The following is a 123,915-nucleotide window of genomic DNA, read 5'->3' as shown; positions in this document are numbered from 1 at the left end:
CAACAAAAATCAGAATCATACTATATGTTTGTTTGTTAAACACCCACCTCATATTCTCCAAGTTGAGATCCCATGACATTCACAGAAACCCGTTGCCAAAATCATTTAGGTACATCACTTCATAATCTTCCAAAAGTTTGTGGTATAAAAGCTCGTCACTTGAATCTTTATTTCCGTCGATATTGAAGATTTGATTGGATAAAGTAGTCGGAGGAGGAAGCAGCTGATTATTCGTGACGGAAAGATCGACAGATACCATGCCTTTGTCTTGCTCAAGTGGCACCATTTGTGGAGGTTGAGGATGTTCCATTGCACCAATGTCGTTTTCTTGACTAACGTTCGAGGCATTGTGGATCATGTTTTGATCAAAGTCTGTGGTTGGCACTATTCCTTGATCATGAGCAACAATATCCGAACAGAATTTCATGTTTTTGTTCAAAAAAAGGGTTTCATCAGATGGAGGAAGCTGATTTGGAGTAAAACAACAACTTGGGGTGTTATTTTCTATGCTGATGGTTTGATTTGCTGAGAAACTCATCAAATTTTCTCCATTTGTGACATTGATACATGGTTGAGAAGACAATTTTGAGGATCCATAAATCTCGTTGTTTTTCTCTAACTTTCTTGTAGAGTTACGATACTTCTGCATATAAAAACAGATTCACATGTTCAAATTCAAAAGAAAAAAAAAAGGCTAAAAAGAGAAAAAAAAGAGAGAGAATAAAAAAAGGGAAGATTTTGAATTACCTGAAGACGGCTGGCAACATTTTCTCGTGTGATATTTGGCACACCATGATTTCTCATATATTTTAAGATTTTGGTGGGAACAACTCCTAAAAAAAATCAAACCGATCAGAAAAACATAGTTCTCTACTATTTAAGGTATATAGGGTTTGAATCCGACCTTCACATACTGTTAATAATAAAAAAAAAAAAAAAGGAGAATGGAGGCTTAAATTAAATTAAATTAAAATCAAAAGCAATTACTTCCACATTGTTGGGCTTTGATGGCATCCAGAAATATTTTGTTGTGTTCATCCGTCCAAATGAGACGTGGCTTTTTGGGATTAGTAGTGGATTCTTGCCTCTTTCTCAATTTAGGTTTAGGGTTTGAACAGCTGGGTCCTCCTCCGTGTGCGGCAGCGTCAATGGCGGCGGCGGCGGCTGAGTTAAAACTCGCCGGAGCTTGAATATGGGCGGAGAGAAAGGCGAATTGGTTCCTCCATTTGCTTACCACAAATTGCCAAATATTTTTTAAATCCTCGGGTTGAATGGGTTTTGGAAAACATCTGGTGGCCCCATTGATGAGAATTTGTTCCGAAACAAATTCATTGCTACAATCCAAACTCATCACTATGATGATACCAAAAAGAAAAATAAATAAATTTAGTAAATGCATTAAAAATTTATTGATATCTATTTGACTAAGATTGGAAATACAGTTTTTAATTTCTCTATCATAAATCCAATTACAACGACTATAACGAAATAGAACTTTTGCAATCTTCCATACGTACAAAGTACTCAAGAAACGATCAACTTACGAACAACGGGGATATCGAGTTCTAATCCGGCGAATCGAACGAGGCGATGGGCGTAAAGATCCAACGGCGTAGTGACGCCGCAGACGAGGATATCGGACATGTATGTGTTTCTCTGGAGGGCGAGGATAGCAGCCTCAGGGCTGTAGAGTTTAGTCACTGTGGGAAGGGAAGAACAAGAAAAGAGATCACAGTAAAAAAAGTGAGTGAAAATTAGGAGATTTTTATTGAAGAACAAAGCAAACGAATTATTAACCTTCATATCCAAAACTGAGAAGGATGTTTTCCACTCTGGCGAGATGTGTAAAATCATCGTCAACAACCAAAACCCTGAAGGGAATTATTCGAGAATTGAAGTTGAAGATAAACATTTTGGGTTAAAATTAAAAAATAGAAACAAAAGTGCACTGCGAAGAAGAAGGATCATATATTTATATATAGAGAGGACTCATTTATTTTACCTAAATTGTGGGAAAAAGACCACCTGTTTTTTCGGATTATATCAGAAAAACATTTTTAAATTGAGATTTTTAAGTGAGAGTCTGTTGACTCTAGGGTGTGTTGGCACATTTTAATTGGTCACCAATTTTTTAGGGCAAAATTTCAAGATACGAAAGTGGGGTCTACTTTATTTTAAAAATAGTAGTAGAAAAGTTTTCTATTTTACGATTAGGGTTTATTATTATTATTTCAAATGTAATCATATATCAGGTTGATTATTTTTTCCTCCCAAAAGAATATATAAGAATCAGTTTTCGTTTCTCTCCTCCCTATTTTTCCTTTTATCTTCCCTCACAAATTCAAATTATTCGTAATGAGTTTAATAGAGTCAATGAACACGAGTAGGCACCTTATGAATTTAGTGACAGATTATTTACAAGCAGTGATCCGGTAAATTATATTAAGTAATTATCTAGTATTAATTAAGTTACTTCTACTCCATGTTTCACCACCATATATAATAAATTGTATTTGTTAAAAATTTATACGATTATTTCATCCTTCATATATATCTACATTTTAGATATTTTGTTCATTTATGTAACTAAAAACTAGATTAGATTAGAAATTATTAATAAAACATTATCAAACGACAATGAACTTTTAATTTACTAATTCTATTTTTCATGTATACGTTTTAATCGAAATTTCTATAATTATATTGATCAATTATGGGTGAATTAAGCTATAAATTTACCATATCTAATATAAACCCTGGTTAGGTCTCTTTTCTTTTCAAGGTGGGATCTTTAACAAAAGCAATAGCTACAAAAATTTTGGATCCAAATAACTAAAAAAAGTTACAGAACTACGCCAGCTCGATTGGAAAAATGGAAAAAACAAATGTGAATATTCTCACAGATCTATATTCATATTTATGAATACGTGTATGAAACTTGTATTAACAAACTATTAACAAATTATAAGTTAAACTAAACAAAGTCAACTGTGCGGTTAATGCATGTATATATGCTTAAACATAATTAAGTAGAAATTTAATTAAGATGGTGGCTGGAAAAACTTTGCTGATCAATGGTGGCTGCCAAAATTCTGCTGCAACACGTTGTCTTGAAGATTACTTTGAGAAGGGTCATAATTCATCCAATCGCCCTGTTCGAGCTTGTCCTACAACATGGTATAAAATAGAGTCTTATATTATGATTGTTGTCATAAAGATTATGAAATTATGGTATGATAATAAATAAGGCTTAAACTACAAGTCTGGTTATTCAACTTTTAAAAACATGTCTTTTCAATTTCTATGTCGGGGCAATAGACCCTCCACCTCTACGTAATGGTATGATATCCATATCTTGAGCCTTTGGCCTCTCGGTCCAAACTCTTATCCTGGATAACTACTTTTCTTGGGATCCAATCAACCATGGATTACAAGTTCTAGGTTTAGACAAGATCAAGTAATCTAGTTTGACTAATCTCATGGAACAATGATATGACCCTACTACTTATTGCCAAGTAAAAAGACAACTTAACAACCACGACCCTACTATTTGATTGCCAGGATAATCCACCTGACCCTACTTCAACATCTAACTCACATTTATATATATGCATGATAAGAATGAAATATTACACCAACCTGTGCACTTAATCTTGTGGCGTTGATAAAGTAGTCCTCCCCAATAGAATGATCAAAGCTTCTATTATTAGAAACTCGTAGGTTCTCTGAAATTTGGCTTTGGTACATTTGTTCGTATTCTTCCAAAATCTTGAGATAGAGACAATTGTTCGAAAAATCTTGACTCGAACCTATAGAAGTACCGTTGATAAGAGGGATAAGAGGGACAGGGACGGCGTTATCATTGCCATCGACAATGATATCAGACAATTGACCAGATAGAATTGGAGCCTGAACAAGTTGTCCATTCATGTGAGAAAAATTTGAAAAAGACAATGCTTGTTCTAGCTCCTCGAATTGAGGCTGAGGTCGAATGATGTTTTCTTTGCTTTGGAATACTTCGTTCGACATTTCTTCACCAATATAAGGGCAGCCACTTGAGTTGTTATCTTTGGTCACGTCGAGAGATATTAATGATTGAGAGGGAAATTTTGAAGAATTATCAACCTCATTATTCTCCAATTTTCTAAGATATAATCTATATTTCTGCATGTATAATTAGAGATTCATAAGTATGGCCAAAAAAGAAAAAAAGGATAGAAAAGGAAAGAAAATTGGAGTGTTTTTTCATACTTGAAGGTGGCTGGCAACAATTGCTCTAGTGATATTTGGGACACCATGAGATCGCATATATTCCAAGATTTTCTTCGGAACAGCTTCTACATTAATCAAACAAAATATCATAATTAAGGAACTGGGGTTTATAATTAAGATGAGATATAAATTAAACTGAAGAACAAACTTACTTTCAAGTGTTAGACTATTCACAGCATCAACAAATATTTGGTGGGGTATATCCGTCCAAATGAAACGTTGCTTTTTACCGCATTGTTCTTGTTCTCCTTCTCCTTCTTCCTCTTCTTCTTCTTCCTCCTCTCCTCGTCTAGCTTTAGGGTTAGAACAACTTGGTTCTCGACCGGCCGAGCTCCGGTACAAAAACTCGTTCTTTCGTTTTCTAAGGACACATTGCCAAATTCGTTTCAAAGTTTGAGGCCGAACAGGTTTCTCCAAACATTCACAAGCGCCATTAAGAATGGCTTGAAATGCACTTTCACTACTGGAATCCGTAGTAATCACTATAAATTAAAAAAAAAAAAGAGTAAAATTAAAAACACAAAATTTTGAAAACTCATTACGAAATTGAGAATGAACTTACAAACAACGGGTAGATGAAGTTGTATTGCAGCAATTTGAATGAGTGTAATGGCATCAACATGCGGCATAATAACACCACATACAACGATATCAGACGGGTAACTATTTCTTCCGAGCGCCGCGATGGCCGCCTCGGCGCTATTGAATTTGTTCACTGTGAGAAGAGAGAAAAAAAAAGGGGGTGAGTGAAAGAATTTGAAGAAGAGAGAGTGAGGTTGTTCATGAATATAATTGTTATGGGGATCGGATTATCGACCTCTATAACCCGAGCTCAAGAGGATTTGTTTGACTGATAAGAGATGAGCGAAATCATTGTCAACCAGCAAAACCATGAAGGGGAATGGGAAAGTGGAGTTTGAAGAGTTGCAGCTACCCATTACTATTATTGGGAAAATTACTAGAAAAAGAAGAATATATAAGATCTTATATATATATTAATTAAAGACATTGTTTCATGTTGTTTAAAAATTTACAAGGATTTCATGGATATATTAAAAGTTACGTTCTAGAGGTCTCCTAGATTATGGAAAAAAAACAAAAGGAAAAAGTGTTTCCAAGTATGAATGGAAGGTGTATTTTGTTTGATTTGGTTTGGTAGATGAGAGATCTAAATCTTTTTTACAATTGAACAATGAGACGGATTTGATAATTATGTTTTTGAAAAGTATGATTGTTTTCTAGGCATCTTTTTGATGTGAAATCACTATTTTTATAGATACAAATCTTTGCCAAATTTAAAAAACTGAATTGAAGTTTTGAAATTGAAAGCATTATGAACAGGTGTAGATTAAAAAATAAATTAAATATATGGGTCGAAATATTTATAAGCTAAATTGTTAAGAATAGAGGAAAAAAATTAATGAATTAAAAAAGAAAAAATTGAATTAGTAATGAAATCAATTGGATGAGAATTTTTTTTTTCTTTTTAAAAGAAAGGACCATCATACGATGGAATCTTAGACTTTTAATTTAACGAAACCAAGATCATCTGTAAAATCAATATTGCGACGGAAAAAGTTTAAATTTTGATTTTGAAAATAAATCAAAATTTCAAACTAAAAAGGAATACAAAGTCAATTTAAAAGAAAATGTAGAAATATTATGATTCTCTGATAAAGATTTTATTCTTGTTAAAAAATCAAATTTGAAAATAATATTTTACTTTCTGTTAAGACCATATTAAGATATTAAGATTTCGAATTTAAAATACGTCAAAAAAAAAAATTTCTGAAAGAAAAATTTGAGAATTTGAAATTCAAATTACATTTTTTAAACAATTTTCTGTTAAAGATATAATTATATTTAAATTTGAATTAAAGATTGCAATACCGAATAGTAAGAGGTACTAAAAAAAATTGTACCAAAAAAAGTTTAGCATTTTTTTTTTTAATTTCTAAACTCAAATTAAATTAGATTCGCGAAATCTGCACGGATTCTTTAGCCATATTATAAAGAGGGTTCTGCGAGGCATATTAAAGCGAGAGAAAAAATTACAAATTGCCAAAGCGAACATAGCTTAGCGGTGATTGACATATACTTATCTCCATCCAAGAGGTCATGGGTTTGAATTCCCTCCCCAACATGTTTGTACTAAAAAAAGCGAAGGAAAAATTGTGGGATAGAGAGAAGAATTTCAGCCACATTACTCATGTTCTTTCTATCTCATTTACCTATTAAGTTATTTCAAGTTTGTACGGTGAACTTAATACCAAAAAAATCGAAAAGTCCTTCATATCTTCGGGTCTAAGTCTTGAGATAGGCACAATACTCCAAACAAACCTCTGACTCCAAGTTACATAAATAAGTATTTCATGTCAATGTTGAACCCCATTGCCAATTTGGAACTAAGAACCCCAAGAGTTTCAATTCTCATAAGGAGTACCATCAAAATTTATAGTAATTCCCTACAGTCCCTAAGGGATTCAGATCGACTCCCAGGTAATTAAAAGATATAATTATCTATATCTTAATCATCATGGCTGACGCTCATCCATTAAATAGAATGGATTCAAACCATAGCCTACCTTGTGAATTAATACCTATTAAATGGTGTATCGTTAAACTTTCTAATAATTACCTATATCTTGTTCCACCACACACAACAATATTATTATTTTGAATTTTTTAATTAAATAATTAGTTTATGTAATCCATAGAAATTAGTTTATATAATAAATCAACATTATTATTTGTAAATGTCTTTGTGTAATTTAATTTGATATTTATGATTGGTAATTTTAATTTTAAATTTAAAATAATTTTAATAATAAAATTAGTTTAAAATGAAAAATTTTGGCCATTTTATATACTTTTAAAAATGTTCTCAAAATTTAAGTCAAATCTTAAAAATAAAAAGAAGTAGTTCTTATTTTATTTATTTATTTTAAATTTTGACTAAGAATTTAAATGTGTTTTTTAGAGAAATTTTTTTTCGTTACCAAGACCATACGAAAATCTCCCTGATTTAGATTTGTATATATATAGTTATTTGTTTTTTTAAAAAAAAGGTATTATAAATGTTATGTAAATATAATTTTTTAAATAACTTATATTTAAACTATGTGAAAAATCGAAGGGTGGTTAGTGATAATGCACACTTTAACAAACCATGCAACAGTCAGCAGCAAAATTTCCTCAAAAAAAGGAAATCCAACAGCTTTTAAATCCTAAAAAACAGCCTTTTTTTCCCTTTTTTCCACAAAAGCTGTTATAAATTTTAGCCATTTATGCTATTTTCTCACTCATCGAAAGTATAAGGTTTAATTTTCAAACCCTAATTTTCCTAAAAAAAAATAAATAAATAAAATTCAAACCCTAATTCAAGAGTTTTATAAACTATAATCTTTTTGTTATTGGTCTCAAATTTCAAACTACTTTATAAATTAATCAGATAAGTTCGTTTTTTTTATTAATGTACAAAGGACTACTTTCTTTTTTTTTTCGATAGAAAATTCGAGATTGCTTGTCAATTAGGATTAGGTAAATACATCAAATTTTTACCTCTCTAATTAAATTAAATTAAACAGCACAAACTTGTCTTTCCAATTAGTTTCTTCAATTTTCAATGATCTAGTGGAATAGAAAATTAAGGAGCAAATTAAGGCTACTCCTACTAATAAAGTAACTAACCCCTATACACTTACTTTTTTTTTTCCTTCCTTTTTTACCATCACAATAAGTTTATTAATTATGAGCATAAAAACCATATGGTAAAATTAGAGAGGCATAAAACATATAACCGAAATTGTTACACGGGTAGATTTAATTAATCAAATATCATAGTTAAATTAGCCCATTCAATATTCATTAGTTTTTTTTTTTTGGTTAATATTGATGAAAAATCAGAAGGTACAGACTGTGTACCTTAACAAACTAAAGTAACTCTGCAACTAAGTTTCCTAAAGAGAAGATTTGAAATCCTATAAATCAGGTGAATTGTTCTTTTTTCTTTTTCTTTTTTTCTTTTTTTTAAAAAAATTTATATTTTGGTTACACTACAAATCAGGGCTTTATATTAATCTTCTTATTTTGGCCTAATCCTTAATTTTCATAAGTTTCTCTGTGTCTCTCTGCTGATGAATTCTACAGTGTTTTAAAACTCCATTACTGTACTTCCCATGAGTTTCAGTTTCAGATTCAGTTCAAGAAATCATGTCTCCATATTATTCCATATTAATGTTAATGTTAATGCTCCTCGCTCTCTCTTCTTCCGGATCTCCACTCTCAGTTTCTTCTAATTTCTTCCTCTTTTTACAGTGACAACATTTCAAATCGCAGGCTCCAATAATGTTGATTGTTCATTGTTGATTGTTAATTAATTAAGCTCGAGAAATTTTTAGCTTCTAATTGGAATATTAGAGATCAGTTTGATTTTCTCTGATGTTGGTAAGTATACATTCTGATCAGAAGTTTTTAATTTTTAATTTTATTTTTTCATATTGTAAATGTATAATCTATAATCTTTCGAAAATCATTAATCTGATGATTAAAGCTAATTTGAGATGATTTTCTTAGGGTTAAAATGTTTTTTTTGTGAATTTAACCATTTCAAACTCACTTATCCATATTATTTGAATCTGCTTTTGTATGTAGATCTCTTCAAACTTACCATGATTTAGCTGAATTTTTTTTTTCTTTTCAAAATGATCCCAAATCAAACTCACTTCTTTCAACTTATCCAATAATTTTCAAATTTATTAGTCTGTTTCTTTGTGCAGAAATGTCTTCAAGCGACGAAGTTCCATTGTTCAATACCGAGGATGCTGGTGTGGTTCAATCCACTCCTTCTGAAGCTTTGCAACTAGTTTGCAACACTCAAGATTCTCGGCCGGAGATGAACGGAGGAGGCCGGGCTAGAAAACCGGCGGGACGAGCTCGTGGTTCAAACCCTAAACCTTCAAGGAAGAAAAGAGGAGGAGGAGGCATTGAGGGCTATGATCATCATCACTACAACACTACTAAAAAGCCACGCCTCATTTGGACCCCAGAACTCCATCAGAAATTTCTTCAAGCTCATGAAATCTATATTGAGAGTAATTGCTTTTAATTTAACCTTTTATATATATATATATATGTGTCTATTTTTCCATCAAATCCCTAAAAATTGTTACCGTTGATTTATGTAGAGCCTGTTCCGAAGTTAATTTTAGAATATATGAATAACAGTGGATTCCCATATGTCACTAGAGAAAATGTTGCCAGCCACCTCCAGGTAATTAAAAACATTCCTCTTTTCAAATTTTTGGGATTATTTTTTGATCTAACTTGAATTTGAATTTTTCCATGTAGAAACATCGAATGTATCTTAAGAAGAAGCTACTAAAAAATAAAGAGTCTGGCAATTCCTCCAAAGATAAACCATCTTCCCTTCCATCTTCACAATACCATTGCAACTCCCAATCAAGACCGAGTTCGAGTTTCGAACCTATTATTTGCCCTAATCATGATCTTCCTCCCATCAGCCACCCCCAACATCAAACATGGGCAAATCAGCCAATGGACAATAATGTACAGCTTCTCGAGTTTGATCAAAACTATCATTTTGACCAAAATATTATGCCGTCTCCGTTTGACCAGCCAGACCAAACCATTTGTGCAATGCCATACCCTCAAGCGCCTCATCCTCAACCAATGGGTCAACCATCATTAAATGGTGCTCTAGATTTTGCTATCATGGTTAACCTTTTTGGTGGTCCTCAGAATTTACCCAATCAATTCCCCAATATTAATGCTAATCAGCACTTTCATCCTCCTAATTATGTGCCTAACTTTGATGATCTGAGCAACAATTACTTTCCCCACGATTGTACTATCAACTTTGAGAATCTTCAAATTGATTCCGAGAAGAATATGTATGGAGTTGATGGACTAAGCTATTCTGATGCTTTCGAGTTTGGCTATCCTATAAAGGTTTTGGTGAACTATTTGCATTTCAGCCTTCCTATTTATTGATTGATTCCACTTAAACTGAATTTGTTTTATGATACACTATGAATATATACTTTTTATTATTATTATTATTATTATTATTATTATTATTATTATTATTGAAGTTGCTTATGATGGCTTTTTTTTCTAATTTAGGATCTGTTTCTTAGTTTGAGATTGGGGTTATAAACTTGATGATATTATAAGTTCATTTTATAGCTAGGTTATGATCTATGTTTGTTTACCTGATCCATGTGATCGTAATTACATTTAGAATTAGACCTGTTTAAATAGGTTTGAATGTCACGAAAATATACTAAATGATTATCATTATTATTTTTGTTTCGTGTTGTGCAGCAAAACGAGTTCGGACAAGCTGTTCCAACTATGTTCTACCCATCTAATAATCAACCAAACGATGATGCTTCTATGTTGCCACAAACCTCTGGTAGCCACCATTTTCACTTTCCATTTTTGTTTCCTTTAACATCGATTTTTAATAAGTTCAATTTGCATTATTATTTTTCAATCATAATTATCACCGTAGTTATTCTTATGAAACCTTTACAAGAGCATTTGATGGTTTGCATCAATATGAAAAGGGAGGGCATCAAAATCACACCCTCAAATTGGTCCTCAAAAATCCCACAATTACGATATCTCTTCCATTTCCCTATTTTGAATCCTAACACTTAACCTCTGCTGGTATGTTTCTCACGTACCCATTAATGAAATGGTTGGTCTTTTCATTTGGAATCTTTTTCAAAAAAATGAAAAGAGAGTAATCTTCTCGGTAAATCTTTTTTTTAGATGTACAATCACGATGTTTTGAAATAATAAATTTCTATGGTTTTTTTTCCCTTTTTTCCTAACAGATATGAATGTGAATCCAGCAAATCCATGGGAAGAACAAGGCAAAGGAGAAGGATCCAATTCGACATTTGATCCATAGTTGAGAAGTGGTCTTATATTTTGAGCTAGTTGTAGGGATTTATCTTTTTGTTGATTCTTAGGGTTTCTATTCAAGCTATTCCTTTTTAAGACAAGACAGCAAGTTTGTGTGTCACTTTTTTAGTATGTTGCTATTTCCTTATTTAGAATGTTTCCCTTGAATGACTAGCATGTTAATTTATTTCAATAAACTGAACAAACTGTTCATGATTTTTTGTTCATTTGTTTTTAAGAATATTTGTCATTCGATGTTTTCGTTTAATGTGGCTCTAAATTTGAAAGCCATATATTTTTTCATTGATGAAGAAGTAGGTAAAGAAACATACAAGAGAGAGAAAGCTATAGGAAAAATCTCCCATTTAATGCAATGGTTAGTAATATCATAGTTACGATGTCAATAAAAATTTTCAGTTATAGGCGCTTCCAAGCGACAAAGGGGGTATGTTTGAAAGTGTTTTAAGCTCCTACCAAATTTTTTTTTTTTTTGGTTAGTAAAACATGCATATATATCACCAAGTGAAAAGAACTGAGGTTAGAAAATGGTATTTTGACTATCAAAATCACTTCCCTCAAATGTAGGGACCAAGAGAAAAACAACACAAAATTTAGAGGGACCAAAGAAATGGCAATTGGTCCCCAAGAAAAACAGATATTTTTCTTTTTCTTTTTCTTTTTCTTTTTCTCTCTCTGGGCTTGATGTTCCAAATTGTCGAAATCTGCCCTAAATTTACAACCTTTAAAATCTTGAATGTGCCACCGACAGTGGCAATGGGGCCAAATATTGGTGGAGAGTCTCATGATTCTCTTGGTTTATTCCTTTCATCTGGACAATAGCAATACACAACACGTGGCAGTCCATTATTGGTCATAAAATTAAAGGTGTTCAAATTTTCCGCACTCATTTTTATTAATTTTTTACGTTTAATGTACATTATTTTATCTCCACACATTATTGATAAATGAATCAATACTTCGAGGCTTCGTTTTAACCTCTTAATTTTACAATAAGAAAAAAAAAACACACTATTTTCATTTTCTTTGAATTCTATTTGAAAACTAAATATGTAACTCCGAAATCATCCTTTTTTAGAAGTTGAAGTTAAAATGTTAGTATTTAAATTTAAAGGAGTTTTTATGATATGACTGTTTGAAATACTTTTTTTTTTTTTTTTGAGAAATGAATGTTTTTAAAGACTTTATATGAGTGATAAGAAAACTTTTTAAAAACCCACACGTGAGATATAAGGTTTTTTTCTTTTATGCTTTTTTATAAACCTATACATTTATTGTTAAATGTCTAAAATACCCCTTGTAAAATGTCACGTTTGCAAGATTAAGTAGGGAGCAAGAATATTGGCATCTATTGACTTTGTACCTCACCTACACGACAAGTCATATTTTTTTTTCATTAAATTTTTAACTTTAAATTTTCAATTTCAATTTCAACAATTTGTCCAACAATGAAGAAGTTATAGAAAATTAATCTAATTAAATACTCTAAATTAAGAATTAATATGCTCACTTTTGAGCTATAAAAATACTTGCACAAATATAGAAAATTAAAAAAAGATAAAAATAAAAATAGTTCGAATCAATACCAAGTGTTAAAGTTTCTATATCTTCCCAAAAAAAAATTATTGAAGTATCGAGCAAGTGGTCTTTTCTTTAGCACAGAATAAATGGTCTTGTATCGTAGTTTCCTATAGATTAAGTTAGATAAATTCTCCCATTTATTCAAATTTAGGATTTAGTATTAAATTAGATGAGAGTGAACTAAATAGAGAAGAAAAAAAAGTTCCCAATTATTTTATTCTTAAATACTTGAAAATTTTATCAAAATTCAAATTTATTATAGAGTAGGTAATTGATTAATAATTTCAATAATTTAAGGTTCTTGTTTTTATGTTGAAACAGTCGAAGGTATATTGGTTGTGTCACAATTAGAGAATTGGAAGTTGTTAAAACTTCAAATCACAAAATTTTAATCAAAGATCCCATATTTTGTCCAAACTTTCGGGGTTTTTTTTTTGTTAAACAAACTTTTGGAATTTATTAGTTAGCGATTCAAAATTTTTTTTAATAAAGAGTTCAATATAAAAAACCATAGTTTTACATTTATTTTAGTTATTTTTAAATATTTTTACAGATAAACTAAATATCCATTACAAATATTTGAAGTATATATTTTAATGAAGAAATAGTATTTATACAAATTACCATTTTAAATAATATATTTATTTCTATAAATAATTTTACAGAAAATTTAAAATACATATAAAAAAATTGGAAGAAATATTGGTCTCATGTTTAAAAAAAATTAATAATTTCGAGAAATAAAAAAAAACGTGGTCATTTTATCATTTTTAAAAAATTGAGCTATTGAGGATCCATTCTTTTCAAAAAATTATTTATCAAACATATTTTTTAAGCTTATCTTGTATTCAATCTTTTTTTTTTTTTAAGAAATTTTAATTCTTGGTATCTTTAGAAAAAAAAAATTACTTAAATTTTTCTTATTTATTTTCTTAAATAGTATTATATTTAATGTTTAATTTGAATCTGTGCTTTTTAATGTCTTTCCAATTGCCTTGTTTTGTATAAGTTTCTAACGGCTATATTCTCATTAATTTTTTTTTCTCTAAATTCTCTTTAAAAAATTTTGAGGTGATCATGTTCTAGTTAGTTTTTGCATTACTTTGCTTTTTTTTTTTCTTTTTTCCTTTTTTATCAAATTGTTCAACTATTGTTCTCATTGTAATTAGATTTTTTTTTCCGCGAGAAATCTATCCATCTTGGAAGAATGAATGATCCACCCACTGAGTGGAGTTCAAACGTTGGCCTTTCCTAAAATTTTTTTAAGCTATAAAACGTTTATTATAGCGCTTTTGACAACGCTGCGGTAAGATTATATAACACTAAAATTATGCAATCAAAAGTAGATTTTATATAACATTTGCCATAGCATGAAAAAAACGTGTATCGCCTACCACCGCGTCTTAAAAACGTTATGAAAAGTCTACGATAGCGTTTTTTCGACTCTATCATATATGATTTTTGTAGGAGCGATGATTGAAGAAATAAATTCTTTTATGTGTTAAGGATCCCACATTGATAAAAGAAGAGACTTAACAATGGTTTATAATAGACATGGGCTACTCCTCTCATTGTTAATTGGTTTTGAGATGGAACATGGTTACTCCTGGGATATCAAACGTTTTTTTATCGGTTTAAATCCGCTTTGTTTTTTGTTTCATCCAAAAGGTCTCATACCAAATAACCAATGTGGAACTTTTTTTTTTACCAAAAGAACCTTTTGATTGGCACCCAAGAATTTCACTGATGGTAATCCAAGTATCCACAATATATGATAGACATAACCCTCGCGACTTTACTTTTAGTTTCACCTAAAAGTCTTCAAACCAACGAAGATAATTGTTCGCTCCTATATATCATGGATGAATCTATCAATGTGAGACTATGTACTCACTTACAAACCCACCCGATAGAATTCTCACCCCACTTAATCAGAATATATATATATATGTATATGTCTATATGGAGTGAGAATTTGGAATATGGTGTGCAAAAAGTTACTTTATATCTTAACGGATACATTAAATAAAATAAAATAACAAACCATATTATTTAAGAAGCTTACACGATGGAAGTCGATTAGTCGACTGCCAAATCATTCATTTCCAAGTATAAAAAAACCAAAAATGTCACCTATCACAATCATACTAAATCGACAAAAGTTAAAAATGAAGCACAAATTAAAGTACATAAACATAACTAATTATACTTCAATAAGATTTAAAGATTAAATAAATATAACAGTTAAATTACATGGATAAAATATAAAATAGAGGTGGAACGTGGAAGAGGGTGTGAAAGTGAGAGCGACATTAATGAAAATAAAACATCGCCCTACGCCTAGCTGTAATTTCTAAAACTATATAAATAAATCGGTACCATGTCTTAATCATATTGTCAATAATTATATTATAAAGTTTTTTTTCTAAAAAATATAGAAATAAGAAAAAATATTTGACATAAAAGAAAAAGTAGTAGGGCCAATGGGAAAGGCACAGAAAGGAATAGGATGGCTACGTCAGCAGCGGGGATTAGTAAGCTTAAGAAAGATTAGATTCTAAAATTAAAATTAATTAAGAAAGAATAATCCCAATTATTGATTGTGCCGACTGGCAGATGGCGATACTTTGATTGCACCACGCCACCACCACGTAGCTGGCCACGTGTGTCGCCCATCTTTTCAATCCCCCCACGGGTCCCACCTTCTTCCTTTTTCTAAGAAATATATTTTTACTTAATTCCTCCTCCTATTTTAAAAAATTTTTAAAGTATTTTAAAATTTTTGTTTATTCTTACGGTTTGGTATTCTATCTTTCTGTTTTTACGGGTTTTTTTTAATTCGTTAAATTCAGTAAATATCTGTTATGTAGATTTATTTTTTAAAATTATTTTGGATTCTCTCATCTTAATAAAAATTCTAAAAACAACATTTCTATATTTTCATTATTTCAGATTTTGAATTTAAAGCTGTGAGAGTAAAGAATTACATTAAAACCAATATATAAAATTTTAATTTTTGACAAAATTACTACTTCATTTGAGTTAAAATAAAATGTAAAATATAATATGGTATAAATTATATAATAATATAAAATAATAATTTTACAAAATTTATAATAGATGTGTTAATAAATTAATTAATATTATTTTCAGTTAAAATAAATATTTAGTTCGTAATTATTACTAATTTACAAATATATTACATAATACTTCGAACAATTTTTCAAATTGAGATTCAATTTCTACATTACTATTAAATACATATTCAAAACCATTGAAATATAACTTTGTTTTTTCTACTGTATCCTATGTTTTCTAAATCTGATAAGGTATATCAATTTTTCTTCATCAAATTGAATCCTAATTTCAGACGTGTTGCAATTTTTATCTTCTATTCAAATTTCCTCTCTAATTTCAGTGAATGTCAAATCATGCACAAATTAGACTGGTTATATGCACAAAATAAACCCTAGAATAAATCTCTAACAGAAAAAAAAAAGGAAAAAATCACAACACATCAACCATGGAATAAATATCCAACAAAAATAATCACAAATTTCAACAAACCAATAAATTTCTTTTAACAATTCTTAAAATATATTTTTTATTTTTTATTTTGTGAAGAAACGATTTAGGAAACTAGGTTTGGCAGCAAGAGATGAAGGGAAAGGGTGTGAAAAAGAAAAAAAAAAAAGAAAAAAAAAAGTGGAGGGTGGCTCACAAGACTGGCATGGTTTCCCCCCCACCCTAAAACCAAAGGTAGAAACTTTCTAGTTTCTACTAACTTATTTCTAAGTTTGTAACCTCAATTAAACATTAAATAACAAATTTCAATCCCAACAGTTTCTATCCCAGTACTTAGTCAGCTCAGCAGTAATTGGATTCATGGTGTAACTGAAAATTTAAGACTATAAAAAACGTAGGCATCAAATTGTGAAGCTAAATTTGTAAGTTTCGCAAATACAAACTTGTACCAGCTTTATGATGGAGTATTATTTCCCCAAATGGCCAATCAGGGAAGTTTCATCGGAATCTGAACTAATATCCCAAAAGCATGGACTACAAAAAAATCTACGAGAAATGGAAGAAACTATAATGCCATTAATTCCAAATAATCAAACACCAGAATACCATATTATCAAACATCCAAAACAGACCGTCTATAGATAGAAAAACAAAAAAACCAATTTTACAGCAATAAAAAATTTGGCAATCGATTCTATTTCTTATTTTCTGAACAAGGAATAACAATAATGGGGTACTAAAAATACAAATGGTCTGGAAGAAGAAGAGGAGAAGAAGAAGAAGATGATGATGAAGATAAGTCAATAACCCCCAAAAAGGGAAAAAAAAAAGAAAGAAAAAATCTGTAAAGAAAGAGAAAGGAAGAAGAAAATATGAATTAATGGAGAAAGGAAAAAAAAAACAGGGGGAAAAGAATGGGAAATTTTGAAGGACTAAATTAGGAGACAAAACAGTCCTTGGGGAAGGGGAAGAACAAGGGGGAGGAAGAGGGAGGGTTTTTTTTGGTTACCGGCGGTGGTGAGTTCGTCGGTGGTTCAGAGAGAGTGGCCGTACAAATCGTATGGAGCCCAGAGAGTGTCCAGAGGGCAGGGATTCTTCGAGTCGAGCCTCACCCATGGCTTGCCACTTCCGGACCAGTGGAGAAGGCTCACCGGGCCGGCATGTAGATTCCGGCAGCTTCCTTTCACATTGTCGCCGCCGAGCCCGTGCTGGTTCCACCGGTGTTCAATCGGGGCAACCGCTCCGGCGAACACCAACAGGAACGGCGGAAGCGACCCGAGCTCGTAGATCCGATCGTTTTTCTGAATCTCCATCCACCGTTCGATCCGCTTGGTGTACCCGGCCTGCCTCCACTTCACGAGATCTATGACCATAACGCCGGTGTTGAAGTAACACGGCTTCCGGCCGAGGAACGTGCCGGAATACCGCTTATCCAACCAGAATCGCGAAGTGAAGTATTTCGTGAAGTTCGCGTGGCAGTATTCCGGCGCTCCGATGGTTCTAGAACCCAAATTCGTAGTCCAAAGCTTCCAGATATCGTCCACAACGACGAGATCGGAGTCCAAATAGATGACTCTGCGAACACAGGGCTCTAGAAGCTCCGCCAAGTAGTTTCTCGCGTAATTGAGCGGTTGCTCGAGAGCTTGCCTCACCGAAGTCGAAATCAGATTCCGAACAATGGCCGGATTGAAGAAATAGACCTTGAACTTCAGCTGAGGGAAGGCGGATCTAACCACGGCTTCCAGATTCGTCTCGGAAACAAGGAAATGGAAGAAGACGCTCTCTGGACAGAGCGAATGCTGCAAAATCGAATTTACGGCGGCGATGGAGCCGCGGAGATATTCAACATCAAGCGTAATCGCAACATGAACCAAACTCGGATCGCACACACCAAATTTACCAGAAAATCTCGAGTCACCGGAACTGCATTGGTCGGCATTGCGATACGACGGCGACCTACGGAACAGAAACCGGCTTCGCGAATCGGAGAGGGAGAGCGGAACCGACTGGCGGAGGTTAAACTCGAGGTGCGAAGACCGAATGGCTTCCGCCGGAGGAAATGACTGGAGAGACGGAGAGAGAATTACCATCAACATAGCCGCAGAGAAGAATCCGGAGAATCTCATAATCCACAACATCTTCACCCTGCGAATCGCTGTTTTCCCCTTCCTCCTCGACTTGAAAACGAACGGATTATTGTCCAGAGAATGCCGAATTGGAATCCGGACAAAACCTAGGGTTTGTTTAGGGTCTGCCAGAGTTGAAATCAGAAAGGGGGGAACAAAAACAGGATATCAAACTTGAGCATCAAACAGAGAAATGGAATCGAATTTCTTGCTTCTGCATGAGTGAATCAAAGTAGCGAAGGATGGCGTGGAAACAAAGCGACCTCAGAGCAGAAATACTCGCCATATAATAGTGGACATGGATGGAAAAAGCAAAACAGAAGGCGAAGACTCACCGCAACTGGTTCGCCGGCGGCCGGGAAGTGTGAAAATCCTCCTCCTTCTCCGACCTCTCCCTCTTCTTCTTCTTCCTCCTCGATCTCTCGCACTGTATCGACTCCCGGGAAGAGGAGAAGGCCAACACAGAACCAGAGACGAAGCTGTACAAACAGAGAGAGGAAGAGAGAGAGAGAGGGCTTTTTTTTTCTTTCTTTTTTTTTTTTTTTTTTTGCTTTTCAGCTTTTGGGTTTTCCACCATAGAAATCCACAGCGAAGAGAAATCATAATTATAAAATGTATTTTAAATTCAACAGTTGAATAAATTAGAGATAAGTAATTAAGGGATTGATTAAAAATATTTATTTACTGTCATTTTTTAAAAGGAAAATAATAATAATAATTTTTATTATTATTATAAATTATGTGGGATAGAAAAGGAAACAGCTGTCGCTGTCAGTTATCAGGATGAGCGGTGGGACCCACTTGGCCAGACGGTACTCGTGTACGTATTCTGCACTTGTAGGCCTTTTTCACATCACTCGATTGTTTTTTTTCTCTCCTCCTTTTTTACTATTTTCTTAATAAATTAACATTTTTTTAACTCGCGATGGCACTAATGTAATTTCATAATAACCACATTAACCCTTATGGTTTAAATTAATGACTCGGATATTAAAATTTATAATCATTTAATCAATAAAACTTTAATTATAAACCCTCCCGTTTATTCTTCTTGTTTTAGATTTATTAAATCAATAAATACATGTTTTTAGTGTTTTCAATTTCTGAATTTAAAACTTTAAAATATATACTTACATTACATAAAAACTTTGATAAATATATTGTATAATGTCATAAATTCATATCATTTTATTTAAACTAAAAAAAATGCAAAATAATAATTATACAGAATTTAACATATATGTTAATAAATTAATTAATAATATTTTAGATTTAACTAAATATTTAATTGGTAATTATCACTCATTTACAGATATACTATTAAACATCTAAACAACTTTGCTCATTTAATCCTGTTTTCCGATCACCGATTGTTTACCCTAAGTGTTTAGGTTGTTAGTTCTTATAATTATATTTAGTCTAGAGTATACAAGAAATTTTATTATAAATTAATATAAATTTTCATGATAATGATAAAATTGTTACAAATATAGAATTGTTGTAAATTTTAAACTTTAGAGAACAAATGAGTATATATGGAAGTAGGAGAACTAAAGTAAAAAGATCAAAAATGTTCTAATGCACCTCAAATAATTTATTAGAAAAAATCCTTTTTTTATGCTTTTGTATTTATTATTTAGTCAAAATTTAATCTCAAAATTTTAATTCTGAAAGATAAATTTAATTCAGTCAAATTAGTACATTCGTTAGATGAGTTAGCTTTTCAAAATTTAATGTCTTTTGTGTTTTTTCATTTTTCTCGAGAAGGCAAAATTTCTAGTTACCTGTGAACAGTTTTGTAATTAATGAGAATTCTTTTGTTTGTGTTCACACTTGAATTTTAAATCTGGATCTTAACAGATGTCTCAATTTTTATAAAAATAAATATTGATGGATATTTTTTTAATTTATAAAACAAAATTTATAACGAGTTATTCAATTCAAATAAACAATTTACCATTTTGAAATACATTAAAAATTAATAATATTAATATAATGTTCAAATCCATGATATTTCATGGATATTATTTTATATTTTATCTAACTTATTTGTAATACTACAAGAATATAAAATCCATTAATATATTAAAATATTAAAATATCAAGAAAATTTTAATATCCTAATTTTGATATACTTTAAAAAAAATTGATGTTAATAATTATAGATTTCTATTAATTTTTGAAGTTGTAATAACTTACATTATTTTATTGGTGAAGTTTGAATAATTTTGTAGTTCCTTTTCGTAACATTTAAGAGTTAAACTACATAGTTTTTTTTTTCTCTAAAAAATAAAACTTTATAGTTTAATTTAAATATTTTGCGAATGGGATAGTAGGCAAAACTTTGTAGTTGTACGATAATTTTTTTTAATATTTGAACATTAAATGAATTATATATTTTTTCGAGCACAATAATATGTGCGGATGGAGACTCGAACTCATAATCTTTTAGTCGGAGAAATATTAAGAAAATAATTAAAGTATAATATAGAAATATCATATATCGCAAATTTGAGGGTCACTCAACTTATCAAGATATTAATATATTTTGGATTTAAATCTTCACTCTTTTGTTTTAATATGAGGGAAAAAAAGGTTGTGAATTTAATGTATAGCTCAACTAGTTAAGGTACCTACCTTCGACTAAAAGATCGTGAGTTCGAATCTCTACTCTCATACGTTGTACTAAAAAGAACATGAAAAAAAAATAGAATATCAAATATGAATTTAGAATATCCTAAATTTAATTTTCGAATTTAATGAGTGGCTATCTCCAAGTAACCATTATTTATCTCCTTTCTAATGAGTTGTCATTTTAGGGTTTCATTGAATTTGTCCTAAAATGATCTATGTGCCCTTATTACTTGTAGATCTTATTTTGATGGAACCCTTTCACACTAAAGATTGAAGGCTACTTGTCATGCTTTATTTTGTAAATGGTTCTATTCTCTCTTTAATTCATGGGCTCTCCTTCAATTTTCTTTACATTCTTTGCCCTTTTATCAATAATTTAAGCTTCACCACCTAGGACTAATTTTGTAATTTTGCTATAAAAATCTTTTAGGTGAATTAAAATTTAAGGACTTGTTTGGTAACATCTTTATTTTTCGTTTTAGTTTTTTTTTTCCTAAAACATAAGTATTTTGTTTATATTTCAAGTTTTTCATTTTTAATTATCGTTTGTAAAGTTTTGTAGAAATTTTGAAAAAAATAAAATAAATAAGCAACAAGAACGAGAAAGAAATTAGAGAAGTAGCAAATACCTTAATCGCTAAACTAAACTATGATCATATTTGCATTAATTGTGACCTTATAAATTGCTCTAAAAAAGATTCATGGCCTTATAAATGAAAGAGAATGTAAATAGGTTATAAGATGAATATTGTATATCTCCTTCGCTTCTAGAATTAAATTAATGTTAATCGAATTAATTACAAAAGTTAAAAGAGTATGAATATTACAAATTTAGCAATTCTAATTAATTTTTAAATTAATTCTCTCCATATCTTTGAGTATAGAAGGGCTACATTTCATGGTTTCTAGCTATTAGCTATACGACTCATTTATCTTTCCTTTCTCTTTTCTTTTAAAATTTATGTATAGAGTTAAGTTTCTTGTGATAAAATTTCAATTATCCTATATGAATAAGGGTTGGAAACTTGGAATAACTAATCAATGTCATTAAATACTAGCTAAGTAATATTGTAGCCTAATTGAATAAGTTGGGATGGTTTTACATCAAGTCTTTACAATTGATCAATTTGCTCGCTAAGGAACTTGATTCTTGTAGTGGTTCCAACGTTTGGTTGAAGGACATTCGTATATTGGCAAGGAATTTTACCGATATCAATTTTTTGCATACGCGTCGGTCCTCAAACAGAGCAACCCACAGGGTTACTTCTTTTGCTGTTGGCTTCGATAACCCTTATTTTTGGGCTCTGATTTTTCTGAATGGTTGGTGGATGTAACTAATCAGGACATCTTGTGTTAAAACAGTCGTAATGGCTTTGGTTGAGTTTCAATCAAGTTCTTCTATTCTAAAAAAAAAGAAGAAAGAAAGAAAGAAATGGTTAAGGACAACATTACCCCACATATCTCCACAATGGTATGATATTGTCCACTTTAGGTATGACCCGCACAACTTTGTTTTTGGTTTCACTCGAAAAGCCTCATACCAAATATACCCATGATCATTCCATTCTCTATCGAATGTGAGATTTTGTTTACAATCACCTTACAAATCCAACAACAAGCAAGTGGATTTTTTAATTTTGTATAATTCCTATATAATCCACTTGTCTATATGCTACTGGACCATATAGGAATTCAGGAAAAGCTTTCTGCTGAATCTTCAGAAGGGAAGTTTTTTCCATATTGAATTGTTGAAGAAAGAATTCAAGCCTATACGACATGTTGTTAACGAAAATTACAATACTCATATCCAAAGTATCTTTACAATAATATAATATTGTTCGGTTTTTACATAATTCTTACGATTTTGCTTTTGGCTTCTTCCAAAAGATCTCGTACCAATGAAAATAATTGTCCTCACTTATATACCATGAATCATTCCAACACATATTTATCGTAACGAGCAAATAAGATAGTCATCCTCATGCATCCCTTGCAGTACACCATCTCAGTATTTGGCAAGTGAGCATTCCAATGTAGGTCAAGTGGCCACTTATTTCAATTAATTGAATGAAAGCTCTGGTTTCAAAAAAAAAAAAAAATTGAGACATTAATATCTTTTTTTAGTATAAAGTCATTAATTGAATGTGAAGTATCTACCAAATTTAAATATGATTGGTTTAACGAAAATGTTAGATATAGTTTCTAATTTAGGTTTATGATTTCAATTTAATTAAATATTCACTTCATATCTTTCCTTTATAGTAACTTTTTATTTTAAAAACAGTTTTTTTTTTCTATTTAATTTCTAAAGGCAATATATCTCACATTTTCTAATATAGTATGAATTTAATTTTCATTTTGTGCAGAAAAAACTATAAAGGAGTCCATTTATTTAAAAAATTATTTGTTTTTTTTTCTATATATTTTTAGTATTCAATCTAGCCCTTGATTCAACCTCTGAGCTCTTAAAAAAAAAAACCTCAAAATTGAAATATTATCTACAAACAAGTTACATTTCAACCTAACAAATATAGAACTATCATTCATTCACATACATATCCGACTAAGATCCACCCGACTTGAACATATGCAACTTCCTAACTAGTCAAGTAGTTTGATAGAGTCATTTGACAAGCACCACACTATTACAGATTGAACATCTACGATTTTTATTTCTACGTATTTGTTTCTCTTTAATTTTTTGCTTTTACATTATTATTTCCAAACAAATTTCATGGTCAACCCAAAAAAATCATTATTTGATTATTCTAATCCATCAAATTCCAAAATAGTCTAACTAAAAAAAACTAAAAAGGAACATAAATCATTATGTGATCTTATGTAATAACTTTACCATTTGAAAATAAACCATCATCACTCTTCAAATTTCTCAATGTATAGTTAGAACAACATATAATACACAGTTGGAGGTCACGACAAAAAAAGAAAACAAAAATATTTATATTCATATGATAATTTATGCTGACAAAATAGGTACGAAAATGTATCATTTAAAGGCATACTTTAACTGTACGGGGCTACCATAACAAAAATTATTGATTTACTTCTCCCAAAAATAATTTTATTAAGAAAAAAGAAACACCAAAAATCGACCGACATGACATAGATCTTAAAAAATATATATATTTTTTTCAATGCGTAATGACGGTATTATCCTCGTGGTGGGCCCCGCAGAATCTAAGGGCACCTGCGTCCTCCTTGTTAAGGGCGCGCCCCGCCCGCATAAATCACAATATCGCAAAATACTGGAAGTGAAAGGAAAAGTGCGCGGGAACTGAAAAATTAAGAAGTGGCAGGGCACGTGGATGGGCGGTCAAACGTCGGATTCCGTGTGGGCGAGCGTACGGTGGGACTGCAGATGTACAGCTCAGCAGCGGAGTATGATTATTAGGAGTGGTGGAGGGCAGATCGTACGGCGTAGGGCCTTCTAGGCCAGCCTGGCCTCCACCATCATCTTATTCTGCTACTCTGCGCTTCCATGCAGATTTCACTTTATTTTTTGGCCTTTTTAAATCCGACTTTAGTTAATTCTGTTCTTCCTCAATTTATTTTCACTTTTATCAAAATTCATTTCCATCCAAATTTTGACCTGACACTTTACTATATATAAAATTTATGTTAAAATTTTACAAATTCAGATTAAAATATTCACTCACAGGAACCAAGGCAGAAATTTTTAAAATGTAGGGACTAAAATGAAAAAATAACAAAAGCTTATTTATTATTTTACTTTTTTAATATTTTTACGACACTATTATTCTAAAAGCTTCAATGAGTAGTTATGATTTAATTATTTTTTTTTATTATATCCGTTCTATCATGAGATTTTAAATATAAAAAACGTAGGTGATATAACACTGCATTAGTAGAGATTTATGATTACACGTGGAAATTTTGTTAATTTTAAAGATATTTTCTAGCAAAATCGAAGTTTCAAACTTATATAATTAACCTCTTCTACTTAACTCGAGGTCGACTTTGTAATTGAGCCGTTAGTTTTGCAGTTCTAAAAGAGTCTTCCATCATTCTAAAATGGGATTGAGCTCAATCAAAGTTGAAGAATCCATCTTCAAAATGTTTATCATCCCATTAAATATCACGTAATGCATAGATTTATACTGACCACATTTAATATCTAATAATAAAAAGAGTATAATTAAAAGATGTCAAAATGTAATAGACGAGCTTTACAAATAATGGGGACTAGTTAAAAAAAATACTTAAATATTAGAGACGGAAACGTGTATTTAATATTTTCTGTGAAGGATTATTATTTTACTCCAATCTAATTTAATCTATTTCGGCATTAGTATTTTTCCTCAAATTGATAGGTTCGTTGAACATCAAGTTTTGTTCAAAAATTGAGCCCACCCTTAAAAACATTTTTTTTTTTTGGAAAAATAAAGGATAAAATAAAACTTTTTTTTTCAATACAACAAAATTAAGGATGAAGGATTTAATCTTCGACTCCTGAAAAATAACAAGATATTTTGCTCGCTGAGAATGTTGGCAAAATCGAAGCAATCTTAAATTAGGACAGAAAGTAAAAAGTGACATAAATTATGAACAAAATTACCTATTTAATCTTAAATAAAATTTGACTCTCTGACTTTTGTTTTACAAAATGAGGCGTTGAAGCATGCATTTCATAGTTGGTTTATTTAGATCTTTATTGCATAAAAAATAGTGGGTTTGTTTATACATTTCCTCCAAACTTATAAAAAAGAAAAACAGTCAAACTCGAGTTAGCTCAACTGATTAAGACACTTATTTCCAACTAAAAAGTCTGAGTTTGAATTCCATGCCTATTTGACGTTGTATTAAAAAAAAAAAAAAACTTTGCAAAAGAAATTTCAACGACATTTCCTAAGTCTATTTTAGTGCAAATTTGCCAAGATATGGAATACAAACGCAACAATAATATATTTCCATCCTGTTGAAGATTATCATAATATCTCAACTACTCCTTCATATTCTTTTCTACACGAATCAAATAGTAGTGAAGAAACCAAGTTAGGTGAAATTATAAAATACAAAATTAATTAGAACAATTTTTTTATTTTTTATTTTATAGGAATCCTATTTATTTATTACACTATTTAACTATATCAACTCTAAAATATCTCATTCAACTCCATGTTTGGGGTTGAAAACTTTCGAATTAATTAATTCAGTTAATGCCCTAGAATCTAATTAAAAAAACATAGACATGGTCCCCATTTTTTTAGGGAAACCCCCTCTCAGTACCTTTGGGTTTGGCTTATAATAAGAGATAGGTGCAGCACAATAGTATAGTTTTGATAATGACACCTCCTTTGGGGTTATTTCTGTAAATATGCAGAACAACTAACACTGCTCGATCACTAGAAAAATAGTCATTAAAAAAATTGAACCAAACGACTCTTTTCATTTAAAATATGACGAGGTGATTCAATTTTTATCTTAAACTTTTAATTTCATTAAATTGTACCAGTGATATGTATTATAACACTAGAGGTCCGCTAATCTTTATTGAAATTAGAGAGTTTTATGAGCTTTATTCCAAGTTAATTCAATCATGTGCACTAAATTATTAACGCTCTGTCTTATTGTTAGGACTTGATTTTTGTTCAAATGAGTAAGTTTAGTAAATTTGTATGCTACAAGTTGATATGAGTGGATGAATGTTAGTAGCCTAATGAAAGATAAAAATTATTAAATTAAACATTTTATGATTAATATTGACTCTAAAATTAAAAATTTTCCTTATTTATTTAGTGACATACTTAAAAATTGAAAATAGAAAGGGCAAATATCAGAATGAAATGAAGAAAAGGAGTGTGTGTGATTTAAAAATATTTAAAATACATTTGCAGAAGAATAAAATATTTAAAATATCAGAAAGTTTGCCCAAAAGGGCAGAAGATTAAACAATTATAGAATTTTGAGGTAGTTAAAATTCCATTTTTGGTAGTACATTTCTTTAGTTGTTGAGTCCTAGACACACAAAGTAAAGTCAAGAGAACATGTGCTCCAAATTTCCAAACTTTTGAGTGCATTGAAGAACTTAGGTTAAATTATATTAGAGTATATGAACCATTAATACTAGAAAAAGTTTAAATTCAGAACCTCCTAGATAATTTTGGTAATTTTAGAATGCATATATATAATTCTTAAAAAGTTATTTTCTTTTTATGTGAGGTAGACGTTTGGGCGAGTTTTTCTTGTATAAGGTTTGTGGTACCAAACCTAAGTTTCAACGACATCCCAAACCCATTCCTTCACATAGATTTTATTAAACTTAGGCTCTACGTCAAACCTAGGTCATGAGTTCAAATCTGATCCATTCTTACATGTTGTATTTCAAAAATAAAAAGACCCTTACTTAAACCCCAGACTTAATTAAGATGCCGAACTCATGCCCTAAACAGCAAATGTTTGAGACTAAAATGTTGAATATGAAAATTCAGGCACCAATCTAAAATTTAAATGTTAAAATACTATTTTGGTTCATTTACTTTCAGCTTTGGTCAAATTTTGGCTTCTCTATTTTTAAAATGTCTAGTTTAGTTATTCCACCTTTTAATTTTGGTTTATTTTAGTCCTTTTAATTTTGGTTCATTTTAGTTATTGTACTTGTACTTTCAAAATGTTTTAAGTCTTATACTTTTAAAAAGTGACTATTTTAATCTCTATTTGTAAAATTTTAACACAAATTCTATAAGAATTCTTGAATATAAAGTTACGACTACATTTCAAAAAATATATTGAGTGTAATACCGTTTTGAACTTGTGATTGAAAATGAGATAAAAAAAATAAAATGAAGAAATCCAAACAATCACTTTTAGTAAAGAGACAAAAAAAAAAAAAACAAATGTTTCCTTAAAATACGTGGATTAAGATAGACAAAAGTTAAAAGTACAGAGATTAAAATTGACATTATGAAAGTACAAAGATTAAAATAAACCAAAACTAAAAGTATGTATATTTAAATAGTATTTTAAACCAAATTGAAATCAAATTTCGTAAAAAAAAAAAAAAAAAAAAAATATTCTTCCCTTAAATTTCCTCTTTAAAACTAACCACAAGACCATAAAAAAAGAAGACTTTGTTGAGTGAATGTGTGATGCCGCTCAGCTCAGCAATACCAAAAATTAATAAGACACTTGACTTTGTTTGATTAAATGTTATTATTTTAGGGTTGGTTGGGTATTGAAATATTTAACAAAATTTAGTTAATTAGTCACTTCATTATATTATATCCCTTTATATAGAAATTGACTAATTCAAATAAAGACGTTAAATATTTAAGACTAGCCGTTGGGCCGCAAAACTGAAGGTTTAGTTTAGGTTTGGCCGTTCAGTTCTCTGCGCCAACCTCTCGCTAGCCGTTGCCAACTGAAACCTCACTATTTTCCTCCTACTAAAAAAAAAAATAATAATAATAATAGCTCCTATTTCTTATCCTTGTCTTTAGACCGCATTTTTCAAAATTGTGAAGAAATTTTAGAAACAATAAAATTTATTACTTTTTGGTTACCAGACATGTTACGGTTCCTTTTCTTTTCAATAAACAGGGAAAACATATGAAAAAAGAAATATATTTTTCTTGATATTCGTGAGCGTGTCTGGACAAGCTTGTAGGTACATTTGGTTGCCAAAGAAACACATAGGAAATTAATTCTTAGTTAGAGGGCTATCATGAAATTTGAACGTATTCCCTCAAATTCTTTTGATTTAACCTTGGTTCAAAATAAGCTAACCCATGTTTGAAATAAGAAACAATTATCAAACACAATTATATTGTTCTTTTTAAAAATCAGAAAAACAAAAAACAAGAAACGTAAACGTTACCAATCGAGCAGGCTAGAAAAAAGTCACATATTTCTTAGTTAAAGTATACAATTTGTTATGTTTATGTTTGAATCAAGTTTATCCTTTATTCTTGGAGATGGGAATACCACGACCTTTTATCGGAGATATGTGTCTTACCTAATTAAGTTCTGATTAGAGTGACTAATTAAATCTTAATTGTTTATGTTATTAATAAGTAATAAAAAAATATTTATATGATAACTACATATATATAATATGATTATAGACCATGTTGGTACACTTTTTTTTTAATTATACATTTCCGAAAGTAATATTTTTAAACATATAGAAAACTTGAATGTATATAGATGAAATATATATTTAAAGCTTAATTTCCACTCTTACTAAATGACTGAATTTCCAATATTAAAAGGATCTCAAAGTTAATGTTGTACAATTTTAAAATTTAGAGACCAAATGAAATTCTTGATACAACAAGTCTCACCATCTCTTATTTTCTCGACAAAAAACTATTTGACCTTTCAAAAAATAATTTGAATTATCTTATATTAAATAAGATTATTACATTCAATAAAAATTCAACAAAAGATATATTCAATTAAAAAAAAAGTCTAAACTTTGACAATTCCATATTTTTTATTTACTATACCTTCTTTTATGTATTTATCAAAATTCATTTAAATCATATATTTAGGTATTATAGACATTTGACTTTTTAATAAGAAATTAGTACTCAAAATTAAAGTGGCTATTTTTGTATCATGCCATTAATTATTGGCAATATAGCCTTTTAAAATTCCTTTGGGTTGTATAACCTGGTGGAAGCTGTCTGGGCTTTGTTTGTTGAGTAAATTGGGCCCCGGCCCATTTCAGTTCATTCCGCAGTTTTTTTTTTCTTCCGCAAAGTATTCCGCAGAAAATTAGATACATGTAGATAATTTTAGATTTTATTACATTTATTTTTAATTAAAACGATTTAGTTCTTATATTTTTAGAAATGTTGAGTTAAAACTGTTGTTAAAATTTTGATGCAAAATTAAACTATATTACATAAGCTAGTGAATGAAATGAACAAACCTTTTCTGATTAAATATCAAAAGTTATTTTTTATTCAAAAAAATATATAAATATATATCAAAAGTTATTTAATGTTCATTCCATTTGTATTGACTTTATAACGGCAAGAAGTATAATGCTAGGGATTCAATTGTTGCATTATTTTTTCTTTCATTATATGGATTAAATTATTACGAAAAGAAGTGTCAGTATCAAAAAGATTAATATTGAATTTGGATTACTTTTTACTTTTTAAGTTTTAATAAATGGGATAAGATGATTTCAAATATGCCGGAGGGGCTGACGTGAGCATATATTGATGTCATATGTAAATCGACTGAGATAGGTATTATATGAGCGAATATTGAAAGCACATTTGGTAGCGTTCATTGTTCTTGTTTCTTTTTTCCTATTTTTTGTTTCTTGTTTCTTCAATTTCAATTAAGAAAAAAAAGTATGTTCGATAACTGTTTCTTGATTCTTATTTTTTATTTTTAATTGAAAAAAGAAACGAAAATATGTTTGGTAAATATTTATTGTTACCAAAAAAGTAAAGGTTTTATATGAAATTTAATTTTTCAAATTAAATATTCAATTTCTTTATGTTATATTTATTTTTTATATTTATTATGCATTTTTAAAATAAAAATAATAAAATTATACTTTTATTTATGTTTTAGAAAAAAATAGAAAATAGGTAGGAACAAAAAAAACAATAAATTTAATTTTTTCTATTTCTAAAATTTAATTAAAAAAATTATTAATAATAATAAATCAGAAACGCGAACAATTACCAAATACTTATATTTCTAAAAGTTAGAAATATGAAATAATTTTAAAAATATTCTACAAAAGATGGTATAGCTTTTAATTGCAGTTGAAAGAAAAGTTGAAATTGAGTGAATTCGATTAACATTCAAACTGAGATTTATTTATTTTTTATTATTTTTAATTAGGACAACACGTGAAATGATGATTTGAATCCATGACATTTTAATTAGAAATAAGTATTTTAATCAGTTAAGATATGGTAAGACAAAATTCAAATTGAGATTGGAGATTCAACTAGAGATGTTCGGGAATCTCATTTACAAGTATGATTCTGCTAAATATATATATTGGGTGGGTGGATAAGAGAAGAATACATGATTTTTTTAATGTATATATGTATAAGGAGAATATTAAATTATATATATATTAAAAAATGACGCGGGGCGGAGAACACATTCTCATCTTTGTATCATTTAGGCGGCAGGAAAAAATTTTCCCCATCCCTAATTCGTGGAGAATTTAAGCGGAGATTCTCCGTCCTATTTAGGCAGGCTTTGGCGAAGATGAAATCCCAAAAGTAAAATGCACACCTCTAGGTTTAAAGGAGGATTGTTATTAACAAAAACCACCCAACAATTACTTCCCCAATCGAAATTTCTACCTGTGTGCACCACTGATATAATAACTGAATTCAAATGTTTGAATTTCCGCCTGACACGTAGATGTTTCTATCGACATCCTCACACATCTATAGGTTCGACGTCAACACAAGCTACAAAGAGTAAATTGATATTTTCATTATATCGTAAAAGAATCGACAGGATGTAAGAAAATATCAATAAGATATCATTAATATAGACATAATATTAATAATAATAAATTTTAAGTTATTTAAAAGGGTAAAATATTTATTGGTTACTTTAAATATATTTTATGAATTTCTTAAATTTTCCAAATTTTCAAAAAATATCTATAAATGTCAATATTTCTATCAACATTTTCGTAAAACTGAGATCTCAACACTTTCGTAAAACTGACATCTCAACATTTTTACTAATTAACATCCACATTTCAGTTTTAAACTAAATTACTCTAGTTTGTTATACTATTTTAAAACTGGAAAACTTTTGGGATATTTATGTAAAATAAAGGTTAAGATTCTATTTTCGTTTTTAGCTTTATTCTACCATTCTAACCTCCCAATATTTTTTTGCCCTATATAGACCTCGACCGACCTGGATGGCTCTAAAACATAGATATGTCAGCACATTATAATGTACATTCAAAGTCACATCATTCATTTCTTATACAATAACGTCAAAATGATATCGAGAACTAAGATGATAATGGAATTTAAGAATTAAAATAAATATTTTAAAAGTTAATATATATATATATATATATATATATATATATATATTTAGAGTCGATGAACCAAAATGATATTTAAAGCTAAAATAAATGGAACTAAAATTTTTGCTAAAAATTACTAGCCATGAGTTTCTAATAATCAAAATTGATATGCCCCTGTATGTTGAATTTCTACTCCCTACAACCTACCAAATTTCTGACTGGGCAAAGTAAGACTATGATTATGAACTAAATAATTCGTTTAGGGATATTCATGAAATTGTAGAGTTCTTCAACTCAATTCCATTTAGGAATTTATTATTATTATTATTATTATTTGTAAAGAAAAATAATTTCTAATACTAATAGACATGTTTTCTTTATCATGAAATTAAGTATTCCGCCTCAAAGGAATTACGTGCATAATTTTACTTTTATAATAAAATAAAATAATTCAAGGCTTTGTCTCCCATCGTAATGTTTAGATTTTTTTTTTTCATTTTATCTTTTTTGAGTTCTTCTTTTCTCTTTGTTATTGTAATTATATGTTTTTCAAGTATGATAATAATCAGGTGATATGTCAAATTATTTCCTAACTTTAACATTACATTAAAAAGTTGGAAAAGGAAAGGGAAAAAAAAAAGAAGCAAAAAAGAGTAAAAAAAATCAGCGGATAGGATTTTCTTCTCCTTTTCCGGTAGATCCTTACCGTCCATCTCCAGACCCCACAGTTTTCTCCATCCCGTAATCTCCGCCGCATTATTCCGCCGCCGTCGGCAGCCGGCCGCCAACCCAAGTCGGCCGGACAGGTTCCGGAGGCGGCGGCAACCGCCCCTGCGCCACCATCAACGACTTATAGATCTCAGTAATCACTTTCTCATCATACTCCTTCAGCGTGCTCCTCCCGACGCCGTCGCCGCCGCCGGCACCGATGACCCTCGAGTTCGCAAACGCCAACATCGCCTTCACATACGAATCCCTCAGCCAGAGGAGCAGTTTCTTCAGCGTCGGCAGCCGCCGGAGCAGGCGGAGCTTGGGAGAGATCTTGAGCCGCCAAATCCGGCGCCGCCGCCGCATCCCTCCGGGCGCCCCAAGTTGCACCGTCTCCCGCCGGGCACGGGGCACCGGCCCAGTAAGTTTCCGGTAACTCTTCCTCCTCCAATAGCGCCTCAGCCCATTGTAGACGCTCACCGATACACCTTCCATTGAAATCTAAATCCACAAATTGGGAATGGAGAGAGAAATTTGAAGTAATTTAAAGAGAGGAAAAGTTAAATTAAAAAAAAAAGGTATATGATATAAATGGAAAGGAAGATAATTAATAATTCACCTAAGTTTGTGAAATGGAATTAAATATTTTGTTGGAGGGGAAGAAGGGGGGGTGATGCTAATAAATGGGCACAGAAACTTTATCCTAACCTATATTTGCTTGCTGGATTTGCCACCCAAATTGAATGAAGGTGGGCAGCCAGATGTGTGAGATCCTCACCATTGAATAATTTTTTTTTTTATGTGCATTATGGTGAGATTATGATAAACAAAAAAGGGAAAGCATTTAATTCTTTATAAGCTTTCTTAGTCAAGTTTGACATTATTGGACACGCTTGGATCACGTCTTGAATTTGTATATTTTAATATTGAGAAATCTAATTTGAAATATATGTATAAATATTATAACAAAATTATGATAAAAGAAACTCTCTACTGACACTTGTTTTTTTTTCATTACACTTTCTCTCCTTCTCGTGAAGACTGAGTTTTTCAAAGGAGATAGAGAAAAAAATGGGGAGGAGATGACAGTAGCCTATGACCTGTTCCCCTCCTCTACTTCTCCTCTCCGATAGGGTGTACGTTTTCTTTCAGTCTTCTGACTGAGTTGTTTTTTTTTTCGTGGTTTTTTTTCAATAACTAAGTAGCATAGATTAAGATATAAAAGTGAACTCTCTTGTTTTTTGGAGGCAATTTCTGGTAAAGATACTTTTTCCTGTTGGTTTCTGGAATGGCAAATAGGGTCATGTTTGAGATCTCCTCGTTGGATGTTGATAGTTCTGTTGATAAAATCAAAGGTAATATTGTTATGTATAGTTCATGGCTTCGTCATCAGAGTATTTTAGAGAGTTATTAAGCACAAAATTGACTCTTAATTTTCGTTGCATTCTAGTTCAAAGAACTTCCATGATCTAGAGGAAAGGATGATGGAGCAGAAGGTGGGCAACGGTGGAAGTGCAGCGGCGATTGGCTCGAACACGGTTTTGAAATCTATGGAGGCTATCAGTCTTTTGAGATCTGTGAACAACATAATTTGGGGATTTCGCCTTATCCTTCCTTACCTGTCATGGTGGAGAAGAAGACAACGTTGGAGGCGATGTCATTGAATGAGTTTGAGGATGTTGGAACTTTGGAGAAGATGTTTGTTTATTGGGCTAAATTTTATACGTGTTCTTAGTTATTTGAACAAATAAGCTGTTTTATTGGCTAAGTGTGCAATGATCATTTCTCTATTTTTTAGAATAGTTGTTTTCTTTCGTAGATTCCGATTGTGGTGAATGGTCACTAAGATGTAACTTTTAGTAGTCCTATGTATGTGTAATCCAGTGTCTCTTTGATTAAAAAAAAGGAAAAAGGAAAAAGAAAATCAATTTCTCATAACTTTTCATCTAGGGTAATATTTATTTTCTGTATTTATTTGAAAATGACATTCAATTTGGAGATATTAAATTTTAAGGTTGTTTGACTTGGGGCGTTAGTTAGCTAGCTATGTAAATGAAGGAAAAAGGAAGGGGAATTTTTTACAATAATATCATGAATGGATCATCTGGATGCGTCATTGGATTAGTTTGAATGTAGGTAGATTTTTATTTTCTTTTGTCAAGAGGTATATTGCGCGGGTGTTAGTGTCTAATTTCTTGTTAAATTATAAGTTTGAATCATTAACTTATTCATTTTTATAATCTCATATTCTTTAGAAAATAGTATGATTTTTTAATTTTCGTACCAATTATATTTACATGACAAATAATAAAAATTAGTAGCTATAAAACTGATTTTTGCTCGCTTGGGTAGTTTTAGACTTTATCTTCAAATTAGGTTGTTACTTTTATAACGGTAAAAAAGTCTTCACAATTTTTTTTTACCATATTTTACTCATTGTATTAAATAATTTCTTCGTAAATTAACTCATTGGTCTTCCATTTAATTCACCCATATTTTTGTCGTACAATTTGTGAGGTCAAATCATTATAATTTCTTGGGCATGTGCTTCCTTAAATAGTTTTACTAAATAATAAAAACCTTTTATTTATTTTTTACTACTATAGACTGAATTTTAACTATTATTGTAGCTGAAACCCCACGCAAGCCGGTAGAAATTGATTATAGATTTATAGTGGAGGAAAAATGCAAGAAGTAATCATAACTGAGGCAAAAAATTTTATGGGATTAAATTAGTATTCATCGTAAACTTCAACTTTACCACTTTCGGGATTCGTTCGGTAATGTTTTTGTTTTTTGTTTATGTTTCTTTATTTTTAATAAAGAAAAATGAATGACATGAGTCTAACGTCCATGAATTCAAGTATGATAAAAAAAATCTTTTTATTTATGCTTTAGAACAAATTGAAAATAGAAACAAAAAAGAAAAAACTTTTTTTGGTTGTTTCCAAAATTTCTAAAAAAAATAATTAAGAAACAAAGTTAGTTACAAAATGCTTAGATTTCTTAAGAAAATTGGAAACGAGAAATAAGAAACAAGAATATTACTAAACGAGCCCTAACGTTCTTGTTTCTATTTCTTCTTTTTAATAAAGAAAAATAGAATTGTTTGGGCCCAACATCCACGAATACAATAATGATATAACTATATATTTTTATGTATATGTTTTGAAATAAATTAGAGAGGGAAACAATAAGCAAGAAACTTAATTGTGTTGTTTCGAAAATCTCTATACAAATTTTGAGAATGATTCTATAAAGTTTCTATACAATTTAAAATAAGAAAACATAAATAGTTGTCAAATGGTAAAGTTTCTTAATAAATTTATAAACAAGAAACAAGAAATTGAAACATTATCAATAACATTAATTTTTTTTTAATTTGTTCAATCCAAATATATGTTATATGATTTTAAGTTTTTGTAATCTATTATTGTGCATAAATTAAGAACTATTCTATTTGAATGTGAGCATAGTCTCATGTCAATCAAAAAGGATGAAAACAAATATCTCTACTAATATGAAAGAAAGGCCTTTAAATTAACTTAAATGTAAGTCTAAGCACATTTATACTCAAAGTGGACAATATATTATATCTATTATAAATGTAATCAAAATCTCGCATTGATTAGATAAGAGAAAAATCATAAGTACACAAGTGAAAGACAATATCTCTATTGACACGAGACCTTCTCAATAATAATTTATGCTCAAAGTGTACAAAGAATTTCAACCACGTACGGGTCCTTTGCATTGAATTCTATTTATGGTTTAGCGTTTTTAGTTGAATTGAAAACCATATACACACATATATGTTGGGAGAATTGATTTGATACTTAGAAGCCATATAGTACAAAGAGTTGTGGTCTATTTTTTATTATATGGTTCAATAAATTAGTCTCCTCCCTCAAGTTTCATTCCAATCACAATATTGCATGGATCACGTTCTCAAAGCTGACATGTCTTTTTCATTGACTAAACACATATCCACACTCAACTATAAATTATTAAATGTCATCGGCGACTATTTAATGTATGATAAAAAAAGTTAGGTTAAAAATTTATTAGGTAAAATAATCTTTATGGTTTTAGTTTAATTTTCATTTGGTCGGTGTGACTTTAAACTTTTACAGTCTTTCAGAAATTAATAGTACTAATTAGGGTGAGTTTGTCATATATACTTGCTAATTTAATCATTTAAAAAAAGAATTATTAAAACATTTCTATAAATTAAAATGTAAAATACATTTACTCTATCAAAAGTGTTTATTTGATCCTTAAATTTCAAAAAGTGACAGTTTGGTCCCCGATTTTTAAACAATGATCCATAACATAATTGAGTTGAGAAATTTGAGAGGAGGTGACAATATTAAATAATTATATATTTTTTTTATGTTAATGTATAATTTCTTTTTCTCTTTCCTTCTCTCACTTCTCCCTATTCTCTTCCTCTCTCTTCTTCTTCCCCAATTTTAGTCATTCCATCTTTTACCATCAACGCCAACAAGTACAAATTGTTTCCTTGATAGAAGATGCAGTTGAAGAAAAATCAAAATCCCTAAATTCAGAACTGAGGAATTGAGGATGTTTTGGGAAATCATGAGTAGGGTCTAAGAATTGTGAGGTTAAAGGTGGGAATCAAGGAACGGAGATGAAGTAGAAGTGGCTATTTCTTAAAAAAGTTGTTCTTGAGCAACAAAAACTATGGATGAAAATTGTTTTCGTCACACAAAAAAGCGACGAAAATAACATTTTGTCGTTGCAGTAGAAAAAAAGCAACGAATATGTTAACGAATGCATCGTTCAAAGAGCGACGAAAGAGTTTTCGTTTTCCTATAATTTAAAGACTAAAAATGTATTTTAATCTAAAATAAATCTTAATTTTGGGATGTGATTCGTGGTTAATCAATCAACTCATAATCACCCTCAACTACTATTTCTAAAACCAATTCTAGCTAGTTTTTATTTTTTGTTTTTGTTTATTTTGTCAAACTTAAATAATAATAATGAAAGTCAATTAATCCTTTAAATTCCACCACATTGAGAAAGTGAACCCCTTTTATTTTTATATGCATAAAACAATCTTAAGTTTTTTCCATTAAATTTACATCAATATAAGTTTAGTTGAACGGTAATTAACACATATCTCTGATCGAAAGGTTATGAGTTCGAATTATCATCCCACTTGTTGTAGTAAAAGAAATTAGCTTCTATAATTTGACAAATTTCTTCAACTCAACATAGAGCGTTTTCCTAAAATTGGATGAAAGTGAATTTTCGTATTTCTCCTCTATCACCTTTGAAATTTCTTGTTGGTTCCTTTATTGTCAAAAAAAATCACGTCACTAATCATCTGAAAAGAAAAAAGAAGAACAAGAAGAAGAAATTACGAGGCTAGGATCTGTTAGATTTATAAGGAGAAATCGAAAAGAGAGAGGAATCTCGAAGTAGGAAGGGTGGAGGGTAGAATTGGAATTGAAAAAGTTGATCGCCGTTGCCTTTCCCATGGTGAAGATCTGAGGATTTGATGCAAACCAGAGAGATGGAAGAGAAGACTCTTTCTTAAAGAATTAATTCAATTTCCTCTCTTTTCTATAAAAAAAAAGTTTTGGCGGGAATGTTTGGACACGTGGCGAAGTTTGGTTGGATGAAAGGAATGAACGGACGGGGGTCGTTACGTGGCCGTTCGGAATGGAACCAACGGTTCGGCCCAAACGTTTATGCTATAACTACTCTCAAGATAGTTTTTGTGAATTATAAAAAAAGTTATTTATATATTGTAATGGTGAACTTCTTTTTTTCAAGTAAAATAGTTTCATCCTCTAGGAAGGGTTGTTGGAATTGACAATAATAAATAAATATATTTGACTTTATTTTAATAAAAAAAGGGATGATGTTTGAATTTCTTTCGATTTTATCCCTATAATTTAAAAGTTTTATCCAGTCTCTAGCTCACTAGGGATTGATATTAAAATTGGAGGATAATAAACTATTGGGAAGTTGATTGACCTGAATAATTTCTCCTTCCACATAAAATATCCAACACAACCAATAATATGTAAATAAGAAGAAAAACACCAAACGATAGAGCAAATTATATTGGTTCACCACTAAGGGTTACGTCCAGTTTTCCACTCAAATGTGGTAATTCACTAATATTGTTTAGGATTGGATACAATAACACCCTCCAAAATATCATCTACAGGTCTCAACAAAAGCTCCCTAGCTTCTAACTATTTTACACAACTAATACTTAGGAACATGAGTGAAAAACTCACAAGGATCAAATCTAATTACCACGAATACGTTGATCTTGATCGATCCCAATGCCTCTGCCAATGCCCGAGCCTTCCCCTTCAATCTGCCACGAAACTCTCTGAAAAACGACTTAAAGATAGCTGGAATCAACCCTAAAAGCGAAAAACTGCTATTTATAAAGTCCGTGCTACGCCCCCATCTGGACAGCGCCGGGACGCTACTTCCTCGGCCCGAGTGGCCTGCAACTTCCGCTTATCCCCTGTTTTCATCCTGCTTCGATCCTAATGCTTCCCGGCTCATTCCCGGCTCAATCCCGACTCTTTCCTAGCTCGTTTTGGTGTCGTTTTGACTCCACCAATCCCAACATAAACTTACATGACATAATAATTAGTGAATTGGTGAAGTATTTTAGAGGAGAAAAAAGATCATCAATGGAAAAACACTTAAATTTGGAAGATAAATTAGAAAATTTTCTCTCTTAATTAAATGACATTTTTCCTGCTCTACATTTTCGTCAGTTCACTGACTATTATGTCAGGTAAATTTATCCTCTATCAATTATAACATTCTCTAATAATAAGAGATCATTAAATGAAAACCTATTAAAATATATATAAAGAGCTGAATTCAAAAACTAAAAAGGCACAAAGTTAAAAAAATTAACCAAAAAATTTGGAGCTAAAAGACACATGTTTAGCCAATTTCTATCTAGCATTTTTAATGAAGAACATTTCCTAGTATATATAGTTTCATTTTAGATTTCACTAAATTGTATTTCTATGGACCATTTCCAAATCATCTCCATCTCTTATCTCATCTCAGAGGATCTTCAACCCAAATTCCTTTTCATCCCTCGTGGTTTGTATCAAAGAATGCTGGTTTAAAAGAATGAGTAATTGTCCTTCTCCGACTAGTACAATGTTTGAGATGAAAATTCGAATTCATTTTGTAAGTTAACAAAACCAAAATTAAAAAACATCATCATAATTTAATAAAGTAAGCCAGTCAGGGAAATCATCCATAGCCTCTGCAAATTACACGCATTTGTAGCGAGTGCATGAGCAACTTTGTTTCTTCTTCTTTCTATTTTATGTGACTGAACTCAGAAATTGGAAGAATATTCGTAGCCCAAATTCCCTTTTGATCTCATATTGTTACTGTATATGCATGCTATCAAATTGTGATATCTCATTCTTAATAATTATTCTAGTAATTCTTATTCTTAATTCTTAATTCGGTTTTGTTTCAATGGTCCTAGTTCAAATATCTCTGCTTCAATATTTGGTAAATGAAAACAAAACCAAGTATAGATTGTATTGTATGTTAGGATTTAATTTCATAAAAAGGTATATCTCTTGACTTGAAAGAGAAGAAACTATCTTATTGGTTTATTTTATTTTATCGTTTTGGTTATTCCATTATTGGAAAAAAGAATACTCTCAATTCTCAAAAAGTGACAGGAATCTAAAAGTTAAATCCCCCGTTTGATAATGTTCCATTTTCTTTATTTTTAATGAAGAAAAATGTAACGCATGGTTCCAACTTCCAAGAATTCAAATACGATCGAACAATCTTTTCATTTATGTTTTGGAACAAATTGGAAATGAGAACAAGAATTGAGAAACTTGTTTTGATTATTTTCAAATTTTCTATACAATTGTGGGAACGCTCCAATTTTTTTTTCCTTTTTTTTTTAAAAGATATTCAATCAGGGTAGATAAAAAAAGAATTAAAAAAAAAAAGGACCAATGGCATGCGAAAAATCTTGACCCAATTTTCACCCTTAAGTTAGAATCTTTAATCTTCAAGGAGCTAAGTAATGCTTTGACCAATTGAACTTTCATTTCCTAAAAAAATATACCCTCTAACTTCAACGAAAATAAATCTTTTTATTTGGTCATTTTATAGATCACTTTTGTACTTCAATTATGGAGGAAAAAAAGCTCTGGTTAGAAAATGACAACTTAATGTGTATAAGAATCCAAAATTAAAGCAAAGTGAAGGGAAGGCAATGTTTCAACATGAAACAAATAATTGATCAATATTATTTCTTTTTGTTGAGTTGTGGAGTGAGAGGGGAGAATCCAATTATTCAAAAAGTAATGCATAGCTAAGAAATGGACCAAAATGGGATGTGAAAACCCAAATAGTTAAAAAGACCCAAAATTCCAATCCTATTGGCCTTTGAAATTTTGGAGAACTCTTATTCCATAAGAAAGCAACCAACCACTAAAGGCACATGGGACATAATGATCTAAAATGCTGAATTTTTGGTGCCAAAGTAGAGGCATTAATTGCTTATATTCTCTATTTCCACCCCTCCCCAGCTTCCTTTCTTTCTCCCTATCCCTACTTCTAACAAACACTTCCCTTCTACTCAAAGTAATCCAATCCCCATTCCCTTTCCCCATACAATCAAAATATACTTAGAGAGTCAAAGTTCTATTGTGAGTTTGTTGGGTCTGATACCATATTAATATTTATGGGATTTCATCTCAAAACCAATTGATCATGAGAGTAGTAGCTCATGTCTATTATAAAATATTGTAAGGTCTATTTTCTTCACAATGTGGATCCTTAACAGTTGGTAACTTAGTTTGAAAAAATACCCTTTAAAAGAAGTCGAATGGATCAAATATCACTATATATCCAAAAGGAATATTTATTAGTTCCAAATCCATCTCGATAAATAATATGTTCTTGGTGAAAATTGTGGGTATAACACACATGCAACTCTGGGTGCAATGCCAATGCCTAACTTTCCAAATAACTTATAAAATTCTGCATAAAAAATTACTTAATAAAAAGCTCAAATCTGTCGTAAAATCAAACACCTAACCTTCCATTTATAGCTTTGCCTATTTGTTTGTGTAGACATTAAAATAAACACCTAACCTACCATTTATAACTTTGTCTATTTGTTTCTGTAGACGTTAAAATGAACAAAAGACATACACTAAATTGTTGTTAAATAGAGTTTTTATTGAAATATCATTATATTTTTGGTCCACGTAGTATTTCAAATTATATACTTTCAAAATCAAATGTACAAATTTAGTTTATGTAATTTCGATAAATTTTAAATTTAGCTCCTAAGAAAATGTAATAGGATCGGCCTCCAACTAAAATAATATTTTTTAAAAAATAAAATTACGTAACTAAATCTGAAGATTTAAATTGACCAACGTTTCAGTATTCAGTCGCATAAAATAAAACGGTTATATAGTTACATTATCCTTTAAGACTTTCCCCTCTTCGAGTTCATTGCCATTTCAATTGTCAACCCACAAAATATGTAACCCCCAAGAGAAAATTCAAACAAAAGAATAATGATTAATCTAACACGTAGTCTTCTCCTCGCTCTGTTTCGATCCTAATCTCCGAGGTTCTTCAATGGCAGAGAAATTACAGAGCAAAAAAAGAAAGAAACAGCACCAATTTGTCTGTTACCAATGGATTAATAGAGGCAGAGAATGATTAATAAACCCAAACGCAGAATCTTCAATGAAATCGAGACGGAATTGGCAGAAGCCGAAGGGGGATTCAGATAATAGTAAGGAAAATACGGCAAAATTGGGTTCGGCGGCGGCGGGGCAAGGGCAATCCCGGGAAACTGCCCGCCGTTGGCCGGCGGCGGCGGGGAAGGGTAGACGCAGGCGTCGCAGGAGGGGGGCGGCGGAGAAGGGGGAGGAGGGGGGCATTCGGAAGTGGGGAGCGGCGGCGGAGGAGGCGGTGGAGGAGGAGGGCAGTCAACGACCGGCGGAGGCGGCGGCGGAATTTGGCAGGGATTGTCGCAACTTGAGCACATGGAACAGGTGAGTTGATCCTTGGCGACGGCGGCCATTGCAGGCGAAATTAAGGAAAAAGTGAAAATGATGGAGATGGCGATGGAGATGAAATGGGCCATTGCTGCAGTGATGAAACTGGAAATTTGAGAAAGGAAAAAAGTGGGGATATAAAGAGGGAGAAAAAGAGGGAAAATTGTGATTTTATTTTTTTGGGTTGAGAGAGAGAGAGAGAGAGAAAGGGGCATGTGTATGGGCGAGTGCACCAGCCAGTAGCAGGTGATTTACCTTCTACGGAACCGTCCATCATCAAAAGACGAACAAAAAAATAAATTATTAATTAAGCATTTCTCAAGTCAAAACAAAATTATATTAAAAAAATAGGGCATTTAAAATTGAAGAAAGTCCTGAAATTTAGTGTGAGTGTTTATTTGGATTTTAGGAGGTGAAACTAAACGGTGGAGACAATTTAAAAAAAAAAAAAACAGAACACCCTCCCATAATGAGTTTGATAAATTTAACTCATTTATGGATATTTAACTCTCCACATTTTCTGCTTCTTCATTAGTATTAATGGTAATTTATTTTATAAAAAGATTTAATTCATATTTTGAATGCTTTTTAAAATTTTGATAAATCTTTTTAGTTTAATTTAATTTAAAGCTGGTTTAAAAAATAGATTTCTTAACAACCTGTTTGTTTTGCATTTGCATGAGTTAAAAGAGATTTCACCATCTCTTGTTTTGCATTTGCATGAGTTAAAAAGGAGATTTCACTATTCTCTTAGAGAGTGTAATACGTGGTTCACATACAATGATGGTTATCTCGTCTCTTCAATAGACGACATATTGAGATTTAGTAAAAAAAAAAAAAAATTCTCGCTATACCTGTCATCTGCCCTATCACATTATGGGAGGACAAACTATTTCCAATCAAGAAAGTCACATCACCCCATTATCTTTAAGAGATGACAAACTATTTCACCCCATTATCTTTAAGAGATGACAAACTATTTCCAAACAAACATTATTTTTTTAAAAATAGTTCGACCATATCTATTGTAAATCTAGTTTGGCAGATTATTTTTATTTTATCTCAAAATCATAGTCTATTATAAATTGACAATTAATATCTATTATAAATGTTTGTAATATTATTTTTCTATTCCTGAGGAGTTAAGATCTATTATAATATTATTTTTCTATCAGTTGTTTTCTCCTTTTTAATATGAGATCCTTACTTTTCCTTTACAAATTCTTTCCCTGAGATCCTTTTCATTTACAAAGTTATTTTCCAGATCCCGAGATCCTTTATAAGAAGAGTAATATTCTATTATAAATATTTGTAATATCTTCTTTTTATTGATGGTGGAGTTCAGTCAAGATCTACTATAAATATTAATAGATTCTATTACAAAATTATTTTAATATGAGATCCTTAGAATAAGAAGAATCTATTACAAAATTATTTTCCATTTTAATATGAGATCCTTATAATAAGAATAATACATTATATGGTGAATTCAAGTCTATTATAAATTAGAATCTTTGTAATGTTATTTTTCTTTTTAATATGAGATCTAAGAGACATGGTGTTAGGCACTATGTAATTAGCTATACTAAAGGAGGATTAGGGAAAGCTTTAATTTTAAGTTTTGATCTAATCAAAACCCAAAACAAAAAAACTTTACTTGTATTAGCATTATTAAATTAAATTAGAAGTCTGATAAATACAAATTAAAACACTTTACTTAAAACTGTTCCCCACGCAAAGCCCTAAGAACCCTGGATTGGGGAGCATCGGGGTCCCCGCGGACGGCGTTCCGTTTCCAAATCTCCGTCCCTCGCCGGAGTGAATCCTCCGCCGTGTCCACCTGCTCCGGCAGCCATCCGATCACGTCTTTCCCGCCGCCGTCGTAGGCCGTCCCGTCCGTCGCTCGTGTTATCGGCTTCCGCGTATCCGCGAACTCGATCTCCGCCAACGGCGATGCCTTGTGGTGCTTGTAGTACTCTCTCTCGTCTTCCTCCTCCTCTTCTCTGCCGGTCCGTCGGCCGTCCTTCTCCTCCGGCGCCGGCCCGCCGTCGAACCCGACGCAGCTCACGTCGTCGATCACCGTCCCGTGGGGCCTCTTCTGCTGGGTGATGGGCTTCGAGGGCTGGCCCACACCCGTGCTCTCTAAACGCGGGGAGGAACCGTATTGGGCCTTCGTTGGCCCAAACGGCCCATTTTTTGCCCCTTTCCCGGAATCCTCTCTGTCGTAATTGGCTTTGGCATTATCCGGTTCTGAAACTTCCTGTGATTTCTACAGACCAAAATTGAACGGCAAAATTAATTCAAAATGGTATGAAAGAGCAATTTAATTAAGGGGGAGACTGGAGAGATTAATACTTCGGGTTCACCGGAAGGAACGGCGGGATCGTTGTCGTCGACGGCATGAACGGAGGGGTCAGCCGTCCGACCAGTCTCCGGCCTGGCCAGGCCTCGCCGGAGACGGTGTAATTGGGCCAGAGAGAAGGCCCACTTCGAATTCGGCGCTATCGCCGTCAATCTGGATTGCATAATTCCAGTTTTTTCACTGTGACTGGAGAGCAGAGTTGAAGTTGTGGGATTAAAAAGGAAAAGAGGGGGAGTTTCTGGAATATGACACGTGTCAGATGAGCAGGTGGCATAGACAGCAGCATTCCACGTGTACTTTGCCTTTAAAAACTTCTGGGGAATTCCAGTTTTTGTTTTTGAAACTTTGTGTCTTGTCGTGTGGCAATGTGGTATGGTTGCAGATGCGCCGAATGTTGGGGAATTATCTGCATAATGATCTTCAGAAAAAGGGTTCTGAATTTGAAATATTTTATATATATAAAAAAGTTAATACAAAATTTTATCACCCATTTAACAATTTATGACTTTGCCTTCTCAATCTCTGTAATTTAGAATTTTAGGAAACTATTTGACGGTCTTAACAGTAAGAACCAACTTTATACATTAAATATTTGACAATTAAAGGTGAGAAATATAAGAACATGGACGTAAGAACTAAGTATTTCACGTTAATTTTCTAAGACATTAAATTGTAGGTATATAAAACTTGTTTAACCACTTTCATAAGAATTATACTTCTTTTCTGAATAACAAAGAAATTTGTGGTGATAAAATACTTTTTTTTTTAATAGAAAATACTTGGTACGTGAGTTAGTAGGATTTTCTAGTGACTTTAATGTGACGTATTTTTATCGATTAAAAAATAAATATAAATAGATATATTTATTCTTGGGATTGTAAAGAGTACAGACAAAGTCCGACATTGACTTAGAGAATGGATTGATCCATATTATATAGGTGAGGACAATTATCTCTGTCTTTTGGATAAAAAATCAAAAGTAAAATTATGTTTGAGTAAGAACTCCTTTTGATTGGTATATATCGATAACCTATTGTTATTGAGAAAAATTATTGTACTAAGGGAGTATCATACCTTACTTTATTTACTGACACGTGAACATTGTATTAAAAATGTATTAGACTGTTTTCCATGTTTATTAATTCATTCTCATAAAAAACTTTTAGCCATAGTATATAATTCTATTCCCACTAATACTTGGCTTTAGTAGTTGTTTGGGGAAGAGAATACCCTGGACACGTGGAGGACCCCTATTGGTGCTCCAAGATGACTCATGAGTCATGCCCAGCTCGGACGGCCGAGATCACCACCACTAGCGTTGACAGATGCTAAGTATGAGGGCCGAGGTGAACCTGGTCGAGGTCCGACCTACCGGGAAGCTCGGTGGGGGCCGATGTGAGCTACTGTCAGCGGCGTGATTATCGGGTATAACCGTCGGTCCCGAGATTACCGGGTGTAACCGACGGTCCCGAGATTACCGGGTGTAACCGTCGCGAGATTAGCGGGACTACCACCCATAAGTAGAGGACTTCACTCCACGATCAGGTACGATGATTTCTGACCTCGAACTAAACTGGGAATCCGACCTATACTGACTTGATCGTCGGAGTGCTCACCTTTTTGTGCAGGTCCGCCCAAGTATTCAGATCGGTCCGGAGGCCGAGTTCGAGCTGCAATCTGAAATACACTGTTGTGCATATCCTTGCATAAACACTCACTAAGCTGTGAGCTGCTCTGTTCGCCTTCCTCAAAATGTGGTGAAATCTTTCAATTGGCATGGAATCCGCCACCTTCCGAATATCTTCCGCCAACAAAGAGGTCTCAGTTAGCTCCACAGAGAAATTATTAATGATGTTCATGGCTTCCAAGCAATCCGATTCCAACTGAACTTTGATTCCATCCTCAAAGGTGCACAAACGTTTCATCACTTCGAGCCCTTCTAAAATTGCAATAATGTCCAAAACTTTAATAGGCCATTTTCATTATAGATGTCGACAACCTGCCAAAATGAGTCGCCCTTCCCAATCACGAACCATCCACCCAATTCCTCATTCATTCAAAGAGTCTATCCAAGTAGCGTTAGAATTGAGCTTCCATCGGAGAGGCGTCGGGAGGATCCAGCCGGAGGAGCCAGAAATTTCTTTGTTGTCCAAGCGCAGGTTCTTTTCAAAACTTTTAGAAAAATCTCTAAGTTTGCTTTCTATAAGAATCGTGAGCTTCTGAATGCATGTTTGCTCTGTGGTATTGTGCACGATTTGATTCCTGTACGTCCAAACACTCCATAGTTAAATGAGTTCTGTTTGCCGTTTATTTTGATCCGAATCTCTCCAAATCCAGTCCAAGTAGCCCATAGCCGTCCAAGCTAACCTGTCCAACGAAAACGAGCCAACATTAAGATTCAGATAAATTGCCCAAAGTTCTCGAACAAACCTGCAATTGAAGAACAGATGAATTGTTGTCTCTTCTTTCTCTTGACAAAAGGGGCATCCCTTATTAGTTACAATGCCTTTGGAGCCCAGGTTTGCCTTGGTTGGAATGATATCTTGAATGATCTTCCAGCAGCAAATTAAGATCTTAGGAGGGACTTGAACTTTCCAGAATCTCTCCCACCATATACCCAAAATGTCATCATTCAAGAATGAAGCTAACATAGGGGGTCCTGAAATTTAATACCCAATCTGTAGGCACTTTTAACCTTAAAAAGACCTTTATTGTCAAAAAGCCCCAAATAATCTCATCCCTGTTGCTATTCTTGCTCGGGGGAATATTGAGGATAAAGTCAGCTTCAGCTTCCTGGAAACCGTTCCTTGCATCTTCATTCCACACCTCGGGAGCCCTAATTAGCGACGCGACCTTGCAATTCTCCAGAGAGTTATGCACAAAAGTGGGCTTAAAATTTCCAATTCTTGGAAGCCACGGATCTTCCAAGATATCCACACCCAGACTCGAGCCAATCCTCTATCGATATCCCTTCGTGAAAAGACCACGTCCCCACAGGATACTATGCCAGACGAAAGAAGGATTGTTCCCCAATTTAGCTTTGATGAAACTTTCGTTTGAGAAGTAGCAACCCTTAAGCACCCGAGCAACCAAACTATTAGGATGCTTTAAAAGGTTCGAACTTTGTTTAGCAAGCGTGGCTTGGTTAAAGATATTTATATCTCTGAAGCCCAAACCTTCTTGGTCTTTCGGGATGCACAACTTCTTCCAACTACGTCAATGTATCTTCCTATCTATTTCCGTAGCTCCCCACCAAAACCACACAAGGAATTTATATAAGCACAAAGATTGTTAGGGAGCTTAAAGCCAGTCATAGTATAAGTTGGAATTGCTAACGCTACTGATTTAATAAGGACTTCCATTCCTCCCAAAAAAGCTTCCCTTTCCATCCTTGAAGAGCTTTCCAAACCCTGTCTTTAATATTAGCAAACACCTGGTTCTTATTCCGCCCTGTTTGGGAAGGAAGCCCTAGGTACTGCCCTAGGGTATCTGTGTGAATCACCTGTAGCTCCTGCTTGATAGACTCACCATCTCCTCCTTGGTATTCTTGCTCACCATGAACATTGACTTGTCTAGATTAATACATTGGCCTGAAGCCTTTTCATAAGAGTCCAGGATCTCTTTTATACTCCTGCAATTACCTGTGGTAGCTTTGAAAAACAGCAAACTATCATCAGCATAAAATAAATGTGAAATAGATGGGCATCGCCTGTTAATTTTCAAATCTGAATTTTTGTTGTCTTTTTCCTTTTCATTGATAAAGGCAGACAGCCCTTCCGCACAACGGATAAATAAATAGGGAGAAAGCAGATCTTCTTGTCTAAGACCTCTGTTAGGCACGAATTCACCTCCTAGGACACCATTTAGCATAACTGAAAACCAAACCGACTCCACACATTTCATGATAAGATCCACCCATCTACTTGCAAAGCCCATCTTTTCCATAATTCCTTTTAGATAAGGCCATTAGATTCTGTCATAGACCTTACTCGTATCCAGTTTCATTGCCACATCACCTACTTTGCTTATTTTTAATAGCATGAATGCACTTAAAGGTAATGAAATTTACTTGAAAAGTTCAAATTTTACTTCTATATTAATTCAACCAATCAATGTGACTTCAAAACATTTAACTTCATTCAAATTGATCAACCTTTCGAACAAAAATAAACATAAATTAAAAAGAAAAAATAACTCAAAATTTATCTTAAAAAAAAAACTATTGAACCCACCACAAATAAATATTGACGAGAAGGACATTAATTATAATAATACTCAAACCTAACCCCACTAGAAGGCCAAGAAACAAATTAACAAAACAAATTCTTTTGACTACCCATTCAAATAGAACGAAAATTACAACAAACTTACTCAACAAGTAAAAGAAAAAATAAAATCTTCCATTATTATTATTTCTAAATCCTACACTGAAAATCTCTTTCCATACAAAATTAAGAGACGAAACTGTAAATTCCCATATTTAAAAAAAAAAACTGTAAATTCCCAAAAAGCCGTCGTCCACTCTTTTTAATTACTTAAAACTTTTTATACATAGCCGGAAGAGAGAGCCATGAGAAGCATCGCCGCCGCCTGTTCATCTTCTCCGATCCCGTCTGCAACTCGATCCGCCATCGTCGCCCCCGCACTGTGTAGCACTATCTCTCTCCGAAAATCCACCACCGTGAGCTTCAACGAACCCCCATTTCCCAATTTCTTCCCCTTCCGGCTCTTATTCACTCCCCCACTGCTCATCTTGAACTTCCTGTGTCTAATCCCACACGCATTACACAGCGACTGCCAAACACCAAAAACCCACCGTTCAAATCACCACTAAACCCGCAAATTAAACTCGTAAATTAGGGAGAGAGATTAAATGGTGAAGTTCTTACTCTTGGCCCGGCAGGGCCGCCCCTCCAGAGCGGCGTTCTGGTGGCGTGGCAGTCGACGCAGCTCCTCTGTTTCTGAGATTCCGACTTAAGCTGACTCTGATTCGAAATACCCATTAGAGAGGGATGGAAGGTCGAAGCAGAGGGATCGGGGCGATCAATGACGGAGGCCATGATCGGATCAAGGGAAGAACTTTTTAAGAGAAAGCGAGGAGGAGGCGGAAGGTGTTTGAAGAAAGTCCTCAGAGAAAACAGAGGAATGGGCTTCGTTTCAGTTTATAAACTGAGAGTCTAATGACGAAAACGCCCCTCGGGCTTAGACCCAAAATTGGAAAGTACATATATTTTTTAAATGGTTGCCTTTAGAAGTTAAATGCACATAGAAACAACATTTTAATTTAATAAAAATAAATAAAGATTTAAATAGTTTTGGTCGGTATATTTTTAACTTTTAATAATTTTGGTTCAAAACAGACATTTTACTCTTTATACTTTTAAGCTTTTACTTATTTTAGTTTATGTAATTTTAAAAGTTGAGAGGTTTCTTCAACGTTTTTGTTTGTTGTTTTTAATTTTATTCAGAAATTTAAGCCTTTGACAATTATTCATGTTTCTCATTCCTATATTTTAGAAACATATTCTCAAAATTGTATAAAAGTTTTGGAAACAGTAAAAAAAAGTTTTAATTTGTTCGGACATAAATATAAATCATGTTCTATCATTCTTGAATCTTTAGGTATTGAGAACCATGCAATACTATTTTTCTTTATTAAAATGGAGGAAACATAAACAAGAAACGGAAATATCACCAAATGTGTCCTTATTGTTTTGTTTCCTGTATTTTTTTTTTAGTAATTTAAGAAAATGTCAAACCTAGTGACCATCAACACGTTGGGAAGGGGATTCGAACTCACGATCTATTTGGTTTGAGATATATGTCAATTATCGTGATCACTTCGACTTTTATTTTTCATTTTTGTTGCCTTTCAATTTAATTTTGCAATTTGTATCACTCTAGTTATGATTTTTTTTTATCACTCTAGTCATAATTAATTACCAATACAAATACCCGAGCTTATAATGATTTGATGGTAGCTACTAAAATATGCTCGGGTTGACCGCCCTTAATCAAATCTTCTGTGTACTCAAGAAAAAAAAAAGAGAGATTAAATTAAATATTTTGTGGAAGTGGGAGGGAAAGGAAGAGGAATTTGCTCCAAATTGTTTTAATTAAGGGGTTCTATCAAATCTCAATCCATCTGGGCCGCACTAATAACCCAACAAAAACGACCATTTTTTGGTTGCCTTTTCTAGATTCTGTCTAATTCTCCACACAACTCTATGTTTCTGGGTCTTTTTGTCTCTTCTCACCATTTTTTAACCTTTTTTTTTTTATATATCTGTGAATGCTGGACTAACTTATACACCAACTAATCTACCACCGTCTAATCCTACTATATTTAATTACTTAAAAAATATATAGAAAAATTAACTCTTAGATAGACGACCATTACGAGGTTTGAACTTATTCCTTTTAATTTACTTTGACTCCTTTGAACCTCTTTTCACCCTCTCCAATTCTCAATTACAAAAATGTTTCTAAAAATAAGGATAAAAGAGAAGGAATTTTAATCGCTGTCAATTCAAGTTGTAGTATTTACATATATGGTTATAGAATTATGATTTAAATATTTTTACGTAATTTTCTTTTTATCTTTATAATCATGATATAGTCGATGTTTGATAGACTAAAAGACGGTGTTTATTGATATAGTTTATTAGATTGATAGACAAATAATATGTGCTCTATTAAGAATATTTTAGTTTTCTAAGGTGGTTTTTTTTTCTCTAATCTCTTAGGAATATGAGACAATTGGACTTTACTACTTCATCGGTCATTAATTAATGGAAATATTTTTTTATGTAAGATATTAGTTGCTTTAACATATTTCATTAGTGTCGACCTGAATCTTGCTTAATCGGATAAGGTATGTATTATCGATAGAAAAGTTGTATATTCGAATCTTACTCCTACATGTTGTTGTACTGAAAAGAAGAAACGTATCTATTAGGTAGCATTTCAATAGTTATTCGTCCAAATCAATGTTATGTTCGAAATTCAATCATTATTTGTGAACTCTAGAAATAAAGTTACGAGACTTATATCTAAAGTAGACTTATATGTTTAATTTTTTATTCGAAAATTCGAATGCACGATTTTTTTTTTCATTTTTTTTTATTGGATATACACATTTAGGACGACAAATAACTATATTTTTTTTTTTGATACACAAATAACTCATTGAGATTCAGATAATATTTCTTTATCGAAGAAAAAGATAAATAATGAAACGTAGACGAAAGAGGATTTTCCCGTTTCAATCGGTGCCAACTTTCATACATGTCGGGCAGAATGAGGAAAAAGGAAAAATATTGGTTTAACGGTTGAATCTTAAATCCGCGCGTCTGATTTTTTTGCAGAGGATAGGATATGGCCATGGCCATGGAGGAGAAGCTGTCGTCTGTAGCTAAGAAATTCATCCCTTCGCCCATTCAACAGCTCACTCTTCTTGCTGAGAAATGCAACGCCATCAACCTCGCAGAAGGATTCCCCGATTTTCCGGCGCCGCTCCGCCTCAAAAACGCCGCCGTTTCCGCCATTAACTCCGATTTCAACCAGTACAGGTCCATTCTTCCACTTCTCGTACTTTTAATCTTCATTCTCACGCCTCTTTAGTCTTTAGGATTGTTTAATCAAAACCCACTAATAAACTTTCAATGTTAATGTCTACTATACTAGGTCTCCTAGTTTTAAGAAGTGGTTCTTTCTAGATCCAATTTGTAATTTCAGTGTTTGACATCTGTAATATCATATCGTGATTTAGTTATTGCATAAAGATTATGGTACATTAGTAAACTTGAGGAATAAGGTTCAAGTTTTTGTCTCTTGGTTTGAATTTTAGTACTCTGGAAAAAGGGAAGGGAAATGATGCCCGGAAATGCTTTATTAATATGATTAAGAAGTTGGGTTTTAGAAATTTGCCCCGGGGCAGTCCGGTTGGCAAAGGCTCTTGGTCATGGCCTTCCTCTTTATTCCCCATCATTCTATTGTACCTAGTACAATTCCTTTTCTACCCCTCCTATGATAAGTCTTCACAATGGGAGGCCTAACATCATGCAGGTCTCAAGTTACCAAAAGTCCTTAATGTCTCATGGGTCTGGGCCTTGGGATAGGGACGGATGCCCCTGGGCATAAGGGAGCAGAGCTCCGACTCCAAGTTATAAAGAAAAAAGGTTGGGTCGGATTTTACGCTTCGTTCAAGTTGTTCATGAGGAAGGACTTGTTCCAATAATTTGACCGTGTTCATCCAAATTCAACTTGAATCTTTAGAATAATGTGCTTCTCTGATATGGTATGATGTTGTCTATTTTAGGCCTAATCACGCAGTTTTAGTTTTGAATTTCACACGCCATTTTTCGATGAGGGAATTGTTGACTTATAAAGCAAATTTTATGAATCCTGATAAACAAATAATAACAATGGTCTTTGATGAAATTCATCTTGATTGTGTGCACTGAACCTACTGTTGAAAGACAAGGCATGTGCAGGGGATATGTGACGAACTGGCTAAGATAGCAAAGAGAATACATGGTTTAGATGTTGATCCTCTTACTGATATTGTTATTTGTTGTGGCCAAACTGAGGCATTTGCTGCTGCTGTATTTTCCGGTACATGTCTTTTCATGTTCTTATACCGCGATTCTGTCCAAAGCTCTGTAGTTTGTGGTATGATCTTAATGGTCTTCTTATTTGGCAGTGATAAACCCTGGTGACGAAGTTGTAATTTTCAATCCATCTTTTGACACATACGGAAATGTTGTATCCATTGCTGGAGGAGTTCCAGTAAGTTAACAGTGTTGTTAATTAACATCTCTTGAAGAATTGATTTCTCTGACTGCTGAAACTGATTTTGAACTCAAAATGGACAGGTATATGTGACTCTTGACCCTCCTAATTGGAATCTGGACCCAAATAAACTTTTGAAGTCGTTTACGAGTAGAACAAAAGCTATAGTATTGAACAGGTAAGAATTTCGTATGCGTCAAGAAAACTAGATGATCGTGCCGATCATGATGATTATGATCTTTACTCTTTGTTAACTTAACAGAAAATCATCAATGCTTCCTTCTAAAGGATGTTGAGGATGTTGTTAGATTCAACGTGCGGTTTTACTAGGATATCCTTTCCTTTTTCTTGCATATGATAAACGACAAATCGATAATTTTGTTGATTGATTAACAACAACATGCTTATCAATAAACTTTAGAAATCAAGGACATAGCCATCCAACCTTTAGAACAGATCCGGGTCAGTGGTTAGCAAGAAACTTTATATTTAGGTATTTATACCAAATGAAAAGAGAAGAAGGGGAAGCTGTGTTCCCTCCTTTCTGAACTTTTGGGATCTAATCTTGGCAATGGTGAATTATCTCTAATGATGACCAACAAGTTGCAGTCGTGGTTTTGCGCAGCCCTCACAATCCAACTGGAAAAGTTTTCTCCAAGGATGAACTTGATGCAATTGCGGGAGCATGCTGCACGAATGATTGCCTAGTCATAACAGATGAAGTATGATAACCTTGTCTTTTTGTTTTTCTCTTCTAATGATCTTGCCCATCATAAAACACTCTTTTCCTCTTCAATATGATGTCTTTCAACAGGTATATGAATATATAACGTTTGGTGATGCAAAGCATATATCTCTCGCCTCGCTGCCAGGAATGCAAGGGAGGACTATCATCACGTCGTCGCTGTCTAAAACATTTTCAGTTACAGGTTACATCTAGATCCATACTGAAACCCGTGCATTTCATGAATTTGCAAGCTATCATACATGTCTTGGCTGTCGTTAAACTGATGTCAGTTACCTAAATTGTAGGATGGAGGATTGGTTGGGCAATTGCTCCTGCTTTTATTGCCTCTGCAATGAGAAACATTCATGTTAGAGTTACAGACTCTGCTCCAGCCCCTTTCCAGGAAGCTGCCTTGATTGCATTGCAAAGTCCCCCGGAATTTTTCGAGTCATTAAGACGAGTAGCATATATAACTTTCAAAGCCAAACACTTCCATTGTTTTATGCAATTGATATGTAGCTTTTGATTTCTATGTTTCATTCATGATATGCCATTTGATGTGCAGGACTACGAGTCGAAAAGAGATTACGTCGCTAAGTTGCTCATGAATCTCGGATTTCGAATCCCGTATGAGCCTCAAGGCTCTTTGTTTTTATTTGCAGAACTCCCCAAAAGTTGCACACTTACTGATGTATACATATATATATGCCTACTTAATCTGTCGACTAAAGAGTTTGGTTGGCAAATATATTGAAGTGAAATGACTTTGTTTTTGATTGATGTCTTTCAGGTAGAGTGTGTTGAGGAACTGGTGAGACGAGCCGGGGTGGTGGCGGTGCCGGGATGCGGGTTTTTTCATACGGATTCATCGAAAGAAAAGCACGACGAAGAAGCCTGTAGGTTTCAAAAGAGATATATCAGGTTTGCTTTCTGCAAAAGCAATGAAACTCTGAGTGCTGCTGCACAAAAACTCAAAGAAACAGATTTTGAGTTTCTGAAGCATCTCTGATTCTACTTAGAAAGGCCGCTGTTAGAACTTTTCATGCAATTAGGCCTTTTAAAGATTTTAATTATTATTACTTTTTTTATATATATATAAAACATTATTATTGAGATAAAAGTAAAGATGTGTGTTTGTTGGACTAGGAAGATGGAAACATATGCCGACATTAAAAATAAAAATGTTCTAAATATTATGTTGGTTTCCCAACCCTTGAAGTCTATGCTAAAGTTTCAAATTTTATTCCTCTGAACTTCCAAAAGTAGTTATTTTAGTATAATATTTTTTTCAATATATCTATTTTAGTCTATAAATAAATAAGTGATTATTTTGAATTGGGGTTATTACTTTTTCAAGTACCCTAAAAAGTTAAAACTCATAGGTTTAATGGGCATACCTAACTTAGACTCTCCGCTTCATGTCGTTTATAAGGTTGTCAAATTGGCATCTGATGTCAGTTTAGAATTAACATTAAATTTAAAAAGAAGTAGAAAATAGAAAGTTTTGGTTGGGAGGTTATTTCATGTCTCAAAAAAATGCACTTTCCACATCGAGAAGATCAATTTATTTGAATTTTGGTTCTCTCCATCCGTTGGTTCGCCCCTCTTCTTGATAAGTTAGATTGAGGATTTTGGTAGCTACGCGTTATTTAAGATTGCATGTCCTCTAGATCTATAAAAGAAATCGTGGATTGCCAACAAAAAAAAGTTGCAGTAAAAAAGGAAAAAAATAAAACTAGGGCTTAGATTTATCTATATGATACATGTTCATCACATTTTAGTATTTGTTTTGTTTTTTTGAAAAGGTATTGACATGGTAGACCCTCTCCAATGAACAGGTTGCAGAAACAACTTTGTGTCATAAAATAGGGTTTCGGACCATACCCATTGGTTCCATTTTTCTTAAACAAATCGACGTGACAAGTCTGTCTTTTTTTCCTTTCTTTTTTCTTCTTCTTTTTTTTTTTTTTTTTTTTTATTTCTAATAGTTTGTGTAGACCTAAACTTTCTCAAACATTTCACTGCACTGTTGTCTAATAATTTGTAACGGGTTAAAATATATATTATCACTGGAAGGTCGAATGTATGAATCCCTGTATGACATAAATTAAATATGTATTTTTAGAAACGTCATAACTTTTCAAAATTTTTTTTTTGTCAAGTATAACATAAATTTGCTTTTTTCTAGTATGTTTTAGATTACATTTTAATTTAAGTTTCAACTTGAACTTAACGAAATTAAATAATAATAATAAAATTAAATTAAATTTGAACTAAATTAAATAATTTTTTATTTCAAAAAAAAATAATATTTAGGCGATGACAGGTTAATACCCATGTTATGCTAACCACTATCAATGCCAGGAGGAGAGAGAAATGTAGAAAAAACATATATTTTTTTTACGGTTTTCAAAAAAAAAAAAAGAAGAAGAAGAAGAAGAACTATTAAGTTTTAGTGATCGGTATATTAAGTATTTTACGTAAAAGAACTATCAATCAGAACCATTTCGATGTGATTTGATTTGGTTTGACTTCGTACTCATTTCAAATTAACATATTACTAGAATACAACTCAAAAGTGTCCTAGAATATTTGGGTAATCTCTAAAAAGAACAAACCCTCCAAAAATTATTCTGAAAAAGAAAAAAAAAACAAAGGAAAAGGACCAAACAGTAACATTTGTACTCACAGCACCAACAAAAAAGAAATTAATGAAAGCAATCACATGAAGTTGAAATGAAAGTGAACAATGGGGATGGGGCAGCCCCTTCCATGGTTGACCTTAAAAAAACCAAATTGCCCACTTAGGGCATTGCCCTTTCTCCTTCTTAGATTGGCCAATAGCCTTTTGCCACCTTCTACAATCTTACTTGTCTTTTTTTTCCTCTCCTTTTTATCCTTTATGTAGGGTTTCTCCAATTACGCATTACAAGTTCTGGTCACGAGTTTGAATCTTTATTTTTTTATTTAATTTGTAATATTTTATAAATATTAGATTTGTTATTTAAACTATGTTACAAGACGATCGTAAAGATGAAAGTTTTATTTATTTGGTTTGTGGCATATACTAAATCAAGATTAGGTTGGATGATCATTTAAGAAAAATAAAAGTGGGTTGTTTCTATTTGTCTTGGTAGTTTAGTGCGTGTTCGGGATGACTTTTAGTATAATTACTTTTTTTAAAAAAGAAACACATTTTTCTATAAGTGCTTTTAAAAAAATTATAATTCACACTTTAGCAGGGTGTGTTGCTAAGTGATTTTGGAGGATTAAAAATTAAATTTTAAAAGATCTACAATGTTTGATTATAAATAAAAAGTACTTTAAAAAAATCAAATTAGTTTTAAACTACTTTTTAAACAAACATTTGAGAGATGATCATCTGACTTTGAAGTTATTGATACGCGCCCCCTTTACTAATAAAGGAAAGAAAGCCTCAACCAGAACCACATTCCTTTTGCGTGCGGATGTAGCTAAGTGTCTGACTCTATTGATCATAGTTCCCTGCTGTTGCGGCCGGTGCTCGTTTGCGCGCGCGTGATCCAACCCAACAAACAAGGAAAGGATGCCTCTCGGGGCATCTGAGAATGATTCGAGCTGTATGAAGGGAAACTCTCACGTACAGTTTGTTTTTTTTTTGGGGGGGGGGGGGGGGGAAGGAGCCCGGTTTTACAATTTTGTTTTGTTCCATTGTGCTCTGTTTTATATTTGTAAATTATTTCTAATGTTACAATTTTATTATCCCTTTGGCCAAAGTCTAGTTGATTAGTCATGGTGTGCACATCTTTACTAATGGATAAATTTGGAGCCATTTCCAAAATTGAAACCTAAATGCACAAGAAATTACTCGAGGAGACTGAAACATTGTGACCATGATATAGATTTATATCTTAGATGTATCATATAGAAAATATAAAGTTGTATTTCAAACATAACCTATATCTAATAGTTATAAGAGGGTCGAACTTTGAACCTGCACAGAACTATTATTAGGAGAGGCGGCCATATTAAATCATTTGTTCAAATGCACACCAAAAAATAACAAAATTTTCTAGTATCTCTTATAATTAATGATATATAACACAAAATATATACACTATCTCGTCAGAGCTATACCATTATCGTCTCCATGTATTATTAGCTCAGTACCGTTGTCATTCTCATAATAGTTAGATGCATAACCCGAAAAAAAAAATTTAAACAACTTCTCAAAATGGGTGAGTGATTTTAGGAATAAATAGAGAGAAAGGGAGAGGACGGTGTCCCCCACAAGTCCTATCATGGTAGTGAAAGGAAAGGCCTAAAAACAGGTATGCATCCACCTCATGCACTTTGTTGGATTGTCGCCTGTAAAAAGGAGCAGAAAAATCTTTGGTACCAAGATTGTATATCTGCAGATTGTTGGAAAATCATTGGTTCCAACCTCAGCCAGCGCCATGTCTCCTGCTCGAAAACCCTAAAATCTCTTAACCCCAAAGAAAGAACAGGAAAATCGATAACATGCTCGAGATATATGAACAACTAGAAAAGATCGTGAACATCAAGTATAGCATACAAAAAATTCGACGAGATATATCATTATAAGTAAAAAATATTTGAGCTACGAAGAATTGTTACATCTACATTATTAACTTTAACCTAACATAAAGAAAGTATATTATAAGTGAACGCCAGGGCTCTGCACAGGAAAAAGGAAGAAAAGTTCAGAGAGCTGCGGCGCCTAAGTTCTGGCCTCTTAGGCCAAAATTCACTTTCTGCTGGTTTGTGCTGTAGGTGTCGTGGTGCATTTTTGGGTGTCCCGGTGATGTTCTCTCTTCGATATTTGGGCTCCAATCAATGTTGTAATATATTCTTTACTTGCTCAGGCTATGATTTCAATCTCAACTTGATCAATTTATGTCTCGTCTCCTCATGATTATTCATTCATACATACAAAATATATAGCTTATGTGCATAACAAAAACTAACAAATAATTTCAATATAAACCTATGAAATGTAGCTTACATAATGCGCTATCAGATAACGCAGATGGGAGCGGAAATAGAACAACCCTCGTCTCGAAGTGCAGACATCTCACGTGAAGTGATGCGGGTTTGAAAAGGGATGGAAAAGAAGCTTGCATTTAGAAATAAATTCAAATTTGTGAAGGAAAGAAAGAGAGGGGCCTATTGGGTGTACTTCAAATGTCCGAATAATATAGGATGGTACCCTTAGAAAGCATAAGAAGTAGGGAAATGAATTTGATCACAATCTCTCTCACTCTCCCTCTCCCTCTAACTTTTTTTGGTTTAGAGAGAGAAACTAATTAAAAGGCTAAGTGGGCCTAGTAATGATGGGCCAGGCCCAGGGAGCAGCCCACTCAAATAATTTTAGTCCTCACTGCAAAAATTCTAATCAATGGAGGGAATGATGGATTTGACACCATCATGAGAGTGGCAGGGGACGAAATTGCTTGCTTGTCTCCTCCCTCTTCTAATTTTGCCTATCTTTTTTTAACTACATATATTAGATATATTTTTTGAAGTGACCTAAATTCGTGCAATAATTTAAAAAGTTTGATGAAAAAATTGCTTAATTTTCAAGTTCGATAAAGTATTGACTATTGTAATAGTCGAATGTAGTAGTACAATAGTAGTTAAGTGATAAGACAATTATAATTGTGGGACATGAAGATAGGGGGAAGAACAAGTTATATAAATTCGTTTTTAATGTAGATATTACGGACTTACAAAAGGAAAATCATAAGAGAATAGTTGATAAAATAAAATAAAAGTGCACGAAATGTGACAAATCAACCTTAACTCAAAAAATTCAGATGCGTGTACTACGTTTTAGATACAGTCTATCTATATCACCGAAAACATATCATGTCATTCCTTAGAACTCCGCAACTTTAGCGTTTCAACCACACGACATTCTTCAGTTTTTTAGTCGGGTGATGCCATGTGAATTTAGAAGAAGTAACATTGGGGGAGAATTAGGGTTTCGAATACTTCATTTACCAATACAAAATTTAATAGTAAAATATAAGCAAAACACTAATCACTTTGATAAGATAATCCAATTTTACTTGAATCAAGAAACAATTATCAAATAAAACCTAGTTTTCATTTAAAATAAAAAATCCAATTCCATTCCAGCGACTATATTAAATAATATCTCAGGTGCTATAGCTTAAGGGTAACCTGAGGTTCATTATTAAATAATATTTCACGTGTTAATATAAATACAGCTCAGTGATAATTGACACTTACTCATTTTCTTAAAATTGAGGTTTAAATCTCTAGATCCTACATTCATTGTACTAAAAAAATAAATAAATAATATTGTTCGCATTCTTGATTTCTCGTTAACCCGACCACTAATCAAAAATTTTAATAATTCTAAAAATTTATACTCCTTGGGTAAGATCATTATATAGGTAGGTATACGTGGATAAAACAAGGACATTTTTAGTGGGGTTTGCTTGGAAACGTCAAAGAAAGCAAAAAAGTAATTTGAATCAAAATATGAAATTTACTATGGAAAGAGACATTGCATATATCCTTCAAATTGAAACCCTAAATCAAACATGGCCGACACGTCATCTCTCATAATCCAATCATCAAACGACACTCACTCACGTGTCATTCAATGCACTTACTTCCATAATCTGACGTAATCTTATCATTCAATCTAATCAAATTATTTTTTCAACCTTAACTCTATAATATAATATGATATGATATGGTATGATATGATATAATTGTAGCTAAGTACTTACCCCATCTTATTTTCTTCCCACTTCCCCTCCTTTTCCACATTCATGTTATAGTACCACATGCAAATTTTATTATATGGTATTATGATATATCGTATTCAAAAAGTTATTAAATTTGCATTACCATATTTCTCTTCTCAAACTCTCATATTCTTTCCTAATGTCAAATACCATTCTTTGGTTTTATATGAAAATCTTTCGGTTTGTTAAAGGGATTTGCTTATGGGATCAAGCATTTACGAGCTTAACTGGTATGGTTTCAAATTTACTAATAAGTGATGATTTTGTTGGGACAATGGAGCCAAACCAAGGAAATAATCTTTTATTCCTTCAAATTTATCCTTGCCCTATTTAGTTTGCGCCTTTGATGAATCATTTGACGATAGATGAGCACAAATAGAGAATCGTGGGAACTTCTCCAAGAAGAGAAAGTTTGAGAGCCGAATGCTTGTGTATTCGTTTGAGAGTTTGGAAGACTTGTAGAGTGATTCGTTAGTGTTTTCTGTGTAAAGGGAAAATTAAGAGAAATCATTTGTAAACTTTTTAGAGATTCTTCCTGACATTTTAGTAGAACCTGTAACAATAGTCAAGAACTAGACGTAGTCCACATCGAGTGAACTAGTATAAATCCGACGTTTAATTTTCTTATTCATAGTCTTTATTTATCGTTCTTGTTACTTAGAAGTTTTAGATTATTTTATCTAATCTTTTGAGTTGTAAGTTCTAATTTGAAATTTGAATTTCGTTTAATTGGAATCCGAACTTGATCTGGGATTAACTAACAAATATTGTCTACTAAAGATAATTCATTTGTGATCCAGATAATTATTAGTGGGCAGCATTTTTCATAATAGATTTGCTATGATCTCTAAATTGTTTTGGAGGTGAAGAGGGATATTGATTTCAATCTCTCCGACTGCCTAACTTGAAATGACAAAATGTTAGAAAGTGGAAAATTTGAACAAACAAATTTTTTTTTTTTATATATATTGCCTTAAAACATATATTGTACATGGCATCAAATAAAATTGTATTTTACGCCAGATGTTTGAATTTGATAACATCGAATTTTAAAATAGGTGGTCTAAGATTTATGTTATAAGATTAATAAAAGTTTTAAAAATTAAAAGAAAGGGAATAAAACAAAAGTTTAAATACTATTTTGGTTCTTGTACTTTTAAATTTAATTCATTTATTTTTAATTTTTGTTCATCATTTGTTTTAGATCCCTATACTTTAGAAAGTGACCAACTTGATCTCTATTTGTAAATTTTGTCCATAACTTTTAGACATAAAAGAATCTTTTCAATACAATTTTATGACTATATTTCAAGAAAATTAGTGAGAAAAATATCATGCTAAAATTATTATAGAAAGAAATGAGATAAAAATGAAAATGAATTGATCAAAATGGTCACTTTTTTAAAGTATAGAGTCTAAAATGGACCTTTCAAAAAAAATAGATGTTAAAATGACCTGAAATTGAAAGTTTAAGACCAAAATTGAGATTTTAAAAGTAGAATGAACAAAATGAATCAAAATGAAAAGCATGTTAGAGTATTTTTATTTTTATTTTGTAGTCAAAGAAAATAAGCATTAATGCTCTGGCAAGAAAGATACTTCTTAAGCTTATTTTTCAACAAATTGTACAAATTATTAAATTTACAAAAGTACATACAGATTGATGCTTCCTTTGAAAGCGATATTTGATTGCTTACAAATTAATTATGATACAATACATTGCATTGTTCTACAAAATATGCAAAAAAAAAAAAAAGAATTTAAAAAGAAAAGGCTTTTGGCAAATATTAATGCAAACATAAAATAAAATGTCATTCGGGCAATGGCGGAATAAGAGTCGATCCCATCCGTCGTCGTTTTGAAACCTCAAATTTTGGTGAAACATATCTTAGAAGTATCTTGATTTAGATCTTTGTCGATCCCCTCTTTGATATGCATATTATTGGAGAATTTAGCTCCTCCCCCACTGCATTTTTTTAAAATAAGGGCTGGTTAATTTGGCAATGTTACAGTTTTTTTTTTCTTCGCTTTCAATTTTGTTAAGATATCTGATGGAGGTGATTTCTCATAACTAACCACGTGTCGACATTCAATAACTCGATAGTAATGAGTCAACATAGTGATTCACACACGAAAGAAACGACAGTTCAGACCTCTGAAGAGGCTTAGCTGAACTAGCATAGTGAGAACTGAACTACCAGAGACGGTCGAGACTCATGTTTCATGTCTAGCTAATATTAGTCTTATTCCTTGGCCACCTAAGATATCAGCCGACTTGACCAACAACTCATACCATGGTTGCTTGAGTTATTTGACGAGCCAACACATACTAGCTTCAGCAGGAGCAAAGCTCTAACAGAATCCACGACACCACGTCACAATTCTCGGGATTGTCAGAGAGTCATTGGAAGCCTGTCGAAGGTCCTAACGAAAGCCCGACCTATAAATAGATCAGATCTCCCACCTCATTTTCAAGTACGCAAAACTATATTCTCTCCCGGTTTAAATCGATCAACCATTGACTTGAGCATCAGAGTGCTAATTCTATTTTACAAATTCCTCACTTGCTTTCAGTTCAGCTCATTGAAGAAGTCAAGTCGTTATCGATCAACCTTCGTGGACTTTGTCAATTTCTTGATCAAACAAAACCTAAGCGCGTATTTGACAACTATTATGTTCCTTGTTTCTCTCCCTCTCTTTTTATTACAAATATTCCCAAAATTTTGGAAACAACGAAAACAAGTTTCTTGTTTCTAGTTCATATTTCTAATTTATTCCAAAAACATAAATAAAAATATAGTTTTATCATTTTTGAATCCATAGATGTTCATGGCATGCAATTCTATTTTTCTTTATTAAAAGAAATAAAACACAGACAAAAAAGTGGGTCTGCTGCCACTATCCATTTTTCTTTTTCTTTTTAACTTTTCTAAGGCTATGTACCAAAAGATCCCACTAGCTTGACATTCTATACAAGTCGGTTTCAACCGCAAATTTTTTCGTGCTTAAAATGATTAAAGTGAGGTTTGGGGTGCTAAATTAGGGATGATAAATCAACACATATTGAGACGAAGTTCTAAATTTTAATATAATTTTATGCCTATATTTTTTTTTATCCTAACCAATCTAAACTCGAGAAGAGTAGAAGTTTACAATTCTAGGTCATATAATTAAAATACATATATATAATATGATAATTATATTATATGCAGCTCCCCTTCGATTAGTATGAAATAAATCACATAAGATATGAAGTACTAATTTTATAGTGGAACTGAGAAAAAATAGCATGAAGAGATTCTTATACAATTTGTAGTCCACAAAAGGTCACATCAATTGTACAACTATCTTATCATATAAAGAGATTTTGAATGAGGAAGACTAGTGAGTTTTGTGGAGCCCAAATCATCGAGAAGAATCGTTGAAAGACTGTTTCTTAATTCCGATTTGAAGAAATAAACAAAGGGAGCAAATACTGTTTTTCAATTTAGAGCATCGTGACACTAATTTGCGCAACACAACCAATAAAGTTATAAGTGTTTCCTATTTAAATTAGGTTTTCTCTTTCTTTAGTACGAGCCATTGAGAAATGAGTTGGGTGAGGAGAGAGCTTGAAAGTTTTCTTTAGAGTGTGGGAGAGAGATATACGACATAAAGAGAGAGTTTAGACGACACTCATTGTTATGATTTCTTAGAGTGTCAGGTAACCATTGTTATTGTGGTATACCTAGAGAACTTATGTAGAGCATTAAGAGATTTTATTATAATCTTCGCATTATGATTTAGTAAAGCTTATTTGACGATTATGATCTTGCTTCGTATAAAAAAAAAATTTGTTAGATCCTGATTAGAATAAATTCTCAAATATAGAAGATAGCTATAACAGTTGTTGGTGATTTGTCACTATAAAAAGTTTTACATGACTATATTTTATTAACATGAGTCTAGCTCAATCATTAAAATATCTTTACTCTTTTCTTTAAAGTCGGATATTCGATCTTCAATCTCTATAGTCGCTGTACCAAATTTTGATTTTTTTCCCCCAATTTTAATTTATGTAAATCAGAAGGCTGTCATAATGTGGCTGGTAATTTTACCCAATTAGATTTAGGAGAGATAAAACACAAAAATATCTCGAATTCATATGTCAGCGGTTATGATTTTCAAATGAATGTGAACAGCTCCCCCACTTTAATAATAAATGATCTGCGCTTATGGTCCCATTTATCGTGTACTATAGTTGTCCTGTAAACAAAAAAATAATAAAGTAACTGCATCACAAACCTCTAGGGTTAAAACATTGGATTCATTGACCCGACACCACCCACAGCTTTTGCTTCACTTTTGTTTTTTACTATTAACCTTAGGAAGAAAAGAAACTTTTGACTAGGTTTTTTGTTTTAAAGATAAAAAATTTTACTTTTCCGAACTTATTATAAAGATACAGTCGCTCTATATTATTTCCTTCCATATGTTTTCTATAAAATTGAAACTCCAACCTTTAAAACATTAGTGTTACTGATCTTAAACATATTATATTAAAAATATAGTACTTTGAATAAAACAAGAAAAGAAAATCTCTCCAGACAACATGTTTGACCATAGTCAATGTGTCGTATTTTATTATATGGAATCTAATATTTGACCCAAGATGTTGTGTTTTTATTTATTTTCTTTCTATCCGTATGAATAATACTTTATATAAATTTTCAAAATGACAAAATATGGAAAATTCAAGGGTGGAGACCACTTTGATTTTCGAGTTTGAGACGAGAGAAAATAGAAAAATAAAATGTTCTTCGATTATAAGAGAATGTGTGACTTTATTAATTATTTTCACTACAAGAATTGTAGCCTTCAGCGATAAAATTTTCGTCGCATATGCTAGCGACGAAAAGATTTTTCGTCACATAAGGTAAATAAAATGACCGCGTTTTGGGCTAGCGACGAAATGCTTCGTCGCTATCCCCCTTACTAAATGTTCTACTTCCTCTCCTACGTGATTCCCTCTTCCCTTTCTATGTTCTCTCTGGTTGTGTTTGGCCGCTAGGGGTAGCATCGAAATTTCTGCTCCTTTTCTCCTCTCCTTTGCGAAATTATTGGAGACGTCGCATGAGTGATGAAATCAACAAAATCAACATTATGTCGCTTAACATGCGACGATCTCACTTTGCGTTGCTTAAAAGCTTCAGCGACCGTGTTTCTACGACGAATTATTTTTCGTCCCTAATAATTTTCAGCAACGCAAAATGGCTTTCAATGACGTTTTTTCGTCGCTGAAAGCCCTAATTTGTATGGTATTAGTAAATCTTCAACTTCTTAACCTTCACAGTAAAACAATAAATTTGACTATAAAATTTTCTCCCCTTTGCTCTTCTTTCTAAATTTCACCGTCCAAATTTTAAACAATAAATAAATAAATACCCACAAAATTGCTCCTATCAATCTACCTACCCCAAAAAGAAGAAAAAAAATTGCTCAACTATTTTATTAATTATTATTATCATCCTTGTAACATCTAAATTTATGATTACAAAACGGAAATGAATTAAAGAAACCAAATATATTTTGTATAAATTAATTTTACGAGATGAACCCTCATACACTCCCATAATACTCCCATAATGACAAGTAGATTTGATCTAATGAACTTTGCTCGGTCTCCATACCATGAATAAATGGTCTGAGCTTATGGCCCCCCATTTACTCTATGTACTAAGCTTGTCCTTCAAAAAAGAAAATAGTGGTAGAGGTTGACTTGACAGCAAGAATTTTAATATCGATATCTACAAAAATATCGAAGTATCAATTTTGTGGACTAACTGTAGTTGAAAATATCATTATCAATTTTGTGGAAGTGTGGCTGAAAAATCCAAGTATCAATTTTGTGGAGTTTATGGCCCCTCCTCAAGAATCCCCATCTTAAACTAATATTGAGAATTCTTTTTTTAATTAAAAGTCCATAACATTGGGACGTTTTTTCTTTTCAATTTAATCTATGTTATTTAAAATGCTTTAATTTGGTTGATTTTTTAATGTTTTAATATTTTTCAAATTATACTCTTTTCCAATTATCTTGGAAGAAGCTTGATCTATAATAAAGAAATTATAGTATTTCATTGTTTTATGAGTTTTACTATATTCCATCAAAAGAGTTCAAATTTTGAGGAATTAAAAATTTACCTCACTCACTAACTATGGTGGGGAAAACTTTCTGATCGCGACGAATGTTATATTTACTATTATTAAATATTGAAAAATCAAAAGAGAAATACAAAAAACAAATATCTTTTATAAAAGATAGTGAATTGTCAAATTCTCAATAGACAACAAGTATTTTTTCATATTTAATCTCCACTAACTAAATCTTCAAAAAAAAAAAATTCTCTAGTAACGATATAATATAATTCAAAAATATAATAATGTAAGTGTTTAAATTTAAATTTTTTAAACAAAAACAAAACCTGAACGTAATTGATTAAGGTACATATATCTGAGTGCAGATAGATTCGAATCCCGTCTCTGAACAACCTAAAGATTTTGGCTATAAAATAGAATAGAAACGAAACAAAGAAGATGAAGCTGAAAAAAGAGCAACCAAAGAAAAAAGAAAAAAACAATCAAAATGTCCAATCAAAATCCCTCCTCCATTCTAAAGCTATTCGGGTTTCCGTTGGTGGATCACGACGACGTTAAGCCGGAGAGATCCGACGGCACCAACTCCGACGACGACAGGAAATTCCGGTGCCAATTCTGCCGCCGCGTTTTCGCCAACTCCCAGGCCCTCGGCGGCCACCAGAATGCCCACAAGAGAGAGCGCCAAAGGGCCAAGCGCGCCCTCTATTTCCACACCGCCCACGCACTCCGATCGCCGCCGTCTCCGCCGCCTCCGCCGCAGCCGCTTTACTCCAGAGTGTTCGCGCCCAACATTGACGTCGTCGGCGGCGGCGGCGGGGTTGGTGCTTCTTCTAGATTTCTGCCCCGGATCAGTAACGGCTACTTTGCGGCGGCGTACGGCAGCGTGTCGGCGTCTTCGGGGCGGTGGATATTTGGGAATTCGGGTGAAAAGGGATCGTCAGATCATGTGGGGGTTGTTGATCTTCATCTTAAACTTTCACCGTCGTCTGGTTAATTAAAGATCAATGTGAATTAATTAGATTCTAGCTACCCTTAAATTAGAGCTTAAATTTTAGTTTCAAATCTAATTTCAGTGTTCTTTCCTTTCGTTTTCTTTTAAAATTACTCGAAAGTGCTCGGGACAAATTGCACAAACTACTCACTCACTCCTAGGTATACAATTTTTTAAAATAAATTTAATTTTTTAAAATGGATGGTTTAAGAGTATAATTTTTTAAAAGGGTTTAATTTTTACAATTGAAAATTTGAGGCATCCATTAGGACAAGTTTTCAATTTGCCCAAAGTTTTTTGCGATGATTTTTCAAATTTTGAGCTGCTATGTCATTTTAAATCGCCCTCATTAAAGGTTTAATACATTGTTAAATTCTCCTCATTTAAAGGGAAAGTTTATACTGATACAATAAAAACACTTAATATTATATATATATATATATATAAAAGATGCAGTGGTGATACTCCATAGAAGCTTAAACAGGAATTTTCCACCTTATTTTAGGGCATGATTCTATGGAGAAAATAAATATTCCTAAGAGTATGTTCTTGGGATACTTTTTTCTTAGTACATGATAGGGAGGGGGTTCGAACTCACAGTACATTGATTGGAGGTCAATTACATGTTTGCTTTCGCATGCTTTTAAAGTGAATGCTTATGAAAATTGTATTTTGTTGAAATTTTAGATAATAAATTAAATTAATTTTCTTCCAAATTCCTTGATAAATGAACGATTCAACCATTTTTCAGAACTATCTCAAACTCACCTTTTTTTTTAGTACAACCAAACTCACCTTTTAATTGTCTTTTATTGTTTTTAAAATTTTCTTTTGGATTATCTGAATAAAATGTTGGGAAATTTTTTAAAGGTGCTTTTAATTAATACCTTAAAAGGCACTTTTAATCCTTCTAGAAGTTGTGCAATGCTAAGTTGATATGTTATTTACTATTTTTTTTAATGTAAAATTTTGAAAAAAAAAGGTAGTATATTATTATGTTTTTAATGGAAGTTTATGTCTTATTTTTTCTGAGTCATATTATATTGAGTATATATTGCCTATGCAATATTGAGATATTAACTATTGAGAATGACATAAATTCTTTAAAATTTTATTTTGTATTAACCTTTCACTTAATTAATAAGTATTTCTAAGTAATTCAAGATTAGAATTTTTTTTTTTTCTCCTAAAGAAGATTAGAAGGGCATTCCTAAGGATTTATCTAAATGCTCATATAAATTATAAAAGTAATATTTGTTTATCATAAATTTTGCTTATCACAATTATCAAGCTTGCACCACTCTTCTAGAATAAAAGAGATTCAACAAAAACTTGCAAAATACAAAAATTACACACCTGTGTAGTGCTAGCCATACACACTTTGATACTGAAATCAAAATCAAGTTTATGTGAACCACACCAAGAAGTAGGGATTTGGAGCAGTACTTTGATGATGAGTTTTTACCCTTTATTTATAAAGGGGAAAACTTAGGAGATCAATAGAATATTTTCTCTATTTAATTCCTTAGATAAGGAAAATATTTCTAAGATAATTTGAATTCTTTAGATGGACTCGAATTTGGGTGATCTATCCATGACCAAGATGAAGTTTGGGTGAAACTAGGACAATTCGAATTCCTCTTTTTCCTACCCATAACAATATTAAATTTTGTATATTTTAGTAAATATAAAGTTATAGGCATAGCTAAGCCTGAGCCCAATATGTACTAAAACAAAGCCTTAGCCCAATGGCGTTTATCCAAGATAAGTAAATGGCACATCATAAAGCAATTTGTTGAAAAATAAAAGTAAATAAAAAAAACATGTATATTATGTATAGACTTCTAATGGTCTACTTAAATACAGTTCAAATGCTTAATATAGAGCATAGTTCAACAATAAACAACATTTGCTTTTCTCCAAGTTAAAATTCAAATTCAACATATTTTAACTTTGTTGTACTAAAAGAATAAGATATTAGTAAGAAATCATAGATTCAAGTCTTCCCTCTTTATTTAAGTGGATGGACATTAATCATCAAAACTACAACAATACCAATCATGAAATGGAAAGAACCAAAAAAAAAAAAAAAAAAAGTGGTCTCAATTTGCCTTTGACATTGGCAAGCCCATGTCCTTGTTATCTTTGCAACATGTTCCTCTTTTGGCCCACTTTTCTTTTCATTATTATTTTATGAAAACAATAAATACTAATATATGGAATGGGGAGATTTGGAACTCAAGACTTTTTGGTCATGAATTGAGTTATACTTCAGTCCTTTTCTTTTTATTTTTCTGGAGTCAATATTCCAAGTATATAGAATAATAAAGTCCGATATTACAGAAAAATAATAGTAACTCGAAATATAGTTAGAAATATGAAAAAAAAAAGAATTGAGAATAAATAACCCGATATTTTTCCATTAATCTTAATTGACTTTAAAAAATTGTTAATTAATAATCTTTTTAGGAGCATTACAACTCAAACACGCCAAAAAAAAAATTTAATAATATTGAAGTCAACAATCAAATTAGCTAATGTCGGGTTTGATAACTATTTCGTTTTTAGTTTAATTATATTTTAAAAAATAATCATACTTGATCAAAGCATATTTTGGATTTTCTTAGGTGTGTTTGGGAGTGATTTTGGTTCGTCAAAATCACTTCTCTTTTCATTAATCATGTTAGACAAATTAAAAAATTGATTTTAGAAAAGTTTAAATCACTTTACTTTGATTTTTAAGGTATCACTTGAATGGTAATTTTAAAAAATCAATTATATGTTTGGGAGTGATGGTAGAAACTAGTGATTTTGAAAAAATAGATTCAAGTATAATTGATTTTCCAAAACCACCATCCAAATGATATCTTAAAAATCAATTTAAAGTAATTTAAGTTTTTCTAAAATTAATTTTCTAATTTGCCAAACATAATCAATGAAAAGGAAAGTGATTTTAACCATGTCAAAACCACTTCTAAACGCAGCCTAAAATCTCTTCTTTCAAAATCGCTCATTCTATCATTATTCCCAAACACACCCAAAATTACTTTTTGAAAACTATTTTCTCTTTTGGACTGAATTTTGAAAATGTTTATAAATTATATAACAAAACAATGTAAAACACAGGTGAAAGTAGTCTCTATGCCTTAATTTTTAAAAATAAAAAACAAAATAGACGAAATAGCTATCAAATTAGGGTCCAATTAATGTTATGAAATTTAATTCTAGATAATCAATTATTAAAAATTTCGAAATTCTTTTGAAATACAAAAGTCACACATTACAAATCAGGGCTCAAAATTACAATATTTGAACCAGCAACTTCCACATATCTCTCAAAATTAAGCAAAACTAACCAAATTAATTAATTTAACCCAAAAAAAAATTAAGTTTTTTTTTCTTTTTTTTAATATTTTATCATCTGTTCTCACTTTTCAGAATGATGAAAAATAACTTCTATCTGAAACCCTAAGCTCTTTGACTCGAAACGAAAATCAAAATATAATATCATAAAACGCAGTAATTGAGTCTGTAAAGATCCATGCAACCCCATGCAGAGACATTTGATTAACAGAAAGGCTTCTTGTTCGTCTTCATTTCAATAGATGTCGTAACGTTGACGCCTCATCTGCTCGTAGAATTGCGCAATGAACTCCTCCGCCTTAGCGTCGATCATCTCGTCGCCTTCGCCGTCGTCTCTGGTGGAGCGTTGGTCGTCATTATCGTCGTTGCCAATGTCATCAAGGTCTTGAAGGTTGGCAGCGGAGACGTAGTGGCTTGTGTTGAAAGAAGACGACCTCGATGTAGGAGAAGACGACGACAATGGTGATGGCGAAGGCAATGCCATCGGCAACGCGTCCTCGAAATCCTCCTTGGATTTCGTCGAAGGAGTGACAGATTCGACAGTTGCAACGGGAGCCGATTCTTCATTGTCATGGATGTGGAGAGGACGCATGGAGCCCAACAACCGCCGCCACATGCCCTTATCGGGGCCCATGTCGACGGATACCTTGGATTTCTTCGACTGGCGACGGCGGAGCATGAAAAACGCAACCTTGAAGATCTGTCCTGCACCGTTGGTGTTGTTTTTGGCCTCGCTTAGGTCGGAGGTGGGTTCGATGGCGAAGACGGTTTGTGGTTTCGAGTCCATACACGATTTGTGAGCGAAGCGAGAAGGGGTGGTGGTCGGAGGCCTCTCCCGAACGAAAGGCGTCGTCGAGGAAGAAGTTAAAGTTAGGGAAGAGAGGAGGAAGAGGGGGAGGTTTATAAGAAATTTGGCGGCCACCATTTTTGTGTAAATTTGGAAAGGGCTATATTTAAGGGGAAGCAAGGTTTCAATGGAGGGTAGGTTTGTGTCCTTGTAAGAGGGAAATAAGGGAAATAGCCCTAATTGGGAAACTCTTCCAATAATATTTGGTGCTTAAACCTTCCATATTCTACTTTCTACTTTCAGATTTGGTAAACCAAATGAAAATACTTTGCGTGAATTTACAGATATGAAACCTTATAATTTAATTCGAACTTATGCGTTAATGATCTCAAGGTTAAAAAATGGGATCTAACCAAAAGAGTGAGTAAACATACTTTAATATTTTGAAGGGCGGTAATAATTTGGAAGCTTGTTTGAAATAATTAGGCTGCTATAACAAATTTGACTTTGAACAAAACTACATTATAGGAGTGGAGATTTGAACTCACGATCTTTTGGTCGGAGATGAGTGTCTTAACAAGTTGAACTAAGCTCAGGTTGATAATTGACACCTACGTTTACTATTTTTTTTATTTTTTTGTTAAAATTGTATTTGTATATATTATGGTTCTTAATATTAAATATACCTACTCAAAAATAAAGTTTACTTCTAACGTATATCGAGTGAAATCATTCTCAATCCAATGAGAAGTCCATTCATTTCACACGATCCCCATCTCAAAAGCTCTCAAAAGAATCACTTTCTAATTCATCAAATATCGACGATTATTTTCACCAACCTAAATACAGCTCAATCGGAATGAATTTTAATCACGTGGAGCCAAAAATTCAACCAAAACTTAGGCTCATTTTTCAAATTTTTTCTAAGGTTGTTGAATCATAAATAATGGTGACAAGTTTATTTCCTTTCTCCACCGGGCAGAGGAAGCAATCGAACGGCTCAAAATGGATCTCCCATCCCAACTCTTGATTACGATCATCAGGTCAACTCTCCCACAGTTGCCTTTTTCCACAATTAGAAGCTTTCAAAATCAAAATCAGAATGTGAAGCAAATTTTTTGTACAACCCCAAAATATGATTCCCCTCCAATTATTAATCTTGAGTTCTGATATCATAACCTTACAATTTTCATTTACCCATATTATCAATGGACCCATAAAGCCTATTTGGGCACTGTCCCCCATAAATTGAGTTCGTATACCGTCCAAAATTTAAAAGGTTTAGAGATACTTTTGGTCTGATCTATACTTTCATTGATGATTTAATTTCTAAACTTTGTTCGTAACAATTTATTCTTTGTATATTCAAATTGGTAACTATTTAGTCAATAAACTTTAATATATGAAATAATTTAGTCTCTAGCTATAGTTTAAAGTTTGTAACGATTTAGTCTTTATCGTGAAAAATGATAATAAGACATATGCAATAGAGGTTCTTATATATGTAAATTGATAAACTAATGAGAGGTGGAATATGTGTATTTGTAAATTACATAAATTAAATCGTTTCATGGAAACTAGGGGCTAACTTGTTATGAACTTTAAACTATATAGACTAAATATTAATGTACTAAAGTTCACGGATTAAATTGTTACCAATTTGAAAATATATTAACTAAATCACATTACAAATTAAAGTTCATGATCAAAATTTACTTCAATAAAAGTACAGGGACCAAAACTAATTTTTAACCCATTTAAAAGTATGAATTTGTGTTTAGTATATGGGAATTTTCTTATTCAATGAGTCTGATAATCCCATTGAGTGCCGATTTCAAACAAAATCTTCCATTAATTAGAACTGTAAAAAAGAGAAAAAAAAAACAACATCTCCATCAGCAAATAAACCCTTTTGGATATAGAATCCGAAAGCAAAATCATGCAGGTAATTCAAGCTAAAAGTGAACAATATAATCAAATACAAAAGATTGAAACTCCTCGTTTGTTTAGTACAACAAAAAGAAAATTGAGAGATTCGGACTCATGATCTCTTAATGACAGGGGTCAATTATCACTGAACTAAGCTCGTATTAACTTGTAAGTACACTCTTTGAAGTAATATTTTTTATAGGATATTTTCATTATAGTCTACTCCAACGGTTTGTTATATCACGCCAACTCAACTAAAATTAATGGAAGTTAATCTTACAATGGTTTGTTTTGTACGAGAAAATGGGAGTCAATGGTTGAGCAAAACTGGTATTTAGTTAACCTAATAAGTTAGTCTTGTGGCATTTCATATTTTGGTAATTTTGGTTGGTTTTTTTTTTTTTTTTTGTTTCTGAGATGTCATTCCACGAATCACAATTTGGCCAAAGTGTATGCCAGCTATATTAAAATAGGTCCCATTTTTCGGGGGAAAAAAAAAAAAAAGCCTTCCATATTTTCCGTACAACATAATTTGACTTTCGAAAAGCTTCTACTTATTTTCTGATGTGGTATAAATATATTGAACTGCGTTGGATAAATTACAAAATTCCACTAATAGTTACTTTCCGACGAAAACAAATTGTATTAGAAAAGTGTTAGAGCTGAATTTTAATCTGCCACGTGTCAACATGTTATAGGTAAGAAGACTCGGGCCATCATAATGGCATATTCGGAAGACTAAGTCCTTGAAGGTAGAGTAAATCACTCGAACCTCACTAAAGGTCGAGTCAAAGTTAAAGTTATTGGTCATCCAGGGCTTCCAAAAGGTCAAGCTGACCAATGAAGATCACATTAGCTCACCCTCACAAGGGCATATATTACATTGTTTTCTGGAGCCAACAATTGTTTCTCTGATAAGATGTCGTGATTTCTAAGACATCGAAAGCTTAATCTCTATCATTTATAAATCGAGAATTACGCGACACTTATCCTCAAATTGAGTATAGATCGGACCAAAGTTAAATTGAGCGTCAGAGCTGTTTACTCTTTCTGTGTAGGTTTTCTTCGTTCATCGACCTCCTTCAAGTCTGAAGTTTATCGACCTCCTTCAAGTCTGAAGTTTATAGAATTGAATCTTGATCAAACAAAAAGTAGTCCTGAGTTACTTCAAATCTGAGTTAAGGGAATTGAGCTGCTTATGAAATAAATTAACAAGGCATTTTATTTGTGGGTTTGTATGGGTTGTAGTCGAAAAGTTTAGATTTATAAATGTTGTATGAATCTAAATTATGCATGAGTTAATTTATTTTATAAACCTTGATTTGTCTAACCTAAATTTATGTATAACTTACTTTCTAGAATAAATTACTACTAATATGCCAAATGCATATATTCAAATTTCTAATTTAAAATTAATATAAACTCCATGCAAGATCCCTAACATTATAAAAACTATGGTTATAATGGTAGATAACCAAAATTTTGTCTTAGAAGTCTACATAAAAAATCAGCCTTCAAACTAGAAAACAATAATAATAGTCATGTGAAAGTGAAACAAATATTTTAATTAAAAAAACAAAAATATATATCTTTTGTAGAACTTGACATCATACACCTCTCATTCACACTAAAATTTCAACGGCTTCGCTTCCCAAAATATATCAATTAAATTAGAAAATGGTACATTCAAGATATAGAAAATTAAAGGTCAAATTTAATTAATTAACTTTTTATAAGGTTAATAATGAGTTAATTTATACTTCATTAATAACCCACCAAAACTATTAAGTTTCTCAATGGTTTTCTACCAACAAAACAACAACGCTTAGGTATGTTAAGGCAATACACTAGTATATTTTCATTGACCATGAGACCAACACCAAAGTTCGGTCTTTAAATTAAATCTTTTAATTGCTTGGAGAGGTAAATTTGGATTTAGCGGTCAATAGATATGAAGGGGAGGGCAAAGTATAGAATGGAACTAGATGGATGCTTGCATTAACGGTTATGGTGCCAAGAGAGAAAGTCGAGGCCACAATGGAACATGCATGAAGCGACCGATTTTTTCACGTCAACTAATTCATCCCTAACTATATGGTTTAGGTCAAATAATGGATCAACGATGGTAGCAACAATAGGTGAAAAGCATTCACATAGTAATTTAACTCGACCAATTAAGGCGTAAAATAACCTTAATATATATATATTTTTTATTTTATGTATTTTTAAATATAATACAAACTATGAAATTTTATATAAAAAATGGCATAAAAATTTAAAAATTAGAAAAGATAATTGACGATCTGAGTGGCAGCCAAGTCGCGTAAGGAAGCAACAAATCGGCTGTTTTTCTTTCGTTGACATGAAATGGTCAACTCTTCGATTTTATTTTAATTTTTATTTTTCTAGGGGAAAAAACCCTTCAAATTTTTTCTGCTCAAATTGGAATTTGAAGAAGAAAAAAACAAAAATATTTAAAAAGCAAACAGATTTGAAATGACAATTATTGAAGAACAGCTAACAAAGACACGGTTTTGTTGTACAACAAATCCACATGCCACATTTTTGTTTTTTACTTCTTTCAATTAAACAAAGATTTATGGGATAAATAAAATTACAAAGACCCTTAATTTCAGATTAGTTAGTCAAGTGAATCATGTGGTAGGACTCAATTTTCTCATGCATTTTGATATAATATCAGTTGATATAAATTTTTTATTTCAATTTAGACCAATTTCAAGATTTTCATATACTTGATATTCAAGTACTAGAAGTATTGTCCAAACAAGGTATAAAGAAAGGGTTAATTATTTTTGTTTTAACCTCAGCATAATTTTAGTATCACAATTAATCTTCTCCTCTTCAATTGTTAATATTCTACGAAAATAAATATATGGTGTATTTTGGCAAAGTAATTCTATTAAAAGTTTAATGTTAATTAAACGCCTAATTATCTTTTATTATTCGCAGATATTTGAATTTTATTTTTAAAAATATTTTTACAATGGTATAGCCTGGATATAAAGGAAACCCTTTTTAAAATCATTACTAATTGATTCTCACTCAAGTTACTATTTGTTTAGTATAATGTCAAGAAATGTTTATGGGTCTTCAAGCATTAATTTCCAACAAAATTAAAATAAAATCAAGAGTTGAATTGTCTTATTTGTTAATTAATAGCTAGTGTTGTGTAAGATAAAAACTATTCAAATTTCGTAAAATAATAAAGGATGGTTATGAAAATAAAATAAAGAAATGTTTTTGGAAAATAAAATAAAATCAAGAGTTGAATTGTCTTATTTGTTAATTAATAGCTAGTGCTGATAAATTACTTTTCCCTTCTTAAATGCTTCCAATTTAAGGTTGAAAGTTCATACTTAGAATAAATGGTTTCCTCTTTTTCAAGATTAATATTGCGTTCTTAAGGAAAAAAAAAAAAGAACTTAGCTTCAAAGAGAATGTTTGGATCCTAGGTGTTAAGTTTTTACACCAAATTGGTTTAAATCTTATTTTAGTCATTTATATTTTTGATATTTGTCTCTTTTCATTTAAGATAAAGGAGTAGAAACCACCACCAAAACAAAAAGAAACTAAACAGAAATGAGAGGGATACACCAAAAAAGATACTTCTCCTTCCTTTTTTCGAAGGAAAATGAGGATCCGAACAAAATGGATAAAACAAAAGAAGATCGTAGTAAATAATGGAAAGAAAAAACAAATGATAAATTACACTTTAAAATTAAGGGACGTTCTATCCGAATATAAAAAGATTGTTTCGTGAAGTGTGACCATTTTGGTCATTTTATTCATCTTTTTTTTCTCGACGAAAATTACAACACAACACTGCACCTCAATAATTTTTTAAACTATTATCAAAATTTTATATTCAATGATTTTTGTTGAAATTTGAAAACAAAGACACCCACTTTTGGAAATCAAAGAATTAAAAAATATATTTTGAAAGTATAGAGAAAGTTTCACATACAGATGTTGAAAATATTAAAACCAAAATAAAATTTTGAAGTATATATAGATTAAAATAAATAAAAACTTAAAATAAAGTTACCAAAATATTATTTAAACCTAAATTTACTAAATTAGTTTACTAATTCCCCAAATACTTCATAAACCGAATTTTTGTTTATATCAAAAAATAAATAAATTAATTAACCGAATTTTTGTACTACAAAAAAGGGAAAAAAAAGAATCTAAAGCTCAGCCTCACTTAAACTCCAAATAATTTACAGATTAAACACATATTTCTAAAATTAAAATAAAATAAAAAAAATAAGAAAAAACTTTTTTGTACAACATATTTCTAAAATTCATTCTCTACACAAGTTTTCTCATTTCTTTAGATTATTAATCGATGAACCCGACTCCAATCTTTTATTAAAATAATGATAATAATAAAATATTTTAGTCAAAATGAAAGAAGAAAGAAACATCAATTTCTTAATTAATTATTCTCTCAATCCCTCATCTTTCTTTTTTTATAAGCAGAAACGCTAAAAGCCAAAATATTTTCTGCTGCCAAACAGCCTGTGACCAAAAACTTCAAGCAACCCAAAGGCTCGTTTTGAAAGAAGAAAAATAAAATTAAAAAGACATATATATAAAAATAATAATAATAATAAGGTTAAACTACCAGTTTAATCTATAAACTAGTGACATACTTGCTTTTAATTTAGTCTTTATTGTTTAAAATTTTCAATTTGATCCATATAATTTGGTTAGATCTCTCAAAACTTCCTTAACATTCGTCAAATTGACAGTTTATCTTATTTGGCATATTGTATTTAAATACATTGAACGTTTTCTAAGGCTCTCTTCATTTACTCATTTACTCTTGACACGATTAATTAATATACATTTCATTTAATGAAGCCTACTCTTAAATGCTACTAATATGACTAATACTAAATGGGAGTAGCATAAAAAATTTTCAAGAGCTCATTCCACCATAGATCAGATAAGGTACTTATTACCATTTTAAAGTTTGATGGTTTGATCTTTATCCTTGCTCTATTGTTGGAAAAAAAAAATGATGGGAACAAAATCAAAATTAATAAAACCATAGGAATTAAAAATCAAATAAAAAATCACAGGAGTAAAATAGTAATTTAACATTATAATAATAATAATAATAAAGTATATAAAATATCCAGGTTGGTTTTTAGTTGTACCGCGTAGAGGCGTGTCGCCCCAGAAGACGCCACCGCCCGCCCACAATGCCCTCGACGCGTACAAAATTCCATACATATAAATACATCCCTTCACTTTCTTCTTTTTCCCAACTCCTCACCTCTCTCAAACTCTGCAACTAAAATTCAATCTTCTTCTTCAAAATGTCCAAGAAAAACAGTAATGTGGGTCGTAGGGCATGGAACCTTCTGCGTCTAGCAATCATCTGGGCCAGAAAAGGCGGAGTTTTCAAGCGGAGGTTTCTCATGGACTTCCGCCTTGTGCCCAAGTTCATCAAGAGTCTCGGCCACGAGGCCACGCCTCGTGGCCATCTGCATTATGGCGAGCATGAGCTCTCCTTTGACGAGACCTCGATTTTCAACGTCAAGATGCACCGCCCGGCCTCCTTGCGCTTCCACTTCCCCTGCATTACCGCCCCGCCTGTTGACTTCGAATATGAGTTTGATGGCGACGGTGATAGTGATGGCAACAGCGATGAAGTTTGTAGCTACGAGGAAGGGCGGAGGAGTTCGGGATACAGTGGGGACGAGGAGAAGGAGGAGGAAGATGGGATTGATCTGAGAGCTGAGAAGTTCATAGCTGAGTTCTATGAGCAAATGAAAATGCAAATACAGATTTCTTCTTCGCAATGTGTTCAGAATCTTTGAATAAAATAAGGGTTTTGGTGATGGATTTTTGGGAGTTGTTTTCAAATTACTTATACAAGACAATATGTTTTCTTTTCTTGAAGTTTTGTGTAAACTTTTTTTTTTATTTTTCGAAATTTGTTTGTAAATACCGGAAGCTTCCACCTGAGATGTACAATTTGCTTGAATAAAGAGAGATTTTGATTCGCACAATCCCTTCTCCTAACACAATATTTTGTAGGACATTTTGAGTTGATCTTTTAAGTTTAATCGCTCAATTTCGTTCTAACTTCTAAGCATGATCTTACTTTTATTCACAAACCATTAGCATTGCTTATTTCATTTTAGTCTCTCATCAAAGGATTTAATTTAAAGTACTAAGCATCCAATGACCAATTTCAAGCTAAAATCAATATTCTATAACTTTTGGGAACCAAAACAAAAATTAGACTTAAAACTCCCAAGATCAAAACCATATTTTGTGTTTTTCAAGTTAAACAAAAGCATGAACCTTCAATCATAGGAAATATAATAAGTATCTTATCCACTTAGATATGTTCGTGTTTTTTAGAAAAGATCACTAGGTCATCGTCATAGACTTGAATTGAATGAATTTAATCAATGCACAAAAATTAGAATGCAAATCAAGACAATACGATCTGCATAAAATGCACAAAAATACCAAACTTAAGCCGAGTTCTACTTGATATTTGGTTTAGGATACAATACTTTTCAGTTTTCCACACTCTGTCTCATCCATATTACACCTAAAATCAAGATTCCCAGTATGCTAGAGAACTAAATTGTATGGGGGGAAAATTCAAAACTTCACCACCTAGTTCAGCTTTCTGCCAACTCAGAGGATGTAAAAAGGCTATAATTGCAAAGAACACAATCTTCTGTATCCCACCACAATTACCCTTATAGTCTTTGACACGACAACCTTAAAACGTACAGCTACAGTATAAGTACCTCGTACTGGAGTTCCATCCTCATAGTACACATTTGGCCCAGCAAAAAGAATCAAGTTCCTTTTCTGCAAGATCATTTTGGATACATGGAAAGTCAAATATTTAAAAAGGGAATTAATCGCTTTAATATGAATCGCATATTCTCAAGCACAAGACACGTAAGTGTACCAAAGGGAGGGGGGAAATCTGATCATCATAATGGAGTAATGGGTCAAAAAAAATGCTTTTGCCGATTCAGATATAAACTAGACAGTTGATAACTTTTGATCATCCCCATCATAAATGGAGAAACCAATAGACACTGCTACCAAAGAAATAAACAGAAATTATAAATTTATATACAGATGAAGTTGGTTTACCTTGAAAGAATGTTGGAGAAACTAGTGAACCTTCAAAAAACTAGCTTCCATTTTGTTGCTTTTCAAGATATGTGTCTAACTGGCCGATCGCAGCCGCTATAAAACCTTCATAGTGTTACAAGTTAATATTAGATCATGATTTTAATAGCAAAGAGAAATAATATCTTGTACTATAAACAGAGATACTAGAGAAAAATAAGTAAATTTGTACAAGGAAGTCGATTACAATTCTATTCTATTCCCTAAAAGTAAAGGTCTCTAGTTCATGAGAATATTATTGCATGGTTTCAATATTTTCAAGTGATCCAATTTCTCTCTCACGAATGCATGAACTGCTTCTCAAATTCACCAACTGGCAAAATTAGCAAATTATCAGACATTCAAACCATATTCTAGAGCAAAGACCCATGGACTTGATAACTTAGAGATCAACAGAAGTATTATTCCTCATCCAGTCACTACCCTGAAATACCTACCTTCATATTCATTGGCCATCAAATTAAATCGCTCACATTGATAAATAATAACACTTAAGAGGTAAGGTAAGCATAAAGTATTGAAATGCTACAAGATTTGTCATTGCTGCTGTTAATGATAGTTCTTTTTCATTTTAATGGGAGACAAGATAAGAAGATTCACGAGATATTCTAATTAAGAGATGAAAGAAGCTGACAAAGAAGTAAGTTTAAAATAAATTTTACCTAGAAAGACAGGCGATGGCCTCCTGGGCCGTGATTTAAATTCTGGATGAAATTGTACACCCACATAGAAGGGATGACTTGGAAGCTCTAAAATCTGAAGAAATACGGAAAATTTCAAATATCAATACTCATTTGATTCAGAATAGGAATGAACTATATCACTTTATGACTTGATATTGCCGATGCAATTAACACCAATCTAATTTGGCACCTGAAGATGAGTGAAAACTAGCAAGTCTCACAAATGAGAGCAACCTACCTCCATTCTATTTCCAGTCTCATCCTTCCCAAAAAATTTCAGGCCAGCTTCTTCAAAAGTCCCGATAAACTCTGGGTTTACCTGCAATGTAATGATTTTTACTCATGCCAATCCTTCTTTTCTCTATTCAACACTTAAGATGCAGCCAGCTAATTTTTTAAAGTCTACCTCATATCTATGCCGATGCCGTTCATCCACATATTCTGGGTTATGATACCTGTCAATCAAGGAAAAAGTAAACTGAGCGGGATAAATGCTACAAATAAATATGCCAAGTGCAAAAGATATAAAATCTTTTTGAACTGAGTTGAATAGGAACCATAACTAAACCACCCTATTTGTTGCTGTTGGCTTGAAGAAGAGACAGGGTACTACCAAGTTAAATAGCTAACTGATCCTAGTCATACTCATACAGATACTTCCATAAAGTTTTTCCAACAAGTAATAACAGGGTGAACTGAACTCATCATTATGCACAAAAACATGGTAAAAGAAATAAGAAACCACGTACAGCTTTGAAGTAATGCAGTCAGCAGTCTGGAATATTGTTCTTCGAGATCCTAATCTCATAGTGCTTCCCATATGTGTCTTTGAACCCTACACATGAATCCGGAGGGAATCAAGTCCTAGTAGATTATACATTTTAGAAGTAAAAGTAACTTAGCAGTAAGCAACATGCAAATTGTCTTAAAGAAATTAGCACCTCGGGCATAAAAATAACGACTGGATTTGGTGTCTCATCATCAAACTCATTACTGTTTGCCCTTTCCCAACCCAAAACCTATGACAAAGCAAACATATGAAGGATGGGATAGCACCGACTGAAATTTAATGGGAAAAAAATTGGTTAAAAATATACTTACAGTTCTAGCAAATTCAATTACAGATATCTGCATTCCCAAGCAAATCCCAAGATATGGAACTTTGTTTTCTCTGGCATAATTTGCAGCCAATATCATGCCTTTTACACCCCGATCTCCAAATCCTCCGGGAACCAAGACACACGATGCTCCCTGAAAGAATAGATTATCAAGGGATATGAAAGGCTTAAAACCAAATGTCAAACAAATCCCTCCCCCTTCGTCCAGCTCTTAAATATACCAACATGAAGAATTTGGGACTTTTAATATTCCATTTTCAATAAATAACTAAATAAGTCAAACCAAATTCAAAACCAGAATTATTGAAAATCACATTATAAAAACACAAATTAACACAAATAAAGTGTCATAAAAAAGGAAGGGGATACCCCGTTTCAAACTTAACTTTACAAAGCAATTGCAGAGATATTTTTATAACCATTCCCTCAACTGAAAAGGCTACTTAAACAATTTGAACAACAAAAAAATTCCACCATCATCAACAAAGTTTTGACATGTATGCTAATAAAAGGCAGTATATGTGAGATTACGCAGGGAAAACCACTAAATATGTAAAACGTGATAATGATTTATAAGAAAGAACAATCAGTGTTGCTAAGTAAAAGAAGAAATATGGCATAACTTTTAAGCGCAATAAAAAAGGTTCCAGGAAAAGCCTACCCTCAGAGTCTCCCATGCAGCAGCATGTGCTTCCGGTGTCTACAAAAGAACAATACATTATTTAAATGATGGAATTCTGGACTAATGGAACACATTTTATGATGCCTTGTACACAAAAAAAATACCGATTTGGAACTTTCATCTTCAAGATCAGTAGCTGCAATCCAATCAATTGATGGCTTCAAAGAACAAGCAACGCATGCATGAAGAAGGGCCTGCAAAATTAATATAGATCCCAACAGTTTCATACAAAAGCCACAACATACAATGGTTTCTTACTATTTATAGCTAGAAATTAACAAAACTTCCTAACAAATTAAATAATACTCATTTTGCAGTTAAAATGAGCACAATTTAATAAATCCTTATATAATCTAAAGCAGGTAACAAAAAAAAATCTAATAAATTTTGAAATCTTGGACACAGGCTCACAGTTATGCATGTAGAAAAGTTGATTTCTTTATGAAAGTACTAGAATAGCACCTTCACAACAGAAAGGTATGAATCTGTCAAGCCAACATACTTCCCTACCATTGCAATTCTCACCTACAAAACCAAATTATTAATATCCCATAGTTCGCAAAAAACATGTATACATAAGTTGCCACTTCAGTTAAACTTACTGAATTCGTGAGATTATCATAAGTTGCAGCCATATTTGTCCAATCACGCAGATCAGGAGCCATATCATTGCTGGGACAGAACATAAAAGCTGTTAGCATGCATAATCAAGGTACACTTAGTTTAAGCTACTTAAAACATATGTTAAACAACTTTTATTTCAATACATCAAATATTTTCAATTAATTATCTGTTCTCCTAAACTAGTTAATACATATAATGTCTTTGAGGGGCAACATACACTAAGAATAAGTTTCTTATTTTTATAAATGGAGAGGTTCACAAAGAAAAGAACATCAAGTGAAGTGAGGCAGATTTTATAATAATAATAATAATAATAATAATAATAATAATATATAGGAAAGTATAATTATACCTTAAAATAGAATAACACACTTTATAGTTATTAGATATACAATTCAAACAGTAATCTATATGTCATAATGGGTAGATTTCAAAGCGACCAATTGAATTCTTAAGAAGAATAAACTCCTCAAGTTGATCTGTTCTCTCAAGTCTCAAGATGAAGCTGAAATGTCAGCTTTCCAAAAGAGATATATAGAAACTACCTGAGCAAGTTGAGTTGTTTAAGAATTGAATGATGAGCATTCTGGTTCTGCGACAAACACACACCCAAGAAACAGTAAGTGAAATTTCCAACGAAATGCAACATAGCCATACACAGACATAGACATACTATACATACACATAGGCATACATACATATATATATATACACGTACATATATATTGCCATGGATATGTGTCTGTACATGTGTGTGCCGTGTGTGCCATGTGTGCATGTGTGTCCGTCTATATGTATGTATAACACCTACCCTAAGCAAAAGTGGAATGTGCCAGATGTTTGGGACATCGTGGATGTTGAGAATATTACCAGTCTGAAAATAGCTCAACAAAGTTATGCGCATAAAATTAGTAATCAATCATGAAAACATTATTCCATCCAAAAATAAAAGTCTCAATTAATAACTTACTGGAACATGGCAAAACTGTGAAAGCTTCTCCTTCGTATTTTCCAGTATAGGCTACATACAATCCAAAAGAAAAACCTTACGATACCTTGAAATATCAAACCATTATAATGAATGTGAAGGACAAAATTTTAGTCATCATTTACTAAAAATTACAGTTCAAGTAGCGCATGGTCCAACAAATTGTCGATAAAATAACTACCAAATTTAACACAAGACCATAGTACATATAACCAAACCAGCATGTCCGTGCAATAGCAGTGCGGGAAAAAAATTAAAATGAACCACGGTGACCATTGACAACTCATACAATGATGCTAAAGGAAGAAAACAAAGTCATTATCAAATGAATGGTGTGGTGCATTTTGGAGCCTCTTATTATTTGTATTTGTTGGTAACAAAATGTACCTGAGCAGATCGACATGCCAGCAGATGTGGAGTTAAGCCTAAAGCTCTCAGTTCTCGAACACTGTGTTGTGTAGGCTTCGTTTTCTGTGTTTTAAGACAGATAGTGAGAACTACATTCATCATGGCCATGGGATGGAGAAAGAAAATTAATAACTAGCCTAGATATCTGAGCACAAAACAGAAACTTTATACAAACAATTTGTACATGATTAAAAGATAGATTATTACTTGCTCTCCAACAACTCCCAGCACTGGTATTAAGCTCACATGGATAAGGCAGAAGTTGTCTGGACCTAATAATCCAATTAAAAATTGAGATGATGAACAGCTATTGTTTCTAAGAGCTTGACCAACAACTATTGCCTTAAGAGCTATATATGGCTAGCCTGAAGTGCTTATCGAACGTACAGAAAAAGTATGCATTGTAATCTTACCAACTGAAAAGGACAGTTGTCGCAAAGCTTCAATGAACGGCATTGATTCAATGTCACCTTAAAAAGAGCACTCAAATTTTATTTCGTGGAGAAAAGAACATAAACAGTCAAAAATTTTAGCAGGGAAATGCTCTGACTAATGTAGTTGTTAGGTTACCTACAGTCCCTCCCAATTCTATCACACAAACATCAGCAGAGCCCACTTGGCCATCCACAGGAATGGTAGCTACTGACTCAATATGATTTTTAATGGCATCTGTGATGTGTGGAACCACCTGTATTCGGTGAAATTATAAAAATAATAACAATAAAAAATAAAAATTAGTCTGGAAAGGTCAATAGTGGCATCTGTGCGAGGAAAAGTAAAACTAGCAGCATAATGCTAAATAAGAAGCATCACCTGAACGGTCTTCCCAAGGTAATCGCCTCTTCGTTCCTTCTCAAGAACAGCCTGATAAAATTGAATAGATTGAATCAATTAGCAATACATAGAACTTCTCTACTTGACACCAATTAGCAAGCTATTGAACTCGTAATAGATAAATATGAACTTGAAACAAAAATCGTTTCAATAACCTGATATATTTTTCCCGTAGTAATATTATTCTCTCTTGTCAATGTTAAATCTAGGAAACGTTCGTAGTTTCCAAGGTCTAAATCAACCTGAAAAGAGAAAATAAATAGTAATTAATCCAATCCATTATACACCATACTCAAAATGGAAACACGCAGACTCATTTTTGTATGGCTGGAATGGAAGATACCTCACCGCCATCATCAAGAACGAAAACTTCCCCGTGTTCAAAGGGAGACATTGTACCAGCATCCATATTCAAGTACGGATCTGAAAATTCAAACGCAAGAAAGCATCAAGAATCATAGTTGAACCATAACCGCTTGTCCTGTCAATTATTAACTTAACCAGACATGCACACCGTCCCCAGACCACTGAGAAGCAATCGGACAAAAAAGAACAAACTACGCTTAGCAAGAAAGGGTAAAAGACTCGTCAATATAACTTAGAGAACACAAGCGTACGTCGATCTTCCAGAATGAGTACATTTCCAAGCAAAATGAACAGAAACGAACGAAGAATGCAGCAATACTGCTCCAAAACAAACAAACAAGCTCGCAAAGGAACCAAAAAGGAAAAACTCATAAAAGCAACATTACAGAGTTCCAGTAACAAAATGCGGGAGGAATCAAAGAACACAAGAACGCAGCATATGAAACAATGGTTGTACATTGAAAACAAGAAGCAAAAAGAAGAAGAGAACCGATTTTGATGGAGGTGACTCGCAGGCCACAGGCTTTGAGGACGAGGCCAATACTGCTGGCGGTGACGCCCTTGCCGAGGCCGCTGACGACGCCGCCGGTGACCAAGACGTACTTCATTGCGGCGAGAAATGGAGAGAAGGATTAAGAGTTGTTGGCGCCAACGTCAAGATTGAAGGAAGAAGAAGAAGAAGAAGGTGGGAGGTTCGGCTTTGTTTGGTACCAGCTTTTATACTAAACCTAGAAAAAGACCCAAGTAAAGGGGTTTTGACTCTGCACTCAACAACTCTCACACTCCAAAAACCTTTTTCACTGCGTTCCGTTTTACACGAAACAGAAAATCAGTTTTTTCCTTTCTTTTCTTTTCTTTTCTTTTCTTTCTTTCTTTTCTTTTTTCTTCTTCTTCTTCTCTGGTCGAAGCTAATCTCACCGTGAGCTTGAACTCGTAAGAAATCACAGACTTTTTATATTAAGCTCGTAGAAAGGTTTGAATTTAAATCTCTAAACCAGTATGATCAAAAGACTTCCAATCTTCATTTATTAAGCGGACTGTCGGTATTATAGTAATATATTAATTATTAATGTTTTTTTTCTTTTTTACTACCTTACCACGGTATGAAATATTCACGTTTAAATTAAAAATTATAATGACGATTACAAAAGTTTCAATTTAGTCTTCATTATTTAGACTTGGCTTCAATTTCATCCGTGTAATTTTAAATGTATCATTTGGTATTTATAATTTAGTTAAATTTCATAAGTCATTATTATATTGTATTTTATTCGCTTGAAAAACATACTTACTTTCATTTATTTTTTTTACTAACCCTAAACTTCAATCCACTCACTTAACATATTTATCCAAATAGAAATTCCTTGGCTGAAAACAAAAAAATAGTAATAGATAATGTAGAGTTTGACTAAATGATATGGACTACATTGAAACTAAATCCAAATAATAGAGATCGAATTCAAGCTAAGTTCAAATCGTATATGCTAAATTTGAAACTTTTAAAATCATATGAATCAAATTCAAACTGTACGATCAAATTTTAAAACAATAGTGTATAATAAATAAAGTAGGGTAAAAAGTTACGGGCAATGACAAGAAGAAAATCCATTATAATCATCTCGAACTTTTCTCACGTAAATTTCGAATGATTTTCTACCATAGGTTCTACCGGCCAGTACAAATAAGCTTAGCTATCAAACAAATCTTATAGCCACAAGTTATTTATATTATTTAACATAAACTAAAACATGGTAAAATGATTAAAATATGAACAACATTCTCTATATTCTCATTCTCATCATTGTAACATTATATTTAAAAAAAAATGATAGTGGTAAAAAAAGAGTCTTAATTTATGTAAACAACTAAAATGGAGAGTACAAAAGAATATTTCATTTTGAAATTTTTACAAACCATTTAAAAAAATGTTATTGAAATATTAACTAATCCTTCAAAAGGTTCAAGATCAATTTAGAGAATTCAAAACATCTCAGATAAACTTTAAAGAATTTAAAGGTGAGACACTGATGGACAGAGAAAAAAAATATATTAACTAATAGAACACTTTTTAAATTGATGTGTATTTGATTTTATAATACTTTTGGCCATGTTTTACTGATGATTTAGTTGGATGCTTTTCGTACCCAGTCAAAGTAAAATCTAGGTTAAAATATTACATTTTCGTCTCTATATTTTCTAACTTTAGTAATTAACTTTAATGACTGTACTTTCAGAATATTCGTTTGGTAGGTTGTAATTTTAAAAAGTGATTATTTTAGTCCCTTAATTTTATTTTTAATATCATTTTTTCTATCACAACACAACACTACACTCAATATTTTTCATAAATTGAACTATTATTTTATACTAAATAGTTTTCGTCATGTGTATAATTTATGTTTGAAGGACTAAAATGATCCTTTTCTAAAAGTAGAACGACTAAAATAAATATTTAAAACATACAATGACGAAATAAATCAAGACTAAAATGAATATTTTAAAAGTAGAAATATTAAAATGAACCAAAAGTATAGGCATATTATCGGTAACTCATAAAGAGGTATTGAAAAGAATAGTATAAAAAGATGACAGTGGATAAGTCCACTTTTTAAAAATCCGAAAATCAAAGTTATAATGGTTATTAAAAAGGTTATTTTGTTTTTTGTGGTTTTTTTTTTTTAAATTTTTTCTTTTGGTGGATGGGTGGGGGAATCGGATCTTATTTTAAAATGTTATAGTGGTAAAGTTGCAAAAGAACAAGCTTCCATGGGGAGGCTTTTAGAATTATAAGAAAAATCCACCAAGTTTGAAAAAGAAAGGCATTACTCCAAAGAGAATAAAATCTTTTAGCTTTCCTTTTTTTTTTCTTTTTTTCGGGTGAATATTTGTTAGCTGTGATGATGATAAATCATCAAATATTGGTTGGTAAATAATTACAGATTATTATTAAAAATTGAAAAAATAGTGTCTTTTTATCTTACTAGTCAGAAACACGTGCGAATTTCATAGTTTTATTTTAAAGTTTAAAAGTATAAAAATTAATTAAACAATTAAAAAGTTTACTACAATTTGACTTTTTTCTCTCAACGTTTTTATCTCACAACATGTTATTCTCCACTTATGCCGTTGTAGTAAATCCCATCACCCAAATTTAGTGATTAAAAAAATTGAGAAACATTGTTATTTAAAAATTTTTCATAAGTGAAATACACCAAGAAAGAATAAATAATTTAACACATATTCTTAAATTTTCACCATTTTTTTGTTCATAAAAATAACAATTTCTAAAAGAAATAAAATTTTATGTTGATTTCTTATTTGAGTCATTGAAAATAAAGTAAATATGTCACTTTTGGGTTTTTCTAATAAATTACTTATTGTATATAATAAATCTTCTATAAAAAGTAACAATTATTCACGTTGCATTATAATTAAAATAAAAATTAAAAATTGAAAGTTCAAACAATCTAACTAAAATAAGAAAAAAAATCAAGACATAAGGAAACATTCTAATGAAAAAAAAGAAAAACTCAAGTTTTGGCTGACAAAATATTAGAGAAATAATAAAAAAATAACAATTGTTTATATAACTGTAGGGGAAAGAGTTCCCAAACTTTTCAACTTTTCAACTTATTAATTATAATTATAAATAAGCCATAACTTTTTTTAATGTTTTTTTTTTCCGAAACATCAACTTTTTTTTAATTAATTTATAGAAATAAAACTTTACACATTTTAATTCTGTAAAATTTTATTATTAATTATAATTAAAAACAACTATAATTTTTTCAATTAATATTATAGAAACAAAGAGACAAAACTTGACCTACCCTATCTTAATTTTTAATATTATCACTCTTTATTTTTACTCAATAATTAATAGTTATTTTGATGATTCAATAATTAATGAAAAAATTAATTTGAGAAAAAAAATAATTGACAAAATAATATAGAGGGTGTGTATTAATTGGAGGAACCTAGATGAGGGAGACACATCAATAGAGACAATAGATGAGAGAAATATTTGTATTGAGAAATCAAAATTGTCCTAATAATAGTGAAATTTTTTTAAATAGAATGATAAAATTAACGTAAAAGTTATATTTTGTGCATTTTTCTTTTTTCTTAAAAGCACTTGATCACATTTTATATTACCAACCTATAATGTTCTTAATTTGCTATTTCTTTTCCTTAATTATTATCATTATATTATATTTTAAGTTTGTTAATTTTTTAACGCTAAATTCCTAAATTTGTTTATTTGCCCATGAAAAATAAAGGCAATAATGAGGAGAAGGAAACCCTAAAAAAAACTCTCTCCAGTTCAATTTGATAAAGTTGGTGGGGATAACAAATTTATTTTTTTGCTATAATTCTGTACAAATATTTCTGAGCATAACACATAAATCAAAAGTTTTACTTTCTAAAAATAAATAAATAAAAATAAAACTCATAATTATCTCAATTATCCAACCATGAGAACAATTTTTTCTATCATATTGACATCTCAACACAATGCAATCTACAATTTGTTTCGATTTGAACAATAATAAATTCCGAAAAAGCTAACTGTTACCATCGACTCATCCCACCTTGATGTGATTGAGGATTAATTTCTTTAGTACATCTCTCTTCACTATCAATTCTTTTCTCGATCATCCATATGTACATTGTAGTTGTCCTTGCCAAAGAAGGAAAATAATCGCCATACTTTCACACGAACTGGAAATATTTTCCTTCTGTTTCATCCACAACCTCTTGATTCTTTTGTTGTCATGAGAAAAGAGAGGACAAATATTTATATAGAAGAAGTATAGAAACAAAGGGAAGTATAGAGGAAGATGAAAGGATCCGGGAAGGACAATAGGTCGTATGTTTAAATTTATAATTATGTGCAATTAATTTACCCTTTCAACTTCCACACATCCATTTGTAACCGCAATCAACTATTATTAGCATATTAAACACGATCTTACTTGAAGTTAAAAAAAACATTAACTTCTTACCAAAAGTATCAAAGAAAATCAACTGAAAATAAAAGGGGCAAAATGGGGCATATCAAATAAACATTTATTCATAATAATTATAAGAAATTCAATAGTTGCATGTAAAATGACCAATTTGCCTCCAACTTAATATTAAAAAGTATAAGAAATGAAGGGTAAAAACGACAAAAAAAAGTTTCTCCAGATTGAAAGTTTAGGGTGCGTTTGGTTGGTAATTAGAGAACAAAGATTCAATTAAAATCAGAGTTGTATTCTTTGTTTTCAGTGTTTTCAGATATGTGTCTGGTAGTAGATTTGATAATTGAATCTCAATTTTAAAAATTGGTCAAGGCGTGTTTAGTAGTATATTTGTAAACTAGTAATTACACACTAAATATTTAGTTTAATCTAAAGTTATATTAATTAATTGATTAACATTTTTTATAAATTTTGTATAATTATTATTTACAACGTTATATAATTTAGAATACATTAGATTTTACATGTTTTAATTTTAACATTCATAAAATGAGTTTATAATATGAAATAATATATTTATCAAAGTTTTATCTTTTTTGATGTGATTCTCCAATCTTAAAAATTTTAAGTTATGAATCTGAAAACACTGATAACATAAAAAAAGTCGTTTTTGGAATTTCTATGTTTGGATCACAGAAATTCGAAAACGGTTTTCAAAAACAAAATTTCCGAATCCTGCCAAATGCATATTCACTGAATCAGCTGAAAACAAAAAATAGAATCCGAGTTTCCAACCAAACGAGGTCTTAGAAGACTTACTAGATATAATATAAAGTTTATGATCCTAGCAGTTAATTAGAATTAAACTAAACTCTCTTATTGGTCTGGGGTTTGTTTTTCTTCGAACGATAATTTTCATGAGTTCTGAAAAGTACTGTAATTAAGTAATAGTAACGTAATTAAAATACTATTTTGGTCCATGTACTTTCAGTTTTGGTTCATTTTAGTTATCGTACTTTCAACGTTGAGTCATTGTACTTTTAAAATGTTTGTATTTTGTCAAATGAGTTTTAAAAAGTGATCATTTTTTGTCTCACAATTTAACATGACATTATATTCAATATATTTCTCGAAATATAACTATTACTTATATTATAGGATTTATATGTTATCTATATAATTTGTGTTAAAATTTTACAAGTAAAATGGACGATATTTTAAAAATACAGATACTAAAAAAGTATAGAAACCGAAATAATATTTCGGATAAGTAACTTTTGAGATGTTAAACTACCTTGTCAAACATTACATGTTTTACGTCTCCTTATAAAGGTTCCTTATGCGTTTGGTGACTTTGTAATATACCCACCAAATATCAAAATTGTCTCTCACTCATCCCAAAATCTCTATTCTATTACGTTTTACTGTTTAAAAAATGTTGATTGAAAATGACACATTCTGTTTCTACTAATATTATATCCTTTTTTCTTATATGATCCATAAAATCCATGGTTGATCGGATTAATTTGTACCTACTTCGAAACAATTACTTAATCCTACTGTATTTAGTTATCAATATAACATGTCGGAATAATTTTGAACTCATTTCCTCCAGTATTATTTTTTAAATTATATAAAAGAACCATTTTCGAAATTATATACAAAATTCCGATTCATTGTTTCCATTCCATTGTCTCAAAATTTTCATCTTTTTTTTTTTTTTTTGGTAGATAAAAGGGGGAGAAACTTTTGATTTCCTTTGTTGCCTCTTTAATATGTATTATTTTAATAAACAATAATTAAGGTTATGAATTGGTTTAGTTTTAAATATTTTAACATTAGTTTATCAATTTAGGAGGGTAATGCAGGGTAGGATAAGATAAGCTATTGGATTGAAAGTTAATTTAATCAAGGAAAAACCCATTACCCCCCTCAAAAAGTATGAAATGAAATTGTTGTTAAGATACTTTTGAATTTTTTTTTTTTTGTTATTGATTTATTTTTAGAGAGTGGAGTGATTCTTCTAAACTATTTTTACAAAATTTATGAAAAAACAAAAGGCCCTTTCAAGCATGGCCAATAGATTTTTGCCCAATAATTAAAAATTGGTTTTCTATGCTTCAGTTATGAGTGAATTACGCCTTCCTCAAAATATTATCTTTCTTCTTATTGGTCTATTATTCTCTCTCCCATTGGCGGTGTATTTTCAAGATAAAAACCACCAATTATCTTCACTGTAAGAGAAAGCGAACCAATTATTTTCACCATAATCAGTAGAAATCTGCTGGTTACTCATTCTTTTTTCACCCTAATTAGCAGCATTTGAGCTTCAAAAAAGTTCTGTCATTTCGCATGAACAACATTAGCAGCATAGTTCAAAAGTTCTGTTATTCAAAAAAAAAAAAAAAAAGCAAAATTTTAATTCTCGAAACTATGGGAAAAATTCAAAATTTATCCTAAAGTATTATTAACATGTATCAATATTTATTTTAAAATTTTAACAAACTCAGGCTTAACTTGTAGCAAACACAAAGTATAATACAGGATCGATAATCAAACAAATTAGCAATAAATTAAGAACATTATACATTTACATTCGTTCAACGGATATGATAACAAACAAACAAAAAAAAAAAAAAAGAAGAAACGTAAAGTCAAAGAGTGCTTTTGGGATTGGGAAGAAGGAAACCTCCAAAATTCTCATAATTGTGATTTTTTTCATTATTTTACCAATTTCTAATGTTCTTTTTTCAGATTAGAAGAATAATAAAATTTTTAATTTTGGGGCTTAATTTAGTAAATTGATACACGTGGACAAATTCAACTCCTACACAATCCAGGAAATAACGTTGCACGTGGACAAAAACTAGCATAAGAAAAAGGGACAGAAATGAAGCAGAAAACTAATAATTAGATTCAGAGGCCAAAAAAAGCTACAAAATGTATTGTGCCATGTGAGAGTTCCTTTGTAACTAAATGTAAAACTTGAGCGATGGGTGCTGAGAAGAACAAATACCAGAAAATGGTGAAACATCATCATATACCTAGCCCTATCCATAAATGGAACACGAAAAAAAGTTTGGCCATCAACCATCACCAATATAGCCAAACTAGGAAGATTGAACAAAACGTGACAGAATGTTTTTCTTCAAACCGAACTCGTCTGCTTTCGCTGGGCTTATCGACTGCATCCAATGGAGAAACGACACAAGCAAATTGTCAGCTTTCACTTCAATATCTTAAAACATGTTCAAAGAACTAATGCATCTTGATGATACAGTCCAGAGTTTAGATGTGCACAATTGATATGAATTATTTAAATCTATTATGTACCCTTTGGTAAACAATACAAGGTTACTCTATTGTTTTCTTTCTCTAAAGAGAGTGTCATAAAAATCTGTGCGCACGAGTGAAATGCATTGTTTGGTTCCCATTCAGGAAAATTAACCGAGGAGTTATTCTTAAACTAGAATTGCCAAAAACATACATCCTATGAAGCACGGATACAAACACTCAGACACACAGATCCGATGCGCTAGAACACAGACACAACAATGACACGTTTATTAAAATATACATGTTTTCAAATATATATCAGGAAGAAAATTTAACGTTAATAAGCTTATGCATTTACATGCTCAAAATAAATAAGGAATTTTGATGAATTTCGGTCTCAAAATTTATTATTTTATCCTTTATTACTATTTATGTTTATTTATAGTACTTAACAACTGTTCAAACATGCTAATCACGACACTTCATCCAAACTGAAGTGTCCGTAAATACACCTCTCCACCCCAGTTATGCTCATGTACGGAGCTATATACAAGTATAACGCGACACCAGAGCTTTAAAAATAGGAACTACAAACACAATTTCAAATAAAAATCATAAAAGATATATATATATATATAGGGAGAGGGTAAGAGTTAGACTACCTTCTCGAGCATCCGCTCAATTCTCTCCATCTCAGACTTGGCATAATCACCACCTTTCTCCATACATTTTTTGGCAGATTTCAAGTATATCTTTCCGTAACTGCAGAAGAGTAATCAACAGTTATTATAATAAAGTCTACATAGTCCTGTATCCAATTCCTGGATATGTGATTACTATTGATAATAACGTCTATATAATCCCGTATTCAATTCCTAGATACGCATAAATATAATCTTTTTTGTAAGATAATACAATATGCGGCAGACCATAAACCATTTCTCTTTTTGAATCATTGTAGATGTCACTGTTCACGAGAAATTGAATGACAAAATCAAACAAAAAAATGGTATACCTTGCAGCAGATCCACTGAGCTTTCCAACTTCCTCTTCCATCTTGGCAAAAATATCCTTTTTCTCTTCATTGCCAGCAGCTACAAACTCTTTCACCAGCGATTCCAAACTTGCAACTATACCAGCCTACAAAAAGAATCACATATTTGAGTAAACCATAAAAGAAGAACATAAAATTTAAACATTGTCGGTTGCTAACATTTACTGTAAGGTGTCCTTTTGCATCACGATTGGTCCCAGCTTTTTCATTAATGAAATTAACAAAGTCATCAACATCTCTGCCACCCTCGTAGTCTTCACCATCTTTGTTGCCTTTTGGGAAGAATTTCAAAGTAGGGAAACCACTTATGCCATACCTGTATATAGGAAACTGACCTTTAACATCGACTTGGAGAAAATAAAACATTAATAGACAAAAACCATGGTATAATTAACATTCATGTAATGTGAACTTACTTTTCAGCTAGATCCTTGTATTTGTCAGCATCTAAGTTAGCAATTACTACTTTTTCTTCCAATTTAAATGCTGTAGCCACCTTTTCATATATCTGTAGAGGTATAGTAAAATACGATATTAACCTTTTTATTCATCATAATTTGCCAACAAAAGTATAAGAAGAAAACTGCTTACAGGAGCAAGGTTCTTGCAGTGACCACACCTGAAATTGAGAGTTGATAAGATACTCTGAAATCATAATAAAATAATAAGAAAAAAGGTCAACGAAAATTATATACCAGGGTGCATAAAACTCAACCAGCACATCCTTGCTTGCATCTAGAACAATCTCGTTGAAATTATCAGGTGAAAGCACAACTACACTGGATGGAGTTGAAGCTATCTTCACATTGGTTCCTGGAAGAACAGTAATTGATTAATATAGCAAATCCCAAAGGCCATTAGTTATACCATTAAAACTTAAAAGTACCCTATAAGAAGAGGGGAATTCCCTATATACGGTTTCCTACACCTTTGATTGACTATGATAGTACAAAAAATTAAACCTAGAAACAAATTCATTGAGAAAAATACTATTTGGCATCTGAATAACTTTATGGCAAGTAAGAAGACCCATTCTTTTTGGATAGGTTTGGAAAAAGAGACATAAAGGGCATGACCATTATTCGAGTACAAAATACTATTAAGGTGCATCGTGCATGCTTATGAGCTCTGTGGTTCATATGTAAATCCTGGCACCCTCCAGACCAACACAACAAAGAGTGAAATCCAAGGAAAATGAGCTAACAGTGTCGATAGGGAGAACATTGTCAAATTCAGACCAACCAAATTGTGGATGAAAAAGAATATAATAAAATAGCTCGTTAACATAGGATGCTTCACAAGAATGAACAACTACCTCCTTCGCTATTCACAAACTCGGCAAGGGCTTCTGCTGAACGTTGACCTTCATACCTAAATGAAAGATTGCAAAGTCAAGTTTCAATGAAATAAACCAGTTTTCTGCTAAAAATATAATCTCATGTAATAACATCCTCAGTATTATTTATCAAATAGCTTTCTTACTTTTTTGGTTCAAGTGATCCCTTGGGAAACCATTGAATTGTTGGATATCCAGAGACCCCATATTTGCTACATATGCTCTTGTGCTCATCGCAGTCAACCTGCCCAATATGGTGAAGAATTATCATATTAGCTTTCCATCACAAGCCATGAAAGGGTATCCGAGTAACAAAGGGAAAAAATAGTTCAAAAGCATTTGAAAAACTGGCGGCAGTTTAAGGGAGTATAAATGCTCGCGAAGATGCATTCTTCTTTCCTGTGTGTGCTGGGGATGCGAAGATATTATCCACAGAATATCATTGAAAAAATGAAGAGTACGGAGATATTGTATATAATCTAACGAATACTTAAAAAATAGATATAGAACAATCGGTGAAGAACTGACCTTTCCGATTAAAACAGATTTAGCTTTCTTAAAGCTGCTCCCAAGCTTTTCATATTCCGGCGCAAGCTTCTTACAATGCCCGCACCTATAACCATAACAGGGTAAAGCTTTCATCATTCATATGATCGGGGAAAAGAACTACGATAAATTGGAAACAACCCTCGATGACTACCGATAAATCCCCAAGCACGATAAATACTTTAACATCGCAATTGGGAATCAATCACTACTTTTCTCTTGTCAGTAAGAACTATCACATAAGTGAGCTTCAATAATTGGCGAATCAATACTCGACATAGCATACAGATCCGTCCCACGGCCATCATAAATAATTAAAACAAAAATGACCGACGCGACATAGGAAGAACCCCTGAATAGATATCTAAAAATATTCCCAACAAAAGAAAAGAATTCCGCCATTGATCGTTAACGGATTCCTCTTTATATTCTCTTCCAGCATAAACATACAGATCTACAAGCAAGCGATCAGAAATAACACTATGAACTCCATAACTGAGAATCAAGGATCAGAATGCGAAGTCGACAGATTTTTACCAGGGAGCGTAGAACTCGACTAGAGCTCCTCTATCTTGGCCGACCTCTTTCTCGAAGTTACTCTCTGTCAACACAACTACGTCGTCGGCCACTGCCGATGACAGAATCAAGGCCAATACGGCGAAGGCGAACCAGATCTGATGTTTCGCCATTTTTCGAATTCTCTGAGTTTTCGTGGGAAAAGTTGGGAATTAGATGTTGTAAATATCGGGAAATCGGTAGCTGGTAAAGTTTGACTCGGATAATTGTAGTCTGCAGAACTCGTCAGTTCCTCACCGTACGATGTACTAATGGACCGTCGTTTCGATCTGGTGGCATGATCTGATTGGACGGTTTCTAGGGTTCACGATTCTGATTGTGGGGATTCCCTCACTCAATTTTCTCCCAAAGTATTGACGTGTTTCCTTGACGTGGCTGACTGTGAGAGGCGGAAGTACGTTGAGATCCAGGTGTGGCTTTTCTAAATTTTCTATTTTTTTAATACAAAGGACTTGGGCTTGGGCTTGGAATCTGGCCTCGTGGACCTGAGACCCGTTTTTATTTATGGGCTGAGCTCAATTTTTAACTGGGCTGTCAAAGCCCTATGGCTATTGCTTGGTGCTCTGCGTTTTATATTATCGATTAAATTACCCTTTTGGCCCCTTCGTAATTTCATTTTCTTTTTTTTATGATTTTAGTTCCATATTTTTCTAATGTTTTTAAGTTGATTAATTATGACAATTTTCTCACATATCGCATTTTATAAGAAAAAAATATTTCATCCATCTTAAACATTTATTTATAGCACCAATTTTAAACATATTAAACTATAGAGACCTGGGAACAATACTTTATCTATATATTGATCAATGAGAGTTACTAAGTTTATGATATATGATGTATTGCATTTATATTGATCTATTCCTACTGCATTGATAGATAAACGAATCATTTGAGTCAATAAACACAATAAATATATATATATATATATATATATATATATATAATGCAGTTGAAGTTCATATCGACGGATATATATATGTGGGTTATTAAAATGAGAATTAAGGCCTCAATAACAAATTAATTTTTAGTTTTATGCTTTTAAGATTTAAGTTTGTTCAGTATTTTTTCGGCTTTCTTCGTAACACAAGAATTCTCAGCGAAAATTAAAAAACAAAAACAAGTTTTTTGAAGCTACTTTTTTTTGTTTGTTGAGGAAAAACTTGCTTAGAGTTTGAAACGTTTAAAAAATGACGGAAGGAAATAGGTGAAACCTGAAAAGAAAAACTAAAAATAAAATGCTTTTAGGCCAAAATAGTAATTTAACATATATATTAGTTATTTAAGAAATATTATTCAGTCCACAGGCCCTGGAAAAAGCGATGTCCCGCGTGGCAGATTATGATTGGACGAAATTCATTAGGCTCGCGTTGATTGGTCCGTTCGTAAGAAGAACACGTCGCCCAGCGTAGTGACTGGGGAAAGTCGTTCGCTTCGGCATATTTTTGTTTCGTGGAATCGACTCGACGACCAAGTTCTGGGAACGACTCCGGTTCTGAATTCCAGAGAGAGAGAGAGATTCAGGGAGAAACGAGGAAGAAGTTCGTTCGATCTTCGTGAAAATCTAGTAATGTGTTTGGTTGATCTGTGATCGAATCCGCAAACTCTGAATCATTTCCTACAGAGATCCGATTCAACTTTCTGTTTCTTCCACCACTTCACGCACTTCCAGATGGCGCAGCGGAGAACGAAGCTCCTCTTCGTTGTTTGTGCCCTCTGCTACGTTCTTTCCGCCATTGCAGGGTAAATTCCTAGTTAAATGACTGAACAATCATTTCGGTCGGTTTTTGCCGAATGGGCACTGTAGCTTCACAACAATGGCTATTTCATATCGGCTTCTGTGAATTTTTGTTGTATTGTATTCAGGAAGAGTTACTATGATATACTGCAAGTGCCGCGGGGTGCGCCGGACGAGCAGATCAAAAGGGCTTATAGGAAGCTCGCGCTCAAGTACCATCCTGATAAGAACCAGGGAAATGAGGAAGCTAATAAGCGATTTGCGGAGATTAACAATGGTAATTTTTGTTCCTTTTTTTTATCTTTATTTATTTTTTTGAAGATTGTGATACTATATCTTTTTAGGCCTATTTGATAACCATTCGTTCTTTGTTTTCTACTTTTGAAGATTATGCTTGTTTCTTTTTCACAATTTCTATGGTATGTTCGTACATTTTGATTCTTTCGTCAAATATTAAAACAAAAACAAGTTTTTAGAGAAGTTTTCGAAATTTCTTAAATTTTGAAAAAATAGATAACAAAATAGTTGAAGACAGATAACAAAATAGAAACAGGTAGGTGGAGCAGTGTTTATAAGTTAAATTTTAAAAACACAAAACAAATTAAAGAAAACAGATTATCAAATGAGCCTTAGCTTCCCGAATTATTAATTTGGTTTTATGATTATGATTTAGCTTATGAGGTTCTATCCGACGCGGAGAAGAGGAACATATATGATAGGTATGGAGAGGAGGGTCTGAAACAGCATGCTGCTAGTGGAGGTGGAGGTGGAGGGATGGGAATGAACATTCAAGATATTTTTAGCCAGTAAGTTAATTTATCATTGCATGTTGAATCTTCTCCAATTAAGTTGAGGTTCGCATAATCATTACAGCTTTTGATGTTTATTTGGTAAATGAAGCGCATTATTGGTGTAACTGTCTTTATTAAATAGCATGCCTATATGGTGGTTTAGCCATGATCTTCCATCTATAATTTGTCCAATTGAGTTTAGATACGCACTTCCTTGTATTACTTTGGGGGTTATGTAATAGTTTGATTTTAAAATTGACAATATGCGTGAGTACCGAGTAGTGACATTGTAATTTCGAAGGTTTTTTGGTGGAGGAGGAAGTAACATGGAAGAGGAAGAGAAAATTCCAAAAGGTGATGATGTAATTGTGGAATTGGATGCTTCATTAGAAGATCTCTACATGGGTGGTTCATTGAAGGTAAGACATTTTCCTATTGCATTTTACATAATTGCTCAATATTTCCGGGGTAGTATCACATTGTGGGGTGGGAGGTGTTTTCATGCAATTTTTTTTGGAGGAGGGAAACGACTTGGTCTAATTGTCTATTTGCCTAAGGGCCCGATCTCTTATAAACAAGAAAGAAGAATTACATAAAGGGAAGGAAGGGACAACCTCCCTAGCTAGGACTAATTGTCTATTTGCCTAAGGGCCCGATCTCTTACAAACAAGAAAGAAGAATTACATAAAGGGAAGGAAGGGATAACCTCCCTAGCTAGGAAAAGGAGTTACAATAACTCTCCTATTGGCTTTAATGTCAAAGAAAAGGAGTTTGCATCCTGAGAAAGTCAAATTTTGCTGTATGGACACCCTTCTGTTAGGGGGCTTGATAATTGATATCCATGATAGAGTTCAGAAGAAATGCTGTCATCCACGTCTTTCTTTTAATTATTGTGTATTTGTAAACCAGAAATTGAAACTACGGATCACCTTTTCCTAAATTGCCCTCTAAAGCTTTGGATTATAATTTTTTGCATGTTTCATAGATTGGTGTATATGTCTTGCAGGACTTGCAATTATTTTTTCTTTGTTTTATGTGGCCATACTTTAGGAGAAAACAAAGACTGCCTAATGCTATTAGAGCCATTTTATGGGAAGTGTGGTTAGAGAAAAAAAAAAGTTGCAGGCTGTTCTTAGTAGAGGAGAAGGATGTAGGAGTTATGTGATGAGAATCTTTCCTTGATTTGTTTCTATCGAAGAGGACTTCTGCCATTCCTTCAACTTTGTAAATATTTTTACCTTGTAATTTCATTCGATCAAAATCTTATTTTAGCAAACTATTTTCAAAACTGTGCTTCAGATGAAGTTTCTGTCTCCTACGTTCACCATTTAAACCTTGGGCCCCTCCCATCCCAAAGTCATCAATACCTACCACTACCAATAAACGGCTTTGGTCTCTTTCATATTCTCCAAAACATATTTGCTCCTCTGAAACTGTTTTTTCTTTATCTATTCTAATTTCGAAACTTATTGGCTCACACTTTTGGAGCTTCATTCTACCACTCTAATGGTGATGTTCCACTATTTTTTCTTTATTTATGTTTAGAGCTTTCTCCTTGCCTGGTTTGCATTTTGCTTCTTTAATATCTGAAATGTTCAGACTTCCATTGTCTGAAAAATTTGCTAATGGCTGTTATCGGAGACATTGGATTCCAGGTGTGGAGGGAGAAGAACATATTAAAGCCAGCGCCAGGTAAGAGGCGGTGTAATTGTAGAAATGAAGTCTATCACAAGCAGATTGGTCCTGGAATGTTCCAACAGATGACAGAACAAGTATGTGTAGTTGTTTAACTACATTTCTTACAAAAGCAACAAACACTTGTTTACAGATTTAATTTTTCTTGCACTTGCACCCCTTATTTTTCTCTTTTGAGACTGGTGGTTTTTGAAGTTACTGAAGCTTTTATTACGCTGCCCTCTCTTACTCTTTCAGGTCTGTGAGAAATGCCCCAATGTTAAATTTGAAAGAGAAGGATATTTCGTTACTGTTGATATTGAGAAAGGGATGCAAGATGGGCAAGTAAGCTACACAAATCTTCTTCTGGAGTGTTCTAGAGAGAGAATGATTAAACATATTGTTTCAAGTTATAATATTGTCTAAACAAGTGTTTCTATAACCTTCGAATTTCTAAGTTTGATTGCACTAACATTCAAATGGATAATATTTGTAAATGTCACCTTTTATGAATAAAGGATCATTTGGTGTTTGTAGGAGGTCACTTTCTATGAAGATGGTGAGCCTATGATAGATGGAGAACCTGGAGATCTAAGAGTTAGTTCTTTTACCATTTATTTAGTTAGTTCCATTGTGATTGTATTTGCTGAAAATTTTGAAAATCATTACTTCATGTTTAACAGTTCCGCATCCGTACCGCACCACATGATGTTTTCAGAAGGGAAAACGATGACTTGCACGCCACTGTCACCATCACTCTGGTAATTTAAATTTTAGGATGCAGACTTAATTTACTGTTCTTATTAGTGTGTGTTTGTGCATCATTCAATTCTTGTGATATCGATAAGACTATGTGTACGTGCCTTTTTGAACTGGCTTTGAGCCATTGATGTTCTGGCCAGTTTCTGAAGATTTTCATGGGTGAAAATCTTTATATTTGGTGGTTTATTTTGGTTTTATAGGCTTTTACAACCCTATGGCTGTTAAACTTTATATTACTTGCATGCATGTTGCTGAGTAAAACTTTTGGGAGTCATGGACATGCTTTCATCCAAATCAAAATGTCAATCTTTTCAAGATGGTTCATCATTTAGGATGCTTGTGATCTGCCTTCCTTTTTGCTGAAATTTCACCCCATTTGACTTCCAACCACACAAATTCGCTTTCCTTGGCGTCTTCTTGAATCTCAAAGTTAATATATTTGAACCACTTCAATTTATTAGGTTCAAGCTCTCGTCGGTTTCGAGAAAACTCTCAAACACCTCGACGAACATTTAGTAGAGATCGGAACAAAGGTAAGCCATCATTCTTATGCATAATACCTTTTACCATCCATCAAGTCCTTTACAGATGAATTCCACTCCAAACTAACTTCTGTTACTTTGATTATTATTTAGGGAATCACAAAGCCCAAAGAAGTTAGGAAGTTCAAAGGAGAGGGCATGCCACTGCATTTCAGCACAAAGAAAGGGGATCTTTATGTCACATTTGAGGTCCTATTTCCCACATCATTAACAGAGGATCAGAAGACAAATATCCAGAAAATTCTGGGTTAGTAGTAGGGCCCATTATATAGATTTTGCAATTTATTTTTTTCCTTTTTTTTTTGTTGTGCTCAAAGAATGTATACCCATTGTAGTAGGCTGTAGCATGTGGAGGATCATTACAAAAATTTGGTATCGCTGAGCCCTGCAGAAGTTTTGATTGATTTATTTAACATGTTATCTATAATCATATTGATCTTTCATATTTTTAGCTGATGCCTCTCTTTTCGGAGAGTTTAGGGCCTCTTTTGGCAAGTAATTTGGATTTTTGGATTTTGTGATCCAAATAGTTAAAATTTTGAAAACAACATTTTCAATACTTTCAGAGAATTTGAAACTTTAAAATCCCTAATTAGATTTAAATTTTGATAAATATACTATTATAGGTAATAAATGGATCAATTTTTTAAAAAAATTTTACAACGTCTAAAATATAATATATTATAAATTATACTAAAATAATAATTTTACAAATTTTATTACAAAATTTTAATAAATTAATTAATATTATTTTATATTGAACTCAACATTTATTTGGTGGTAGGAGTGTACATAAGTTGGGTTAGGTCAGGATGAAAATTCGGGTTGACCTGTTCATGTAATGATGGAATTGAAATTAATGGCTAATCAAACTCAATCCTTGACTTTCGGGTTGAGTCATTGAGTTACCCCTTTTTTCTTTTTTTCTTTTTTCAGTTCGGGTTGAACCAACCAAAACTTCATTTAACTCAATAATCGAATCGAATTTTCGACTCTTAAAAAATTCAACCCAAATTTATTTTTAATCCAACTTAATTCTGTGGATTGGGTTATTCGGGTTGCTTGAATTCTCGAGTTTTTTGAACACCCTTAATTGATAACTCTAATTGGTTTACAAATATATTACTAGATAAGTTCAACAAAATATTGGAAAGAAGGAATACAATTCATTTAATTGTTTTGACCACCAACACTCTTTAGTTTTTTTAAGCCTTTTTTTTATTAAAGATGATTTGGACATTATATGTCACATCCTTCTTAACAAGGGAAACTATGAAGATAAATTATTATCTGGCACTTGAATAATTAAGAACACTATTAGTTAAAAGTGGATATGGTTTGGTTGGGTTGCATAGTGTTCTTTGTCTCACGGAGGGAACGAGAATCATCTTTTTAATTATTGAAGAATAGATATTTGAACTCGTTAAAACATATATCGTTAACCAAAAAGTCAGAGGTTCGAATCTTTATCCTAACATATTGAATTCAAAAAAAAAAAGTCTTTAAGAAAAAGTAACACCACCGCATTTATTTCGAGTTTTAGTAGACTAAATAGTTTGTTCTAGAGTGATATTTATAAGCACAATATTAATTATTGTATCATGATTGACTTCTTTTTATGACACTTTGATGTGTGAATTAATACAGTGAAGATGAGTTAATGTCAACTAATTCAAAATTGATTTGTCTTATTTCATTATTATTTTTTTTTTTTCAATTCTAGGGTTGGGGATTCCAACCTGCCAAAACTGATCTGTTTAATGATGTCTCAATCATTTTTTATCCATGTAAATCCATATCATTAAACAAAAATTATCTTTAATTTGTTAAACTACTCTTCACCAATAAAAAATGATGTCAAACACACCCTAAAATCACATAGAAAATAGCTCTACTTCTACTGTGATTGGCAACATATATTTTGTGACATTTACAAAAAGAGTGTTGCAAGCATGACTCCAAAACTTCCATCATGAACAAGCTCACATAAGATTTGAATGAATTTTTAGAATACAATGTCATAAATAAATAATATACTCCCAAAAGTATCCACAAAAGTAGACTTTGTTTCGGTGTCGAGAAAAATATGTATCTATCTCTTTCGACGACTTTCTCGAAAAAAATTAAAAGAAATAGTTTAGGTATCAATATTATTCTTTTGTCCTTAAATTATACATAGTAGATAGCTAAATTTGAAATGTTAAACACGTTAGTGTTGTAGATGGTAGGTCTAACAACATATGTGTTATCTCCAACGTTCTCAAAATATGCAAAACTAATTAGCTCTAGATTTATTTTTTTAAAATGATTTAACAATATGACGTGAGAATTCGAACATTTGACTTTTACGACAGATATATAATGTCTTAACAACAACCTTATCGTAATACTATATCGTTATCGAAATACCAAATCTTGGTGAAGCTCAAGCCAAAAGAGGTGTGTGTACAATAGGGAAGCCCCCACCTCTAAGGCAGAGGAGAAGTGGATTAAATTACATTAATTGAAACTAATTGCTTGCTTTGCCCTGTCTACCATGGAAGCTTTGAGCTGCAGAGAAAGGTCAACACGACAGAAGATAGTTCAAAGACCTGTCGGTTGACTTTTAAAATGACAAGAAACCACATTGAGAGGTACTTTGTCCATGCAGCAAATGGCCATCAAAATATCTTTCTATGATACTTTGATGTTTGATGTAACCCTACTGATCCAACTTGTCTTCTTCTTCAAAAGCCTTTTTCAGCTTGTCTTCATCTATCTCAAAAGCCCTCCTTGCCTGTTTCAGCTCTTCGTTCATCGACAACAGTTCGGTAGAGCGGTTAAGTTTGCGCGGGTCCTACATTTTAGAAAGTCATTTAGATTAAGTTTTGATGTAGAATCTTTGTTGAACGATGGCAACTGGGATATGAACCTTTTTTTCATCTAACATAAATTCTATCCAATAAGCTTTTCTACGACGAACTTTCATCCAAATTAAAATTGTTTCCGTGTTTTCAAATTGGTAGTGACAAACTCAGAGCTTAATGTGGAGTAACCCTGTAAACCAAGACCATTTGGGAAAGATATGGGATGTAACGTTTTGCCTGCACCTAATTTTAGATCCAAACAATGAAGCTAATCTGTTTATGTAATCAGAAAAACGTAGAAATTAAACTTGAAATGAAGATCTGTAACAAAAGCTGGTACATAAGCTTGCAGAATCCAGGGAAAAGAATATAAATAATAACACACACAGTAGAATGGTCTATACAAATTCTATACATAGTTGCAGCCGCCACTTAAAAATTTCAATTACTTCAGCAAAAGGATGCCATGATGCACAGCCGAACAAAAGAATTTAAATTCATCCAATCATATGGAAATAGACAGAAGGAAAGTATGTAACATACCTTTCGCATTAAGTACAAAAAGTCTTCCACGGAAAGTTTTCCCCTTTTTGATCCAATTTCCTGGGCTTTATACACCTGAAAATAACATATACTTCAGATAATCCTAACTAGACCACGTTTGTTTAGCAATGGAGACTTAATAACTGCACAGAAATTCTCACCAGTTCGGTGATGTACTCCACAACAATGTCCTCCATAAGTGCTACAGATTCTGGAAGGGGCTGTAATGCAGCATACAAAAACTCATGAATATATTTTTTAACCATAGATGAAGGGCACAAAAGACTCTAGAGATTTTTTTCCCTTGCTCCCACTGTACTTCTGATCTGCTAAGAACTTAGACTAAAGAGAGAAGCAGCCCGTAAAGCTCTTGTCGAAGCTCCTAATAAACTTTAAGAAGCACAGCAACCAGCCATTTTAAAAAACTCCAGAATTTCGATATTGCAATTCCATTCTTTTGGCTTGCTTGTTATCTTATTTAACTATTTTAATTTACAGGATTGGAAGCTTGAGCTCAATTCTAGGAAATACAAAGAACATTGATCAGTTTCTTCCAAAATTTTCACAAGTCACAGAGATGTCTGTTCCTTCCTATGACAAGTTTATGAGATCAAAGATCCTCGCAGTAATTATTGCCAATATCTTCAAAGAATGCCCACCTACCTGTCCTAGAATCCCAAGAAGAACCAAACAACTAAAAATTATCTACTCAAATTTGATTCCAACAAAAAATATACAGCCATGGAAGATCAGAACAAACCAAGGAAACAGACGTAACCATCTTGCTTATATAAGTCAAAACAAAATTATTATTATATGAAAACTTCACTTACATTGGGGTCATCTCCAAATCCATACATCATGTGCTGCACTAGAAAGACAGAGGAACGCATAATTACATTTTTACAGATACAAACTAATGCTGAAGAAGAAAAAAGAAAAAAGGAAGAAAAAGAATGGCAGTTACATTCTTTCTGGAAAACCCCTCGTTTGCGCTTAAAAGAAGTCTCCGAGGGCTGCGACGATCCAGTTCTTTGCTTTGAGGACGGCCCAGCAGATGGATTGTTCATCTTCACTAACGAAATAATCAAAATAATTAGGGTATGGAGTTAAATTGAAATATTTACAGAGAAATTTCCGACTTCACGGGAAGAAAGAATCACAACTAATTATACCACGAGCTCGAGGGAAAGAAGATAAACCCTAATGAGAAAGTTACAACATCAGGCAACGGAAAGGGAAATTTCAGAGTGGAGTCTCAGAAAAGTGAAGTAAATGCGTTCTAAAAAATTGTTCGTATAATCTGTTGACAAAATACAAGCCATTAAAGATGAAAAGAAAGAGAAGTAATCAGAAATTTCCGAGAATTCCTACCGGAGATGAAGAATTTGAGCCACCGCAGGAGATTCGCCGGAGCTTACAGAATTCTTCCGTTGAAGGGTCCGATTAGAAAGAACGGGAGGGCCAATTTCACTGGTTTGTCAAAAATTCACTCAACCTACGGTCTAAGCGTTCGGTTTTCGGTTCGATTTTGAATGTTTAGTTAGACTCGAACATCAACATAATAATAGATTTAAATAATATTTTCCTCCTTTGTTTTGGTTCATTTTAAAACCAATACCTGTATTTTTAAAATGTTTGTTTTGATTCAAGAATCGAGTAAAGTTTTATCAAGACGTGGCAGCAGATTTACCCTACACTCGAGTCACGAGACTCCACTGCAGTTTCTATGGCCCAGAAGTTCGAAGCATCCAACACAAGTACGTTGGTTCGTTCACTCGTTTGCTCACTTCCAACACAAGCACGTTGTCCTTTGGTTCGCCCTCTACCACATGGATCGGCTTTCCTAAAAAAAAGGGGCTCTTAGATGCCCATGTACCTTTAACTTTAGTTCATTTTAGTTTTTTAACTCTTGAAACGTCCCTTTTGATCCATATACTTTTAAAAAGTTATCATTTTGGTCAAATCATTTATATTTTTATCTCATGTATTTCGATCATAATTTTATTATGACACTTCATTTATTAAATTTTTTGAAATGTAACTATAAATTTGCATTAAAGGATTTTCATTGTGCATAAAAGTTATATTAAAAATTTACAAATAGGGACTAAATTTGTCACTTTTTGGAAGTATAAAAATAAAATGGTGTATCACCCTCAAATTTTATAACCTCTCAAACTTTATAATCTCTTACTTAAATGGTATAATTTCATTTCTCTTCTATAACTTCATCAATTTCATTCCCACTCGTTATTTGTAGGCTTCACATTTTATAATTATTATTTATATGAGATACTTGATAACTGAGATGAAGTAAAATAATGTCAAATTTACTTACCCAACTGCAATAGTGGGCGAGGTATGAGGTTCATGTCACTCATTCCTCTTGGCTTGGCCCACCATTTGCTGTTGAACCAATTAAATCATCAATCATATACTTCATGGAAAAAGTGTCTAAGAAGTTACAAACCTATAATTGTTTTACTAAGACTAAAATGAATAAAAATTGAACATATAGGTACTGAAATGAACCAAAGTCAAAAGTATATGAATCAAAATAGTATTTAAACTCATAATAATATTATAATATCTAAAATGTTAAAGAGTTTTTTTTTTTAATTCAACAATTGCAGGAGTGGTTCAAACCATTGAATCTAATGATCGTAACAGTTATTTAAATTTGTATAAAAAAATAATGATGATGATGATGGTAACGGTTGTCCTACCAAGTTTGTTTATGCCAAGGTCTGCACAACGATACTTCACGAACCAAGCTCGAATCCGGTCTCCGATCTCGACCTGAACACTATAGTGGACTTGTACAAGAGGGTAAACACTCCGACACTCAAGTCAGTATAGGTCGGATTCCGTATTTAGTTCGAGCGTGAAATGAGGCCCTCTATTCATAGGTGGGGGATCCGACAGCACTCACAACCGGCGGTTACATGTTTTTTCCCATATCGGACCTGTCGGGTTCCGAGTAGGTCGGTCCTCCCTCAAATCGGACTTCGACATGTACGCAGCCTTTTCCCCATGGGCGAACCTGACCTCTTCGGCAGGTTCGAGGTGGAGCTGGGAAATTTTAATTCTTAAACACCAATAAACGTCCTCCACGTGTCTCAGGTAGTTTTACCCCAAACAAAATTAAACCATGCTTGAATTTGTGTTCGAATTGTTGAGTTTATGCAGCTCTCATGTCAATTTATTTATAAAATAAATTATATGAAGTTAATCAAAATAGCTTATGGATGGACTTAGCTATTATACCTTGAATTTTAGATTCGTTCAAACTAGGCCCATACTCATTTTAGGGGCTGTCATTGTTTAACATTAAATTGTTGACTATAGTTTATTAAGGTATTAGTAAATTCTTTATTAAATTGTAAATCATATTTAAATTGTAAATCTAAAAATCAAAAGAAAATTTCATTATATATCATGTTTTATATAATAAGTTTGGACAGACATATATAAACAATGTCATATCAAAATCGCATTCCTGATGATTAGCCCTAACAAGAATTAAAATTTATTTATATAAATCAACACTCAACATATATCAAATAGCATTAAAAAGAAACAACAATTACAAAACTAAGGAACTAAACAAAACTTCAATGCCGAAAAAGAAAACTAAGTTGATAAAAACTTAGAAAGAAAACTCAAAAGCTGGAATTGTGATGCATTGATCTCTTGGAAGCTGTATTTATAAGTTGGATGTTGCATTTTGTCAGAGAAATTCACAGCTAGGAAGTTGGTATCTAACTTTCTTGAAGAGATTTTGAGAGGTTAGAAGATATTTGGAACAAACACAATTTGACTTCCTCTTGTCAAATATGTGGAATAGTCGTGTGAGCATTTGACCTTCACGAAAGGTTTGGTCAAAGTGTGTTAAAACGCAACGTTTTCACATTTTGAACAAGAAATGTGGCTAACGCATTTGTGTATCTGCAGGAAATTTCAAAATAATGTGACTAGCGTATTTTAATCAACAATCCTGATTTTTCTACAAAAACAACCATATTTTCATCATTTAACCTGCATTTACCTACGTTCGTCTAAGTGCCAGAGTCTTTAAACACATAATATGCGTATTTTCACTAATTTATAGGTATGAACATATGCTTTCAACCTTAGTAAACAAGCATAACAATATAACACTTTTTAGCCTCTAATCAAGGTTTATCAAGCAGTTTATAAGCGTACAAACACCTATGCGTCATATTGGACGGCTTATAGGTGTGCAACCACCTTTGCCCCATATTAGGCTGTTTATAGGTGAGCAACCACCTTCGCCCCATATTGGGCTACTTATAAGTGTGCAGACACGTACGCGCCATATTGGGCAGTTTATAGGTGCGCAACCACCTTCGCCCCATATTGGGCTACTTATAGGTATGCAGCCATCTCCACGCCATATTGAGCGGCTTATAGGTTGACTTCACTTCAACTACCATTATAGGTCGGTTATAGCTTGACCTATAAGTCGGCCTTAGCAAGTCACGCCATAGTGCAAGTTATAGCGTGGATCACATGTATGCTGCCATCATGTGTTTGCACTACCACATCTCCTATAAACAGAAAAGGACCCCGACCTTTCAAAGTTGGTCATTTCTTGTTAAGACACTATTTACTTCTCTTCTCTTAAACTCATATATTGACTTAAGTATCGGAGTGTGGTAGGCTGGTAGGCTGACACCATTTTTGCATCAACTCATCTTCTCTTTTTGCAAGTTGCCTTCGCCTCAACTTTCGGAGCCAAAATCTCATGTAGACTATCAACTCTCTCAATCTTCCAAACAATAAGGTCTCGTCATTCTCCTATTCATAACCAATTAGGTCATCCTAGCAAGACACAACCTCTCCTTGATCTCTCTATGGTCAAACCACTTGGAGAATATGGTTCAGTTAACCCCGACTTCCGGTTCAACCAGCTTCCCAGAAAAATTGCATCAACGTCATGGTTTTTTTACTCAAAATCTCATAGTTTATTTTAAGTTGAATAAAAGATTATTTAATTGTTTAAAGATGAAATTGGTCCCCTCGTAGGTGGAAAAGTTGAAGACTTGAAAACCTATACTAACATAAAATATAAATTCAATATTTTCAAACTTATAATATTCAAATTTATTTTATCATTTTGTCATCGATCTTACATAATATTTAATAATGTGACTAGGCAGTCAAAAAAGGCGTTGAGAAAATTAAATAAACTAATTTGGTTGATAAAATATATTTCCTTAATTTTGGAAAGGTTTGGTTAGAATATTGTAAAGGTTTGGTTAGAATATTGTATGATATTTTGAAAGCGACGGTTTCCTATTTTTGGGAAAAATATCCTCTCCTACTTTTATTTTAGTCTTGGGTTAAAAGGTTTTAAAATCGGTTTCAATAATTAATAATATATTTACAATAATGTTGTGAAAATATTTATTTTTATAGTATTTTATAGGACTCCATTGTCTCCTTGGTAGTTACTACCACCCACGGTCTCCCCTCACATACGAATAATATTTAAATGCTATCCACACCTATTTTTTACTGATTCACCATTAAATTTAATTTTTTAAATGTTTTCTGATTTTTTATTGGTTATAAGATTTTTTTTTTAAGAAAATGATTGAAGATATAGATTATTACATAACTCTGGTTCATACAAAAACTTGAATGATTTTCACATTTTTTTTGCCAGAATAAAATATATTGACAAGTGGACTACCAAATTTATCAATAAAATCTCATTTTGTAATATTACAAAATTGAATTTAAATAAATTGTGAAATTAATATTTCTGTTTATTTTTTTTTATCTAATTATGAATCTTTTTTGGCAAGATTAAATTATTTTTACTTGGGTTAGATTCTAATGATACCCAAATATTATAAACTAGAAGAAAAAAGCTTAACTAATTTAACCTAAAGATTGAACTCAAATAATAATGATAATCTAAAGATGGCAATAACTTAACTTTTTAGGAGCTAAAATGAATATAACTCAGCGGTAATTGACACATATCTCCCACCAACATGTCGTGAGTTCAATTCTCATCCCACATGTTGTAATGAAGAGGAAAAAAAAAACCTTTTATAACACTCCCTAAAAAAATATTTTTAGGACCAATTATTGCTCATTAAAAAGAAATATCCAAATATTAAAAATAATCTAACTAAATTTAATCTATCCCAGTTGCACCAATTATTGCTCGTTAAAAACTAATGCATGAATATTATAAAATAAAAGAAACACTTAAATAAATTTGACCCAAATATTGGCAATAAAACTAACCTAATTATTGCTCATTTATTAGTGAAAAATAAGGTAGTCTAGCCACTTTACACAAAAGCAAACACATGGACTAATAATATTAGGTAAAGGGAAATTTAAGGTAGTAGCCAAACTTAGGGCCGTTTTAAAAGTGACCAATAGTATCAAATTTTGTATTAAAATTTTAATTTCATTCGATTAATAAGCTACTATTTTTTAGAGATTTTTGTGGCCCGAGGTAGGTTTTCTCGTGAATTAGCAAAATTATATTTTAATAGGCCTTTTTTGGTTGCTTAATTCTTTTTTATTACTATGTTAAGACAATTTGTTGTTCCATACCTTTGATTTGGATGTCTATTCACATTCATTAGTTTTATTTCGTTTCTAATGGGAGAGAATTAAGTAAACAAACCAAATATTAATATTGGCTTCCTCGTCAAATTACATGGCTAAGAATTAGTTAGTTAGCATTAAGATTACCCACAAGTTTATCATTTTTTTTATTATTTTTATTAAATGTAATTAATGACAATAATCATACCAAAAATGCTGGATCGAGGATAAAGATTTCCTTTTGTTGAAATTTAATTTCATTGGATTAAATTTCGTAATAACTTAAATAAAGTTGTTCATTTTAATATTGTTTGATCAAGAATTGATCAAGTCTCCAAACTTCGGATCGGCAAGTACGAGCTAGATAGTGAGTTCTAGATGTCGTGCAGAGGACCTGCAAAACAGAGTAGAAACTTCAATGCTAAAGTTAGCAAGCGTTCAAGTCAACTCGAGAGAGAATTAGTTTGATCGCGTATCTTAAGATAGAGAGGAATGATTCTATTTATAGGCAAAGAACCCGACAAGGCCTCAACGGCTCTTTAAGGTTGCCGTGAAGTGCGGTCTGCTGTAGTGGAAGTTGTCTGAGAATGGGCTGAGGCGAAGTAGCCCAAGTTATACATTTGGTCGGCTCGGTCATCATGCATGTTCGGCTCGAGAGGAGATCTCATGACCGAAGTAAATATTCTTGTCTGAAATGACACGTGTATGGCTGAAGATCCAACCATAGCATGTCACGTGTAGGTTGAGAATTTACCTCATTCCCTTGTAAAATTTTGAATCACATGTTTGATTCACCATTTTAATAAGCATAAATTTATGGAACTCGAAAACAAAAAACCTGTATTTATGTGACCTCTTAAATTATTGCAAAATGATGAATCATATAAATATGATTTTTTTTAGAGTACAAATACAAATATAAATTTATGTGGCTATAATTTATAAAAATTAGTATATAATAGTAAAGAAATTGAAGAATAAGTTATGAAGAAATTGAATTTGTATAGTTTATGAGATTAGAAAACTGTAACTTATATACACTTTGTTTCGATTTATTGACCTTAATTTATACAAGTATAATGGATACCCCATGAAATACACTTTCTAAAAACTTTCAAAATAATATATATATATATATATATAGAAGGGAAAAGTCCATTAAAGTCTATTAATTTATATATTTTTCATCTTCCAATATATATAATATTTTTCTGAAGATGACCTTTTTGCCCCTTTTTATTTCGGTTCATAAAATTCAATTGTGGAGTGCTCCGCTGCTCCATATATAAATAGGTTATTTAAAACAAATTATATATATATATAACTCCAATTATTCTAGAGATTATCATTAGTTATCATGAAAAATATATATGTCACCAAGTCATTAGTAATTATAGTAATAAAAAAATTCTCCAAATAACATAACAAAGATTTAACATAATACTTTTGTTTTTTGTTTTTTCATTTTTAATTATCATACTTACTTTACCAGCAACTTTTTTTATTTCAATTTTTACTTTTTAGAAACTTCTTTGAACTCTTGACAAGATTCAAAATACCTGAAGTAGAAATTTGAAGAGTATCCTCTCTCTCTCTCTGTTTTTTTAGGTTTTAAATTTTTCCAAGGATCTTAAAAATATATCATAAAGTTAAAGAAAATTAATAATTAAATATAACTTTTGAGAAAAATAAATAAACTTGTCATATTAGATTAATTCGTGTAACATTTCGAAAATTAATTTTAATCTTCATATAACTCAAAAAAATTAATACTCTAATCTCATTAAACTATCCTTCAAAATAAAAGATGTCAATTTTTACCAATAAGTTAGAAATACTATTTAAAATTTAATCACATAACAACTAAATAATGACAAGATAATATTTATATTAATTCTATGTCAAATTGATTAAGTCTTGGAATGATTTGGAAAACAAATTTTAATCTTCATATAACTTAAAACGAATTAATATTTTCTAAACTCACTGAAATACCCTTTAAAAAAAAAAGAAACCACAAAATTTACAAATAACTTAAAATACTATTTAAAATTCAATCACATGAAAAAAATACATGATATTATTTATTCTCTCAAATTGAAACATTGTATTTGATTAAGTTTGTATAACATTTGAAAATGAATTTTAATATCCATAGAAACCAAAACGAACTCATATTCCCCTAAAATACCCCTTCAAAATAAAAGATAACCACGAACTTTAAAATTAACTTGAAATAATATTTAAAATCCAATATGATAACATTCTACCCTTACCTTTAACTTTACAAATAATTTGAAATTTCATTTAAAATTCATTCACATAAAAAAAATATGTAACATATTACTTATTAGTTCTCAAACTCAAACGGTGTATATTTGATTAAGTTGGATAACCATTTGAAAATGAATTTTAATCTCCATATAACTATTTTGAAAATGAATTTTAGTCTTCATAGAACTCAAAACGAACTAATATTCTAACCTCTCTAAAATACCTCTTCAAAATAAAAGATAACCATGAAATTTAAAAATAACTTGAAATACTATTTAAAATTTAATCCCATAAAATTCCTACCTTTCAAAATAAAAGATAACCTCCAACTTTACAAATAACTTCAAATACTATTTATAATTCCATAAAAAAATGACAAGATAGTTTATTAATTCTCAAATTAAAACGTTGTATTTGATTAAGTTTGTATAACATTTGAAAATGAATTTTAATCTCCATAGAACTCCAAATGAATTAATATTCTAACATTCCTAAAATTCCCCTTCAAAATAAAAGATAAACACTAACATAAAATACTATTTAAAAGTCAATCAAGTAAAATTTATATTCTTCAAAATAAAAGACGATCACGAAACTTTACAAATAACTTGAAATGCTATTTAAATTCAATTTGATAAAATTTTAAAAAGGACAAGATATTACTTATTAATTTTCAAATTAAAATGTAGTATTAGAATAAATCAGGGAATGATTTGAAAACAAATTTTAATATCTATAGAATTAAAAACGAACTAATATTATAATATCACTAAAATTTAAAAAATAAAAGATAAACACAAAATTTACAAATAATTTGAAATACCATTCAAAAGTCAATCTCATAAAATTAAAAATTAATGAAATTATCCATTTTCCGGAAAAGAGAAAACAAAATATCGTCGATTGCCGTCTCGTATAAATCGGACGGCTCGCAAGCACGACACGTGGGAAACCCAATAATCAAGGCGTCGGCCAATCGGGCGAGTTTCAAATTTGTCTGTACTCGCAGGCGAGTCCGGGGATGATCTTAATGAGAAGTCGTGTAAAGCGAACTAAACGCTGCTTAATACCGAAAGATAGGAACGTAGATTTTGCGGACACGTAAGGGATCTGTGTTGTTTTCCGCGCGTGATATCCACGCTCTCGCTGACGTGGCCAAATCCGGATAGCTCCAGAAGCTTTTGAAACTGCGGGTGGTCCACGCACGCGCTTTCGCACGAAATTCTTCCTTCACAGCCAATACAGGCTATCCCAAAAGCGGCGTCGTTTCGGTCTCTCCGCTTCTCACGACGTCGTTTGATGGACGTATAGTTTGAAGAACGAAGAAGAAAAATCGTGGAAGGTAGGTGACCTGTTTGGATACGGAAATAGCATGGCCCTCCTCTTGCTCCGTCTATAAATGCACAGTTTCCTGGCTTCTCTCTCTACCTCTCCTTTCTCTCTCTAAACTTTTTTTTTTCTTTTACGAATTTCTCGTCGGAGTTCAACAAGACAACCCAAATTCAAAGATTGTGTGGTAAACGTCGTTGATTCGGCAAATGCTCGTATAAATATCGGAGAATCTGATTCTGATCTGCGAAAATATTCATACCTAAAAGGCATAAGAAGAAACAGAGTCTTTTGTATAGGAAATCAGAGAATTACATTGAGAAAACGAAACGATGGATAGCTTCTGTCTGAATCCAGGAATCCATGGGATGGCTTCGTCGTTATCAGTGAATGCCGCTCTCGATGTTCGTGCGAATCCTTCTCAGGTGAGTACTGCCGGTCGGCCGACTGCGGTTGAGAAATCGCAGAAAATGACTTCGCCGTCGCCGCCGCCGTCGTCTTCAGCGACTTCTTCGTTTCTGAAGTTTTCTTTGAAGTATCCCTTGCAATCGCTGTGGAGTCGGGGTGGGGAAGGTGGGAATTCTAGGCGTGGCGGTTTGGCGCTGGACGACGCCGTTTTGGTGGAGAGTGAAGAGGATCGGAGAGTCGTTGGTGAGGAGGAAGGTGAGAATGTAGCAACCGGATCGGAGGGGAGTAGTGAAAACTGGGTGATGAAGATCTTGCGGGTGAGATCTCTGTGGAGAGAGGAGGAGAAGCAGGGAATTGCAGAAGAAGAGATTAAAATAGAGATGGAAGAAGAGCGTGACGTGGAGGATCAAGAAATTGCTTGTGATGATGAAGAGGGCTGTGATACTTGCAGAATCGTTGAGGAAGAAGAAGATGATGAAAAGGAGATCGAATTCGATAGGCACTCGTTTTCGAAACTGCTTCGACGGGTTTCGTTAGCCGAAGCGAGGCTGTATGCTCAAATGTCGTATTTGGGGAGCATCGCATACTCCATTCCCGAAATTAAGGTAACAGAATTTGATTCGATTAAGTAATTTTGGTTTCCAAATTAGAGAACTCCAGGTCAAGATTTGTATGTTTAATCAAGCTTTCTGAGCGGACTTTTGACCGTAAAATCGAATTGATTCGTGAAAGATAATTCGCTTCATTTTCCAATAGCCTTTTTTAAGTTATAATAATTGAGAAAACGATTTGGAATCCTTCTTTTTTGGATTTTTGATCTTTTGTTGGTATAAATTTCCTTCTATTACATGTTTTTGAGCATCAGCGAGCTCCAATAGTAAAGTTTTGATTCATTTGTTGATGATTTTTTTATGAACCCGATTTCATTTTTGTTAATCCAGCCGAAGAATCTGCTGAGATATTATGGTCTACGCTTTATAACGTCTTCAATTGAAAAGAGGGAATTGGCTATGAAATCTGAGAAAACCCAAGAGCCAGCTGAATCGAAAGAAGCTGGAATGGATCTAAATAATGATGAACAGTGTGAAGGGAAGAAGAAGGATGGATATCAAATAAGTGCATCTACTGCTTATGATATTGCTGCCTCTGCTGCTTCTTATTTGCATTCTCATACCAGAAAAATACTTCCATTCAGATCCTCTAAATCTGAGGATTCACTCAAAGAAAGTCAGAATAATGTTGAAATGATGAACTCAGAGATGGCTTCTTTAAAGGCAACCACAGATTCGGTTACTGCTGTTGTTGCTGCAAAGGAGGAAGTGAAGCAAGCTGTTGCAGATGATTTGAATTCGACTCGGTCTTCACCGTGCGAATGGTTCGTATGCGATGACGTTGAGAGCAGTACAAGATTCTTCGTCATTCAGGTACATCTTACTTCCCCAAGCCAGAAAAAAGAATGAAAATAAAGAATAGGCCAGGCATGAGACTATTGGAGGCTAGCATTTGATTGATTCTAAAGATCTTTTGTATCTTTTCGAACCGAGCATCTCGGTCCTTCCTTCAAAATGTTAACCTTACACTAAAACAGTATTCTAAACATTAACAATCACTTATATCATTTGATGTATTTGGTCTAATTTATATGGTCTTTGTTTCGTTTGGTGCAGGGATCTGAGTCACTGGCATCTTGGAAAGCAAATTTGCTTTTTGAACCCGTCAAGTTCGAGGTACGAATTCTTGCTAGTTTTAAGCATGTTTTAAACTTTTAAATCAAATGCTGTAGTCTGTTGCGTATATAGTATGCCATAAATGTTGAGATATGATGAATCTATAATTATGCAACAAGCTGATATATGTTTTAAATGGCCGATTATGTAGGGACTAGGTGTCCTTGTCCATAGAGGAATCTACGAGGCTGCTAAAGGAATGTATGAACAGATGTTGCCTGATGTTCTTCAACACCTAAAATCTCACGGTGACCGTGCAGCCTTTCGATTTACTGGCCATTCTCTTGGGGGAAGCTTGGCGCTGCTCGTGAATCTCATGCTCTTGATAAGAAATGCGGTTCCAGTTTCTTCCTTGCTTCCTGTCATTACATTTGGTGCACCATCAATAATGTGTGGAGGTGACCGTTTACTTCGTAAACTCGGTCTGCCACGAAACCATCTTCAATCTGTAACATTACATAGAGACATAGTACCACGAGCATTCTCATGCCAGTATCCGAACCATGTCGCGGAACTTCTTAAAGCTGTCAATGGAAACTTTAGGAATCATCCATGTCTAAGTAACCAGGTGAGCTTCAAATCTTATACAGATCAAACAGATTTTTCTATGATACAAATACTTGATAAAGTGTCCTGATCTAACTATTTTATGAACTGCAGAAGTTGTTGTACGCTCCGATGGGCGAGTTTCTAATTCTGCAGCCCGATGAGAAGTTTTCGCCAAGCCATCATCTCCTTCCTTCAGGTAGTGGTCTGTATCTCTTAAGCCGTCCACAATCTGATGCCAGTGATGATGCAGAGAAGCAGCTCCGAGCAGCGCAGATGGTATTCTTAAACACACCTCATCCCCTCGAGACCCTGAGCGACCGGTCCGCTTATGGTTCTGGAGGAACAATCCAAAGAGATCACGATATGAGTTCGTACCTAAAATCAGTTCGAGGAGTGATTCGTCAAGAGCTAAACCGCATAAGGAAAGTGAGGAGAGAACATAGGCGCAAGGTCTGGTGGGCTCTGGTGACTCCAGGCAAGGTCGATATAGGAATTGTGATCGAACGGCCTGCTGTTTCGATCAACCTCAGTCAGGACCAGTTCAACTTCTCCGGCATGCTGCAAACGGGAAGAGAGTCGCTGAGACGATTCAGTCGGCTTGTTGCTTCACAGCATATGAATCTACTTGTTGTGATGCTGCTCCCAGCTAGATTGCTAATGTTTGAAGTCAGCAGGGTGGTTGGTTAGAAGTTAAAAACATGTTTCTTGTTCTTGTTCATGTTCATGTTCTTGTTCTTGATGTTCTTCATCTGGTTTCTTGTCACTTTTTTTTCTGGTGGAGGCTGGATGGATGGATTAATGGTCTGTACAGATGGGGATTCAAATTGGTGGTTGGCCAAACAGTTAGAAGATTCTTTATTCATTGGTTCCAGAAAAATAGACAGCAACATCAAATAATGTTGCTAATTCAATGTTATGAAGCAAAATTATTTGTCAAAAGTCAATGTTCTTACAAATCAAAACTTCTTACATTGTCTTGGTGGTGTTGGTTGGAACTTCTTTTGACGTACAAGGAACAGTTGCCTGTACACAATACTTGTTCTTCTTCTTCGTTATTTGTCAATCTTCATTTGCGCTTTTGTTTTTGTCGACATGGATTGATAAATTTTATTGCATCGCTTTAAAAATACTAATTTGTAAAATCTACGACTTCTCTCTCTGTCACTCGAGAAATTTGTTGACATTTGATAATGATGATTGATAAAGACATTTGAGAAAGTATAGTCAAGTTATGTAGATCATTATAGATTCTATTAGGCCGTTTTTGCATGCTTTAAAATTTTATAATCTTTAAAATATATATTTTTTCTTCTTTTAAGATTTGACAGTGAAAGAGATATTTTAGAATGGTTAACCAAATTATATGGCCTGTTATGACGCTTTTTAAAACTTTAAAATGACACCTAAAATAAATCAACAAACTTCAAATTGCAATTAGTAAATTAGTAAAGTTGTTTATTTATAAAATTCTTCACTAAAATTGTAAAAAGTTTTATTTTCAATTACACAAAAAGCTATAAAAAAAAAATGAAGGGAGCAGACTAGGAATGGGATTCTTTTAATACTACCATTTTTTTTACTGCAACTAAATGTATGGACCAAAAATTGAACCTCCAATTTAGAGACGAAGAGTGCTAATCTTGACTTAATATTGTTATTTATTAGTTATATTTCAATAATAAATATAATAATTTTATAATTGCCCTGAATATTCACCTCTTCTAAATGGTAATACTAAAAAAAATCTATCATGAGCCTCCACGTTATAAAGCTTAACATATAACACTATTTTTACGGACTTGGTTATTACAAAATGGTTAAATTATAAGTTTAGTCCACGAACTTCAGTTTTGTGTCCAATGGTACTTGCAAAGTATTAAATATATTCCCAAACCTTCAATATTATTTTTAATAGATCAAACTTTCAATTATGTACTCCATAGATCCCATACCTATCGGATATTTTTTCATTCACAAACTTATTAGGCACAAAATTGAAAGTCTAGAATTCTATTGCAGAAAAAAAAAATCAATTTTATGTTTAATAGATATACTAATTTTTGAAATTGTTGAATATGTTATGAGCTTATTATTAGGACAAAATAGAAACTTTAGGAATATAATAAACACTTTTAAACGTAACTTTATGAACTTATTTGATACAAAATTACAAGTTTATAGAGTTATTAAATACGAAACTAAGAGTTCATGGACTAAACTTATAATTTAACATTAAAAAAATTATCACTTTTTATTCCCAAAAAATATCAATTTTTTAAGTATAATAAATTTTAAAAATATATATATATATAATTACTATTTATAAAAAAAGAACAAAGATGCAATATGTTATTATGGTATTTACTAAAAATTGTGTGGAAAATTTTTGTTGGATTATCCAATATTAAAAAAAAAAAAACCTTTTTCTCCAAGAAAGCGCCGACCAAGCATCCTTCCATTGCGATCTGTCTACACGTTTTTTACATCTTCAATCTACGTGTTCAGCACGTGGCTAGCGACATGTAGAATCTCAGTCCAACTGTCCAAGTGAACTGAATCCGACGTGTCGGAAAATAATAGTCATTACTTTTTCTTTTTCTATTTCTTTTTCTTTTTTGTTTTAATTCAGAATTTCCGTTTGCAGACAAAAAAAATTTACAAGTCCCACTTGAAAAATGGCTCCTTTTTTAGTTTCTGTGCCTATCCATCCAACAA

General features: G+C 32.3%; 14 protein-coding genes across 21 annotated transcripts; 5 read left to right on the top strand and 9 right to left on the bottom strand.

The window, feature by feature from the left end:
- Nucleotides 1–3,071: 3,071 nt before the first annotated feature.
- On the bottom strand, nucleotides 3,072–5,210 carry LOC148208866 (two-component response regulator ARR14-like). Its single transcript, XM_088117007.1, has 6 exons — nucleotides 5,090–5,210; nucleotides 4,835–4,987; nucleotides 4,425–4,754; nucleotides 4,252–4,337; nucleotides 3,640–4,164; nucleotides 3,072–3,167 (listed from the first exon to the last, which is right to left on the bottom strand). The coding sequence occupies exons 1-6, from the start codon at nucleotides 5,208–5,210 to the stop codon at nucleotides 3,072–3,074; spliced, it is 1,311 nt and encodes a 436-aa protein (XP_087973133.1).
- Nucleotides 5,211–17,009: 11,799 nt separating this feature from the next.
- LOC148208865 (putative galacturonosyltransferase-like 7) lies at nucleotides 17,010–19,053 on the bottom strand. The gene is made up of 2 exons (XM_088118056.1): nucleotides 18,791–19,053; nucleotides 17,010–18,580 (listed from the first exon to the last, which is right to left on the bottom strand). Exon 2 carries the CDS (start codon nucleotides 18,465–18,467, stop codon nucleotides 17,364–17,366), a length of 1,104 nt encoding a protein of 367 aa, XP_087974182.1. The 5' UTR covers nucleotides 18,468–18,580; nucleotides 18,791–19,053; the 3' UTR covers nucleotides 17,010–17,363.
- A 12,060-nt stretch (nucleotides 19,054–31,113) lies between these two features.
- On the bottom strand, nucleotides 31,114–33,546 carry LOC111019168 (uncharacterized). 2 transcript variants are annotated; one of them, XM_022295497.2, is made up of 3 exons: nucleotides 33,434–33,546; nucleotides 32,813–33,315; nucleotides 31,114–31,525 (listed from the first exon to the last, which is right to left on the bottom strand). In XM_022295497.2, exon 2 carries the CDS (start codon nucleotides 33,307–33,309, stop codon nucleotides 32,863–32,865), a length of 447 nt encoding a protein of 148 aa, XP_022151189.1. In that variant the 5' UTR covers nucleotides 33,310–33,315; nucleotides 33,434–33,546; the 3' UTR covers nucleotides 31,114–31,525; nucleotides 32,813–32,862. The 2 variants fall into 2 exon arrangements, with proteins under 2 accessions (XP_022151189.1, XP_087973053.1); XM_088116927.1 differs by lacking the exon at nucleotides 33,434–33,546 and having other exon boundaries at nucleotides 32,813–33,410.
- Nucleotides 33,547–44,431: 10,885 nt separating this feature from the next.
- LOC111019128 (GATA transcription factor-like protein) lies at nucleotides 44,432–45,472 on the bottom strand. Its single transcript, XM_022295435.2, has 2 exons — nucleotides 45,246–45,472; nucleotides 44,432–45,159 (listed from the first exon to the last, which is right to left on the bottom strand). The coding sequence occupies exons 1-2, from the start codon at nucleotides 45,414–45,416 to the stop codon at nucleotides 44,608–44,610; spliced, it is 723 nt and encodes a 240-aa protein (XP_022151127.1). The 5' UTR covers nucleotides 45,417–45,472; the 3' UTR covers nucleotides 44,432–44,607.
- Nucleotides 45,473–49,612: 4,140 nt separating this feature from the next.
- On the bottom strand, nucleotides 49,613–50,378 carry LOC111019883 (GATA transcription factor 15-like). Its single transcript, XM_022296399.2, has 2 exons — nucleotides 50,142–50,378; nucleotides 49,613–50,046 (listed from the first exon to the last, which is right to left on the bottom strand). Exons 1-2 carry the CDS (start codon nucleotides 50,310–50,312, stop codon nucleotides 49,798–49,800), a joined length of 420 nt encoding a protein of 139 aa, XP_022152091.1. The 5' UTR covers nucleotides 50,313–50,378; the 3' UTR covers nucleotides 49,613–49,797.
- Nucleotides 50,379–52,514: 2,136 nt separating this feature from the next.
- Nucleotides 52,515–55,982, top strand: LOC111020964 (uncharacterized). Of its 3 annotated transcripts, XM_022297780.2 has the most exons (10): nucleotides 52,694–52,823; nucleotides 53,320–53,551; nucleotides 53,748–53,868; nucleotides 53,957–54,042; nucleotides 54,129–54,223; nucleotides 54,671–54,767; nucleotides 54,860–54,974; nucleotides 55,078–55,232; nucleotides 55,338–55,463; nucleotides 55,563–55,982. In XM_022297780.2, the coding sequence occupies exons 2-10, from the start codon at nucleotides 53,534–53,536 to the stop codon at nucleotides 55,779–55,781; spliced, it is 1,032 nt and encodes a 343-aa protein (XP_022153472.1). In that variant the 5' UTR covers nucleotides 52,694–52,823; nucleotides 53,320–53,533; the 3' UTR covers nucleotides 55,782–55,982. The 3 variants fall into 3 exon arrangements, with proteins under 3 accessions (XP_087974192.1, XP_022153465.1, XP_022153472.1); XM_088118066.1 differs by lacking the exon at nucleotides 53,320–53,551 and having other exon boundaries at nucleotides 52,515–52,823; nucleotides 53,738–53,868; nucleotides 55,338–55,399; nucleotides 55,563–55,705; XM_022297773.2 differs by lacking the exon at nucleotides 53,320–53,551 and having other exon boundaries at nucleotides 52,516–52,823; nucleotides 53,738–53,868.
- Nucleotides 55,983–68,082: 12,100 nt separating this feature from the next.
- LOC111021368 (zinc finger protein GIS3-like) lies at nucleotides 68,083–68,778 on the top strand. The gene has a single exon (XM_022298313.2). The coding sequence runs from the start codon at nucleotides 68,180–68,182 to the stop codon at nucleotides 68,684–68,686; it is 507 nt and encodes a 168-aa protein (XP_022154005.1). The 5' UTR covers nucleotides 68,083–68,179; the 3' UTR covers nucleotides 68,687–68,778.
- A 3,148-nt stretch (nucleotides 68,779–71,926) lies between these two features.
- LOC111020397 (cotton fiber protein) lies at nucleotides 71,927–72,946 on the bottom strand. The gene has a single exon (XM_022297065.2). The coding sequence runs from the start codon at nucleotides 72,831–72,833 to the stop codon at nucleotides 72,282–72,284; it is 552 nt and encodes a 183-aa protein (XP_022152757.1). The 5' UTR covers nucleotides 72,834–72,946; the 3' UTR covers nucleotides 71,927–72,281.
- Nucleotides 72,947–79,961: 7,015 nt separating this feature from the next.
- LOC111019422 (cotton fiber protein) lies at nucleotides 79,962–80,806 on the top strand. Its single transcript, XM_022295804.2, has one exon. The coding sequence runs from the start codon at nucleotides 80,111–80,113 to the stop codon at nucleotides 80,612–80,614; it is 504 nt and encodes a 167-aa protein (XP_022151496.1). The 5' UTR covers nucleotides 79,962–80,110; the 3' UTR covers nucleotides 80,615–80,806.
- Nucleotides 80,807–81,237: 431 nt separating this feature from the next.
- Nucleotides 81,238–88,389, bottom strand: LOC111018896 (CTP synthase family protein). Of its 4 annotated transcripts, XM_022295162.2 has the most exons (23): nucleotides 88,156–88,387; nucleotides 87,643–87,722; nucleotides 87,455–87,541; nucleotides 87,279–87,329; nucleotides 87,036–87,153; nucleotides 86,879–86,935; nucleotides 86,673–86,737; nucleotides 86,445–86,528; nucleotides 86,040–86,090; nucleotides 85,881–85,943; nucleotides 85,615–85,661; nucleotides 85,048–85,117; nucleotides 84,908–84,970; nucleotides 84,550–84,639; nucleotides 84,425–84,463; nucleotides 83,747–83,896; nucleotides 83,587–83,664; nucleotides 83,395–83,480; nucleotides 83,052–83,100; nucleotides 82,884–82,964; nucleotides 82,625–82,718; nucleotides 81,924–82,028; nucleotides 81,238–81,629 (listed from the first exon to the last, which is right to left on the bottom strand). In XM_022295162.2, exons 1-22 carry the CDS (start codon nucleotides 88,271–88,273, stop codon nucleotides 81,964–81,966), a joined length of 1,686 nt encoding a protein of 561 aa, XP_022150854.1. In that variant the 5' UTR covers nucleotides 88,274–88,387; the 3' UTR covers nucleotides 81,238–81,629; nucleotides 81,924–81,963. The 4 variants fall into 4 exon arrangements, with proteins under 4 accessions (XP_022150854.1, XP_087973756.1, XP_087973755.1 ...); XM_088117630.1 differs by lacking the exon at nucleotides 86,673–86,737 and having other exon boundaries at nucleotides 87,040–87,153; nucleotides 88,156–88,389; XM_088117629.1 differs by lacking the exon at nucleotides 85,881–85,943 and having other exon boundaries at nucleotides 88,156–88,388.
- Nucleotides 88,390–95,520: 7,131 nt separating this feature from the next.
- On the bottom strand, nucleotides 95,521–99,601 carry UNE5 (thioredoxin family protein). Its single transcript, XM_022294257.2, has 11 exons — nucleotides 99,379–99,601; nucleotides 98,824–98,908; nucleotides 98,442–98,539; nucleotides 98,275–98,330; nucleotides 97,655–97,772; nucleotides 97,551–97,578; nucleotides 97,376–97,467; nucleotides 97,119–97,275; nucleotides 96,921–97,045; nucleotides 96,568–96,667; nucleotides 95,521–95,814 (listed from the first exon to the last, which is right to left on the bottom strand). Exons 1-11 carry the CDS (start codon nucleotides 99,528–99,530, stop codon nucleotides 95,740–95,742), a joined length of 1,086 nt encoding a protein of 361 aa, XP_022149949.1. The 5' UTR covers nucleotides 99,531–99,601; the 3' UTR covers nucleotides 95,521–95,739.
- A 1,240-nt stretch (nucleotides 99,602–100,841) lies between these two features.
- ATERDJ3B (DNAJ heat shock family protein) lies at nucleotides 100,842–105,375 on the top strand. The gene is made up of 10 exons (XM_022294827.2): nucleotides 100,842–101,160; nucleotides 101,284–101,432; nucleotides 101,829–101,961; nucleotides 102,248–102,365; nucleotides 103,602–103,718; nucleotides 103,879–103,965; nucleotides 104,158–104,217; nucleotides 104,304–104,381; nucleotides 104,844–104,915; nucleotides 105,018–105,375. Exons 1-10 carry the CDS (start codon nucleotides 101,090–101,092, stop codon nucleotides 105,174–105,176), a joined length of 1,044 nt encoding a protein of 347 aa, XP_022150519.1. The 5' UTR covers nucleotides 100,842–101,089; the 3' UTR covers nucleotides 105,177–105,375.
- Nucleotides 105,376–107,247: 1,872 nt separating this feature from the next.
- TAF13 (TBP-associated factor 13) lies at nucleotides 107,248–109,858 on the bottom strand. Of its 2 annotated transcripts, none has more exons than XM_022288835.2 (6): nucleotides 109,688–109,858; nucleotides 109,281–109,388; nucleotides 109,147–109,184; nucleotides 108,475–108,534; nucleotides 108,314–108,388; nucleotides 107,248–107,760 (listed from the first exon to the last, which is right to left on the bottom strand). In XM_022288835.2, exons 2-6 carry the CDS (start codon nucleotides 109,381–109,383, stop codon nucleotides 107,626–107,628), a joined length of 411 nt encoding a protein of 136 aa, XP_022144527.1. In that variant the 5' UTR covers nucleotides 109,384–109,388; nucleotides 109,688–109,858; the 3' UTR covers nucleotides 107,248–107,625. The 2 variants fall into 2 exon arrangements, with proteins under 2 accessions (XP_022144527.1, XP_022144536.1); XM_022288844.2 differs by having other exon boundaries at nucleotides 109,281–109,383.
- Nucleotides 109,859–118,603: 8,745 nt separating this feature from the next.
- Nucleotides 118,604–122,178, top strand: LOC111020427 (alpha/beta-Hydrolases superfamily protein). The gene is made up of 5 exons (XM_022297108.2): nucleotides 118,604–119,529; nucleotides 119,866–120,348; nucleotides 120,592–120,651; nucleotides 120,803–121,219; nucleotides 121,312–122,178. The coding sequence occupies exons 1-5, from the start codon at nucleotides 118,849–118,851 to the stop codon at nucleotides 121,885–121,887; spliced, it is 2,217 nt and encodes a 738-aa protein (XP_022152800.1). The 5' UTR covers nucleotides 118,604–118,848; the 3' UTR covers nucleotides 121,888–122,178.
- The last annotated feature ends 1,737 nt before the right edge of the window (nucleotides 122,179–123,915 follow it).

The sequence above is a fragment of the Momordica charantia genome (assembly GCF_013281855.1).
Source record: "Momordica charantia cultivar OHB3-1 chromosome 9 unlocalized genomic scaffold, Mcharantia_2.0 BLBB01000009.1, whole genome shotgun sequence".
Classification (NCBI taxonomy): Eukaryota; Viridiplantae; Streptophyta; class Magnoliopsida; order Cucurbitales; family Cucurbitaceae; genus Momordica; species Momordica charantia.
Note: the sequence above shows the minus strand (reverse complement) of the source record. Positions and strands in the feature narration are given on the sequence as shown.

What these genes read in the sequence shown, in the direction of transcription:
- LOC148208866 (XM_088117007.1), bottom strand. Translation starts at nt 5,210, where the DNA reads ATGGGTAGCTGCAACTCTTCAAACTCCACTTTCCCATTCCCCTTCATG. An exon ending in TTGTTGCCAGCCACCTTCAA is followed by an intron (nt 4,165 to 4,251) that starts GTATGAAAAAAC and finishes TTATACATGCAG; the next exon opens with AAATATAGATTATATCTTAG. An exon ending in CCACAAGATTAAGTGCACAG is followed by an intron (nt 3,168 to 3,639) that starts GTTGGTGTAATA and finishes ACCATGTTGTAG; the next exon opens with GACAAGCTCGAACAGGGCGA.
- LOC148208865 (XM_088118056.1), bottom strand. Translation starts at nt 18,467, where the DNA reads ATGTTGTGGATTATGAGATTCTCCGGATTCTTCTCTGCGGCTATGTTG.
- LOC111019168 (XM_022295497.2), bottom strand. Translation starts at nt 33,309, where the DNA reads ATGGAAGGTGTATCGGTGAGCGTCTACAATGGGCTGAGGCGCTATTGG.
- LOC111019128 (XM_022295435.2), bottom strand. Translation starts at nt 45,416, where the DNA reads ATGCAATCCAGATTGACGGCGATAGCGCCGAATTCGAAGTGGGCCTTC. An exon ending in TTCCTTCCGGTGAACCCGAA is followed by an intron (nt 45,160 to 45,245) that starts GTATTAATCTCT and finishes TTTGGTCTGTAG; the next exon opens with AAATCACAGGAAGTTTCAGA.
- LOC111019883 (XM_022296399.2), bottom strand. Translation starts at nt 50,312, where the DNA reads ATGGCCTCCGTCATTGATCGCCCCGATCCCTCTGCTTCGACCTTCCAT. An exon ending in GCGGCCCTGCCGGGCCAAGA is followed by an intron (nt 50,047 to 50,141) that starts GTAAGAACTTCA and finishes GGTGTTTGGCAG; the next exon opens with TCGCTGTGTAATGCGTGTGG.
- LOC111020964 (XM_022297773.2), top strand. Translation starts at nt 52,630, where the DNA reads ATGGCCATGGCCATGGAGGAGAAGCTGTCGTCTGTAGCTAAGAAATTC. An exon ending in CCATTGCTGGAGGAGTTCCA is followed by an intron (nt 54,043 to 54,128) that starts GTAAGTTAACAG and finishes CAAAATGGACAG; the next exon opens with GTATATGTGACTCTTGACCC. An exon ending in TTTTCGAGTCATTAAGACGA is followed by an intron (nt 55,233 to 55,337) that starts GTAGCATATATA and finishes TTTGATGTGCAG; the next exon opens with GACTACGAGTCGAAAAGAGA.
- LOC111021368 (XM_022298313.2), top strand. Translation starts at nt 68,180, where the DNA reads ATGTCCAATCAAAATCCCTCCTCCATTCTAAAGCTATTCGGGTTTCCG.
- LOC111020397 (XM_022297065.2), bottom strand. Translation starts at nt 72,833, where the DNA reads ATGGACTCGAAACCACAAACCGTCTTCGCCATCGAACCCACCTCCGAC.
- LOC111019422 (XM_022295804.2), top strand. Translation starts at nt 80,111, where the DNA reads ATGTCCAAGAAAAACAGTAATGTGGGTCGTAGGGCATGGAACCTTCTG.
- LOC111018896 (XM_022295162.2), bottom strand. Translation starts at nt 88,273, where the DNA reads ATGAAGTACGTCTTGGTCACCGGCGGCGTCGTCAGCGGCCTCGGCAAG. An exon ending in TGGCATGTCGATCTGCTCAG is followed by an intron (nt 86,091 to 86,444) that starts GTACATTTTGTT and finishes GATTGTATGTAG; the next exon opens with CCTATACTGGAAAATACGAA. An exon ending in ATGATAATCTCACGAATTCA is followed by an intron (nt 84,971 to 85,047) that starts GTAAGTTTAACT and finishes TTGGTTTTGTAG; the next exon opens with GTGAGAATTGCAATGGTAGG.
- UNE5 (XM_022294257.2), bottom strand. Translation starts at nt 99,530, where the DNA reads ATGGCGAAACATCAGATCTGGTTCGCCTTCGCCGTATTGGCCTTGATT. An exon ending in TACAAGGATCTAGCTGAAAA is followed by an intron (nt 97,276 to 97,375) that starts GTAAGTTCACAT and finishes TCCTATATACAG; the next exon opens with GTATGGCATAAGTGGTTTCC. An exon ending in TTGAGCGGATGCTCGAGAAG is followed by an intron (nt 95,815 to 96,567) that starts GTAGTCTAACTC and finishes CATTGGATGCAG; the next exon opens with TCGATAAGCCCAGCGAAAGC.
- ATERDJ3B (XM_022294827.2), top strand. Translation starts at nt 101,090, where the DNA reads ATGGCGCAGCGGAGAACGAAGCTCCTCTTCGTTGTTTGTGCCCTCTGC. An exon ending in TCCAACAGATGACAGAACAA is followed by an intron (nt 103,719 to 103,878) that starts GTATGTGTAGTT and finishes TTACTCTTTCAG; the next exon opens with GTCTGTGAGAAATGCCCCAA. An exon ending in AAGGGATGCAAGATGGGCAA is followed by an intron (nt 103,966 to 104,157) that starts GTAAGCTACACA and finishes TGGTGTTTGTAG; the next exon opens with GAGGTCACTTTCTATGAAGA.
- TAF13 (XM_022288835.2), bottom strand. Translation starts at nt 109,383, where the DNA reads ATGAACAATCCATCTGCTGGGCCGTCCTCAAAGCAAAGAACTGGATCG. An exon ending in TGGAGTACATCACCGAACTG is followed by an intron (nt 108,389 to 108,474) that starts GTGAGAATTTCT and finishes TGTTATTTTCAG; the next exon opens with GTGTATAAAGCCCAGGAAAT. An exon ending in TTTTGTACTTAATGCGAAAG is followed by an intron (nt 107,761 to 108,313) that starts GTATGTTACATA and finishes TCTAAAATGTAG; the next exon opens with GACCCGCGCAAACTTAACCG.
- LOC111020427 (XM_022297108.2), top strand. Translation starts at nt 118,849, where the DNA reads ATGGATAGCTTCTGTCTGAATCCAGGAATCCATGGGATGGCTTCGTCG. An exon ending in ACTCCATTCCCGAAATTAAG is followed by an intron (nt 119,530 to 119,865) that starts GTAACAGAATTT and finishes TTGTTAATCCAG; the next exon opens with CCGAAGAATCTGCTGAGATA. An exon ending in CAAGATTCTTCGTCATTCAG is followed by an intron (nt 120,349 to 120,591) that starts GTACATCTTACT and finishes CGTTTGGTGCAG; the next exon opens with GGATCTGAGTCACTGGCATC.